General features: G+C 45.8%; 3 protein-coding genes across 4 annotated transcripts; 1 reads left to right on the top strand and 2 right to left on the bottom strand.

The window, feature by feature from the left end:
• Positions 1–9,361: 9,361 nt before the first annotated feature.
• Positions 9,362–13,429, bottom strand: FOXI3 (forkhead box I3). The gene is made up of 2 exons (XM_004590737.2): positions 12,660–13,429; positions 9,362–10,282 (listed from the first exon to the last, which is right to left on the bottom strand). Exons 1-2 carry the CDS (start codon positions 13,360–13,362, stop codon positions 9,633–9,635), a joined length of 1,353 nt encoding a protein of 450 aa, XP_004590794.2. The 5' UTR covers positions 13,363–13,429; the 3' UTR covers positions 9,362–9,632.
• A 31,647-nt stretch (positions 13,430–45,076) lies between these two features.
• On the top strand, positions 45,077–50,692 carry SPMIP9 (sperm microtubule inner protein 9). 2 transcript variants are annotated; one of them, XM_058667399.1, is made up of 4 exons: positions 45,077–45,189; positions 45,925–45,961; positions 46,602–46,694; positions 50,150–50,692. In XM_058667399.1, the coding sequence occupies exons 1-4, from the start codon at positions 45,170–45,172 to the stop codon at positions 50,567–50,569; spliced, it is 570 nt and encodes a 189-aa protein (XP_058523382.1). In that variant the 5' UTR covers positions 45,077–45,169; the 3' UTR covers positions 50,570–50,692. The 2 variants fall into 2 exon arrangements, with proteins under 2 accessions (XP_058523382.1, XP_058523381.1); XM_058667398.1 differs by having other exon boundaries at positions 50,147–50,692.
• An 11,232-nt stretch (positions 50,693–61,924) lies between these two features.
• On the bottom strand, positions 61,925–131,150 carry EIF2AK3 (eukaryotic translation initiation factor 2 alpha kinase 3). Its single transcript, XM_058667642.1, has 17 exons — positions 130,525–131,150; positions 116,431–116,560; positions 95,894–96,088; positions 93,889–94,019; positions 91,086–91,320; positions 90,733–90,895; positions 88,802–88,942; positions 88,259–88,381; positions 84,637–84,857; positions 82,402–82,514; positions 77,391–77,513; positions 76,350–76,499; positions 72,646–73,438; positions 70,302–70,469; positions 64,986–65,087; positions 63,531–63,593; positions 61,925–62,449 (listed from the first exon to the last, which is right to left on the bottom strand). Exons 1-17 carry the CDS (start codon positions 130,827–130,829, stop codon positions 62,249–62,251), a joined length of 3,357 nt encoding a protein of 1,118 aa, XP_058523625.1. The 5' UTR covers positions 130,830–131,150; the 3' UTR covers positions 61,925–62,248.
• Positions 131,151–143,472: the final 12,322 nt, after the last annotated feature.

The raw sequence follows: 143,472 nt of genomic DNA, 5'->3' as shown, positions 1-143,472 counted from the left end.
CTGTGCCCTCAGCTTCTCCCCCACTGCAGTGGAAGTCTGCCCTTGCCGTGGCATTGCTTGGGGTCATTTCTGCAGGTAGGTAAGAGTGGGTGTTTTGGAAAATTTACTGTGCTAAATTTAGAAACAACAGAAGCCCGCACAGTGGCTCAATTGGGTAATCTTCCACCCACAAGACCTGGCATCCAAAGTAAGTGCCAGTTTGTGTCCTGGCTGTTCCACTTCCCATCCAGCTCCCTACTTATGGCCTGGCAAAACAGCAGAGGATAACCCAAACCCTTGGGACCCTGCAAGAGAGTAGGAGACCTGGAAGAGGCTCCCGGCTCCTGGCTTCGGATTGGCTCAGCTATTGCAGGCATTTGGGAAATGAACCAGTGGATGGAAGAGCTGTCTCTTCTCTGTAAATTTGTTTTCCAATAAAAGTAAATAAAATTTAAAAAAAAATGAATTGGGATGTTGACCCTTTAGAGAGAAAACTTAGTGTGTAAGATGCTAAGGATAACTACTGTCGTACAAATGTTATCCATGCTGCTATTTTAGTAATGGCAAAGCTCTTGTAATGGTAGGACATCTGTTCTCATTATTTCCCAAATCAACACATATCAGGTGTGGCAGAGCTAAATCAGTAATCTCGTCTTACTTGTGGCTCCCCCCAGGGTATGCCTGAAACTATAGATAACACAGAACCCACACTAATGAGCCTTTCCCTTCCCCATTCATACATTCTGATGATAAAGTTTAATGTATAAATTATTAAGAAATTATGAGGGGCCAGCTCTGTGGCAGAGTACGCTAAGCCTCCACATTCAATACTGGCATTCCATATGGGTACCGGTTGGAGTCCCAGCTGCTCTACCTCCTATCCAGCTCTCTGCTTAGGGTCTGGGAAAGCAGCAGAGGATAGCTCAAGTCCATGGGCCCTACACCCATGTGGGAGACCTGGAAGATATTCCAGGCTCTTGGCTTCAGACTGGCCCACTTGTGACCGTTGTGGCCATTTGGGGAGTGAGCCAATGGCTGGAAGAATTCTCTTCTTGTCTCTCCTTTTGAATAAAATAAATAAATCTTTTTTCTGTTTTAAAGAATAAGTCTATGTTAAAAAAAATTAAAAACATCTAATAATACAATAGCATAGTACTTTGGAGGATTTTATGAAATGAGAATTGGAATGCAAGCTCTTCAGAAAAATAGCAGTTGGTCCGAATGGCGTGAGGGTAGTGTATACACTACAGATGAACGGGGAGACCAAAGCAGGACTTCCTTCATCTTGCTCCTCAGATTGTCATGCAATTCGAAGATTATAAATTCTGTATTTCTGGAATTTTCCATTTCTTCTTGCTGCTAGGCTTCTAACTGCAGGTCACTACAGCCACCATGAAGTGAAACTGCCAATGTGATGAGCATACTACTACCCTGCTGTGCTGTGTGGCTGGCCTCCTCGATGAACTGCATAGCCATTAATCCCTTGGAAGGAAAGGTTTATGGAGACTTTGCCGATGGACCAAGTCCCTGGCTCTCCGTAGCGGCATACAAGGAAGGGGGCACCATCACAGCTGCCGTGGGTGTTTCCTTACTTTCCTGAAAGCCTGGTGGAGGGGGGAGAACTTGAAAGTCTTCTAGCTAGCATGAGTGCTGGGGGCGCATGAAGGGCTGATGATCAAAGAGTCCAGGTGTTTGGCAGAGACTCTTGTCTCCAGGAGGACGCGGGAGAGGTATGAAGGTAGAAAGGGGGAAGCGGCGTGTGGGGAAGTGGGGATGGCTGAGTTCTAAATCCAGGCTAAACATAGCAAAAATTCTTGGGATTTTGCCCATTTAAAACCAAAGGAGAAAAATAACTTTTTCTATTTTCTGTTTCCAGGGATGCCATAGTCTGAAAGTGAGGCATATCAGAAATACAAATCTTGAGGCTCTGGATTCCCCGTTCCTCATAGGGAAGAGAAGGATGAACAAGACAGTTATTCCGTGTGGATACTGGCTGTCTTCTCAGGACAAAACAGATGTGAAGGGAGTCACCTTTGGATATAGCTGAGTGAACCACATAGGGTCCTCCCTGAATGCTTCCCCAGTATAATACATCTCCATTTTATTTATTTTTTTATAAAGATTTATTCATTTTATTACAGCCAGATATACACAGAGCAGGAGAGACAGAGAAGAAGATCTTCCGTCTGATGATTCACTCCCCAAGTGAGCCACAACGGGCCGATGCGCGCCGATCCAAAGCCGGGAACCAAGAACCTCTTCCGGGTCTCCCACGCGGTGCAGGGTCCCAAGGCTTTGGGCCATCCTCGACTGCTTTCCCAGGCCACAAGCAGGGAGCTGGATGGGAAGTGGAGCTGCCGGGATTAGAACCGGCGCCCAAATGGGATCCCGTGGCTTTCAAGGCGAGGACTTTAGCCGCTAGGCCACGCCGCCGGGCCCTCCATTTTATTTTAAATCAAACACTTACTTAAGGCTTCTTTCTAAGTGGAGTCAGAGAGGTGTTAGAATGCTCAGGGCAGCTGCTAGGAGTGGGAACCTGAGAGTAGGAGTGTGCAATGATGCAGGGAGACGGCAAAGGCCTGTAAGGCAAGAGTTTGGGGTGTTGGAGGGTCCACAGTGTGGTGTGTAGCTGGGATGTTCAAGGCATGATAGATCAGCTCAAGGTCTGGTTTGTGCAGAGGCCATCGAAGAGCTGGGTACATTGTTAGTAATAGAACTTTCTGGAAGATTCTCGACGGCAGTGTGATGTAACTGCATTGATATATTTCTTTCATTTTTTATTTTTAAAATTTTTATTTCCTTTATTTATTTTTGCATTTATATATTTCAATATCATGCTGACTTCCAAGAAGTGGGTGGCATTGGAGGAGCAGAGTTGAATAGAATGTGAATCTGGAAGGAGCAAAAAGACTGGGAGCTCAGGTGGGAGGCGGGGTAGGACAGGCAGTGAGGGTGGGCAAACAGGTGAGATTTTAAGGGCAAGAGACAACTATGCAAATGAGAGCCAATGGCCCCTGTGGCAGGCTAGGATGTGGGGTGGGAAGCAAACAGGAGTTAGGAGGTGTTTGGTTCATTTACTCAGTCAGTCTCCAGTAATGAATTGTTGATTCATTTAACAATTCATTTAAGATTGCCACAGACCCCTGGCTGCCACCAAGTTTCTCCTCTGTGATTACTTCCCTGTGTTCTGAGGTTAATACTGATGTCTCATTCAGAATTTTCTTCCTACGTATTTGAAAGTCTTAGAGAAATATTGAGATTTTCTATTCACTAGTTCACTCCTCAGTGCCCAGAATAGCCTGGATTGGGTCAGGTTAGAGCCAGGACCTAGAAATTTAACCAACCCTCTTCCCCACCCCGCCATGCAAGTGGGAGGGTTCAAGTATTTGAACCATCATCTGTTGCCACACAGGGCGCGCATTCCTACTGCACGAAGCTAAGCTAGGGGACACACAATCAGACGATCCAATGGGAGATGTAGATGTTCAGACAGGGATTTAACCCACACCAGCCCTCATATCACACTTTCTGAAAGACAAGCAGTGCTCTGAGAGTAGACACATGGGCCGATCTTGATGTGACTGGTGGGTGAAGACACAGATCAACTACAAAGCAGATACACCTGTTGTCTCTGGACAGCCCCATGACATAGATATTACCACCATCCATTTCACCGAGGAGACTGAGGCCTAGAGAGTCTGTGTAAATAAGCCACACCCACTGTCTTTGGATTGGCTCAGGTGTGAAGATTTGAAGGTGAGCAGGAGTGAACAGGGTCAATTGGCCTCACTCTTGAAAATATAAAGGAAAGGGTCATCAGGCTAGTGAATGCCCTCTCTCTCATCCCCATATAGGACAGAGGGATGTCTGCATCATGGTTTATTTAGCGCAGTGCAAGAGGGCCAGGGCGGGGAGAAAACCCCTATACCCTTGGAAGCTTGAACTTCGGGAACTCATCTCCTCCCAGGACTGGCGCTAGAAGCTGGCAGCTGCATCGTCTCAGCTCCGCTAGCAAGAGGCAGCACAGACAGCAGGCAGGTGAGCCCTGAGGCCTTGGGAGCCCCTGATTACTTGTATAGGTCCAGGATCATCGTGGATCTGTGCACCTCGTGCCTTCCCACAGGAGCAATGCAAAAGCTGCAGCCTCTCTCGCCCAGGCCTGGGCAGTTGTACCCTACTCTTCCAGGTGATGGAACCAGGCTCCCATCTCCTCGGAGTCTCACAGCTTGCTGGGAAAAGCACTGTCCAACCTGTGGATTCCCCCATCTGGCAGGCTAACGGTCTGACTGTGTCCCTTCTTGGGGCCTGAGCAAGTGGAAGTCTGGGAATGAGTGTGAGCCATCTCAATCTCCTCAAAGCCCAGCACAAGGAATGGTACCCCCCCAGGGAGATTTGCTGAGTACCGGCACACATTTCATAGGGGTCGCAGTTTCCCAGCCATTGTCCCCAAGACCCCAGGCCTCTGATCTGTCTGCCCACTGTTCCAGAGAAGGACATGCCAATTAAAAGCAGCTTCCCCTTATCCACCACTTCCTTTCCCATATTCACCAAAGGAAGCTCAGACACAAAATCCAGTTTCAGGGTGCACACAAAGGAAACACCTGGAATGGAAATTGCTAGACTGGGCTTAGAGGTGGCCAGAGCCTGGGTTCCAGGCCCCAGTCTGCAGCCAACAAGCTGAGTAGCCTTGGGCAAGCCACTTTCCCTCTCAGTGTAGTAGTGAAAGGTAGGTGGGCTGTGACATCAGATGGCCCAATGCTGAGTGCCAGCTTCACTTAGATGTGGGACTGTGGCCCAGTTTACCGAGCCCCTAGGCTTTCGAGTAGACCCGAAGAAAAGACTACAGCAGTCAGGGACTTGCTGGAATGGTTGAAGGGGTCCCATAGCTATTTGATATTTAAGTACCTGACAACTGAGCTATTCTTATTATAATGTTTATCTTTTTAAAATGATAAAGGACTGCACTCCCCTGACTCCCAGGGTTTGGGTGATCTGCTGACAATTGAATAAAAAAGTAGCGAGGAATTCAGAAGATCTCAGGCCTCTTTGGGCCTTTTTGTTTTGGTTTTGAATCTGACAGGAAATTCTTTTTTTTTTTCCAGAGACTCCAGCTACCTCGCCACACAGTCCAGCTGACAGCTTTCCATGACAAAGGCGGGGTGACAGTAGGGTCTCTAGTCTAGAAGCCACTAATTCTCCTGCCCCAGGAAAGCACCAGAGGGGGCTTCTCGTTCATTAACAACCTCAAGGTTTTAGAGAAAACAAAAACCTCTTAGGCCAGGATCTTTCCCATTTGTGGGAAGTCTCAGGGCTGAACAAGAGTGGCTTGGGAGTCGCCTCTGAAGTTCAGGAATGCTCCTTTGTGGCCAGAACCTGGTGGGTGTCTGCCCTTGGAGGGAAGGGAAGGCGACACAGATTCATGGTTTTCCACGTGGCTGGCTGGTCAGCCTCCTGACACACAAAACAAAAAAACCACCTCTGAAACCTGCTTATTACAAAGCCTCCTTGGGTCCTTTCTCTGATGGGGACACCAGGTTATAGAAGGTTCGAAATGCACCCAGCAGGTCCTGGCCTTGGCCGCCGCTTGACATTCACCCCCAGGGAAACCTGAGAGAGAAGGGCCTCCAACTACTTGTCACAGGGTCCTGTCTTTTCCTTCATCTGTCCTGAGCAACAGGAAGTGAAACCTCACTCAGCTCCAGCTATTCTGACCCTGCTGCCTGGCAGAAAATGTCACGATGCTGGAAGCCCGTGTCAAGTGCGTGCTGGTGCAGACATTGACCTGGAAACCTCACAGGTGCGGGCACCACTGTTGGCCCTTTTCCCAGATGCCAATGCCCAGCAGGACTCAAGGCGCTGATGGAGAGTAGCCTTGGTGCCTTGGCCAACCCAGCCAGCCGGCTGGCATTCGTTTGCTCCTTCAGGAGACAGGATGCAGTCTTTCTTCCTGGTCTTAATCTTTCTGCCATTTCACACTACCTACCAGATCTAAATACCACAAAATTTGTTTCCACATTTTGTGGACTCAGTTTAAACTTCCACATTTCAATCACGTTGTTCAATTCTTCCCCCACCCAAAACCTCATGCTTGTACCCTGCCCCCTCCCCAGAGATTGGTCAAACTCATTTCTAGCCCTGCTTCTGTTAATAGAAATGATTAGGGGCAAGCATGTGACACAGTGCAAGTGGCCATTAGGACATGCAGATCCCATGAATCCCAGCTGTTCTGCTTTTGATCCTGCTAAGGTGCAGCCCCAGAGGTGGCTGTACTTGGACTCCTGCCACCCACACGGGAGACCTGAAAGAAATTCTAGGCTCCTGGGCCAGGAGGCGTGGTCTAGCGGCTAAAGTCCTCGCCTTGAACGCCCCGGGATCCCATATGGGCACCGGTTCTAATCCCGGCAGCTCCACTTCCCATCCAGCTCCCTGCTTGTAGCCTGGGAAAGCAGTTGAGGATGAGCCAACACCTTGGGACCCTGCACCCATGTGAGAGACCCGGAAGAGGTTCTTGGTTCCCGGCTTCGGATCAGTGCAGCACCGGCCGTTGCGGCTCACTTAGGGAGTGAATCATCGGATGGAAGATCTTCCTCTCACTCTCTCCTCCTCTCTGTACATCTGACTTTGTAATAAAAATAAATCTTAAAAAAAAAAAAAAAAAAAAGAAATTCTAGGCTCCTGGCTTCCACCTGGTCCAGTCCCTGGATATTGGGAGGCATTTGGGGAAAAGTAGTAGAGGGAAGATCTTCCTCTGCCTTTCAAATAGAATGAAAATAGAAATTAAAAAGCCCCAAAACCGGATGGTAAAACAATTCATTGTAAATACCGATACCCTCTACCACCAAGGGACAGGCCAAATCAGGAGACCTCCGTTCTGAGCAACACCTCTATGTTGCTGCCCCAGGTAACAACTTTGTTGAGGACAAATGGGACTGCAAAAGACAGACACAGATGTCCAGGGCTTCTGCTATCCACGTTGGAGACCCAGATGGAGAGCTAGCTGGCCTATGGCGGTCATTAGGGAGTTAGTTCTTAGGGAGCTATTTTAAAGTTTCTATTTGTTCTGAGGAAACAATGGGCTGCCTTTGTACTGACCCTCCACTCCCCACCTCTGAACTCCACCTGACACATGAGGTATGTTTCTTTCTGAAACAGAAAATGTTGGGTGCACTGAAAAGTATAAGTAACATACCCATTAGTCCCTTAGAAAAAAGCAAAATGTATCATTAGATTCCCCTACAGACAGTAACTATCTCACCATAGCCCTTTAGGATGCAGGCTGGTAGAACAAATGCAATGAAAAATCAGAAAGACCTGAGCACCACATAATGACTCAAATCCCTATTTTTAGGACAAGGAAACTGAGGATGGCAACATATGAATGCCCCAAAGTAGCCAGGAGTGACACCATTTAAAGTTTATTTCACATAATTCTTCTCAGCATGCAATACAGTTTAAGAAAAAAAAAGACACCTTCTTTGCTGCCCCCATTCACATTATAAATTAATTTACAAATATAGATTGTGTTAGAAACAATATGTATAAAAGTCTGCATGATTTTTCACGTAACAAAATATTCATAGAAACCAACATTTTATATACATAGCCTGAAGGTGGGTCATTTCTTTGGTTGTTCTTCTGCATACTAGTTAAAAAAAAAATGTGGCAGGTGGCTTCACTTGTACCCCCAAAAAGCTCTTTAAAAAAGTAATTCTCTATGTAAATTTCAAAATCAAGTCTTTTTTAAAAAGCAATTCTGAGACGCGGCATTGTAGCCTAGCAGCTAAAGTCCTCGCTTTGCATGTGCCAGGATCCCATATGGGCGCCAGTTCTAATCCATGCCCTGCTTCCGATCCAGCTCCCTGCTTGTGACCTGGGAAGGGATGGCCCAAAGCCTTGGGACCCTGCAGCTGTGTGGGAAACATGGAAGAGGTCCCAGGCTCATGGCTTCGGATTGGCTCAGCTCTAGTCATTGCGATCACTTGGGGAGTGAATTACCGGAGGGAAGATCCTCCTCTCTGTATATCTGGCTTTGCAATAAAAAGAAAATAAATTTAAAAAAAAAAAAAAAAAAAAGCAATCCTGTGACTCTCAAAAAAAGCATACACTGGGAAGAGTCAAAATTATCTTTTACCAATGTGCTTATGTTCCCATTTCTAAATAGAACTCATGACCTAGCAACACATAGACTCAGACTCAAGGTATAGAAGCATTTCATATCAAGTCCTTGTCATGCAACACCACTCCCGTTCAAGTGGCTGAGCCTACTTTTTACAGAGCATTGGAAGGGAACTCCAAAAATGAGTGAAGACAGTTCTGAAGAGACAAGTGGTGCGAAAATAAATATCATATATATATTTTTAAAAATTTTTGAACAGGTAGTTTACTGTATCACAATACTATAAACATCTCATTTAAAAACTATTTGTTAAGGGGTCAATGCTGCAGTATGGTAGGCTAAGCATCCCATTAGGGTGCCAGTTTGTGTCTGCAATGCTTTACTTTCAATCCAGTTCCCTACTAATGCATCTGGGAAAGCAGCCAAAGATGATCCCAAGTCCTTGGGCTCTTGCACCCAATGTGGGAGACCCAGAAGAAGCCCCTGGCTTCAGATCAGCTCAGTTCTGGCCATTGTGGCCACTTGGGGAGTCAACCAGCGAATGGAGACCTTTCCCTGAATCTCAATCTCAACTGCCTTTCAAAGAAAAAAAAAATAATGCTTTTTTGGAAGATGAACTATCCAAACACAAGGTAAGAGACGATGTCAGGCTAGGCATTGTAATCACGGGCAGCCATCACCCCAGCCCCACACCCCCCACCCCCGACCCTGGCAGCAGGAGTTAAGATACGGTGTCTGTCTACCTCTCCTGTGCAGAGAAAAGTTCAGAATTAATTTTTGGTCTAAGAACTAGCTAGCTCAATTGTTACTCCTTCAACACTTAGGTCTGCCAAGGGAAGATGTCATGTTTTTCTGGAACTAGCACACACAGGATACAATGAGGAATGAGGCATGGGGGTTGGGGGAGGGCTTGTAACACCGGTCTCCCAAGGTTGCTGTGTTCAGTGAGCTAAAGGTCTGCAGCATACAGGACAGGACACTTTACAGCCTTATCATGGTTAGTACTGACCTTGTACCAGACACTCAAGAATGAGCCAATCCTAGCAGAGGACCAGGAAAACTGATGTGGTGGAAGGACACAGAGGGTGGAGCTTCCTTGAACATTTCAGGTCTCTTGACTTTCCTTGAAAAAATGCTGGCAGGTCAGTCCCCAGCACTCCTGACATACCGACCGCCTCAGCTGCCCATTGCTTTGAGTTTCCTTACACAACAGCTTCTTGGCTTAGGTCTGGAAGTCTCCTGTACACATGGTCCCCCGTCACAGTGATGATGAATGAGAAGACGGGGTCGGAGCCCTCCCTGTGAGCTGGCTTTCTGTTCTGAGGCTAGGACCCAGAGAAGCCTGATGAAGCAGCTTGCTGGCTTATGCAAAGGGCTCTCACCCTATGCCCCTGTGATCCAAGTATGGTTGGCTGAATGCACAAAGACCCAACAGTAGCCTAGAAGAAATCGTAGGACCCACTTGGGTTTAACACGCAAGACCTGCAGAATGGCCAAGTGTATCTAACCAAGATGTCTGCAAAGCCCAGCGCTAGCGCTACACCTCAGAGCCCTCGCGTGGATAGATGAGGCTATTGACCATGCTGAAGTTGTAGAACGGATTACTGAAGGGGCTGCTTTGGCCTCCGCTGGTGCTGGCTGGGAAGGGGCTGTAATAGGAAGGCCGCTGACCGCTGGCGCCATTGCTGCTACTGCTGCCGCCGGTGGTGGTGAGGGTGCTCAGCTGCAGGGCTTCTGGCGAGGCCTCCGAGATGGGGTTCGGAGGGAAGGGGGTGCTGGAGGGCAGCTGGGCGGCCGGGAGGCCCAGGGGGCGACCGGTTGGCAGGGCCCTCGACGCGTTCCCGCTGCTCCCGCCGCTGAGGCTCGGGGTGCTGAGGCTGCTGAAGAAGGTGCTGAGGCAAGGGGTGGAGGTGAGTGCGGCCCCTCCGGGGGACGAGGTGGTCCTCTTGGTGCCCTCAGGGGATTCCGGGGACTGCGAAGGCCTCAACATGGAGGTGCTGTCCCCCTCAGGCTTCACGGCCACGCCAGCCCTCGACGCTGAGGAGAGCCCGTCTTCCGGTTTGGTCGCCCCGGCAGTCACGGAGGAGCTACTGCTGGCCTCCGAGCGGCGCTTTCGCTTCCGGCGGAAGTTGCCATTGTCGAACATTTTCTCACAGTTTGGGTCCAGCGTCCAGTAGTTACCCTTCCCTGAAGAGAAGAGAAGGTTAGAGAAGGGCAGCCCGCACCCCCTTTATCCATGAGAGAAGGTGCCTTACAAGACTCCCACTGGACGCCTGAATGGGTAAGAGACGCTTTTCCTAAAAATGCATATGTATGACAAAGTTCAATTACACATTAGTCAAACTACGAAATTCACAACCAAGCATGACAAAAGTAGCAGTTTTCTGTAAGTTCTGTGAATGTAGTCTGTAGAATTTTCCTTCCATGGTTGACCGTGGTAACTAAACCTTAGATGAGGAGAGCTTTGATTCCAGCACAGCATTCTAAATGCTGCTGACACAGGTGGTCACTGCACTCAATTGTTGTGGTTCTCTTGAGAGAGACTTAATTCATCAAGAAGAAATGTAGAACAAAGATGTTCCACCTCCTCCCTGCAGTGCCTGCGATTTAAAAAGATCCAATTCTGTCCCCTCTGGCACCAATAGTTACAATATCCGATGCCTTCTCTTATTCTGTATCTTAACTCTATGATCTCTCTGATTCATGAATTCTGGTGTTACACACATTTAAGACTTCAGTTCTTTATTTATGACCTAGGGAAAATAGCACCCATCTTGTAGGTTGACTGACAGGATTAAATATCTGGCATGAAATAAACAGTGGGAAAAATAGTATTTATTATAATTATTATTTTTCTGGAAGTGCACAACTCCGTATTCTTGGGGAAAAGAAAAGAGCCCACTTGAAAAAAAAAGTAACCTGCAATGATAATTATTACTAAGCAATCAATTATTTCAAGAATGCATAAGATGTCATATATCGGAGTACATCCTCTCCTCATCCCAGGCAGAACATGCTGTCGCACATCTTCTGGTCTTTGCATCCACTAGGTGAATATCAGAAACCAGTGCAGCCTCTTAACGCATGTCACAGCAGTGTTCCCGCAAGGTCCGCCACCCCGGAGGCAGATCATCTTGCAGGAGTTTATCTGTCCATAGGCCTGGTAACTCTCTCCACCATGCCCCGAAGTCTTTTGCTGTCTAAAACTATTGTTAAGCAATTGTTCGGCAGCTCAGTGCTTTACATGGTGAACCTGTTGTTCCCATGGCGAGAGGCAATCAATCATATTCCTGCCCTCATTTTTTGGGTGGAAAACTAAAGTGCTGACTGTTGAACACCTGCCATATTCCCGGGAAGCCAGGTAGAGCCAGGGTTTCAACAGACTGGCTTGAGACTCAAGCATTGTTAACCAGTCACTGTATTAAGCAGCTTCCCCACACTGCCCTGAACCCATCAGCTCCCCTGATATACTTTCAGCAAAACAGCTGCAGAAACTTTATCTCTTATTACTTTAATAGTAACACCTGCATGTACTTACGTATTTAGATGGCACCAACAGTTCTGACAAGACACATGACTTGAACTTTTAAGTTCAGTCATTTATATGATTACCTGTAGTAATTCAGAGGCCAAATCATGAAAAGTGAATCTTCTATCTAGAAGGACAAGTCCCGTCCGATACAGTATTACTAGCTACACGTGGACTTTGGACACTTGAAATGTGGCTAGAGCAAGACTGAGAAGTGATATAAAATACAGGATTTAAGATTCAGTGGCAAGAAATAACAACAAAATTCCCACTAATAATTCTTAGGTGCTCTATGTCAAAACAATGTTTTCAGTTACTTCAATGTTACCAATAATGTTTCCCCATTTTTCTCCTTTACCTGAGGTTTGTCCTTAATTGGGTATTGTAAAGTTCTGCAGGGTGAGCAGGAATTAGCTTACTCAAAGCAATACACAATTTACACAAAACCCCGGCTCTGCCGCGTCCAGAGAAGAGTTCTCTTTTCTCTTTGCCCCATCTCCACCTCCTCCTCTGGCCTTGTGCGAGGGTCCTTCAGAAAACCAAACAGGCCTGTCTGCCTTCTCAGCATTTCTTGCCTTACCTTCCAGAGCCAGCGCACACCACAATGCAGACAGAATTCTTCCCTTCAGGGACTACAGTCAGAAAGGAAGCCAAACTGGGGGATACTCATCACCAAACATCACAGCTGGCAGGACCTGCTCAGGGTCTGTGCCTCCGTCCCATCTCCCGATGCCTGTGCCACCATCGTCAAATCAGCTGGCAAGGCAGGCACAGTGTGGACCCGGTGAAAGAAGCAGCGTGCCTCGGGACAGCCTGACCCTGTGGGCTGTTTTTGCGCTTCTCCTCGCCGCTTCTGAGTGCGCTGAGGAGTTCCCCAGCTCGCCCGAATCTCTATAACCAAGCCTTACCCGAGGGAGCAATGTTGTTACTATACTAACGTACTTCTTTCTAAGCTCCCTTACCTGGGAGGCTCTCAATCCTTTCTGCCCGTCCGCCCTCTCCCGCTCCGGGAAGCACCTGCCCGGCCGCGCTCACCTGGGTCGTCCTCGTCACGGGGCACCTTCTTAAAGCAGTCGTTGAGAGACAGGTTGTGGCGGATGGAGTTCTGCCAGCCGGCCTTGCTGCGCTGATAGAAGGGGAAGCTGTCGGCTACGAACTGGTAGATGTGGCTGAGGGTGAGCTTGCGCTCCGGCGCGTTCTGGATGGCCATGGCGATGAGCGCTGAGTAGGAGTAAGGTGGTCGCACCATCTTCATCAGGTCCTCGCGGCTTGCCATGGACAGCCAGCTCAGCTCGCCCTGTGCGGTGGGCGCCGCGGGCGAGGCGGGAGCGGCGGGCGCGGGTTGCGCAAAAGCCCGCTGAGCGCAGCCGAAGGAGCTGCTGGCGGCCGCCGACTGCAGGAAGGGCCCGGCCGCGGCGCCGGGGGGCGGCGGCGGTGGCGGCTGGGCGCCCAGGTACGCCGCGGCCGCGGCGGAGGCTGGGCTACCCACGCCGGGTCCATTGAGCCACAGGTAGGGGTTGGCGGCGGCGGCCGGCGGCGCAGTGTAGTCGGCCAGCCCGTAGGGCGCCCGGCCGGCCGGGGGCGCGCCGGGAACGGCTGTGGCTGCTGCAGACGGCAGGCTGGGCTGCGAGTATACGCCGAAGTTGTCCCCGCAGTAGAGGGCCATGTCGGCGGGCGGCTGCGGCGCGGCAGCGGCCAGGGGCGAGCGGGGCTGGAGTCGCCGCTCGGGCGAGAGCATCCCTTTGGGAGCCAACCCTGCGGCCCCGCCTCGACGCTCGCTAAGCAGTGCTTAGCAGACTGGGTTCAGAAAGATGCTCGCGAGTGCTTGCACGCTGGGCTTTTTATAACCGTGTGCGGGACGCTCCTCAGGGCGGGCTGTGACTGCACGGCGAACCGCGCTCCCGAGCTCTCCACGCCTCCGCCACGCCCTCCTGCCAGCGCTCCGGGACCAAGCGCGCCCAAATCCTTGCGCGTTCCCCGCCTGGCGCCCGCAGCCCCGGCGAGCCCCCGGCGCCAGTCCTGGGGTCCTGGGGCTGCTTGGGTGGAGGCCGGTTTCTTAAAGTTGAAAAGAAAAACTATACCACGCTGTTCCTAGCACACGTGCTCTCTTAGCACACTAATAAGACTTAAATTTAAGAAAGAGAAAGAGCGAGCTCACACCAGCAGCGCAGACGTCTTCATAAAAGCCCGAAAGTTAACTTGGGTGTCCTCTCAAGCCACCTGCTCAGCCTCTCTGAGCATTTTTCTACTTCAAGCCGCGGAAGCTTTGGGGATCCAGTTGGGAGGTTCGCGCTCGGTTTCCACCGGTGGGCTGGCAGTCGCATCTGATTCGTAGACGGTGTATAACCTCGTGGGTGTTCGTAGAGAGTAGGATCGGCCTCCTTGGGGTGTCTCGTCTGAACGGAGTAGCAGTAATGCGTGTTTCGTTTTCCTAAACCCAACTCTTTGGGTTCCCAATCAGGAAGATTCGTTCATTTCGCGTCTCGTGTGTTCAATCTTGATGTGATGTGTTGTCATTAAAAACAGAAGGACGAATGATTCCAAAAACATCTAAGGAGGAAACTTTGGACCTAACGTTTTAAATCAGAAAACTTTAAAATAGGTTAGACTGTGCAAGAAGCACACATTTATCTAAACAAATACATAAAACTCAGCACACAAAACCAAGCAGATTTTGTGTAGTTATGGAATATGACTTGTCCTAAGTTTTCAAATACGGCTTTCTACCTGGGCAAAACAACCAGCCAGTAAAATGCAACGGCAGCTCCACCTGCCACGCGATCACTGTTTATTAGCTGAATATACTACTAAGAAAATAATTTATTTTACAATGAAAGCATCCCTAAATGTGTTCTTTATAATTAGCACATATCTGAGCGTTTAAGGGCTGTGGCGGGCTGTGACTTTACCGAGTGCAAAGTGGCAGTTCAGAATATTTAATAATTCGGAAACTCCCCGTGCCCCACAACTCTGCATTTATTTTCATGTAGTTAGTTATGTATTTTGATGGACATTCTTTTCTTCGAGTTATTTCATCTCTTAGAACAAACAAAACAAAAGTAGTGAGATTTTACTAGCAAATTCGGCTACCTAAAATGTAAATCACACTTCAATGATAACTAGGTTTTTTTTTTTTCCTGGAACATTAATACAGTCAATTCTTTTTGTGTGTGTGTGTTTACTTTATTATTATTATTTTTTTGTTAATACAGTCAATTCTAAACCTTATTTCTTGCAGTGTCCCGGCAAACACCATAGAAAAGAACTGCGTTTGTCTTACTTGTATTTATATTTAGGGATCTAAATGGCTTCTTCACTTAGAGAAACACCGTGCTTGTTATTATTTTTATTATTTTCTTCTCAAAGACTCAAACTAAATTTTGGATTTTGTTTTGAGGTTTCTCATGGAATGGTAATAAGGATGAAGACCCGGGAAATTGGAAAACATTTTTTAATAATGCCCCTATTTAGTATTTGTTTTTAAATCTGAGGGTCTAAACTCAAAAGACAAAGTTCCAGTTGGTGACCTTCGTGGTCACAAATTATGAAAGCATTTGAAATCTAGTCATTGAGGTCTTTAAAAACGTAATACCATTCTTATCTTTTAGTAAATTCCTTACCCACGCATGCTTTGCAGTTTTGCAGTTTTCGCTTAAGAGTCTTAATTCTCAACCCATTTACTCCCAATTATTCTCAATGAGAAACCATGATTGTGGATTATTATTGCCAGGCTTTGATTAAAGTTGCTACCTGGTGGGGCAAGATCCTGGTACCCACGATCTTCGATCTTCGCGGGCTTCCTACATTTTCTTTTAAAATGCAGAGCCACCTAGCGACTCTTTGCCTCTGCTACAACATTCACTCCCAGAGAGATCTGAAGGGTGGACTCACCCTCTGGGGATTTCGAAGTCACAGACATTAACCTTATCTATTTCTATCTGATCTCAATCAGATAAATCGAAAAGGATTGTTACACTCTGAGCTACCCGCTAGCAAAGTAATATTTTATCCCCGTTTTATCTTAAAGCTAAAAAGCTTACAAATAGTAAGCATGCTAAAAATTGTACTTTTAAAACGCGTTCTTGTGTTGATGTCATCAGAGCGATGGATGGATTCATCTGTGCCAGTGTGAGGTAGTGATGGGCTGCTACCATGGTTTTATGTAAAAAAAAAGAACATTTTTGGGAAATTAGTCAAAACAAAGAAAAGGCTGCATTTATTTTCCACTGTCATTTGGTAACATTTTTGTTGTTTCTTTGAAATTGCTAAGCAACCTCAGTGAATTATAATGGACTACAGTCATTTTCAGCATATTGTAATGGTATATTAAACTTAGTATACTTTTTTTGCAAAAAAAATCATTTAAAAAGATTTATTTATTTATTGAGAGGCAGGGTGATAGAGAGGAAGAGACAGAGAGATCATCTATTAGCTGGTTCACACCCCAAATGGTACACAACGGCTGGGACTGGGCCCGGCTGATGCCAGGAGCCAGCAGCTCTGTCCGGGACTCCCACATGGGTGGCAGGAGATCCAAATATTTGAGCCATCATCCACTGCTTCTCAGGTGTGGTAGCAGGGAGCTTGATTGGGACAAGGAGTAAGTCCGCTACGGGATACTGGCATTACTCTCCCTTCTCTCTCTCTGTCTTAATGATTTCTATATTTTTGTTGGAAAGGCAGATCAGATTTATGGAGAGAAGGAGTTCTTCCATCCACTGGTCCACTCCCCAAATGGCCCCAATGGTTAGAGTTGAGCCAATCTGAAGCTAGGAACTTCTTCTGGATCTCCATATGGTTGTAGGCTTCTAAGGAAATATCAGGAAGATGTGAGAAAAGTTTGGCCTTATGAAGTAAAAATTCAGGATAAGATTAAAATAATGCAAGCAAACTCCAGGAAAGGTAGAAATGAAAAAGGAGGTGAGGAAAGAAGGGAAGAAAATTCAAATTATCATCAGAGAAAACAGGATATAGAGCAAGATATCAGAGTACCATCACCACGTAGGATGTAGTATGTGACTGTAATTAACAAGTGTAGTTATTGTTTTGGTGAGAAAAAGATGGCTTGTGTAAGAAAAGATGTTGAGAGGAACACTTGTTCATTCCTTAGTTCCTGTTTTGTCCCGCTCCAGCCAACTCCCATGTAATTTTAGAGACATTAAAAACGAACAAACCGCATAGTTGCTAGCCTTTTCCAGTCCAGGGATGCCTCAAAGCCAGTGTCTTGCAGGCTGAAATAGAACGCAGTAGGACCACTCATCTGCAACTGTAACAAATACTTTAAGCTTAGTGTAAATGTTTAGGGGAAACCGAGGCAATCTTTTCCTCCTTGCCACCACCCCCCCCCACACACACACACACTCTGTGACAGTTACAGCAAGCTTGTTGTATTTGTTCTCTTGTCCAAAAAACCCTTTCCCTCTTGGCCCTTTATTTTGACATTGGCCAGATTGCCCTCCAGGCAGCTCACTCAACCACTGTGGGAGTCAAGGGAGAGCAACTTGAATGCAAAAGTGAGGCAGAATTAAAAATTGTGGAGCAAGGAACCACACAGACAGCTGACTCCACAAACCCTGTTCCCTCTGGACACATTAGGCATCTGGTTAAAAAAAAAAAAAAGTGAATCTGTAGGATGCTAAAAGCCTAAAACATCTGTGAAATTCCACTGAAGTTAAGGAAGTTAATCTAGAAGAGAGAGAGAAAAAAAAAAAAAAAACACCCACTAGCCACACTGGAGATGCTCCTGCACTTCCTTTGAACAAGGTTGCCCAAGTGTGGCCACTGCGGGACCTAAAGCCCCTGCTGCGGGGTCCCTCTCCCCCTCCTGGGGCTCTGGAATGCCTCTAGGCCTCTGGCTGTACAGCTAATCAGCCCCATTCCAGAGCTTCCTCAGCTAACTTCTCACACTTCTCCTCTTACTCCTAGAGCAGCCTCCCTGGGAATTTATGTGCCTTGCAGGGTCTCCCTAGATCCCGTCTGTCCCTATCCTCCCACAGAGATCTCGACTGCAGGCTGACATCCACCCACTCCTCCCAGCTCAGGGATCCAAGTTGATTAGTATAGTCCTTTCTCACCATTGCCCTACTGTATCATGTCAAGTTAATACATGCATGCCCCACATCAGGGACCTGGGGTGGGTGAGAGACTGGGTCAGGCTTCTCTCTTAATATCCCCTTTTTCCCCAGATACATGAAGGAAACAATGTAGAAATAATACTCTTACCCACTTTCCTGTACCCTTGAACCTTTTTAACTATGTAACGATTATCAAAACTATAATAAAAAAATGGAAAAAAAATACATTCCAAGTCTCTCAGCCCTTTCTCCTTTTCTCCCTCCTTCTTTGTTTAACTTCACTCTTGGGTTCCTCATCTTCCGGTCTCCTTCAAGCTTTGTTAGATGGTGCCAACATCCAACTGACTCATGCAATGCTCTGACCGTCATTTCCATAACCAGCTCCTCCTCTAAGGCTCAGCGACCCACTGATCTCCATGGTCCATGAAAATGAGGATGGAATCCTTGTTGCTCACTTTTTAAAAAGAGATTTATTTATTTTTATTGCAAAATCAGATATAGAGAGGAGGAGAGACAGAGAGGAAGATCTTCCGTCCGATGATTCACTTCCCAAGCGACAGCAATGGCCAGTGCTGCGCCAATCTGAAACCAGGAGCCAGGAACTTCCTCCTCCAGGTCTCCCACACAAGTACAGGGTCCCAAATCTTTGGGCCATCCTTGACTGCTTTCCCAGGCCACAAGTAGGGAGCTGGAAGGGAAGCGGGGCTGCTGGGATTAGAACCGGTGCCCATATGGGATCCTGGTATGTTCAAGGTGAGAATTTAGCCACTAGGGTCCAGTTGCTCACTTTTTAAAAGAGCTAAGAGTTATGGAATCTAGACAGTCTGGGGGCCCAGAGGCGTGGCCTAGCGGCTAAAGTCCTCGCCTTGAATGCCCCGGGATCCCATATGGGCACCGGTTCTAATCCCGGTAGCTCCACTTCCCATCCAGCACCCTGCTTGTGGCCTGGGAAAGCAGTTGAGGACGGCTCAAAGCTTTGGGACCCTGCACCCACGTGGGAGACCCGGAAGAGGTTCCAGGTTCCCGGCTTCGGATCAGTGCAGCACCGGCCGTTGCGGCTCACTTAGGGAGTGAATCATCGGACGAAAGATCTTCCTCTCTATCTCTCCTCCTCTCTGTATATCTGACTTTGCAATAAAAAAAAAATAAATCTTAAAAAAAAAATCCAGACAGTCTGACTGTGGAGCCCACAGTGCTAGAACTTGGTTCAGTCTGAGTTCTTCATTGCTTCCTACTACCTCATCCAATGACTGACACCATTGCATGCTCCGTTGCTATTTGTTGTGTGAATATTTTTTTTTATAAAAGCATTAAATGGTATGAATGATAATGAAAAAAATCACTCCTACAACTTTTTAAAAAAGATTTATTTATTTTTATTGCAAAGTCAGATATATATAGAGGAGGAGAGACAAAGAGGAAGATCTTCTGTCCAATGATTCATTCCCCAAGTGGCTGCAATGGCAGGAGCTGAGCTGATCTCAAGCTAGGAGCCAGGAACCTCCTCCAAGTCTCCCAGCGGGTACAGGGTCCCAAGGCTTTGGGCTGTCCTCCACTGCTTTCCCAGGCCACAAGCTGGGAGCTGGATGGGAAGTGGGGCAGCTGGGATAAGAACCGGCGCCCATATGGGATCCCAGAGCGTTCAAGGCGAGGACTTTTAGCTGCTAGGCCACCATGCCGAGCTCCTCTCCTACAACTGCTTATCCTTCTGTACACCCATGCCTCCCCAAAGATGATCATTTTCCATCAGTGTTCTGCCCTGCCATCATTTTCTCATGTTCTTCTCCAGAATTTTTATTTTTATTTATTTATTTTTTCAAAGTCAGATATACACAGAGGAGAGACAGAGAGTAAGATCTTCCGTCCGATGATTCATTCCCCAAGTGAGCGCAACGGCCAGTGCTGCGCCGATCCGAAGCCAGGAACCAGGAACCTCTTCCTCCAGGTCTCCCACACGGTGCAGGGTCACAAAGCCTTGGGCCATCCTCGACTGCTTTCCCAGGCCACAAGCAGGGAGCTGGATGGGAAGTGGAGCTGCCGGGATTAGAACCGGTGCCCATATGGGATCCCGGGGCATTCAAGGCGAGGACTTTAGCTGCTAGGCCACGCCGCCGGGCCCTTCTGCAGAATTTTTATATAAGCATGTAACTGGACAGTTACGCACACATTAAAAAACACAAAAGACTCTGGCGTGATAGCTTAGTGGCTAAATCCTCACCTTGCATCTGCCGGGATCCCATACCAGTTCATATGCTGTTCCACTTCCCATTTAGCTTCCATGCTTTTGGCCTGGGAAAGCAGTAGAACATGACTCTAGACCTTGGGACCCTACAACCCCTGTGGGCTCCTGGCTTGGGATGGGCTCAGCTCCGGCCATTGCGGCCACTTGGGAAGTGAACCAGTGGATGGAAGATATTTCTCTATTTCTCCTTCTCTGTAAATCTGTCTTTCCAGTTAAATAAATACATAAAATCTTTTTTTTAAAAGATTTATTCATTTTTTTATTACAGCCAGATATACACAGAGGAGGAGAGACAGAGAGGAAGATCTTCCGTCCGATGATTCACTCCCCAAGTGAGCCGCAACGGGCTGATGCGCCGATCCGATGCCGGGAACCTGGAACCTCTTCCGGGTTTCCCACGCGGGTGCAGGGTCCCAATGCATTGGACCATCCTCAACTGTTTTCCCAGGCCACAAGCAGGGTGCTGGATGGGAAGTGGAGCTACCGGGATTAGAACCGGCGCCCATATGGGATCCTGGAGCTTTCAAGGTGAGGAGTTTAGCCGCTAGGCCACGCCTCTGGGCCCAATACATAAAATCTTTAAAAACAAACATACAAAAATGGGACCCATGTTTTCTGTAAGACTCTACATAGCACACTTTTCATCAATGAAGGGTTTTGAAAACATCTCAAAATTACCTCCCTCATTTGGTCTACTTGATGTTTTCCTTCAATAATTATTCAGTGGGGACCTGCCAGAATTACCATGTGCAGTTGACTTATAGTCAGTGTCCATCTAAATTTGTTGTTGTCGCTCCACATTGGGTTCTGTTTTGAGGCTAACCTACTTTGGATGGATTTCAGGGTACTTTTCTTTTTAAAATATACTGTTTAATTTACTTAAACCAATACATTTCTAGCTAGTACTTGTTGGGCCAGCCATTGATTCTGATCCATAACCCTGCCTTTATTTCCTTTATCCCGCTAGCAGTTTGCAGGTGACAGCAAGGGGAACTGAGTGTTGGGAATGGGTCCAGGGTTTGAATCTCTTCATCCAGGATCTTGTCTTGAGGGGTTCCCAGTCTCATTAAGTCAGTATGTCCTCTGACTGGCTTACTAACTCTGACACTGTTAGGGGCCACATTTCCCCAACCTACCAATTTTACCCCTGTCCCTAAGGTAACTTTATCCTGCCTAAGGAAACTGAAATTTCTATTTTAAGAGTTAATGAGGCTTTCAAAGGAGTGAAACTTATCTAAAGATATGCTGATTTGCAAATTCTCACCCAATCATGCATATGATCTCTATGAAGATAGACTTTTTCTGTAATTCTTCTGTTATCTTAAAGCTGGAATAGAGTTTCAGCATGAGGTAACCACTTACGGCCCAAGGCTTCACAGAGTTGAAGGGAGGGTTGATAATTCAGTGTTAATTCATGCTTAATGTATAGGACAATACTAGCAGCCTCTGGAATAAGACTTCCTCAGTATACCCAGAACTAGATTGTCTTGGCTCCCATGCAGTAGCCTGAATGAAGGGCACATATTCTATGAAACCAACTATAGCCTTAGAACCCTCTCTGCTTTCACCCAAACACTGCTCTCAAATCTTGCTTTGCTTTGTGATGAATGGGCCAATAAGTGCAATACCGGTTGACAAGATATAATGGTCTCGATTCAGGCTGTGACTGACACACACTGAGATGTCCTGGTTTTATACTACCAATGGCTTCATCAGTTTGCTAATGTGTAGTGTCTTTGTATAAGCATCAGGTACATTTCACAGACATGTAACATGTCTTCCTTACCAACCTCCAACTGAACCCAGATGCATTTTTCTAATGCTTTCCATCGCACAGTCCTTTGCTTTGTTTCTACTTTTTAAAAAAGATTTATTTAATTTTACTGTAAAGTTAAATATACAGAGAGGAGGAGAGATAGAGAGGAAGGTCTTCCGTCAAATGATTCACTCCCCAAGTGACCACAACGGCCAGTGCTGCAGTGATCTGAAGCCAGGAGCCAGAAACTTCCTCCAGGTCTCCCACACAGGTGCAGGGTCCCAAGGTGTTGGGTCATCCTCGACTGCTTTCCCAGGCCACAAGTAGGGAGCTGGATGGGAAGTGGAGCTGCCAGGATTAGAACCGGCACCCATATGGGATCCTGGCATGTTCAAGGCGAGGACTTTAGCTGTTAGGCCATTGCGCTGGGCCTGTTCCTACTTTTTGAGTTTGATGATTGCCTTTCATGTTCGTAATAATTATGGAGGCAGTGGTGATGATGATGTCAGCAACCATGATGGCAGCTGTCCCCACTTAGACATACCTGGGCCAACCCCATCCTGCCAGGGCTAAGGGTGGAGAAGCTGGACTGATTCATTTCCCAACCAGTGCTTCCCAGTATTATTGTGGAATTGCCGCAAGCAAACCTGTTACAATGTGGAGTCCCTGGCACCACCCCAGGCTTTAAGTCTCCTAGTGAAATGTAGAGTCTGAAGGTCTCAGGTGGGCTGCTTTCAGCTCGCCTCTTTGGGGATTCTTAATTAATTTATTTTTCTTTTCTTTGGGGATTCTAAGAACTGTTGCATTTGGATGCATCATTATCATCTGTTAAAAACTACTGGGGTCAGAGGGTGGTACAATGGCTCAGTTGACTCATCCTCCCTTTCCAAGTGCCACGATCTCAACATGGACACCAGTTGGTGTCCCGGATATTCCACTTCCATCCAGCTCCCTGTATATGGCCTAGGAAAGCAGCAGAGGGAGGCCCAAAGCCTTGGGACCCTGTACCCACGTGGGAGACCCGGAAGGACTCCTGGCTTCTGGTTTCGGATCACCTCAGCTCTAGCTGTTGCGGTCACCTGGGGAGTGAACTAGAGGATAGAAGATCTCCTTCTGTCGTCTCCTTCTCTGTGTAGATCTGCCATTCCAATAAAAATATGCAAATCTTTTGAAAAAAATAAACAACTCCGTAACTCTTACAGAATATAAAAGAATAAAGAACCAGCTCCAGGTATAGTGCTACAACTTCAGGAGGTAGACTAGTGTGTACCCATTCTTGCACTTACAAAACTCTGTTGGGAAAGCCTCAGCTCCCTGATAGACACAAAGTTCTTTATCTTCTAGCTTCAGCTTCTCAGCCATCTGGTAGACCTGGAAGGAAAGGTGGCTGAACCTTGTTGGCAAACCTCACTGTGTGTGGCTCCGCAACTATGATTAACTCAGAAACGTGTGCATTTGTTTCTTGGTATTTATAATATTTGTTATTTGGCCTCAGGGGCAAGCCAGAATATTTCTGGAAGCTGAAAAAAATCAAAGAACTTTAAAATTACACATTAATTAAACTTTTTAAAATGTCTGTTTACAGCCTGGCGTGATGGCTCAATGGCTAAATCCTCGCCTTACACACGCCAGGATTCCTTATTGGTGCTCGTTTATATCCTGGCTGCTCCATTTCCCATCCAGCTTCCTGCTTGTGGCCTGGCAAAGCAGCAGAGTTTGGACCAAAGCCCTGGGACCCTGCACCTGCATGGGAGACCTGGAGGAGGCTCCTGGTTTTGTATCGGCTCAGCTCTGGCCATTGTGGCTATTTAGGGAGTGAACCAGCAGAAGGAAGATCTTACTGTATCTCTCTCTATATAAATCTGCCTTTCCAATAAAGGTAATCAAATCTTTTTTCTTAACATCTATTTATTCATTTAAGTTTATTTAAAAAGCAAGTGACACACCCAGAGAGACACAGCAAAACAGTGACATGGAGAGAGAGCTGGTTTACCCTCCAAATCCTGAAATAGCTGAGACTGGGCAGGCTGAAGCCAGGAGCTCCATCTGGGTCTCCCAGTTGGAAGCCAGGGCCCCAAGTGCCTGAACCATGAGCTTCTGTTTCCCAGACATTTCTTTAAAAAACATTTATTTCTTTTATTTGAAAGGCAGAGTTATATATAGAGAGAGAGCCAGAGAGGAAGAGAGAGGTATTCCATTCACTGGTTTGCTCTTCAAATAGCTACAATAGTCAGGGCTAGTCCAAGTCAAAGCCATGAGACAGAATTCGAAGTGGGTCTTCCGAAAGGTACAGGGCCAAGCATTTGTGCCATCTTCTGCTGCTGCTGTCCCAGGCATATTAGCAGGGAACCGGGTTGGAAGTGAAACAGCCAGGACTAGAACTGGTGTCTACATAGTATGCTAGCATTGCAGACAGTAATCAAACTTGCTATGTCATGATGCTGACCCCAACTAAATGAAATGCTATTCTGTATGTTTTATACCATAAGGACATTTATATCAATCTTCAAGCTATCAATATGTGCACTGTAAGTAACAAGCTTGGAGAAGCACCATGTGCTGTGTAACACAGAGGGACAGTGTTCCCGCCAACTTAACGAGAGAGCCAAGGTGGCCAACCAAGGCTGCCTGAACAGGGCCACATCCCCATCCCTGGAACTTGTGCATGTTTACTCAGGATTTCGTAGATGTGATTAAGTTAAGGATCTTGCCATGGGAGATTATCCTGGATTAACTGGGTGAGCCCAAGGTAATCACAAGTGCCCTTGGGAAAGGAAGCCAGGATGTCAGAGTCAGAAAGAGGAAATTGGTAATGGAAGCAGAGGTGGAGTGATGCACTTGGCAGATGTGTTGAGGGTCCAAAGAAGGCAGGCGACCTGGAGAAGTTAGAAAAGGCAAGGGAACAGAAGATGCTGGGATGCCTGGGCTTTAGGGCTTTGGGTCTCTGAGGTGTAAGAGGCGAAGTGTGCATTGCTTTGACCCAGTGCTTGGCAGGACGTTGTCACAGCAGCAGGAGAACACCAAAGCAAGAGGACAGGGAAACCAGAGGGCTTACTGAGTGCTGGGCCGGGCCTGCTTCTGCCTGCTCCGCACACATCACTGCAAAGAACCCACAGCCACAGCAGGGGTGGCATCTGCTGGGGATTGCATTTTACAGCTGGCGTGAAGGACGAAGGCTTCTGCTTGTAAGGACAGTGTCTGTGGTTTCCCTGCTAACCTGCCTTACCTTCCTGCCTCTCGAGTGGTCAGCGACAGGGAGAGTGACAAGCCACATGTTGTTCCTAGAGGATGTTCTACTCGAGGGTCTCACTGTCAGCTTCCATAGCTGTTGGATAAGCCAAGACAAAAGTGACAGCTGCTTTTTCCATGTCTTTCTATCCTGTGCCAAAGGAACCAACTTGCCCAGGTTTAAAAGAGCAAGCTGCCAGGAACTGGATTGCACATAAAATGTGTTACAAGCTACTAAACAGAAGAAGGGCCTACAGTTTAACCTTCAATAAGACATCATTTAGGCATTGGCCCCATGGCATAGCACGCTGAGCTTCTACTTGTAGTGCTGGCATTCACTGTGAGTACAAGTTGAGTCCCAGCTGTTTCACTTTTGATCCAGCTCCCTGCTAAATGTGCCTGGGAAAGCAGTGGAAGATGGCCCTGAGTCCTTGCATGTGAAAGACCCAGAAGAAGGTCCAGGATCCTGGCTTTGAAGCAACCCAACTTTTCACTGATCCAGCTCTGGCCATTATGGCCACTGGAGAGTGAATCGGCAGATGAAAGATCTTGCTTTGTCTCTCCTTTTCTCTATAATTCTTTCAAACAAAATAAATAAATCTCAAAATGATACCCTTTAAGAGTGAAAATTAATTTGAAGTATTTTTTTAAAAAGATTTTTTTTAATTGGAAATACAGATCAGATTCACAGAAAGAGAGATGGAGAAAGATCTTCCATTTGCTCGTTCACTCCCCCAAGTGGCTGCAACAGCCAGAGCTGAGCCATTCTGAAGCCAGGAGCCAAAAGCTTCTTCTAGATCTCCCACATGGGTATAGGGTCCCAAAGCTTTAGGCTATTCTCTACTGCTTTCCTAGGCCATATACAAGGTACTAGAAGAGAAGTAGAGCACCGGGATATGAACTGGTGCCCAAATGGGATCCTGGCGCTTGCAAGGTAAAGTTTTAGCCACTGAGCCATCACACTGACCCCCTTGAAATATCCTTTAACATTTTATTGCAAAGTTTGTTTGGTGGTTATTGTGTACCCATTACTGTTAGGACAAAAAATTAATATAATATTAAGAATATTAATCTCCAAGGACGGATGTTTAGCACAGCAGTTAAAATGCTGCTTGGGCCCCCCACATCCCTATCAGGGTAACTGAGTGCTAGTCCCAGCACTGTTTCTGATTCCACCTTCCTGCTAACGCACATGTTAGGCAGTAGCAGATGATGACTCAAGTACCTGGGTTCCTGCCTCCCACATGGGAAGTGGGTTGAATTCAACCTGGGTTCAATTCCAGGCTCCTGGCTTCAGCACAGCACAGTTCTAGCTATTGCAGCATTTGGTGAGTGAACCAACAGATTGAAGATCTCTTCCTTTGTCTTTTTTTGTTTTTCCTTAAATAGATGGAAATAACTAGAGGAACATTTAAAATTTTAAAAACATTATTAAAAATCATTTTGTTTTCAAAAGCCATTAGACCAAATGGAAACATCCTTTAGAAATGGGTGTACTTTATTTTCATTTTTAGGTGACAGAGAGACAAGCAGAGACAGAGAAAGGAGAGAGTGATGGACAAAGAGAGAGGTGGACAAAGAGCCACTGGGTCAGGTGAAGCCAGGAAACCAGAATTAATTTTCTTTCTTTCTTTCTTTCTTCCTTCCTTCCTTCCTTCCTTTCTTTCTTTCTTTTTTTTTTTTTTTTAAGATTTATTTCTTTGGTAAAGTCAGATATAGATAGAGAGGAGGAGAGACAGGGAGGAAGATCTTCAGTCTGATGATTCACTCCCCAAGTGACCGCAATGATCGGTGCTGTGCCTGTCCGAAGTAGGAGCCAGGCGCTCTTCTAGGTCTCCCACACAGGTGCAGGATCCCAAGGCTTTGGGCCATCCTCGACTGCATTCCCAGGCCACAAGCAGGGAGCTGGATAGGAAGCAGGACTGCCAGGATTAGAACTGGCACCCATATGAGAATCCGGCGTGTTCAAGGCAAGGACTTTAGCCCCTAGGCCACGCCGCTGGACCTGAAACCAGAATTTCATCTGAGTCTCTGACATTGGTGGCTGAGACCCAAGCCATTGGAGACACTATTGCCTCCCAAGTACCGTAGCAGGAAGCTGGATTGGAAGCAGAGTAGCTGGGACTTAAACTGATCCTATAATATGGGATAATGGACATCCCTGGTGGCAGCTGAGCCAGATGTGCCGCAACACCCACCTGTGGAATGGGTGGACATGCTGTATACTAACATGTCAGTTACCATGTATCCCTCATGGGATGCTAAGTGGCTATTATGTGAACCTGCCAGTCAGGGGCCAAGTACAACCCTCCAGCTCTTACACGCCAGCAGAGGCCTGGGAAGAAAGTCTCTTTGGGTGGCAGAGGAGCCAAGGCAGAGGGAAACCACCAGGCTCTCCTACCAGGCAGGAGAGGGAGTGGAGAGGCCAGACTCTCATGTTATGCCTGCCAACATTCATGCGCATCCATGAAGAGCTGGGCTTTCCCCAAACTCCAGGCACTCAGTCTGTCATCAGCGGGGTGGGAGCTGGTCACCACACCTGAGCCATCCCTCTTCCTCATGACGCTTCACCAGCCAGGTTTCTGAGAACCATAAATAAAGCCCACTGTGGAGGGCTACTCCATCTGACCCTTTAACCTGAAATAAAAATAAAGCCGGCAGAATGTAATCCTGGCTCAGGGCTCCTTCGTGGGCTTCTCCCTCCCTTACCTGTTGACAGGTGCCTGCCAGACCTCACGGTTACCTTTGATTTAGCTGTAATGGCATCTCCTCACTTAGCAGAGGTCGGCCCCCTAATCCTCTCTGAGGCTTAAGTCCATTTATATGGTAACACGAGAGCCACTTCCTGCCTCCAGATGATGTCACTGTCTGTTAACACGTACTGGGATGGCCACCAAACCCTTGTTTCGGACCGCAGGGGAGAGATCTCATTCAAATTCCCAAAATGAAAGACATGTTTCAACCCCAGCATGCCCCTTCTTGCTAAGATTTCTTAGTACTTACTTTAGGAGACCTGGGAGTGTATTTTCTGAATCAGAATGCTGCACCTGAGAAGTCTGGTTGTCGAGATAATTGTGGCAAATTTGAAGTTGGAGCAGAAAATCTGGGACGTAGCATCTAAGCCTCCCCATGAATTTGACATCAAGTCTTTCCCTCAATTCAGTTTTTAGCCCCATGAAGTAGGCAGGAGTTCATCACAGTTACCTGCAGCAATTTGTTCACTTCAGCTCAATTCTAGACTGAAATGTTCCAGACTTCTAATTTGTTTCCAGTGTATTTAGGATTTTATTATGAATAGTGGAATGATTTCTTTGTGTTGAACAATATCACCTAATCCCAGGAAAATTAAGCTATCGTTTTTTAAGAAGATTTTATTTTATTTTTATTGCAAAGCCAGATATACAGAGAGGAGGAGACCCAGTTGAAGCTCCTGACTCCTGCGTTTAGCCTAGCCTAGCCATAGCTATATAAATCTTCCTTCAAATAAATAAATCTTTTTTAAAAAACATTTATTTATTTTATTGGAAAGTCAGGTATACAGAGAGGAGGAGAGACAGAGAGGAAGATCTTCCGTCATATGATTCACTCCCCAAGTGAGCCACAATGGCCGGTGCTGCGCCAATCCAAAGCCAGGAGCCAGAAACTTCTTTCCAGGTCTCCCACATGGGTGCAGGGTCCCAAAACTTTGGGCCATCCTCGACTGCTTTCCCAGGCCACAAGCAGGGAGCTAGATGGGAAGTGGAACTGCTGGGATTAGAACTGGCGCCCATATGGGATCCCGGCACATTCAAGGTGAGGACCTTAACCATTACACTATCGTGCTGGACCCCAAATAAGTAAATCTTAAAAAAAAATTAATGTTCTTACTTTGCCATATAAGGGGATCTTCAAATAGTACATAGAAAGTGCATATTATGGCAAAACTATGCATGGATTTTAAAGTATTTTTCCAACAATATAAACTTATTTCTCTCTCTTTTTAAAAAAGATTTATTTTTATTTGAGAGGCAGATTTTTACAGAGAGGAAAGACACAAACATACACACAGACACACAACCCCCACAGACACATGGGTCTTCCAATTGCTGGTTCATTTCCCAAATGGCTACAACAGCTGCAATGGCCAGAGCTGAGCCAATCTGAAGCCAGGAGCCAGGACCTTCTTCCAGGTATCCCATGTGGGTACAGGGTCCCAGAGACTTGAGCCATGCTCTACTGTTTTTCCAACCCATAAACAAGGAGTTGAATAGGAAGTGGAATAATTGGACACAAACTGTTACCCATAAGGGATTCTGACGCTTGCAAGGGAAGGATTAGCTAGCAGGTGGAGGACTAGCCTGTTGAGCTACAGTGCCAGCTTCTGGAAATTTTAGAGAGTTCATAATGTTTGATTTTATGGCCTATTCTGAGTTTTTTATGTGACTGTCATGAGGTAGAGATTGAAAGTTTTTCGGTTTTGTTTTTATTATTTATTTATTTATTTGAAAGGCAGAGTTACAAAGAGAGATAGACTGAGTTCTTCCATCCACTGGTTTACTCTCCAGATGGCTGCAGTGGCCTGAGGCGGGCTGCACCAAAACAGGAGCCAGGACCTTAAGATCTCCTTTGTGCTGGCAGGGGCCCAAGCACTTGGACCGATGTCCGCTGCTTTTTCCAGGCCTTTAGCAGGGAGCTGGATCAGAAGTGGAACAGCAAAGGTGTGAATTGCTACCACATGGGATGCTGGTGCTGTCGGCAGTAGCTCCTCAGGTCATTATGCTACCAGCCAGCCTCTCAAGGTTTTCTTTTTCTTTGTGCTAGCATATACAATTGTTTCAACGCTATTATTTAAAGTCTTTCTTCCTTTCTATTTTCCTCTCTTTCTTTTTAAAAAATTTATAAAATTTTTCATTTTCAGAGATTTTTTTTAAAGATTTATTTTATTTTTATTGCAAAGTCAAATATATAGAATTATTTATTTTTATTGGAAAGGCAGGTATAGAGAGAGGAGGAGAGACAGAGAGGAAGATCCTTCCGTCCAATGGTTCACTCATCAAGCGGCCACAACAGCTGAAACTGCGCCAATCCAAAGCCAGGAGCCAGGAGCTTCTTCAGGGTCTCCCACATGGGTGCAGGGTCCCAAGGCTTTGGGCCTCCCTGGCCTGCTTTCCTAGGCCACAGGCAGGGAGCTGGATGGGAAGAGGGGCTGCTAGGACTAGAATGTACACCGCTATGGGAATCTGGCGCAAACGAAGTGAGGACTTCAGCCAGTAGGCAGCTGCGCTGGACCCCATTATTTTTCTTTCTTTTTTTGTCTTTCTCTTCCTTTTTCTCCCTTCCTTCTCTCCTCCTTTTCTTATATTTGAAAAAGCTGGGGCCCGGTGGCGTGGCCTAGCAGCTAAAGTCCTAGCCTTGAACATGCCGGGATCCCATATGGGCGCCGGTTCTAATCCCGGCGGCTCCACTTCCCATCCAGCTCCCTGCTTGTGGCCTGGGAAAGCAGTTGAGGACGGCCCAAAGCTTTGGGACCCTACACCCGCGTGGGAGACCTGGAAGAGGTTCCTGGTTCCCGGCATCGGATCAGCGTGCACCGGCCCGTTGCAGCTCACACCGGCCCGTTGCGGCTCACTTGGGGAGTGAATCATCGGATGGAAGATCTTCCTCTTTATCTCTCCTCCTCTCTGTATATCCGGCTTTCCAATAATAATAAAATCTTAAAAAAAAAAAAAAAAGAAAAGAAAAGCTGAATCACACACACACACACAGGGTAGTGAGAGATATTCCACCCACTAATTTGTTCTCCAACTGCCTACCATAGGCAAGAGTGGCCAGGAGCCAGGAATTCCATCTGGGTGACACACACAGGTGGCAAGAAACCAAGTACTTGCACCATTGACCACTTGCGGGAGCAGAAATGGAGCAGCCAGATCTCAGAACCCCAACCATGAAGAGACTATGTCAGCCAGTGGACTCTGAATAGGTTTCATTGCGATTGGAACAGCGAGATTGGCAGCAGTCTAGAACTGTTGAACTATCAAAACTGCTTGAGCAGGACCCTCGGAGCGCACCTCACATTGGGGATCTGGGATGGGTGGAGGCTGGTTGGGGGCTTTTCTCTTTGTTTCTCCCCTGACAACAGATACACGGAAAACATGATAATATTAGTGTGGAAACAATGGTATTACCCACTTTCATCCTGTATCCCTTGACCCTTTGTACCCTAATCAACTAAGTAAGATTATTAAAAAACAATTAAAACAATTTAAAAAAAACAATTAAAACAATTAAAAAAAAAAAAAGTTCCTGGCTCCTGGCTCTGGATCGGCGTAGCACCGGCCATTGCGCTCATTTGGGGAGTGAATCATCGGACAGAAGATCTTCCTCTCTGTCTATCCTCCTCTCTGGATATCTGACTTTGTAATAAAAATAGATAAATCTTTAAAAAAAAAAAAAACAGTCTTAGGGATCCAAGGCAAGGGATCCAGCAATTAGATCAATATTTAATTTCTTCTCCTCCTTCTTCTTTTTTAAAGGCTGTTGAGCTTTCTAGGCCATTTTGGCGCAGGTGGGCAATGACCCATGCAAAGTGAGAAGATGGATCACCACGAGAAGGGCTCTGTTTACCCACAAGCACCCTGACAAGCTGTAGTGATGGAAGAGGAGACACAGGTAGCATGTCAGGTGCAGGAGGCCGCGGTCACTCCGGCAGCGCTTCTCTTACTCCTCTGCTGCCTTTGTGGCGTTTCTACAACCTCGTGACTGCTCTGTTGTCTGTGTGGGTGACACTCACGCCTAGATCTTCTCAAGGTGTCGCTGGGACAGGTGACTGTATGCTACCAAGACTCATCCAAGTGGCTTCAATCCAAGATCCAACACTAGAAGAGGAGTAGGGGTGTTGGAGTCTGTGAGCTGAAGCCTTAAAATGTTGTTAGCATCTCCCTGTCACTCAAAACTCCACCAAGTCCTTTCTTCTCAAAAAATGTATCTCACAAATAGTATATTCACTCAGGATTCTAGAAAAATAGACCTCTGATAGGAGGATGCTACTAAAAAAAAAAAGTGTAAGATGAGAATGAAGGGGCAGGTGAGTGGCACAGAGGCTGTGAAGCTGCTTTATATACCTGAGCCTCTTATTGGAATGTCTGGCCTTCGGTCCTGTTCCCCACCTTGATTTTAGCTTCCTGTTAATGTAGAGCCTAGATGTCCAATCCGGTGGCTCAGTTCCCAAATTCTTGCAAGAGATGGAGTTGGGCTAATATGAAACAAGGAACTGCAAACTCCAGTCCATATCTCCCATATGTGTGGCAGGGATCCAAGTACTTGAATTATTACCTGCTGCCTCCTGGGGTACACATTAGCAGGCTGTTGGGATTGGGATTGGAGCTGAGACTCAAACTCAGGTGCCCGATGTGGAATGTGGCTGTTCTGAGTGGTGTCGAACTGCTGCACCATGGTTGAGGGCTGATGTGGTGGTGTAGACAGTTACACTGCCACTTGCAGGGTTGGCATTCCACTTCTGGGCTGGTTCCTCCACTTCTGATCCCAGCTCCTTACTAACACACAAGGGAAAGTAATGGATGATGGCCCGAAGGCTTGGACCCTTGCTGCTCCCCTGGGAAACTTGGATGGAATTCCAGGCTCCCTGCTTCAGGCCTGGCCACTGCAGCCAGCTGGAGAATAAACCAGCAGAAGGAAAATCTCTCTCTCTCCATCCCTCTGCCTGTCAAATAAGTAAGTAAAGAAATAGAAACCTGCTCTGTCAAATCCCCACTCATGCAATCTTCTTAGTAGGAAGAAAATCAGCTTCCTTCACGAGTGTCAGGGGCAGTTGATATCTTTGAGAATTACTCTCCAAATATAAAAAAACCCTTTGGCTCCATGTCACCCAGCTTCAGGATATACCATTAGGAATGTGGCTGCACCAAATGCTATTCATTGAAAATAGGCTTTGTGAATCTGGCACGATAACCTAGCAGCTAGCGTCCTCACCTTGAATGCACCAGGATCTCATATGGGCACTGGTTCCAAGCCCAGTAGCCCCGCTTCCCATCCAGCTCCCTGCTTGTGGCCTCTCCTGGCTTCTGGCTTCAGATTGGCTCAGCTCCAGCCATTGCAGCAGCTTGGGGAGTGAATCATTGGACAGATGATCTTCCTCTGTGTCTCTCCTCCTCTCTATTGATATCTGCCTTTCCAATAAAAATAAATATTTAAGAGAGAGAGAGAGAGAAAATAGGCGCTTCGGCTTTTGCTTGCTCAGCCAGCATGTACTGGCCCTGCTCTGGGGTCCATGCCATGCTAAGCACAAGGTAACTCAGAAGTCACTTGAATGTGACTGTGAGAAGACACTACATCAGCATGGGAAGTCCAGGCAGGGTGTCCGTCAAGGCCACCAACTGACAGAGAATTTCAGCAAGAACAGGACCAGGAGCAAATCTACAGGATCCATGGAAACCCTTGAAAGAAAATGCTAAGTATATTTTTCTTTTTTTTTTTTTCTTTTAAAGATTTATTTATTTGGAAGGCAAAGCTAGAGAGAGAGAGTTGGTTCGCTCCATAATGACTGCAACAGCCAGGGCTGGGCCAGGCCAAAGCCAGGGAGCTTCCTCCAGGTCTCCTATGTGGGTACAGGGCCAAGAGCTTGGGCCATCCTCCACTGCTTTCCAGGCTCATTAGCAGGGAGCTAGATTGTAAGCAGAGCAGCTAGGACTTGAACCAGTGACTATTGGATGCTAGTGCTACAGGTGAGGTTTAACTTGCTATGCCGTGACACCAGTCCCATTTCTCTCAATTTCTAAAACAACAATGTGTGGTTAATATCCCAAGATGTAAGAGAACTACCTGTGGTGAGAGCCCTAGCCCCCACAGACGGGCTTCCTCAGCTTCCCAGCAAGGTGAGTGGCAGAGGAAAGCCTACTTGGACGACAAATGTCCTTCAGAGGAGCTGACTGCTCCTCCTATACAGGGAACCGATTCGTCCCCATACCTCTTGCCGCTGCTGTCCTGCATTGGATAACAGCACCCTTATCTCCTGATAGCACCTGAGGTCTGAAGAATCTGAGAACCTCTGTGAATGCAAGCAGAAGAGCAAATGTTGCAGCCAGGAGTCATACACATCCTCTCTGCTCTTAGAAAAAAAAATGACTGGGGTCCTGGCTGTGACATAGCAATTTAAGCCACCACCTGCAATGCTGGCATCCCACATGAGCACTAGCTGCTCCGCTTCTGACCCAGCTCCCTGCTAGCGTGCCCTGGGAAGGCAGTGAAAGATGACCTGAGTGCCAGTCCCTGACACCCATGTGGAGACCAGGATGAAGCTGCTGGCTCCTGACTTCAGCCTAGCCCAACCCTGGCTGTGGAGGTTATTCGGGAAGTGAACTAGTGAATATATAACCTCTCTATCTCTCTCTTTCTGTCCCCCTTTCTGTAACTCTTTCAAATAAATAAATAAAAATTTTTTTTCCTTTTTAAAGAAAGAAGGTCTTTAAGTTTAACCACTCTGCTCTTGTCAAGCATGGAGAAGTGTCAGGTTTCCCCCAATCTGCAAATCAAAGAGCTGTATAGCTGTATTCCCAGCTTGTAGCCAGCCAGATCCACAAGGAGTAGCTTGAATTAGTGTCACCTTCCAGGTGACAGCTTGGCTTCTTTCTTGGGATAGTCATCTGTACAGTTAGCATGAAAGTGCTTTTGACTTAAACCTCGGCAGGGTGGGGCAAGGATTCCTGGGATCGTGGCTTGGTGGCCCAGTGTTGTATCTGGCATTAACGGGACCCCAGACCAGGCAGGAGGGGGTGGCACAAAGGTGCACCATTATTAGACCATTTCAGGTTTTACCATTTGTCATGAAGTCCTGGGAAGGAAACAAAAGAAAAGATGAAGTGGCAGGACTCATCCCCAGCAGCCTTTGCCCTCAGCCTGCCGAGCTGCTGTTTTGCTCATGTGTGTCATCTGCAGGGTCTGCCTTGTGTGACGGAGAAAGCATGCAGAGGGAGGCCGTGGTTGGAGAGTGAAGTGAAATACTGTGACTTTAATGAACATGACCTTGTCCAGGATTTCTAGTGGAAAAATGTTGCGTTTCAATTCTGGCATCAAAGGTCTGACACTTGACTGATGCTAAAACACTAACCTTGGGCGTCTCTGCTAGCCTGTCTCAGCACCCAGATCCCTTGGTCTTTGTTATTGGAAGTTTCTCTGGGAGCAATTCCTGGACTCCTCAGAGTTTAGGCAAGGGCAGCTGATGACTGCCGGGGTAGTTTCATTAAGGGCTGTGGAGGGTAGATTTTCACTGCCCAGGAAGTGAGTTAAGATGTCTGGGGGGGAAAACAAACACTTCACACTTCAAGGTGGACTGAAATTTCTCTCTTGCCCTGCCGGCCTTCTCCCATGACCCAAAGAGCCATATGATGCGCCTCGCCCAAAGTACAGATCAAAGGGAGAAGGTGACTTTTGACAGAAACTGACCAGTCCAGTTGTCTAATTATCTCTGCATGTGAAAGGCCACATCTTACTTGGCTTGTCTGTCAGTACGGGCAGGTGGTTGTTCAGGACCGTGGCTTTTAGCTTCCGGGATAGGTTTAAGCTTCCCGATAGACTAAGTGGGCCAATGGCAGAAAACTCTGGAATTATCCATATTGGCATGATCCTTATGGACCAAAATTTTTAGGCTGGTGAAATGTAGTCCTAATTTTTCCAGATTTGATAGTTAGGCGAAAGAAGAAAAAATAAGTTCTACTTTGCAATGTTAAAGGAATTAACCTAGGAAGTTCTCTGGTAGTATTCCTGATTATTCTCTGGGCTGGTTCCAGGTTTCAAGAACATGAGGCATTTTGGTAAACACAGTCCTGTTCAAAGGCCAAGTTTACATCTCCATGAGCAGCAGGCCAAAGTCACGAAAGTGTGGGATTTTTCTTGTTTTGTTCTCCTTTTATTTTGTTTTTAAGATTTACTTATAGTGTCTGGCATTGTAGCAAAGAGAGTAAAACTGCCATGTTGATGCTGGTATTACATATGAGGTCTTGTCTGAGACTTAGCTGTTCCACTTACAATCCAGATCCCTGCTTATGGCCTGCAAAAAGCAATAGAAGTTGGCCCAAGTGTTTGGGTCTCTGTGCCCACATGGGCGCTCTGAATGAAGCACTGGGCTACTGCCTATAGTCTGATGCAGCCTTGGCCACTGTGGCCACTTATGGGAGTAAACCAGTGGACAGAAGATTTTTCCATCAGACCCAAGCATTGACCTTTTCAAAAACATTTCAATTGGGCTGACATTAAGTCAAATAACCTTCATATTCTACTTCATCTATTCACTGGGAAGACTAGCTACTCAGTCTTTGTGACTAGAGTGACTCACGGAGAGAGATCATTTATCTGTTAGTTCATTCCCCAAATGTCCGTGATAGCCACGACTGGTCAGACAGAAGCCAGGAGCCTGCACCTTCATCTGCATCTCCCAGGTGGGTGGCAGGGACCCAGGTACTTGGCCCATCAGTCGTTGCCTTCCCAGATGTGTTAGCAGGATGCTGACTCTGAAGTAGATTACCTAGAACTTGAACTGGCTCTTGGATATACAATGTATATCCTAAACAGTGGCTTAGCTTGCTGCACCACAGTTCCATCCTCGTACTTTTGCGAAGTTGAGGATGGTGAGAATTGTGCCGTTAGATAGCATTTCACCGTCCAAGCAGGATACGTTGCTGAAGTGAAAAGAGAAATTGCATGGTGTTTGAGATGATACATGCAGAACCCACACATTTTGCTCAGTCAACCACGCAGCATAGTGACCCAGAACATGACACTGGACCCCCAGAGAGCCCACGTCTGAATTCTGCCTCTGTTACTGTTGTGGTTAGTATGGTGAGGTGGGCTTTGCTGCAGGTGGATTCTTTCAACCCTTTCTGGCTCAGGATCGATGCTCTTAGATGTCTGCTGTGGTTTCTATAAAGCAGGAGTTGGGGAGGACTGACTGACTGCAGGATGTCTACAGAACAAACAGCTCAGCATCTGCCTCGTGATCTCTCCTGTGAGCTTCAGGGCTCACTGAGCCAGGGAGTATCAGTTATTTCAGGCAGAATAAATAAGCCTCCCTAAGTAGGGGCACTAGTATCAGTAGCCTTGGAAATGTGCCCCCCGGGTGGGCCTTCTCAGTTACAGCACACATTGGATTTTTTAAGATTTTTTTTTTAATTTATTTATTTTATTACAAAGTCAGATATACAGAGAGGAGGAGAGACAGAGAGGAAGATCTTCCGTCCGATGATTCACTCCCCAAGTGAGCCGCAACGGGCCGGTGCGCACTGATCCGAAGCCGGGAACCAGAAACCTCTTCCAGGTCTCCCACGTGGGTGCAGTGTCCCAAAGCTTTGGGCCGTCCTCAACTGCTTTCCCAGGCCACAAGCAGGGAGCTGGATGGGAAGTGGAGCTGCCGGGATTAGAACCGGCGCCCATATGGGATCCCGGTGCATTCAAGGCGAGGACTTTAGCCACTAGGCCACGCCGCCGGGCCCTTTTTTTAAGATTTATTTTATTTTTATTGCAAAGGCAGATATACAGAGAGGAGGAGGGACAGAGAAGATTTTCCATCTGATGATTCACTCCCCATGTGACTGCAACAGCCAGTGCTGTGCCAATCCGGAGCCAGGAGCCAGGAGCTTCTTCCAGGTCTCCCACGCGGGTGCAGGGTCCCAAGGCTTTAGGCCGTCCTCTACTGCTATCCCAGGCCACAAGCAGAGAGCTGGATGGGAAGTGCGGCTGCCAGATTAGAACTGGCACCAAGATGGGATCCTGGTGCGTTCAAGGTGAGGACTTTAGCTGCTAGGCCACTGCGCTGGGCCCTTTTTCTTTCCTTTTTTTAAAAAGACATTTATTTTATAGGAAAGGCAGATATACAGAGAGAAACAGCTTCCATCTGATGATTCATTCCCCAAGAGGCCGCAATGGCCAGAACTGTCCAATCCGAAGCCAGGAACCTGGAGCCTCCTCTGGGTCTCCCACGCAGGTGCAGGGTCCCAAGGCCTTGAGCTGTCCTTGACTTCCTTCCCAGGCCACAAGCAATGAGCTTGATGGGAAGTGGAGCTGCCAGGATTAGAACTGGCGCCCATATGAGGTCCCGGGTATGCAAGGTGAGGACTTTAGTGGCTTGTCAGAAGGCCTGTTAGGAGTGAGAGGAGTTGAGGGGGCAAAGGGAGGTGGGCAGAGCCCCAGAAAAACCCTAGGGATAGGCTGAAGAGGAGGAAAGTGCATGTGAGATCATAATGATTTCTTGGATGGTTCTCAAAGTCCAAGGTCTTGGGCAGATATGTGGTTTCCTTCATAATGAAGAGGTAGAACAAACTGTGGGAAGTGGAGCTCACTTAGTCACCTGGCAGTTTAATAAGAATTACAATGTACTGCATAATGCATTTTAAAAAAAATACATACAGTTGGCTTTTTTCATTTTTGGGAGAGAGGGAAGGAAGAATGGCTTTTTAACAGTGACTCAGTGCTTTTTCTGTATTGCCTCTAGTCTGTTCTTCGACTTTTTAAGGTAGCCTGGGAATCACCTTAACAAAGGTGGAGTACTGAGCATACACCCAAGTGTGTGTGGATGGGTCCAGGCTGCTTACCCAAGACACAGTCACCCCTGTGGAGAGAGAAGGGCAGGTCTTCTGCCAATTGATTTACTCCCTAAGTGGCCACAATAGCCAGAGCTGTGCTGATCCAAATCCAGAAGCCCGGAGCCTCTTCCGGGTCTCCCACACAGGTGCAAGGTCCCAAGGCTTTGGGCCATCCTCCACTGCTTTCCCAGGCCACAAGCAGGAAGCTGGATGGGAAGAGGGGCCACTGGGAGTAGAACCGGCATCCATATGGGATCCCAGCAGGTGCAAGGTGAGGACTTAGCCACTTGGTTACCATGCCAGGCCCTGGAGTATATGTTCACTTCCCAGTATGCTAGTCTCCACTATACAGTTCATCTATGAGAATATACGTAAGATTCATGGACCACACTTACAGATCCACCCCCTCATCCCAAAAGCCTTTGTGAACAAAACATCTGCTTTTTTCTCCACCACCCCTGCCAGGGGTGTCTTAGGAGGTCTGGAGGGGCTGACCCCAGAGTGACTGGCTGATCTGTCAACGCGATTCCTGGGGGAAGATGCTGCTCTCTGCACTTCATTCCAACGTGATGGCATGAAGGGAGATTCTGGCATAGATTACACCTGCAGTGCCAGGTCAGGCCGGCAGGGAGGAGGGGCTGTGACTTACTGATCACCTTGCCCTTTCAATATCTCAATGGCCTGACCCAGCCCTGACCCTGGTCCCAAAAAGCATCTGAAAGATTTTAGGAAAATTGACAGAGGAACAAGGGGGCAAATTAAGCTCCGTTAATGTTGCAGTAACTGTGAGGAGCTTTTAGGGGCAATAGCTTTCTTCAAATTCTTTTGGGTGTAGACTCTTTACAGTCATCACAACCACCCTCATCGTCATCAATGCTGTTAACAGCACTCAGTGGTCAATGAGCACTCCCAGGATTCATGATAGATTTTGTTTAATGGAAAAGAGACTTTAAGGGCTATTAGTTTCCATTCTGTTTCCAGACTTTTGAGGAATTTTTTTTTTTAATCCAGCCATCCCCAAGGTGTCAAAATTTTCTTTTCATTTCTTTACTCGTGACAGGGACATCCTCAGTTTGTCCAAAGATCCGCCTTATTTTCTTTAAAGATGAGCTGGTCTCTCCTGGCACATGTAATAACCCGAACTGCTGAGTCAGTTGCTGATGGTATAGGTTTAGCTGGCTGCGGATGCCCATGACTTCAGGCGAAGCCATAGCAAGCCAATCTGTGCCTATCTCTGCACAGGTGAATGAGCTCTGATGTAATATTGACCCCACCCCCCCGGAAGTGCAATTGCTCAGTCCAAGAGCACATCAGATATCCCCAGTTGCCTTCAAAAAGTGTATGGATCACTCACTCTGTGATATTATTATCCCTGTTTTCAAGAAAAAAAATAGAATATAGATATACATAATATACAGTGTCTACCAGATGAAGTGAATGTAACAACATGTTAAAAACTGCTCAGTTTTAAAATTGAAAACTAAACTTAAAGAACAACAAAAAATGAAGAAAATGCCTTTTAACCTTGTTAAAAGAACGGAGGCTTTTCTAGACAAAATGAAACAAGCTACAGGTCACAGTTTGAGTTCTTTCCTCCAGCTGCACTTCCACAGGAGAATCTTTTTTGGAATTTTTTTTTTTTTTTTTTTTTTTGGTGCTGGTTTGGTTCTTGCCTCCTTTTATGGAGAATTTGTTCCCTGTTTTTTGAAGAAATCTGACAAAATAAAAGAGGACAGTTATGGCACCAACCATGGTTTCTCAGGCACCAACCATGACAGCCTGACAAAGGGGTTAGCTGTGACTTTGACTAGACAATTTGGAAAGCAATTATGATACTTAAGCATTGGGATTTTCCATAAGATGTCAATGTTTTCCATCCAGTTTGGGTGATGGTTTGAGTCCTAGCTATTCCTTCTTCCTTCCTTCCTTCCTTCCTTCCTTCCTTCCTTCCTTCCTTCCTTCCTTCCTTCCTTCCTTCCTTTTTCACAAGATTTACTTATTTTTATTGGAAAGACAGATCAGATTTACAGAGAGGAGACAAAGAGAAGCTTCCATTTGCTGGTTTGCCTCCTAAATGGCCGTAACAGCCAGAGCTGAGTCAATCTGAGTCAGTCAGCCTTTGGGCTATCCGCTACTGTTTTCCCAGGCCATAAGCAGGGAGCTGCATGAACAGTGACCGGCACCCATATGGGATCCTGGCACTTGCAAGGTGCCCTTAGCTGGCCCTCAGCTGCTCTACTCCCATTCCAGCTCCCTGTTTATTGCCTGGGAGGGCAGTGGAGGATGGCTCAAGTTTTTGGGCCCCTGCACCCACATGGGAGACCAGGAGGAAGCTTCTGGCTCTTGGCTTCTGATTGGCTCAGCTCTGGCTATTTAGGTCATTGGGCAATGAACCAGCAGATGGAAGACCTCTCTCTAACTCTCTCTCTCTGTAACTCTGCCTTTCCATAAAAAATGAAATAAATATTAAAAATCAAAACAAACATGGTCTCTGAGCTGCAGCAGCTGAGGCTGCATGGTTCATTTTATGTGTGACTTCACCAGGCTAAGGGATGCTCAGGAAGGGGGTAAAACATTACTCCCATTTGTCTGTGAGTGTATTTCCGGAAGTGATTAACTCTTGGTTTGGTGGGCTAATAAACAAGATCTGTTTTCCCAATGTGGTGGGTGCATCCAATCTGAAAACCCAAATAGAACCAAACGGTGCAGGAGGTTGGCTTTGTTCTGCACTGAGCTGAGACAGGCTTCACTGGCTGCACTTGGACGTCAGTGTTCCTGGGTCTCATGGCTTTAGATTAAGGGTAAATTGTACCTCCAGCGTTCCTGGCGCTGCAGCTTGCAGATGGCAGATGATGGACTTTCTCTATAATCAAGTGAACCAATTGCTTTTTGGTTTCAGAAGAGGTGTAAACTTCAAAAACAAAGACTGTGAATTCCTACAGTCTTCATATACCCCACATTCCTATTCCCCTACTATGAATATATTAGTTAGATTATTTGTCATGACCAATAGACCACACTCAGCTTCTCCTGTGACTAACGCCTCATGTTACTATGATATCTTTGTCATAGTGAATAGACCACACTATCAGTGACAGAAGCCAGGTACAGGAAAGCGCAGCCACACGCAACAGCTTCATCTAGCCAAGGAGTTCTGATAAGACCCACAGCAAACGTGTAAGTGGGGGTGAAAGGAAAAGAGGCACAATGACAGATCATTCATTCCAATCTGGGCACAGACCTCTTTTCTTTTTATTATTTTTAAATGTTTGTTATTAAAAGGCAAATTTATAGAGAGAAGGAGGTATAGAGAGAAAGATCTATCCACTGGTTCATTTCCCAAATGGCCACAACAGCTGTAGCTGAGCCGACTCAAAGCCAGGAGCCGGGAGCTTCTTCAGGATCTCCCACATGGGTGCAGGGTCCCAAGGCTTTGAGTTTTCCTTGACTGCTTTCCCAGGCCACAAGAAGGGAGCTGGATGGGAAGTGGAGCAGCCGGGACACGAACTGGTGGTACCCTTAAGGGATCCTGGCGCTTAGGGCAGAGGATTGGCCAACTGAGCCATCCCACTAGCTTCCAAATGAATAAAATCTCAAAGAAACACACTTTCTGGACTAGCCAGAGAAGCTTACTGCAGGGTAGGTTCCAGACCTGCCTCTACATCCCAGGGTGGTAATAGATCCCCCGGTTTGGATGTGAATCCCAGGCAAAGGTGAAATGTAGGGACTCTGGGTTGTCCTGGAAGATGCAGCTGCTTCCTATGGAAATGGACCACCAAGTCTGTGTGAGGGGCAGGTGTATCATCCAGGTGGGAACGGATTTCTGGGAAACACAGAAGCATCCTCAGTTTCAGAGCTGTCCAAGTGAGCTGCGGATGCAGGTGCTGGCTGCTGGGGTCAGTTCCGTATTCATTCCCTCTCTCCTGCCCTGCCTGCTGCATCCTGAATTAACGGACAGATCTGATTCTGTTTGTTTGTTTGTTTGTTTGTCCTTCACCTAGATAGGCTTCTCTTGCTGACCCGGCTCTCCCCGGGTTGGAGATTCGGGCATTTGGGAAGGGGAGTTTTGCTGAGCCCACCGAGGCTCCCAGCAAGGCAGCACTGCCCCCAGCGCACAGCCCAGGAGGAGGCTCTGTAGTGTGTGCTGGCTGTTTGTGTTTCGGGCCTCTAGAAGGGAAAGCTTGCTCCTAATTAAAGGCGTAAATGCCTTAATCCCTGGCCTGAGGGCTTCCCATAGCACGCATTAGCTGTATTAGGAAGGAAATGGATTGTAATCCCTTTAATATAAGCCTGGAGGAACTTGGGGGCTTCTGGTTTGGGAGAAGAATTTCCTCCTGTGATTTAACAATATTAACACTGCATTTGCATAAAGAGAAGCCCAGGGACCCAGCTCTGGTGGTGCTCTCAAGGAGGGTCTTGGGGGACATTCCTGGACAGCATAAGGTGCTGGGTGATCCCTGCTGTACTTTTGCTCCTTTGGTCTTCACACCCAGCCCTGTGCCCGTCAATGGGGCTGTTTCATCTGAACGAAAATGCTGGCTGAAAGGCAAAGATGCTCACTAAGAAAGAGGAATGAAAGGCCTTGGGTTGTCTCTTGTTTGGCAGTCACTCTCTGTTCGTTGGATCCTGTCCATTTGTCTTTTCTTGGTTCCTCTTCCAGGGCGTTGATTGCATGGTAACCTTGCCTCCAAAGACAGACTCCTCTCAGTAATGCACTTGTGTTTATCTTACCCATCATTTAAACCCAAAACTTGTGTGTGATTGAAACCAAGGGCCAATACGGGATTTGCTTTCTGGTTTATTTTTCATCTCTTACAAATGCAGAAAAGATTCTCGCCTGCATACGGCTGAAGCAGACAGGAGTCATGGAAAAGCTACGGGAGTGTTATATTTCAGAAACATGGCACGCATCATCCTGCAGACGCTTAGCAGTTGGTCCACGGGTTCATTTTGCAAGATTTCATTGTGAAGCTTAGTTTGGGGTAGAGGAAGACTTTGTATCACCCAGTGTTTCACATTTTTTAAAAAGATTTATTTATTTTTTTATTGCAAAGTCAGATATATGGAGAGGAGAGACAGAGAGGAAAATCTTCCATCCGATGAATCACTCCCCAAGTGAGCGCAACAGCCGGTGCTGCGCTAATCTGAAGCCAAGAACCAGGAACTCCCTCCAGGTCTCCCATGCGGGTGCAGGGTCCCAAGACTTTGGGCCATCCTCGACTGCTTTCCCAGGCCACAGGCAGAGAGCTGGATGGGAAGTGGAGCTGCCGGGATTAGAACTGGCACCCATATGGGATTCTGGCGTGTGCAAGGTAAAGACTTTAACCACTATGCTATCGTGCTGGGCCCGCATTTCACATTTTTATATGTAATTTATTGTATTTATTTGAAAGGCAGAGTTAGAGATTTTTCTAACTAGTTCCCAAGTGGCCACAATGACTGGGGCCAGTGCATGCCAAGCCAGGAGTCCAGAACTCTATCAGGGTCTCCCACATGGATGGCAGAGGGGCTCAAGCATTTGGGCCGTCTTCCACTGCCTGGCTGCCTTGGACGAGCAGAGGAAGGTGTTGTAAGTGCTGGGACCCTGCACATGCAAGGGAGACCCAGGTGAAGTTCCTGGCTCCTGGCTTTGGCCTGACCTGGCCTTGGCCATTATGTAGCCATTTAGGGAGTGAACCAGTGCATGGAAGATCTCTTTGTCTTTTTCTCTCTGTAATTTATTTTTAAAGTTTTATTTTTATTGGAAAGTCAGATATACAGAGAGGAGAGACAGAGAGGAAGATCTTCACTCCTGAACACAAACTGGCACCCATATGGGATTCTGGCACTTGCAAGGTGAGGATTTAGCCATTGAGCCGTTGTTCAGGGCCCTATGATGTGTGTTGCTTTTTTTTTTTTTTTAAGATTTATTTATTTTTATTGGAGAGGCAGATATACAGAGAAGAGGAGAGACAGGGAGGAAGATCTTCAGTCCGATAATTCACTCCCCAAGTGAGCCACAACGGCCGGTGCTGTGCCGATCCAAAGCCAGGAACCAGGAACCTCCTCCAGGTCTCCCATGTGTGTGCAGGGTTCCAAAGCTTTGGACTGTCCTTGACTGCTTTACCAGGCCACAAGCAGGGAGCTGGATGGGAAGTGGAGCTGCTGGGATTAGAACTGGCGCCCGTATGGGATCCTGGTGCGTTCAAGGCGAGGACTTTAGCTGCTAGGCCACGCCGCCGGACCCAGCCTATGGGTTTTTATTTCTCCATGTCCTTAGCATCGCTTGTTATTTTCCAGCTTTTGATAGTAACTGCCCTAACACACATGAAAAAAGCTAGGATTTTGACACAATGGAGGAGCCGGGTTTGCAGGCTGCTGAAGCCTTGAGGGGCTGTGGTAGAAGGTGGATTTAGTCACAGCCCACTTCTGTTTTCCTCCTTCTCCTGGAAATAGATTCTATGCAGTATTGGAAAGCACCTGCGCCTGATGCTATTCAGTGTTGCCAAGGTTCCTGGGGGTGGGCTGGGGACATGGGAATTGACCAGTAGGTGGGTTGACCAGCTACTCACATCACAATGCACCAGAGCCTGTGACCCACACTGTGTCTCCTACCACATAGATCAGGGCGCATCTCAAAGACAGGTGTGGGTGGGAGACTGCTAGCTCCACGCAGCAGGGACACCTGGAGCATCATCATGCCTTGGCAGAAGATAGGGTAGGCTCTGTGTGTCGGGACTGTCCCCCAGCCCAGGAGAGAAGCAGTGTGTGGGTGGTGATGGGACACAGGAGCTGGCTGAGGTCTGACCACCACCTTGTTGAGCCATAGTTGGCTGAACAGAGCAGGCTTCAGGGAAGGGTCCCCAGGGGAATGAAAGGGAATCCTTGTCACGAACTTGAGGTTTCATGCAAAACAGAGTACGGCTTCTCCCAGAGCTTCTGGGTTGAAGGTAATGGGTGGTGTTGGATCTAGGTGATAGTATTGTCTAATTACTAGGACTACAGGGCCTCATAACTTTCTTCACTTCCACCACTCTCTTCCTGTGAGTCCTAGGTCTCAGCCTTGCTTTGAAGCAGAGCTGGGGCCAGGTCGTTGGAACCTGTGCGTTGGAGCCAGCTCATGCTGGCACTCAAGAGCCCTTTCCATGCAGATCTCTGAACACAACTCTGTGTCCGTGACTTATCAATAGCTTTTGGAAATGGGCCATTGTGGAAGTATTTACACATTGGTAACTGCTATAAGCCTGCCTGGATCTTTCACTAGGACAACCCCTGTCCACCAGCACATCTGTCCTGGAGCCACCACCAACCGCTGAACGATGGAGTGATGTGCATGACGGGAAGACTAAACTCTGGGGATCTGGGATAGCTGTTCTTGGTTGGTGCAGGTGTGGGGTTAGTGACTGCTTCTCCTGCCTGGAGCAGTGCAGGGCTAATCACGCTGTCTGTCTAGGTCCTGTGCCACACCACGTGTGTTGTACCCTGGACAGGTGAGTGATATTGGTTTCTGTCCTTTGTCACCAACTCAGTGGACACAAGGGAGGTCTAGGCTCTTTGGGGGATGCCTCTGACTTTTTCTTCGATAAGGACAACTAAATTTCTACAGTTTTCTTGGTACTTATTAATGCAGCATGCATTGATTAGGCACCCACTGTATACCCAGCATCGACCCGGGCTTTGGGACTTTGGAAGTTCTGATTTAGTGTGCCTGCTTCAAGTCCATCACAACACATCCTCTGCCACAGAGGGCTATCCATTGTGCTGTGAAAGTAGAAGGCAGAGGGTGTAATTTTTAGGATGTTTTGGGGAAATGACAATATGACATTTCATTTAGGTCTTGGAGGATGCAAAGGAGTTGGCTGTTCTGTGAGAAATGCAGCCAACGTTTGCACCAGGAGTAGGGACAAGTGTGGGGACTTGGGGTGAATATGAAGAAGTGAGGCTGAAATGCAGAGGGCCTGGATCGGAGGCAGGGGGGAGATGCTATAGGTGGGTAGAAGTCAGCACATGTCAGGCCCTGAAGTTAGCCCTGTCCTGCAGACAAGGAGACACCATTGGGTCAGTTGGTGTCTTTAAGCAGAAGAATGGCAAGACAAGGTCTCTTGTTTTGTGTTCTCTCTTGTCCTCCAGGTCCCCGTGGAGTTAGACATGTACCAAAGCTCTTACATGATCGACTATAAGCCCTACGGGAAGCACAGATACTCCATGGTCACACCGCAGGAGGTAGGAATGCATTCCATCCTCTGTTCAGTTACCCACTGAACTCCACTTCAGTTTCATTATGAGTATGGACACTGGGGCTCTTGCTTATGACAACATCCATTGCCAGGATGTTAAAGGACTTATTATTGTTATTATTATTATTATCATCATTATTATTAACTTAATTGAAAGCAAGAGTGACACACAGAGAGAGGTAGAGACAGAGAGGTCTTTGCTATTTGCTAATTCACTCCCTCAAATGGCTGCAACAATCAGGGTGGGCCATACCAAATCTAGGAGCTAGGAGCTCTGTTAAGTCTACCACCTAGGTGGCAAGGGCCCAAACACTGTCATCCACTGCCTTCTTAGGTAGATCAGCAGGAAGCTAGATTGGAAGCAGCATCATGGAGACATTTTCCTCTTGTTTACAGAGATTTGTTATTCTATGAAATATCTGTTCATGTCCTTGCCCGTTTTTTCTCTTGTGCTACTTTTTTTTTCTTATTAGTTTGTAAGACTTCTTCAAATCTTCTGGACATCTTTAGTTTGTCAGTTGTATGAGGGATCTTCAAATGTTCATGGAAAATATGCATAATCATGAAGCCTTTTTTATATTTAGCCACCGAATCACTATGCTGGTCCCCAAAATAAACTTTTAAGAAATGTTTTTATTATTTTACTTTTTCATTATTATTATTTTATTATGCAATTCCATAGTCTCTGGGATTTCCCCTTCCTCCTCTCCAAATCTCCCCCACTGGTTCCCCTATATTATTACAATAGTATAGCTCTTCATAAACAGTTATAAGCCCATTTTTCTGCTATTTAAGTGAATCCTGAGATTTAAGTGTGGACAATGACAGAGAGTCCAGCATCCTATTCTCAAGATATATTTAACAGTTTCATTGGGAGTCCATCTTTGATTTGGAAGCACAGATGCATACTGTGTTATATCTTCACATCTGGATATGACAGTCTCCATTACACAGTTACTATACATCTCCTTAAATGAAAAGCGATAAAACAAAATCAACAATTGCATGAAAATAGAAAATTTACAACATGAAGTTAAATAGCATGCTACTGAATGACGAATGTGTTGCTGAAGAAATGAAAAAGAAAATTAAAAACTATCTTGAAAATGATGCTACTGTATGACCTATGTGTCACTGAAGAAATTAATAAGGAAAAAAACTTTTCTGAAGATATGAAAATAGAAGCAAAAATGTCAAAACCCATGAAATATAGCAAAAACAGCATTGGGAGGGACATTTATGACATCATGTGCTTACAAAAATTAGAAATCTCAAACAGATGATCTAATTATGCATCTCAGGGACTTATTAAACAAGGAAAATGAACTGGAAGTAAGAAATGATAAAAATCACAGCAAAAATAAATGGAATTGAAACTAAAAAACTATAAATTACAACAAGAAAGAGCCATTTTTTAAGAAGATGAGCGAAACAAACTTTTAGGCAGACTAGCAAAGAAATTCAAGAGAGAAAAATCAAAATAAACTTTTAATTCAATTTTATCACACACTGAAGTCCATCATGGATGTGACAAAACTTTGCGGCTAGGCCTTATCTTCAGCATGCCCATGAATGCATTTTTTTTTACAGTTTCTTAAAAATTAATTTTGGGCCCAGTGCGATGGCTCAATGGCTAAATCCTCACTTTGCAATTGACAGCATCTCATGTGAGTACTGGTTTGTGTCCTGGCTGCTCCACTCCCATCCAGCTCCCTGTTTATGGACTAGGAAAACAACAGAGGACAACCCAAAACATTGGGACCCTGCACCCACGTGGGAGACCTAGAAAAAACTATTGGCTCCTGGCTTCAGATCGACTCAGCTCTGGCCATTGCCGCCACTTAGGGAGTGAACCAGCAGATTGAAGATCTTTCTGTTTCTCCTTCTCTCTATAAATCTGATCTGCCTTTCCAATAATAATCTTAAAAATAGATTTATTTTATTGTATTCTATTTGAAAGACAGAGTTACAGGGAGGAGAGAGAAAGATATCTTCCATCCACTGGTTCATTTCTCCAGATGGCTATTATGACAAGAGCTGAGCCAATTTGAACCCAGGAGCAAGGAATTTCTTCTGGATCTCCCATGTGGGTGCAGGGTCCCAAGGACTTGGGCCATCCTCTGCTGCTTTCCCAGGTACATTAGTAGGGAGCTGGATGGGAAATGAAGCAGCTAGGACTCAAATTGGTATTCAAGTGGGATACCAGTGCCGAGGCAGAAGCTTAATTTACTATGCTATGGCTCAGACCCCTGTTAATATTTTGAAGGCATATTTAGGGCCTGGCGGCGTGGCCTAGCAGCTAAAGTCCTCGCCTTGAAAGCCCCGGGATCCCATATGGGCGCCGGTTCTAATCCCGGCAGCTCCACTTCCCATCCAGCTCTCTGCCTGTGGCCTGGGAAAGCAGTCCATTACAAAGTCGGATATACAGAGAGGAGGAGAGACAGAGAGGAAGATCTTCCATCCAATGATTCACTCCCCAAGTGAGCCGCAACGGCCGGTGCACTCCGATCCGATGCCAAAAACCTGGAACCTCTTCCGGGTCTCCCACGCAGGTACAGGGTCCCAATGCATTGGGCCGTCCTCGACTGCTTTCCCAGGCCACAAGCAGGGAGCTGGATGGGAAGTGGAGCTGCTGGAATTAGAACCGGCGCCCATATGGGATCCCGGCTCGTTCAAGGCAAGGACTTTAGCCGCTAGGCCATGGCACCAGACCCAAAAAATAAATACATCTTTTAAAAAAAATAGAACACTTAAAATTTTCTGCAAAATGGAACACTTTGGGACTTTGAGGTGGCTCAACAGACTAATCCTCCGTCCTTCAGCGCTGGCATACCCTGTGGGTGCCAGTTCTAGTCCCAGCAGTTCCAGTTTCTATACAGCTCTCTGCTTATGGCCTGGGTAAACAGTAGAGGATGAATCATGTGCTCACATTGGAGAACTCAGAGGAATCCTCTGGCTCCTGGCTTCAAATCAGTTCAGCTCTGGCCTTTGTGGCCACTGAGAGAGTGAACCAGCTCATGGAAGACTTTCCTCTGTCTCTCCTCCCTCTGCAAATGTGCCTTTCAAATAAAAAAAAAAAAAAAAAAGATCTTAAAAGAACAAAAAGGTGACACTTTCCTGAGATAATATAATTTAACACATATTCTGAGGCAAGGAGATACACACTTAGAAATTTGTCTGAAAATGTTTCTGGAAAGATGCGAAGACACTGACAAAGCAGTTGCTTCTGAGGGAGGAGAGTGGGAAAGACATGGACTTTTCCCCTGTAGATTTTTTTTTTGTTTGCATTATTTTAGGATTTATCGTGTCAGTCACCACTCAGAAGCTGGTTGAGATCTTCCATGGGAGGGAAGGTGTATCCGCCTGGGCTACACCCCCAGGAAGCTGCATCATCGCCTCCTCTCTCGGCCCCTGTTCACTTGTGCTCTGTCTCCACAGCAGGTGAAGCTTGACGCCCAACTCCGGGACCAGGAATTTTCCAGGCCCACTCCCAGCCCCAACCCCAAGCTGTCCGATGGATACTCTGCCTTCAAAAGACCCCACATGACGGCCAGAGACCTTGGACTCCCCGGATTCTTCCCAGCCCAGGACCCTGGGACCATGGGGGAGGACAAGAACAGGTTCACCAGCGCCTGCCCTCACACCTACCCCGCCCCCCACACTCTGTACCTGGCCCCGGGTGACCCCAATAGGCTTCACCAGGGCACAGACTTCCCGTGCCTCCTGGAGCCTGAGCAGCAGCCTGCTGCAGAGGAGGGCACCGGCTACCTTCTCCTGCCGGGGTGCCCTTGCACCCGCCACCCCACAGTCAAGGTTCCTGTATTGTACCGGTGGGGACCTTTGATGCCATTTTACCAGTAGGGAAGGAGCGAAGACCTTCCAAGAGCAGTTCCAAAGGCACTGGGAACGGTCATACCTCCCTGTCCTGCCCCTGGGACAGAGAGAGGAAGGTTGATAATAAAATCGGGAAGATATTCAACTGCACTCGGTGGTCCTTGTGAGTGTGAGAGATGGATGAGGGCTGGAAGGAAAACAGAGGTGGAAAGAAGAGATGAATAAGTAAGGGGAGGCATTTCAACGTCCAGTTCGGGGGAACTATTAAAATAGTAACCAGTAACCGCTCATGTGACACTGAGGAGATGGACCACAGATCAGGAGTGGTTCCCAGGTCTCAAAAGCTGTATTCGCAAGCACCACCTGTGGGTGCAGCACATGAAGAAGATGAGGAAGATGAGGAAGAAGCAGAGCTCAGACTGGCTGCTTTCACCCGGGAGGGTCTGGCTGGGAGGCTCAGCAGCATATCCCTTGGGAGTGCCTCTCACCTGTGGGCATAGCTTGTGCCGTGATGACAGCAGTGATGAAATTTTTTTTTCAAATTTATTCATTTTTATTGGAAAAATTTACAGAGAGAAAGATCTTCCATTTGCTGATTCACTCCTCAAATGGCCACAATGGCTGCAGCTGAGTCAATTCAAAGCCAGGAGCATCTTCCAGGTCTCCCACACAGGCCAATAGATGCAGGGCTGTGATCTTTCTAGCCTCCAAACTGTGATCCAAATGGACTTCTATCATCTATAAATTATCCACAAGAGGAGATAGTGAGAAGACAGACATCTCCAAGGCAAGAATACTGCCTTCACCAGATGTCAAGCTGGACCTTGATCCAGAACTTTCCAGCCTCCAAATTGTGAGAAAGTGAGTTTTCTGTTATTGTAGCCACCCAGTCAGTAGTATTTGATATGGCAGGTCATGCTAATAGTGGTTGGTTCAGTTGTTGACATTTTCCAGTTAACAGGAAACAAGAAACATTCAAGGCAGTACATGTGCATTCCCTGTTAGAGACACAATGCAGAATGATAATCTCCACTTCCCGGCATATCCCCTTGTTCGGGGCTTAGCGTCATGTTCACATTACGACATTGGCAAGACTGGAAGATATCCTTTTTATTTTGATGGCCATGGAACCAGTTGGAAATGGGAGTTGTCAGTAGAGGACAGAGTTTGTGGGTGACCATCCACCTTGCCAGAGCTCAGAAACAACCTTTCATCTTGGTGTCTCACGGAACACTGGGGCTTTCACTAGGGGATTCTGTTGAAGGACAGATTCATGTTCAGCAAGCCAGGGGTGAGGGCTACTGGGTTGAGAAATGACAGAGGGGGCAACCCTGGCCATTGTGACCGCTTGGGAAGTGAATCAACGGATGTAAGATCTTCCTGTCTGTCTGTCCTCCTCTCTGTACATCTGCCTTTCCAATAAAAATAAATAAATCTTAAAAAAAAAAAACAAACAAACCAACCAGCAACAGCAGCAGGGGCCAGTGCAGTAGATCAATAAGCTAATCTTCCAAAATGCTGGCATCCCAAATGGGCACCAGTTTGTGTCCCAGCTGCTCCACTTCCCATCCGGCTTCCTGCCTGTGGCCTGGGAAAGCAGTGGAGGATGGCCTACAGCCATGGGTCCCTGTATCCACATGGCTGACCTAGAGGAAGCTCCTGGCTCCTGGCTTTGGACTGGCTTAGCTCTGGCTCTTGGTGCCATATGGGGAGTGAACCAGTGAATGGAAGATCTTTCTCTCTACCTCTCCTTCTCTCTATAAATCTGCCTTTCAAATAAAAATAAACCTTAAAAATACAACAGCAACATCAGCAAATGACCAGAGGAGCTTCCTGTTGAAAGATGCAAAGCCAACTTATGAGTGTGCTCACATACAGAGAGGAGGCTTGTATGATTGACTGTAGGCCTGAGAATGAGTAAGGCATTGTGGACAAGCATCTTCTCGTCTTGGGATGATGTTTCTCTCCTAGAGTGCTTTTTTCTGCAAGTGGTTGGGAATGCATGGTTTATTCCATTGGATTGTTCTGTTCTTGAAGAAATTCTTCCTTGCGCTGAACTCTGCTAGATTCGCTCCAATAACCACTCTCTCTACTACACAAACAGAATGCCTAAGCATTTTGGCTGGCCATGATCCCTTGGAAGAAGCCACATTTCTCAGCTTCCCTGGTGTGAAGAATGGGCTCCTGGCTGCACTCTGAACAATAAACGATAAGCAACAGTGATGTGTGCATCTTTGCTAGGCGGTGGCTGCATGTCCTGCACCTCCTCCTCAGCTGTGAGCCATGCGGATCCTGGTGGGTAAGGCTCATGCCCGCAGGATGATGGGAGGAGAGAGAGGAGGATGCTGGAGGCCTGAATGCTGTATCAGCTCTGTAATGACCCATGAATGAGACAGAAAGAAATGAAATGGTTGGTTAGGCTAAATTTTTCTTAGCCTTGCCTGAACCTTAGAATCATCTGGGGGATAAAGGGTATTTCAAAGAGTTCATGGAAAATGATCTATTGGGGCAGGCATTTGGCACAGGGATTAATGGTGCTGACTTAGCATGCCACATCCTGTGATGGAGTACTTGGTTCAAGTCCTAGATCTTCTGCCTCCAATTCATCTTCCTGTGATGTGCACCCTGGGAGGCAGCAGGAGATGGCTCAGGTACTTGGAAGACCTGGGCTGAGGGCTGAGTTCTTGGCTTCTGATTTACCTGGCCCAGTTCCTGGTCTCTGTTTCAGCATGGATCTTGTGGGCATTTCTTGGCAAACCAGCCGATGGAAAATATTCTCTCACTCTCTCTGCCTTCTCTTTCTTTCTTTTTTCTTTTTTTAAAGATTTATTCATGTTATTACAAAGTCAGATATACAGAGAGGAGGAGAGACAGAGAGGAAGATCTTCCATCCGATGATTCACTCCCCAAGTGAGTCGCAACGGCCAGTGCGCGCTGATCTGAAGCCGGGAACCAGGAACCTCTTCCGGGTCTCCCACGCGGGTGCAGGGTCCCAATGCATTGGGCCGTCCTCGACTGCTTTCCCAGGCCACAGGCAGGGAGCTGGATGAGAAATGGAGCTGCTGGGATTAGAACTGGCGCCCATATGGGATCCCGGGGCATTCAAGGCGAGGACTTTAGCCGCTAGGCCACGCCGCCCGGCCCTGTCTTCTCTTTCTATTTCTTCAATTTTAATAGATAAGAAGTAAACAAATTAAGAAATGTGTATCCTAGTGTGTTCAATCTGAGTTAGGTTTTGGCTTTAAAAAAAAAAAATATTTATTTTATTTTTATTTGAAAGGCAGATCAGGTTTACAGAAAGAAGAGACAAAGATCTTCCATTCTCTGGTTCATTCCCCAATAACTATAACAACGGGAGCTGAGTTGATCTGAAACCAGGAGCCAGGAGCTGTTTCCAGGTTTCCCACATATGTGCAGGGGCCTACAGACTTGGGTCATCACCTATTGATTTCCCAGACTGGAGCTTTGCTTTGGGAACTTTGGGAATCCTTTGGGAATGCTGCTCCAACCACCCATGCTGAGTCACAGCTCCGCTCCTGCTGATTCCAACTTCCTTGGTTGCAAATTGCTGGGGGGGCAGCAGGTGCAGGCCCAGCACTTGGGTCCTGCCACCTCCTACCTGGCTGTTCTGGACCTCTGTGGGAGTGAACTGCTGATGAGAGAGCCACTTTTCACATAAGTAAAAATAAATTTAAAAATACCTCATGAGTGTGGGCTTCATACACAAAGTTGTTATCTATAGGGCTGGAAGGTGGTCTGGACTCAGCCAGTTTTTGGATAGATCCTCTGTATTCTTTTTTGAAAAGAGCTAATTTTATTGGAAAGTGTGATACTGAGAGAGGAAGAGAAACACAGAGAAATCTTCCAGCTGCTGGTTCATTCCCCAAAATGTCTACAGTGGGTGGGGCTCGAAGAAGAAAAGAAAGAAAAAAGAACGGAGAGACAGAGAAAGGTCTTTCATTCACTGGTTCACTCCTCATTGCAAAGGTCAGGGATGGGCAGGACCAAATCAAGGAGCCGAGCCGATCCAAAGCCGGGAGCTTCTTCCAGATCTCCCATTTGGACGCAGGGTCCCAAAGGCCTTGGGCCTCCTCCTTTGCTTTCCTAGGTCATAAGCAGGGAGCTGGATGGGAAGTAGAATAGCTGCGACATGAATCAGGGCCCATATGGGATCCCAGGGCTTGCAGGTGAAAGATTAGTCAATTGAGTCATTGCACTGCCCCCTCTTCCCCACCCCCCTTAATACTTTCAATTCTTTAAATTTCGGAAGAGGCTTTGAAACAAGCAGCACTGTTAGAAGGCCTTGTGTGGATTCTGCCACAAGGGAACAGCTCTCAGCTGGGAAAGGGTCCCAAGTGGGAAGGTGCCTGTGGGCAGTAATGAAGTTGTCCCCGATGCCGTCATCCTTGAGAGCCCACTGGACCTCCAGGCTCTTGTGTCTCAGCAGCCTGGTAACATGGGCAAACCACACTTAAGACTCCAATTCCTGGGGGCTGGTGCTGTGGCGGAGCATGTTAAACCATGGCCTGTAGTGCCAGCATCCCATATAGTGCTGGTTCAAGTCTACGTTTCCCACCCAGCTCCTTGCTAATGTGCCTCAGAAAGCAGCAGAGGATGGCCCAAGTACTCGGGACCCTGCACCAGTGTGGGAGACCAGAAAGAAGCTGGTGGCTCCTGGCTTCAGAATGGCCCATCCCTGGCCTTGGCAGGCATTTGGGGAGTGAACCCGCACATGGAACATCTCTGTCTCTCTTCCTCTTTGTGACTCTTTCAAATAAAATAAAATAAATCTTTTTTAAAAAAGATTATTTTTATTACAAAGTCAGATATACAGAGAGGCGGAGAGACAGAGAGGAAGATCTTCCGTCCGATGATTCACTCCCCAAGTGACCGCAACAGCTGTTGCTGCGCTGATCCAGAGCCAGGAACCAGGAACCTCCTCCAGGTCTCCCATGTGGGTGCAGGTTCCCAAGGCTTTGGGCCGTCCTCAACCGCTTTCCCAGGCCACAAGCAGGGAGCTGGATAAGAAGTGGAGCTGCTGGGATTAGAACCAGCACTATATGGGATCCTGGCTCATTCAAGGCAAGGACTTTAGCCGCTAGGCTACTGCACCAGGCCCTAAAATAAATCTTTAAACAACAACAACAAACTACCCATTCCCTTCCTTTCGCAGTAGCCCACGTTGCATACACCTGTGTGATTCTTCCTAAGGAACAGATTGCTAACACTGAGTCTGTGCTGGAGGCCGGGGGAAACGGGCATGGCAGTGTAGACCGACATGGATGCAAGCAGTGAAGTGCGTTCCAGTTAGCATTTCCAACAGCATTCTTTCACTACAATTTCGTGGACACAGGTAGATCGTTAACTTTTCAAATGTATTATCATTATTATTATTTTGCCGTTGAAGAACGGGAAAAAATGAGTCCGTTGTTGCTCTCACAGTTTCTCTGAGGAGTTGCCAGTTACATTCTTCTAGGTAAATCGTTTTACTGTTCACCCAAGCTTTGCCCGATTATCCGCGCTGGGGTGGGTTTCAGAAATCTCAGCTTGCTCTTTGTAAAATGTGGGCCCTCGTGCCGCTGAAGTTGTTGAGGTTCCCTTTTTTTAAAAAATCATTTATTTATTTTTATTGGAAAGTCAGACATACAGAGAGGAGGAGAGACAGAGAGGAAGATCTTCGATCCACTGGTTCACTCCCCAAATGGTGACAATAGCCGGAGCTGAGCTGATCCGAAGTCAGGAGCCAGGAGCCTCTTCCGGGTCTCCCACGTGGGTGCAGGGTCCCAAGGCCTTGGGTTATACTCAGTTGCCTTTCCAGGCCACAAGCAGGGAGCTGGATGGGAAGTGGGACCACCAGGATTAGAACTGGTGCCCATATGGGATCCTGGCGCTGGCAAGGCGGGTACAGTAGGTTTCGCGGCAGCAGCATCTGCCCTGGGCGCCCACCCTCGGTCTTGGCTCTGGGCAGGGACTGACGGCTGGGATGGGCCCGCTCCTCGCCCCCCCCGCCCCCCCCCCCCCCGTCGCGCCTCCAGAGCCCTTCCAGGGCTGGGGCCCTCCAGCCTTGGGTTGGTGGTGCTGCCTTGGGCGCTCCGCCCCTCTTGCTCTCGGGTTTTGGCACAAACAGCTTCCTGGCGCCGCTCCCGGCTGCGCCGTCGCCACCAGATTCCCTTCTCCGCCGCGACAACGCATCCCGCAGGCTGAGATCTTTTCATAGCAACCCTTGGGCGTCCCGCCGGGTCCAGCGAGGGCCAGACTCCAGGCCGGCAGCCCCGGCCAGAGCCATGACAAAAAAGGTTGGGTGGGGGCGGGGGAGCATTCCCCATCTTCCCTGGTCCCAGCGTCCTGCATAACAAAGAACTGTAAGATTGCGCCACTTTCAAGTTTGCATTGCTTTGCACCGCAACCGCAACTCGGGAGAGAGCTTGGGGGTCTCCCGGGCGCACGGTTTCTCAGTGTCCACCATGGTGGGGAGTGCTGCTTGCTGTCCCGTGCAGTTCTCTTTCATCTCATCATCACTGGTGTTTTTTTCTTTCTCTACATTCTGTCTCTGAACCTGTTATTACAGATGTGCGAGTTTGCATGCATCTGTGGGCGCCCGCACCCACGGTCAGGTCCTTCAGCCCTCGCAACAACCCCATCACCGGGTTATGCTCACGCGAGCGGGGAGACAATCGCAACCGCGATTTTCATGCCAAGTCTTGGCTGCGATTTTGGCCATGCAGGGGATTCAACCCCTGAGCCCTGTGTGTCTTTTTGCTTCACTTTTTTTTTTTAGATTTATTTATTTTCATTGTCAGATATACAGAGAGGAGGAGAGACACAGAGGAAGATCTTCCATCCGATGAGTCACTCCCCAAGTGACCGCAAGGCCGGTGCTGCGCCGATCCGAAGTCAGGAGCCAGGAACTTCCTCCACGCGGGTGCAGGGTCCCAAGGGTCTGGGCCGTCCTCCACTGCTTTCCCAGGCCACAAGCAGGGAGCTGGATGGGAAGTGTTCAAGGCGAGGCCACCACGCTGGGCCCTGGCTTCACTTTCATGCAGCAGTTGAGGAAGTGCTGGAGGAAAATGGAACACATGAAAGCTGTTGTGCCTGGAGGCTGTGATTCAAAACTGGCTCTGTGGGGCTAGCTGTCACTCCTCCAAAATGCCCTCTGGATTGTTATGCAGATAAAGGCAGTAGAAAAGATAAGTGGATCTCTGTAACCTTCTCCTGAGGTTACTGTAGTTATTTCAAGGGTTCCTCACAGAGAGGAAGTCCCTAAATTCCTCTAAATCCTGAAACAGAATGTGCCTAGATGGATCCAAGTGCTGGTTTACTGGCTTTTTTTTTTCTTTCTTTCTGATTTTGTTAATTGAATAATACGAATTGCAGAAGCATTACCTCGTGGGAAAGATCAGAATTAATGATCTGCCATCTTCCCCACCTCTCCCTACCCCCAAGGAAGTTTGCTGTGGGTCCTTCCCAAACTCCTGCATGCCCGGGGAAAATTCCTCTTGGCCAGAGGAAGCTGCTCTGTGGCTGCATTTCGCTGCGCCTTGCTTCTGTCCCTGACCTGCGCCAGGAGCCCTGCCATCACTCCACCTGCCCTGCTGGCTGTCTCTGTGGATACTTACAGTGAGACTGAGGTGTTTTCATGGCTTTGGCCTGAAGACGCTTTCCGGGCATCAATGGAGAGAGGAGTTCTCAGTAGCAGGCTCCCCCAGCCCCTGCTCCCGGCAGGTTGTGATCTTTCCAGCCAGTGGAAATTCTCCCAAGCCTCTCCTTGGAGGCTCCAGAGCTCTGGGCCGAGGAGCCCTGCCCGGTCGCTTTTTTAATTCCTATCTCCATTATTGCTGCCAGTGTGGTGGTGGTGGTAGGGGGAACTGGGCCTGATTAAGTTCTCAGGGTATTCTTGAATGGCTACCATCAACAGGTGTGTTTGACCTAGAGGTTAAGACACCTGTTATGCCTCTCACGGCCCCTTCCCTCCCCTCCTACCTCCCCAAAGGAATACCTGGCTGTTGCCTCTCACCCAGGCAGGTGCTGGGCACAGCAGTGATGACTGGAGTAGTTGTGTCCCTGTCTCCGCTCTGGGTGGGGAGTGGCTTCCCTGCCTTAGCCTCATGGCCCTCTGTGGCCCCTGGTAACACAGGCATTTAAAAAGTGAACCAGCAGATGGGCACACTCCACCCTCAACTGTGCATCTTCACATACAGGCTGCCACGTGGCACAACAGGTTAAGTTGCTGCCAGGAATGCAGCTGTTCTGCTTCCAATCTAGCTCCCTGCTAATGCACCTGGGAAAGCAATGAGAATGACATCCTTTTGGGAGACCCAGATAGAATTCCAGGCTCTGGGCTTTGGCCTGGCACAACCTGGGTGGTTGAGACATCAACAACACCTCCAAGGGTGTGGCATTAGTAGGAAGCTGGGTTGGAAGGGGAGGACATGGGGATCCCAAGCCCAGTCTTAACTGCTGTACCTCAGCCCTCATGTGGGAAATTTGAAAGTAGTTCATGGCCAAGATATTACAAGACTTTGTATGGTTAAGTTTTGTAATTCTGTAATGCTGAGGTTCATTACATGTTGGCATGCATGTTCACACATGTGGGATGTTTAGATAAGTAGTTTAACACATGGAACAATATTTTAGTCCTCCAACCTCCACAGTACTTCTTGGAGAGGAAAAGGTGAAAGTGCGCCACCTGGTGGCAGTGACTGTAGTTGCAGGCAAGGAAACTGCAGGGGCAAGTCTCCAGGGGAAGTGCCTGCTTAGCGATTAACCTCTCCAAGAATAAGACAGTGACCCCGTGCATGGTGGTTGGCATGGGGAAATGGGCACAGAGGTGTAACAGCTTTCATTGTAAATGCACCCTGAAAAGGTTATCAGTGAGGAAAAACTATGGACATAAACCTATCCTAACATCCACATGCCCTCAGTGCGTGTCCTAAAGAGGCAAAGTGCCAATTCTAGATGTTCTCAGGGCTTCCTGAGGCTGATAAGCACTCAGCTCAGTGCTTCTGTCTTTCTGAAGAACAAACCAGAAGATGGACACATGTGGTCTCTCAGGGCACACTGTTCAACTCCTTCCCACAACAGAGAGGAGGTTAATGCCCAGTGCGGATGGTGCCCGACAGAGCTAATGCAGGTGGCAGCCAGGGCCCTGGCCCAGGACTCCTCTCATGCAGGCTGAAGCACCAAATTCCCTTCCCTGCAGAAAACTTATGTTTCTGGCATCAGGGTTTTTAAACCGCCTCCCCTTCTTCCCTTTTGCCCTGTACTCATGGCAGTCACTGGCACATTTCTTTTTCTCTTCATTTGGCTACACGTTTTCTAAGGACTGTCACTGATGCTGAGGGGTCACACTTATGTTCCTCAAATTCAAAGGAAGAAGAGTTGCCTCTTACCTTCGGGAACTTGAGAAATGACGAAGGAGGGCTGACCTGCTTAAGTGTTCCTGGTTCTTCTGCAGGCCCACAATGGCGTTATGATGTCCAAAGCACTGCAGTGGAGAAGGGGGAGGGAGGGAGGGCTTGCAATGATGCCAGGAAAACAAAGGCAAGTAGTGGGGTTCTGAGTCAGCAGAAGGGCTCTGGGGAAGAACACAGGAGCCCCACTTCTGGCTTGCTGTGGACTTCATTGTTGCCAGCCTGGCCCCCCCAAATCTCCCCATGCCCATGCCTGCCTCATACTGGCAGCCATACCCGAGATTAAAATGGAAGACTGAATCGTACAAGAGTTCACCAGCAGGTAAAAACGCTGAGTGGGACTTGTCACCAGCATGTTGGTCCTGGTTCTGTTCTTTCTGGCTTCGTGACCCAGGGCCAGTCACAACTCTCTGGCCTTGAGTTTGATCATATGGAGAATGGTCATTGACCATGCCTTAGCTGGTTCCCTGGGGCACTGTGGGAGACAGGGCTCTGCAGACAGCCTGAGTGAGGGTGCTGGGAAGACATCAGCAGGACCCCTGCTGGGGTAAAGAGGAAGGGGATGGGAGAGCAGGTCAGCCAAGAGATGAAGATGGGGTAAGGCTGGTCGGGACGCCCCAAATAACTGGGAAGTATTTCCCAAGTTTGTGCGTAACTTCATGTGGCAGACACAGTTTGTCTGGAAGATGGACACATTCATGCGTTTTGCCCTTTCCAGGTTTTATCTGCTCAGTTTGTGCCTAGTCTTTACGCACAGGGCACGCGTCAGACATGCTGTGACAGCAATGCAACCATAGCCCCTTTCTCTGCAAGTCAGTCCCTGGCCCAGGGCCCCGCACACGGCAGGCACTGAGTGTCTCTCAACTTTGAATCCTGTGAATTCTGAAAGGGATCTACCACATCTTTGGGAAATGATGAAAAAGATATTCATGTGGAATTACTGAGGAACACATGTTCGTGAGTATAGGGTCATGACCCTTCTCAGCCTATGACCCCATTTTTTTAAAAGATTTATTTATTTTTATTACAAAGTCAGATATACAGAGAAGAGGAGAGACAGAGAGGAAGATCTTCCATCCGATGATTCACTCCCCAAGTGACTGCATTGGCCGGTGCTGCACCAATCCAAAGTCAGGAGCTAGAAGCCTCTTCCAGGTCTCCCACGCGGGTGCAGGGTCCCAAGACTTTTGGCCGTCCTCAACTGCTTTCCCAGGCCACAAGCAGGGAGCTGGATTAGAACTGGCACCCATATGGGATCCCGGCGCTTGCAAGGTGAGGACTTGAGCCGCTAGGCCACGCTGCCAGGCCCTATGACCCCTTTTGTAATCTCATTCCATTTCAAGTCTCACTTACTAAGTAAGAGTTGATCCCAAATAATTTAAAAAAGTTTTATTAAATCATTTAGACTTGAAAGAAGTCACAATAGTTAACACACGAAAGTGTGTTCTGTACACCACCAACCCAAATGGATTGATTTCAAAATTTTTTATAAATAAAAAATAAACATATTTACAGAGGGGAAAATTTTAGCAAGTAAGATGATTAAACTGTTACTTATGAATCAGTCTGGGGGAGGCACCAACCTACAGGATTACATTAAAGACATTTACGACTTCATTAGGTTGAAGAGGCCATAACTGAAGATGCTAGTTGTAATCTAGGAGCCATTTCTTACTACAGTTTTTTTTTTCCCCCCAAACCAGAACTTCTAAACTTTTTACGTTAAAAAAAAAAGTTTCCTTTCCCCTTCATTGGAAGTAAAAAGTACAAAAAGCTCTTAAACTTTCCCTAGAACCATCTAAGGAACAAAGCTATTTAGCGCTACAAATATCACTATAAAACTACAGCCAGAAACCGGTCTGCAATTTGTGCTGCTTGCTTACCAAAATAGCAGTGACTCCCACTGTACCCAACCAGGGACGAACCACGCGGTCGGTCGGATTCTGGCGAACTCAGCTTTAAAATCAGCCTTGCTTCTAGAACCATTCGGTTATTCCATGGTGGGGAGGGGGAGACTTCCCTTCCTCTGCACTATAAAAATATCTCCATTTAAAAGCTCTGCAGGACACAGGGACAGTATCTCCCTCCCCAGGCAGAACGGGAGCGATCGGAAGCTTGGCCAATCGCAGGGACACGGACAGACCCCTGGTCATTTAGACAGCTTTCCTCTTCAGTCCAGCCAAAATCAAGAGCTGGCTCAGACTGCGTCATGCTCCCAAGTCCAGCTGAACTCTGACTTCCAGGAAATAGTCCAGTCTTATTCCAGGCTTGCCACGCCCCATCACCAAGTGCTGGGCTAGGTGCCTGGCAGAGGGCTTTGCGAGCTGCTGGGCTGTCTTGAGTGTTTTGTTCCCGAGGAGCTCGCGGAGCGTGACCTCTGTCGGAGCACGGTTTTCCCTGGCAACTCCAGCTCCTCAAACACGGCGTTTTCGATGATGTTTGCGGCTTCGGGCCGGTCAGTGGGGGACGGGGACAGCATGCCTTGGACCATCACGTACTGCAACATAAAGACAAGGTTTGGTGATCAAAGGGCCAGGCGGAGATCGGTGTCAGCAAACTCTTTCTGTAAAGATTTCAAGTTTGCAAGTGTGCAGTTGCTGAAGAATGCGATCACTCAACTCCACTGCTACCGCGCAAAAGCGGCTGCAGCCCAGATGTGTGCTAAAGGGCACAGCGCTGTTCCCACAGGTCCTGATTGCTAAAACAGGCAGCAGGGCTCCAGCTTGTCAACCTATGCTCTGCATAAACATGTGCCATTTTCTGGCAACTGGGGTCTTTTTAATATAAAAAATGGTTTCAGAGTACATCTTTGAAATGCAGACATTATCTGATTCTGAAAACAAACACACCTTATAAATGAATATGAATGTACAATTATCTCAATAAAAATTTCAATTAACAAAAAGTTACAAATCTGCATCCGACGCTTCCTCTTGACTTTTTTTTTAATCCCTTTTAAAGTAACACCTACTCCTCTGGGCCACATATAGACAACACTTTTTATGAAAACATTTCAATCCAGGTTAGCAATCCTTGGTTATAATTAATACACTGATGGAAAAATTTGCCTTTTCCCATTTGGCAGTTAACACACACTGCTTAATTTGCTTCAGCTTCATGATTTAAGAAAAGTCAGCATTTATCAAGGTATGGGTTGCAAATTGCTGTGTTGATTGACCGCACATAGTAAACACAAATGATAAAAGCAAAGATGGCCTCAGCTGTCCCGTCCACAATGTTCCCTTGTGGTGATGGCTTAATTTCCTTCCCACTCCTCTAGAATCATTTACCCTGTGATAAAACTCCAATACAGATAATCAGTGGAAATTAGAAAGTGGAATAAGCCTCTTTCCCTACCCCTCCCTTTTTTTTGCAGAGATTAACGGTATGGCTTGGTGCTCTGAGAGTCACACCTTTTCAAGGTGAAGGTTACAAGGACACACAGAGCAGGGCGCACAGGTCACCACGCCCAGGGAGCCAGGCCCTAGGCCAGTCTTTGGTTTAACAAACTGTGTGCTGGGCCGGCAGGTGTGGCGGGTCCCTTTCTTCTTGCATATGACCCCAAGAATGATACCTACCTCTTGAGGATACTTCTGAGTAAACAGTGATGGAAATTTGAGATTTCTCACATCAGTTAAGGTCTAAAAAGAAAGAAGAGTATTACTTATTTTAAGCTTGTTTTTGGCATATGGATCTATTTATGATTTTTAAAAAAGCTTTATTTATTTGAAAGGCAGAGTGACAGAGAGGGAATGACAGAGATTCCTCTATTGTTAGTTCACTCCTCAGATGTCAGCAACTGCCAAAGTACACAGGCCACCTTCCGCTGCCTCCCCGGGAGCATGAGCAGGAAGCGGGACTGGAAGCAGGGGCAGCTGGGACTTGAACCAGCGCTGTTGTGAACACTGGCTCACCCGGACGTACCACAACGCTGACCTCATACCTACAGACATTTTGTGCTGTCTGATTTCTGATCCTTTACTTCGGCTGGGCCTGTTTTGTTTTTGTATCTAGAAATCTTTAGGTCCTGCTGTTCTGAAGTTTAGATACTTTTCTTTTTTCCCTGTGTATCGTATAGACTACGTGGTAGTTTTCAGTTGTTAAGTCCCTTGATTCTGCAAGAACTCTCCATTTTTTTTCTTATCATGACTAGATGTCAGTAAACAACATTTAAAAAACTGATTAAGAAATAGTGACCAGAGTACAAACTCTGGCAACAGTAAGGCAAGCACCAGGACAACAACTACAAGAGCTGAGAGTGACCACTTAGGAAGGGTGAAGACTGACAGGACCCGGGCCACCACCACTCCCCTTCCCTTCCCTCCCCTCCGCACCCTGAGCTGCCTCCTGGCACTTCCTGCAGGTTTGTGAGTAAGATATTGTTGAATTGTGAAGAGTTCAGGCCAAAGCAATATACAAATATCCAACTGAACAATTTTTTAATGATTGAGATTTACTTATTCATTTGTAAAAGATCTACTTGCGTTGGGGGATGGGCGAGGTGAGTTCTGTTTATTGGTCCACTGCCCAAATGGCTCTAGTGGCTGGGGGCTAATTCAGACTGAAGCTAGAAGCCCAGCCCTGGGGCATTCATCCGCTGCTTCTTTCACTTCTAGTTTGTTCACTGGCATTAACACTGACAAGAGCTTCTTTCTAGAGACACTTTCTTTTGCACATTTGGTTTTATTGTCCAGTCTTTTTTTTTTTTTTAGATTTATTGTATTATTTTTATTGAAAAGTCAGATATACAGAGATAGGAAAATATTCCATCTGTTGATTCACTCCCCAAGCGACTGCAATGGCTGGAGCTGAGCTGATCCAAAGCCAGGAGCCAGGAATGAGCCTCTTCCGGTCTCCCAGGCGGGTGCAGGGTCCCAAGGCTTTGGGCCATCCTCGACTGCTCTCCCAGACCACAAGCAGGGTGGGAAGCTGGGCAGCTGGGATTAGAACCAGCACCCATATGGGATCCCAGTGCGTTCAAGGTGAGGACTTTAGCTGCTAGGCTACTGCTTTGAGCGGGGGAGGGTACTTACCCTGACTCTCTCCATCTGAGTGCCGAAAGGGTACAGCAGCTCAAACAGAATCAGGCCCAAGGAAAAGATGTCCACTTTATGAGAGTAGTTGTTGCCATGATTCTGAAATCCCCAAAGAAGAAAACACAGTCTTTAAAAATTTAACACAGTGATAATAGGACTTGATAGGATAATCACAGAAACCCAAAGTTTCCTGTGTCGTTTCTTTTTCAAGGGGTGGGTGAAAGTGTCAGCAAAGAGTTAACCTCCGGGGCCTCAACCTCTCAGGGTTGCCCCTACCTGCTCTGCTACCTGCTCCCCTGGAGTAATTAAACTACTCAGCATCACAGAAAGCCCGGTCCAGTTTCCAGATATGCATCAGTCAAATAGGCCCCAAAAGCCAGGAGCCTGGGAGCCAGAAGGGCCACTCCGCTGCCCCCCAGGTGAGGGCTTTCAAAGGGATCCCTATCTGAGCAAATCTCTCATTTCTAATCATCTTTGTCCTCACCCATTTTTATGAGAAAATCTCCATTATTCCAAACCATTAATCAACTGTGGTTAGCCTTCATTATGGCCCTTAATTACGGACTATTTTGCATTCTTGGTTGTATTTTCATGTGTATATTCTTATTCTTCACCGAGGACTAGATTATAAAGGCCCAGAGGGAAGGGAACTGCTTCTTTTGTATTCCCATCCCCCTCCCGGCACTGGGCTAAACTCAGAGAAGGCACTCAATAAATACTTATTTGTGAAAATGAACAAATGAATTACAACCAAACTACCCCATTAAACAAAGCCTTATTCAAATGACAAGCAGCCTCCTGGTTACTTAGAGGAGCCCTTTGATTTGGGAAAATTTCCTTAGGACTGTAACTTAGCATCTGGCAAAGGGCCACAGAAGGCGACTGTCACTTTGGAAGTGCTAAAAAAAAAAAAAAAAAAAAAAAAAAAAAGAAAAGAAAAGGAGCAGGGGAGCGGGAGGGAGAGAGGACTTGGGGTGGGGTGGGAAGTGAGCCCCCTCCCCTCCCCTCCTGGAAGCAGTACTTGGGATCACCACAGCGCGCCCCTACAGTCCCTGGGCACAGTGCTTCCCCAGAAGGATGGGTGGAAAGTGGCACCTGTGCGACCTTCCTCCCCGCAAAATGACTGTTGTGGCTTAACCCTCTCTCCTCCCCGCAAAGTGACTGTTGTGGCTTAACCCTCTCTCACCTCTCATCTTGGGGGTTTGGGAAGTATTCAAAGAAAATGAGTTCAAAAGCCGCGCCTACAGAGTTAGGAGTGAGGATACCCTCACACATTGTTTACAGAACACAAACAGACACAAATTCCTGAAAGTGACTTGGCCATCATGAACATTCCCTCCCATTCCAGGATTCCATCTAGCCCCGGATGTTAGTGTGGACAGATTGGGGAATGACGGTTGTTACATATCCGATGCTCCTTAAAGCAAATTTTTCCCTAAGAATATAAAATGCCCCCCTAAAAATGCTCAACAAATACTTGAACTGTGCAAATTATCATAGTCTAAATATTTCCTAAGAATATTTAAGCTATGGGAAATGTTTATATTCTAATATCACATCCCAAATTTTATGCAGTAGAATCCCAATTTTCTTTTCCAAAAAAAGGTATAGATGTATTAGATTATATGTACATACAGATATAAAAGAAAATAGCTAATCACTATTAATGTTTTAGAGATTTTTAATAAGTGATTTTTGCTTTTTCTGGGTTCCTATAATTTCCACATTTCCTGCATAGAGGACAACTAACTATATAATAAAAAGAAAGCATTATTAAACACATATTTTAATATTATTAGTGCATTTTTTAAAAAGACATGTCACCACATGAACACATAAGTTCAATAAAGCATCTGAAAATAAGAAGTAAAGTAACAATCCAGGGAGGCAGAATATCCCTTAGAGTTCAAAGTGACCATTCAGGAACATGCCAAACCACAACTTGAACTGTATTCCTTAGCAATTACAACCAAGAACAAAGTAACTGGGCCCTGCTGTTTTATTCTGAACATAAAAATGAAAGAGCTTTGATAATAAATACTTTAAAATGATATCTTGTACAGCTTCTTAAGCCTGGCTAAGACAATCCATACAGCTGAAAGAGTTTGAGAGACCTTTTAAAGGGACATTCAGCAAAGTGACACTTCCTTTAATTAGAGGTTATTAATTCACATCTCATTTTTAGCTACCATATTTTAACTTCCGTGTATCACTGTGCTAACATATCCACAGGTGTCCTGACTTTTCAGCACCTTCAGCAACATCAAAGAAACACTCAGTTGTCATCTCTTACTGCCTCCAGCAAAGACACACAGGCTCCCAGTAGCCGCAGCCAGCCAGCACAGCGGTGGGATCCCATTACCAAACCCCAGGAACCAAACCTCTAGGAACACCTGCCACATTTTAGAGGTAAGAGTCAAAAAAAAAAAAAAAAGAGAAAAACAGATCACCCGTTTTCCATAGTTGATATTTCAGAGGAATAAAGAAAAATGTGAGCATTAGACTTGCTCGAAAAGGAACCCAGCTGTACTAGGACAGAGGTCATCTATTTGAAAACAGCCGTAGGGGACACTTGACTGAATCCCTTATTTTCAAAACACTTAAAATACAGAAGCAGTATTGCTAGCCTCTTAAAATTATAATGAGTCTCCCAAAATACTAAAACGTTTTTCATATCACTTCTGATAAACGTTCAGTGTGGGGAAAAAAACAGAAAATATAACAAAGTCCAGAATAGTTTCCTCTCCTGCAATCCTGTGTGCTCTTCCCTTCTCCCTTGGGCCCTACAGGATGGCCCCACAAAGAAGGGTGGCTACAAGCGCCCGAGCTGCCACCCACCAAGAGGCCACCTGAGACTTAACCAACATCAGCATCCACGAGTGGCTGCAAAAAACCGGCTTCAAGAAGTTTGCCAGGAAAGAGGTGGAGGCTCCAGGTGTGTGCACTGAAACCAGACTCAACAAAGCTGTGGGGACCAAAGGAACAAGAAGTGTCCCATACAAATCAGACAGTTTGGAAAATGTATCCCTATGTGCCTGCCACTTTCAAAAATCTATAGCCAGTGTGTTTATAGAAACAACTTGTTAAAGTTGGGAAACTGCAAAATACAAGGGAAAAAAAGGCCAAAAGGTTACATTGAAACTCATTCCCAGTTCCACTGTTCAGAAGCAATGATGTGGATACTGTATGGCTCTGTGGTCTTTCTCCATCCTCCCCCGGAGAAAGGCACATTTGTAAGTATTTTTGAGATTTCATATAGTTTTAGTTTTGCCTTTCACACCAGGTCCTGACCACATCACTGGATTGGTGAGATTCAGTTACCGGGGCCGGGAGAGCTCTGTTTCTGTGGAAGTCTGGATACTTCTGGTTGCAAGCAGCCGACATGTAAATCACACCTCTCTGTGTTCTATCTGATTTCTGAGCTTGTTTGTGGTTTTCTCCCTCGCACACAAATCTGCTGGCAGGCACCAGCCTCATGGCTGCCGTTCAGATGGACCCTGCCCCCTTGTCTTAGGGAGCTGGCTTCTCTTTTGTGATTCCCCTCCCTGCCTCCTGAGCACAAACTACTCACCTGTGCAGTTCCAGAAAGAAGGCCTCAAGGGCCCAGCATGGTGGCCTAGTGGCTAAAAGCCTTGAATACGCCTGGATCCCATATGGGCGCCGGTTCTAATCCTGACAGCCCCACTTCCCATCCAGCTCCCTGCTTGTGCCCTGGGAAAGCAGTGGAGGATGGCCCAAAGCCTTGGGACCCTGCACCCGTGTGGGAGACCCAGAGGAGGCTCCTGGCTCCTGGCTTTGGATTGGCTCAGCTCTGGCCATTGTGGCCACTTGGGTAGTGAATCAATGGGCAGAATATCTTGCTCACTGTCTCTCCTCCTCTCTGTATATCTAACTCTCAAATAAATAAATAAATAAATAAATAAATAAATCTTTTAAAAAAAGTTTCCAGTTGACCCATACACAGTGGTACCAAATCATGCGCAGGTAAAAAGATCCATTCAGAGTGTAAAATGACCCAAAAGATGGTAACGTAACAGAGTACACAATATTAACCAACATGGTCTTAGATTCCACGTGTTGAGGGACTATTCAGGAAGAATTTCAACAATTCTCTGAACGGAGACACTTCTCTCTTTTTCAACTAGGTATCTGTGCTAGGGCCAGATTTTGTGTAGGCATGTAATATGCCAAGACGGACTGACGCAGAAGCAGATGCGAGGGAGGACTGGGGACTTACAGTGCCCTCCTTCCAGCACCAGTTCAACTCTCCCCCTTCTCTCTCTCCCCTCTCCCCAACACTCTGCTTTTCAAACAAATAAATAAATCTTTAAAAAAAGAGACACGAGAGGCTGGCTTTTTGGTAAGTCCTATATTAGTAAGATTTGTAAGAATGTAATCAATATTGCTCACTAGTTTTGCTTTGGAAAATATTTTTTTTCATAAAAATATCTCCCTATATGACAGGCTTAATATCATTTTAATTAATAATATTCAATTAAAAATTTTAAAGCTCACGTTTGAATTTCTAATATGGAAAGTGACAGATAAAAATCCTCTGAATCAAACTTTTGGTTCCACAATCATTTTTATCAGTATAAACAGATACTGTGACCAAAAGGTTTGAAATCTACCTATCCAGGCATCACTGTGCTTGTGACATCACTGGCCTGGTGACATGCAGGACGGCTCCCCTGAAGCTCCTGGCACCCACCACTCCTCCTGTCCCTGCTTTGGGTAGCACTGTCTTTCAAGAACAGGCATCCCACAATACAACGTATTCCGGCGTATGCACTTCTATTTCTTGTTTATGAATGATCACAGAGGCACACTCAGGGCAGTAACTCTGGCCGCAGCTGGCTGTGACACAGCAATACCTACTGCAGGACATACAAGGCAAAGTGGACATACATTTGGGAGGGTGGCACTCCAGGGCTCCTTTTTTTTTATAGTAAGAGTCATCTTTTTATTTTTATTTTTTTAAGATTTATTTTATTTTTATTACAAAGTCAGATATACTGAGAGGAGGAGAGACAGAGAGGAAGTAGAGCTGCCGAGACTAGAACCAGCAGCCATATGGGATCAAGGCGAGGGCCTTAGCCACTAGACCACGCTGCCTATCCAGGGCTCCTTTTAAGTTTCTGGTAGCTATCTGGTTCAGAAGTGAGTTTCATGTGTTGTGAACAAATTTCTTAATTGATCCCCAATTCAGTTACAGTGATGTTGCCTGTGTTAACACCACTGCCAGGTTCCATAGTTTTCAGACTTTTTTTCTCTAGCATGTTGTCAAGCTATCTCAAAGTACAGAAAGCTCACCTGCTCTGGGCTCATATAGAGTTTGGTCCCTACTTGTCCTGTGTGTGTGGCATACGCTGGCATCGGAGTCAAAACCGCCTGCTCTTCCTCGTCCTGGTCCATTGCAGTCACTAATCCAAAGTCTCCAACCTTAACCACGTCGTCCATTGCAAAGAATATGTTGGAGGGCTGGAAGAAATAAGGCAGAAGTACAGTGAGTGTGCATGGAGGAGACAAAGAGAACACAGTGATTTAATGACTACAGGAAAGAATGATAAAAAATTAGATATTCTTAAGCCTATTTCTCTTCAATGTGGGTTAACATAAAAATAAAAACAATTTTTGTAGGCCAAATGCAGTAACAGGCAAGGGTAGCAAAGAGAGCGAGCACTTTACTGAACATTTATTTAAACCTACAGAGACACACTTTTCCTGGGATCCAGGGGACTCAATTCTCAATCTTCTTTTTTTATTTATTCTCCCTGACCAAGCTTCCCTATATTTAAGTCTTAAGTCATAACAGCTATGAATGCCCAAATCCTTGGAACCCTGCACCTGTGTGTGAGACCTGGAAGAAGCTCCTGGCTTCAGAACAGCTCAGCTCTGGCTATTGCAGTCATTTGGGGAGTGAAACAGCGTATGGAAAATCTTTCGATCTCTCCTTGTCTCTGCAAATATGCCTAATAAAAGTAAATAACTCTTTAAAAAAGACAAGGAAGGGCCCGGCGGCATGGCCTAGCAGCTAAAGTTCTCGCCTTGAAAGCCCCGGGATCCCATATGGGCGCCGGTTCTAATCCTGGCAGCTCCACTCCCCAACCAGCTCCCTGCTTGTGGCCTGGGAAAGCAGTTGAGGACGGCTCAATGCACTGGGACCCTGCACCCGCGTGGGAGACCTGGAAGAGGTTCCAGGTTCCCGGCTTCGGATCGGCGCGTACCGACCCATTGCGGCTCACTTGGGGAGTGAAACATCGGATGGAAGATCTTCCTCTCTGTCTCTCCTCCTCTCTGTATATCTGACTTTGTAATAAAATAAATAAATCTTTTAAAAAAAAAAAGACAAGGAAAACAGGAAAACAACTTTCTTCTTGGAGTTTTCCTGGTGCACAAACATGCAAAAAAAAAAAACAAAAAAAAAACCACACCTCTGTAGACAATAACTGTAATCAGTGAATAATCACCAATATCTTACAGGATAAAATCGGCAGGAGCCTATTCACGATTAGGGGAAATGTAACTACACTATTTTAAGTTAACATTTCAGGGGGCAGTGAGAGTCAAGTTCAAGACTGTGTATGTACATCAGCTATTTGTTTGCCAGCAAATGATAAGCATTTACCATATTCCAGCCAGAAAAGCGTCTTCCCTCAAGGTAGGTGTACGTGGTTAATTCTAGGCTGTCTTCCGGGCCAGCTACAATAGCAGTTCTCACCAGTCAGTTTGGGCTTTGTCACGGTGGTTATGTTCGACTAGATAACAACTGTTTATAATTCTCCTTCCTCTTGTCTGGCAGTAGGAGCAAAACTGCAAAAACCTACCGCTGATATTAGAAGCAAATAACTTTGGTCCAAACAGCTACTTTGGTGTCCCAAACAAAACTCTGTGATTATGTAAAATGACACTGAAGATATTTAAAGTGGATCTGAATCGATCAAGAATTCAAGCTACTTTCATCAGAAAAATATTCACTATATATCTGCTGGTGCCTGTGTCAGTATAGAAAATGTGCAGAAATTAGTTAGATAAAAGCTCCATAAGCTTATTTTCAGAAATGCATCCTAAGGAAACACTGTATGTATTAGTAAGCATTGTACAATTTTGCATGTTGTACTGCTGAAATATGCATATTGTACGTGTCAAAATCAGAACCCCTGGTTGAGAATTACACACAGCTGGTGATGCACTTGCTACTTTTCCCTACCCAGCTTCTCCTCCCTCCCCCAAAGTCAAATCCTTCAGAAACAGGGGCAACGAGACTGGAGATTCGTCCCAGTTCAGAGCTGACTAAGGGAAGAGCTCTTCTTTCCCTCCACTTGGGTCTCCTTTCCCCTGGGTCCCTTCAGGCCCTCGGGCCTCCTTGTGTCTGGGTGACTCGAAGTCATGGCAGAGTCAGGGTGGACTTTACGGAAAGACTCCTTTTCCTACATCAGGACTACTGGGGATCTCTTGCACTGTAAAACACATGTAAGCACCTGCCGGAGGCAAACTTAAGACTTCCCCGACTTTCTCAAGTGTAATGACTTCTCATATCCACGGGGGTCCCTGGAGGCTACCTTCTCAGACCCCTGCGTTCCCAAGCTGTCAGTTAAGTTAGACGGCCGCGCAGGCGCAAAACTGAACCCTGCACGAGACCTGCCGCAGTACAGACCTTGAGGTCCCTGTGCATGAGTCCTTTACTGTGCAGGAAGTCCACGGCCTCAGTGATCTGCAGGAAGATGTGCAGACACGTGCTCCGCTCCCTCTCCTCCAGGGTGCAGCGCCTGCTCATCCAGTCTTTGAGGTTTTCCTTCCGGCACAGCTGCATCTGGATGTACAGGTACACCTTGGGGGAACTGGGCTGGAGTTTCTCAGTAGTGTTCTTTGTGAGATCTAGACTTAACGTGGTGGGCCTGGAAGGGGAAACGGACAGGGTAGGTTCCGAAGCAGAGCTGCTGCTGCTGCTGCTGCTGTAGTACCGGAGGAAGCTCAGTTTGTTAGCACAGTGGCTGCCGAGCCGCAGCCGCCGGGCTCCGGGCTCCTCTTTGCTGGATGCGTTGTCGCAGCCAGAATCCTCAAACACTATAGACGAGGAGGTCCTCTCCCTGAACCTGCTGTAGGGAGAGGCTTTCGAGGGACAGAGTTCAAAGGGGTGGCCCTCATCGTTGCCATCCATAGTCCCATCTTCCACATCGCAGTCTGTAAGGCAACTGTCCAGGAGGTTGGAGGCCACGCCCCCAGACTCGCTGATGTCTCCCTGCTCCGTTCCGGAGAATTCCAGCGGGGAAAACTGGCTCTCCGACGAACTCGTCTGGCCGCAGGAGATCCCGACGGAGAAGGACCTGCTTCTTTGCAGGGAAGGAGCTATGATTTCAATGTGTTCTTTTGTAGAGAAAGGACCCACTCTGCGGATTTTAACTGAGGGGGCATCCATCGGGCTGGGGGAGCTGAGTGGCCAGTCTGTGCTAAAATTGGAAGAAAACAAAGGACTAAGAGTAAATATGTATGCTTCCCCCACATTTGTTTTTAAAGATTTACTTATTTACTTGAAAATAAGAGAGAGGGAGAAATAGATCTTCCTTCTACTGGTTCACCCCCCCCCCCCCCAATGGCTACAGTGGCTGGACCTGTGCTAGGCTGAAGCCAGGAGCTAGGAAATACTCCTGGATCTCCCACACAGGTGTAGGGGCCCAAGCACTTGGGTCCTCTTCTGCTGCTTTCCCAGGCCATTAGCAAAGAGCTGGATGGGAAGCGGGTAGCTGAGATTCAAACTGGCATCTGTATGGGATTTTGGCACTGCAGACTGTGGCTTAAGGTACTATACCACAGGGCTGGCCCCTGCTTACATAGTCTGAATTGTACCTCCCCCCCCTTTTTTTTTGACTTTTTTTTTTATTAATTATTATGCATTATGTGACAGTTTCATAGGCTCTGGGAATCCCCCCACCCCTCCCCACGCCCCTCCCTCCTGGTGGATTCCTCCACCTTGGTGCAGTATTACAGTTCAAATTCAATCAAGATTCTTTCCTTGCAAACATATACCAAACATAGAGTCCAGCTACTTATTGTCCAGATGGGTTGAACAGTTTCTTGGGGAGACCATTTCTGGTCCAAAGTTAGAGCTGGTAGAATATCATCCCAGTCAATTAAGAGTCCCAATATAACATTAACAGCAATTTGTAACATTATGGAATTGACATGGTTTTGAGTAACCAGTATGTTAAAAAAAAACAAAAAACAAGTTCTTAACCACAACCTATGATTTGCTCATTGACATTTCAATTTTAGTTTGTATACAGGACTGGCTGCTATATACCTTAAAATGGCTATAAGGTACCATTCAGCTGTCTCGTGTCTATTTCATTTTAGTATTTAGCCATTTGTTGTGTTGAAGTATAATTTTACTGATCTTGGCAGATTTTAGGATAATCTAGACTGGCTTGTAACTCTAACAAGACATTTGTCAACAATTAAGGTGCAGAACATGTTTTTTGGGGGGGGGTGTGCAGGAAAGTCCCCAACACCATGGTGAAGAGTGACTAATCTTCGTGTCCCACCCAGCGAGGCATGAGCAGATCCATGCCAGCTCTTTCCTGTCAGATTCCAAGCTCTACTTTTTGTTGTTTGTCTATTTATTTTAGGTTTTTTTAGTTTGTATGATTGTTTGTTTGCTATGAGGGGTTTTCGGAGCGATCCTGATGGTCATTGCAAGGGAGGGTGGGGGTCCAGAGGTGGAGCCAGGCTCGGACCAGAGAAAGCTCTCCTCCCTGGTCCCGAAGGACGTTTATTGTTCTTCTGTTTCTGCGCCCCCCCCCCTTTTTTAAACACAATTTCAACTAAAGTAAGGCAAGTTGCCAAATGACACACAAGAAACAAACTGAATAAAAATAAATCAAAGAACATCACATTCTATTCTTTCCTTCTAAAAAAATCTCACAGCTAGGGAAACCAGTAGAGGATGGCTTAGGTCCTCGGGACTCTGTATCCACATGGGAAACCCAGAGGAGGCTCTTGGCTCCCAGCTTCAGATCAACTCAGCTCTAGCTAGTAAGGCTACTAAGGCTACTTGGAGAGTGAACTAGCGGATGTAAGACCTTCTCTATCTACCTCTCCTTCTCTCTGTAAATCTGCCTTTTCAATAAAAATAAATAAATCTTATAAAAATACATGTGATGGCATGCTAGTCCTAGTCCCGGCTTCTCTGCTCTGATCCAGCTCCTTGCTAATGGGGAAGCAGCACAGGCTGGCCCAGGTATTGGTCCTGCTGCCCAGACTGAGGATAGAGTTCCTGCCCGATAGAGTTCCTGGCTCCTAGCTTCAATTTGGTCCAGACCTGGCTGTTGCAGTCATTTAGGCAGTAAATTAGTAGGTGGAAGGTTTCTCTCTCTCTCTCTCTCTCTCTCTCTCTCTCTCTCTCTCTCTATATATATATATATATATATATATATATATATATTGTTGTTGTTGTTTTGCCTTTCAATTTTTTTTAAACATGAAAGCTTAATTTCCTATGTTAAACAGTTATATGGGACTTTCATGCCAGACAAGCCAAGGTCTTTTGGGCAAAAAATGCAGGGTACTGAGAGAAAACAGGACAGGGTTCCTTGATGGACTCTGCTCAAATGAGGGCAGAGGTCCACAGCAAGGGGCCACATTCCTTGGTCCCGCCATGGCTTACTGTGACAGGCACCTCACGTGGGTCTCACGCTGTGCTAGGCACCTGCAGGCAGGGTTTGCCCCAGTTGCTCAGCAGTCTGTATGCTCCTTTGGGGAACTGTCAAGGGCCTTCCTTCCTACAGCACACAGTAGTCAGTATGGAAAGTATCTGTAGGCTACCAAAGTTTGACAGAATCACGGAGACAGGAGGAGAGACAGAGTTCACTGTCCAAATGGCTGCAATGGTTGGGGCTGGACCAGGCTGAAGCTAAGAGCCAGGAGCTTCATCTAGGTCTCCCACACGGCTGCAGGGGCTCCACCACTCAGGCTGCCTTCTCCTGCTTTCCTAGGCTATTAGCCAGGAGCTGGTTGGAAAACACAGTAGCAGAGACACGGATCTCCAATGTGCATTCAGAAGCCCAACCATTTGGGCTGTCCTCTGCTGCCTTCCCAGGTGCATTAGCAGGGAGCTGGATGGGAAGTGGAGCAGCTGGGACTTGAACGGTGCCCATATGGGCTGCCCAAATCACAGGCGGCAACTTTACCCATATACTACAACACCAGCCCATGGTTTTTCTTCCTCTTCTCCTTTTTTTTTTTTAAAATATCTATTTTGCTACTTGTAAAGTTAGAGAAATGACATTGTGTCACACGGCAAACATGCTAACCTAAAATGAAAAGCCACTACTTTTTAAATCTATGTCTAACAAGTAAAGTCACCTTTCATCTTTGAGCCAGATTTCATCCATCTTTTCTTGCCACTTCTCCGGTGGGGCTTCAAGCCAGGCATTGAAATACCTGACTATGCCCGGGTGTTCGAGCTTGGCTAAGGCCTTCACTTCTCGCATTACCTTTTCCCGAGCCAGTTCCCTGGAATGGAGAAAATGAGATGGTGAAGTTGTTCATATCTGAAGAAACATTCAGATCCCACAGTGAAAATAAAAGAACAACAGAGAATTAATTCCCTTAAATCTAAAGTAGCAAGGCATGAGCTATCTTAGGGTGCAACTCCAAAAAGCCACACAGGACTCTTGTAGTAGACAGTCTTTTAATCATTTTTTTTTCCTTCTGGAAACGGGTGCCACAAGCCTGTATCTATCACCTTATGCAAACAAACCTCTCCTATGTTACTGAAAGTGAATCAAGAGCTGATGATAAAATAAGACTATTGCCTAATATTTATTAGCTGATTTGTGATTTACAAAAAGAGAGCTAAGCAACCCAGAGCAGGAAGACAGACGAAGTCTGCCCCCACAGGGGACAAGCTCAAGAAGCCTCACCACTCGGTGTCATTTCACTGGAAAAGCAGCTGGACTTCAACTTGGGCTCTGATAGCTTCTCTGATAGATCCAACCCCCCATTTCTAAAGGTGCCACCATCACCACCAACAGCGGAAATAAGTACAAATGGTCTTGTCTTCTCTTCCCAGGAGGATACTTCTCCCTCTGTGCCTTGTCATCAATGTCCCCCACTGCAAGTGTGTTGTGACCAGGAGGGTTAAGCCACCAGCCTGTAACACTGGCATCCTATATGGGGAAGTCCTGAATTATTAAGGATCAAACATAAGAACTTTTTTTTTTTTTTAGTGGATGCAATGCAGTCTTTGAGATACAGATCCCGAGTTTGGACAGCTGAGAACCTCAGGTTCAGAAGGTCAAACATTGTTCTCTACGGGTGAAGGGCAGGTGTACTGAGGGCATTTGACAGAGAGGTAGGATGGTGCAGGGTGAATGCCAAGTCCACTCACAAGCGTCCCGTTACCTGTTGGGGAGCCGGATCCTTTTGATGGCATAATTGCAATCATCTACTTTGTTTCTGGCTTCAAAGACAACCCCGAAGCCCCCACGGCCCAGGCACTGGATTGGTTCAAAGTCTGTTAGGTATCTTAAAGGGGAAAAAAAATTTAAAAAGCAAAATTTTAAAAAGTTTGCAACTGTTTCATATTTGGGAACCAGGTAAAAACTGATTCAATTTTCTGAAACATACAAGCGCGTAAACTCAGTAAACGGAGAACTTCGGTTAATAAAGAGTATAGCTTGAGTTTTACTACAGTGATAGCATTCTTTTGCTTGGATAAAAGAAGCAAACACACTCCTGTAAACTTCCTAGGGCAAAAAAATTAAAAGCAAAACAATTCTGTTTAACTGGACATGGCTTGTTTTTACAGCAACGGTACTACTGATTTGTCCTATCCAAAATGTCCATAACTTACTAAAATATTGAAGTCTCTAACCTTGTACTTCCTTTGGCATTTTGTACTCAACAGAAAATGCATTTCAGTATCATGTCATTGCTGTGTAAGTTTTATGGAAACAAACAAAAATCAATCCTATTATGTTTAAGATGTGTTAATTAGGCTGAGAGGCAGGGCTAATTCATGTGCCCATCTGCTCAGTGCCCATGGGGATTAGACAGACGCCAACACGTCCCCTGTCACTCACACTTGGACCTCCACATCCCAGCCAGCTTCTCCCTTAACGTGCGGCCTCATCTGCCCTGCATCTCCCAGGGTACCTGCGCCATGCCCTCTCGCAACTCCAGTATTTTGGTTTCTGCTATTGACTCTGTGGAGAGGGCCTTCTTCTTTGGGCTAAAGGAAATCTTATTCTCTCCTTTCTGCTCTGCTAACCACCTTTGTCAAGCTTTCCTAGACTTATGTCTTAATGTTCTCCCAGCACTCCTATCAAAACACTTGGGACTATTTTGTTTTTAAGATTTATTTATTTTTATTTTAATTTTTATTGGAAAGTCAGATATACAGAGAGGAGAAAAGACAGAGAGGAAGATCTTCCATCCCAAAATTCACTCCCCAAGTAGCTGCAACAGCCAGAGATGCATCGATCTGAAGCAAGGAGTCAGGAGCTTCCTCTGAGTTTTCCACGTGGGTGCAGACTTTGGGCCATCCTTGACTGCTTTACCAGGGTACAAGCAGGGAGTTGGATGGGAAATGGGGCTGCCAGGATTAGAACCAGCAACCATATGGGAACCTGATGCATGCAAGGCAAGGACTTTAGCTGCTAGCTAACCGCACCGGGCCTCCACTGGGACTGTTTAAACTTACTCTATTTAGCAGTTATTTGTATGCAGCTTGCTTGCACCCATCCCCACCACTACATGCGTTACCTCCATGGAGAAGGAAAGCATTTTTTTTGCCTCTCTTTGTGTTTCCAGACCCTTTGTATTAATAGGTACTTCCTGACAAGATGAAGGCCTAACAATTGTATGCTGAAAAAAACTCATAAATTGCATAAATGAATGAAAGCCTGCATGCTGGGAGATCACTCCCATCACATGGGGAGACCTGAATGAGACAGACTATGGTGTCTCTTACAAGGCTGGCTTGCACTCTTACAGACATTTAGCAGTTGTCTCAGCTGGCCGAAGCACGGAGCTAGGAGAAGCGAGATTGGCAATCCTCCACAGGCCAATTACCTTCGCAGAGAGGGAAAGTAATAACCCGCATTCCTAAATATAGCCAGTTAACATACCACGTGTACAAATGCAGCTCCCAAAGGCATTAGCCCGTAGAGTTAACCTTCCATTCCTGGAGAGTGAACTGAATTATCTTCCTTTATTAAGAAAAACACCTCTGTGAAAATGGGTATATTTTATACAAAAAAAAAAAAAATAACATCTTCCATGATTTTAGACCCTAGAAATGTGATCATGTTTCGGAGGCCTCAGCTGGTAAATGACAAGAGAGACTATGGATTTGAACTCAGGACTAAACCCAGAGTTAATAGCACTTAGGACATAATAGGTATTCAAGTGCTTTAGGTAGTAGTATTGTATTATAGGAATCTCACATTAAAACAACAGCTATACTCCTAGTAAATAAAGTTCCAGAAAATTTGATTTAGCCTGAATTCAATTTTAGAGCACAGAATTCCAATTCTCTTGACAAGATGCACTGTTACTTAAGAAAGCCCTCTCCTCTGACTCCATCCTGACTTAACTCTTGCAACCATGATCACGCTCAGATGGGACCTCACTCATGACGACCACCGAATCAGCAGGGCCAGATTCGGTGTGTCAGGTCACGGCTTCTTTTCCACATGCTTGTGTTTCTCCAAGTACGTTCTTTCCCCACGGACCTGAAGCTTACTCCAAGGCAGGCCCAGCTTTCCTTCTCCCAAAGCCTGAAACACTGCCCTGCTCACCCCTTTCTGGGGCCAGGGGTGAATGGGTTTCCGCAGGGGTTTCCTGTGAGGGCACCGTTGGGTGCCCTGTTGCCTCTGCACTGCCTGCTGGTGTGGAAGGCCCAGTGAGCTATCAGCCAGCATCCTCATTAGCAAGGGTCCTAAAGTAGCCCTCTTTATCTGTTAGTTACCTAGTAACTGCTGCTTTGTGTGGAATGCATCTGTTTTACCCATTTTCTCACTATCCTGAGGCAACTGGATTGACAGAGAGAGGGACTGGCCTTTGGAGGACTCAGGAAAGCCCTAGCTAGGGAGGCAATGCCTGCAGGGCTCGGACAGGATTCCCCAGGAAGCTGTGTATGCTCCAATCAGCAACCAGTATATGGTGTTGCTTCTCCCATGGTCAGAATTTACAGGTGCAGGAAAACAGGGATGGAAAAGGGAGTGGCACTCACCATTACCCTGGTGACCCACGAGCAAAAGGCCTGTTTTTTTGTCCCACCACATTAGGCACTGTTGGCCCAGTATTTTCACCGGGAGCTGGGATGATTTCCATTGAGCTGAAAGTTAGCACTGACAGATGGTGATGCTGAGCTCCTCCCCACACCTTTACTCCACTAGCCAAGAGTGCAGGCTGGGATGCCAGAGCCTGACTACCGACGGGAAACTGGGCTGCGCCTCCATGATGCAGCTCAGGATGAATGCGTCTGGGATACAGGAATGCCCCAATGGGCCTCTTGGTATTACCATGCCTGGGATTAAGGTCAACGGAAAACCCCACTATTTAATCCAGGCAGGACTAACAGCCTAGACACTGAAGGTTTTAAAGACTGGGGTCACCCTACCAGGTGCTAGTTAAAGACAAAAGGAGTGTGGGATGGGTGGCGGAAGAAGGTAGTTATGAGTATCAGACATGACTGGTTCTGGGAAGGAAGTCTGCAATTGTTACAAAGATTTCTTTCTTAACTTGTTATGAATATGTTTATGGGTGCATGTTAAAGAACAGAGATCAACCTTTAAACAACAGCAAAAGAATGAATCAGTATAGTAAGTCAAATGACATAAGTAATTTTTAACAATTAAAAATGGACCCAAGAGGTAGGTGTTGTGGTGTAGTGGGACAGCTGTGTCACAGTAAGCCAGCACTCAGGACACACCCATCGAATAGCTGAGAATCAGTCTGAGTCTTAGATCCGCTGCTTCGGACCCAGCTTTCTGCAATGTGCCTGGGAGGTAGCAGGTGCTGGCAAGACTTGGTGTTCTGCCACCCACATGAGAGACTCAGACTGAATCTGAGTGCAAAAACAAACAGACAAACAAACAAACAAACAAAACACACTTTTGAAACCCATGTATAGCTTTGTTTCCTAAGCTTTTTGCAGACTACTCTGTACATTATCCTTAATTCCATCTCTACAATCTTCCTGTGTGCATGTCTCCTGTCAGGCCTGCTTCTCAGGAGAGTCCTAGCACAAAACGTACCCATTATTTTCCACTCTTTCTGTCATAAATCAAGTAGTCCACGTGTTAATCAGCAATGTCCCTTCTCTGTCCCCTATCATTAAAGGGACAGAGCTATATTGCTATGGTAAACCAGCAGGGAAAAAAGTAGGATAATCCCTGTGATATGAAAAATGAATCCTGACACCATTTCTTGTACCACAAATCGACAATTTGTCATTTTACAAATGACAAATTGCTTCACTGCCTTCATTTTACCTTCAAATTACTTGAACTGCTTACTTTTAGCTAACCCATTTCCCTCTTCTATCTCCTTTATGTGTTTTTTTCAGCTTTGGGAGGGGCTGTGCTGTGTGTGGCAGGAGAAGTCCGCTGGGCCAGCACAGCCAGCATCGCATATGCACCAGCATGAGTCCTGGCTGCTCCACTTCTGATCCAGCTCCCTGCTAATGTGCCTGGGATAGCAGCGAAAGATGTTGCTTTCTCCCATGTGGGAGACACCCAGAAGAAGCTCCTGGCTCCTTGCTTCTGACTGGCTCAGCTCTGGCCATTATGGCTACTTGGGGGACGTGAACCAGCAAATGGGAGATCTCTCTCTGTAACTCTGCCTTTCAAATAAAAATTAAAAAAATTTTTTTTTCTCTTCCCCAGGTACATTAACAGGGAGCTAGATTGAAAGTGGGGCAACAGAGACTTGAATCAGTGTCCATTTGGGATGCCCATGTTACATTAGGCAGCTTAATCCACTATGCCACATTGCCAGACCCCAAATCGTTTGACTTTATTGATATTCCCCCCCAACTTCTCTAGTTCCTATTCTAGACAGAATAAAAGTTGAAACAAGTAATTAAGGATTATAAAAAACACGGAGACTTATATAATACTAAATATATAATAAATATAATAGTATTTGGTATTATTAATGACAAATTTTCAATAATGAAGTCACTCAAATAAAAACAATTTGGTGGTTGAAAATGTTAACTCTCATAACAATCTATTCTTGTCCCTCTTAGAGTACATACCACTTTTAATAAATGTGAGTTACTTGAGGGTTAAGTTATATTTTAGATATTCACACATAAAAAAGATCCTTCAGCAAGATCATAGAAGTCACTTGTTTGAATCAAATGGCTGAAGTGACAGCACACCTGACCATATGAGACTCTTACCGCGACACGTATCCAGAGATTTTCAGATCATTCCAGCTACTGTCACTGGCTTCACCACTTACAGCGTCGTATTTATTTTCGGTCTGACATTGAGTTTCAGACTCCTTCCTTTGCTGTTAGGGCAGAAAATGAAATCATCACCAGTATAAAGCTGAACTATAATGATATTGGAAAATAAATAATACTGAGTAAAGCAAAAGCAGCGAACGGGAGCACGAGAGAAAGCATTTCTCTTTCTAAAGGAAAAAAAGTTCATCTTCCCACTGTTAATCCCTCTGGTGTTTCGAAAGTCTTGTTCCTTTACACTCAGAGTATAAGTGTAAAACACTCCAAGACATAAAAAAGACAGACAGTTACACACATGCAGCATGTGTGCAAGCTTCCTGGCACGACCAGAGGCAGCTCTTTCCCAGTCAACTTTCCAACAACAGGGAATTGAATTTGGCAATGCCTCATTGCCAGCAACTAAAATCTTTTCCAGAGAATGTTAACGATTATCACAGCCACCAGGGGTATTGTAGAGCATCTGCTTAGTCCTCGATTGTCTCAACAAATCTTTTCTGAGCTCTGATTATGTTCCAGGCACTGTAGAAGGGGAGGTGGTGGTAAATGATGCAGTCTGGGTTCTTGTCTTTAAAAATGCACGGTGCAGTCGCAGGGAGAGAAATTTGGGATTGCCTGTTAAATACGCCAACATAAGGGTTATAGGCTGTTCTAAGACACAGGCAGGGGATTTAACTCAGAATCAGGAGTAAACGAAGACTTCCCCGAGGACATGATGACTAATTCCAAATGGAAGAAGTATCCAGGAGTTAAGCATGTGAGAAGGGACGGAGAGGAGGCAGGGAGCTAAATACCTCAGAGGCCAGGTCCAAGGGGGAAGCACCATTAGGCTGGGGAAGAGCATGCCATGTGGGAGGGGCTGAAAGCAGCTCAGCATGGTAACTGAGCCTGGTGGAGCAAGGAGGAAGGGATGGGGGGATAGTGATGGGACGGCAGGTGCACAGCATTCAGAACCTGGTTGTTCTAGGAAGACCCGACTTTATGATAGTGACAATAATGAGTCAGCTGCCAGGAAATGCAGCTAGAGAGTTAGGGTGTGGAGACAGAAATGGACACAGGGAGAGACAGAATGGACACATAGAGTATTGGGACCAGTTGGAGGGCATTCTAGTAATTCCAGAGAGAGGTAACAGCATCAGTGCGAAGGAAACGGAAATTGGGAGGTGGGGAAGGTGTGAAAATGAAAGGCATTTAGAGGGAAGACGTTGACAGTACCTGGTGACTGCATATGGTGGTGCAATTCATCCAGGGAGTGAAACACCAGAACAGGCTGGGCACAGGAGAGGGATGGAACTGACTACTGCCCGGGATTGGCTCAGTCAAGGTACCCGCATAGCACCAACCAGAGAGCGGCTCCAGAGAAGCAGATGAGGAAACCGCTGGAGCTGGGCATGTGGGGGAGACGAGGCAGGGAGAGAGTTTGTGGAATGAGCAGAAGAAAGAGAGCCCTGACGAATTTCTGTTACTAGGAGAGGGTGAGGAAGGTGAGGTCGGAGGCATTCACACCACATCCAGACAGCATGGTGTCAAGGCAGCCAGGGACCACAGGTGAAAGGGGGGTGTTCAGTGGGGTCAAGCATGAGGAGCTCAGCTAGACAAGGACTGGAAGGTGTGCATAACAAAAAGAAAACTGAACACTTTGGCAAGATCAGCTTCGGTGGGAGACGGGAGGCGTGGAAGCCAGATGGCAGAGGGCTGAGGAGTGAACGCGGAGCAAAGCAGCAGCAATGAGAACAGGGTCATGCATCCAAAATGCAGTTGGCCAGAGACCACATACACTACCGGGGTGCACACCATTTTACTGGAGTTGAAAAATTCCCGTCACCCAATATTTTGACTGTGGACACACATAGATGTTTACCACCGCGTCACGGCTGTTCAGTATTGTGACATGCTTATCAGCTTGTAGCCCTGGAGTAGCTGGCCATAGCACATAGCCTAGGTGTGCCATGGCATATAGGTTTGAGTAACTGTCCTCTGGAACGTTTACATAATGACTAAAGTTACCGAGCGATGTGTTTCTCAGAGGGTAGCCCTATCAGGAAGTGACACCTGACGGCAAAGGCAGCAGCGATTTTACAGCAGCACTACAGGGCACCTGCCATCACAGTGCACGTGGTGTTCTGTACTTCCGACACTCTGAAATCTCTGAGGGCCTCAGAGCTGCCTTACTCTGTGGGGATGAGGATGGAAGAGCCGGCGCACAATGAAGGTTGTTGCTATGATACAGAACAGGATGGTCCCCAGGATCTCCTTCCACCAGTGCAGCAGGAGCACGGGGTCCTTCCGGCGGATGTTCTTGCTGTAACTGGGGTTGTCCAGGAATCTCACGGTGATCTGGGTGCTCCGCTTGTTCCTGTCCCTCTTGTAGTATGGCAGATAGTATCCGTTATCTTCAAAAACAAGTATTAAAAGGGATTGTCTTCGAAAGAGAGGTTGAAACAGGGCATCTTTAACTGTTAAAATTATTTTTCTTTGATTTAAAACACTAACTCCTTCTTTCACCAAAGTTTTCATTTCTAGCTCATTTCAGAATCTTCCCTTGCCTTCTTTTTTCTTTTAATCTCTCTCTTTTTTTCATTTTAAAAACCTTACTCGTTTATTTGAAAGGCAGAGTGACAGAGATCTCTCATTCACTCCCTGAATGGCGGCAGCCCAACTCCGTCTGGATCTCCCAATGCAGGCGGCAGGAACCCAAGCACATGGGTCATTCGCATTAGTCCAGAGCTGCCTTGGAAGCGAAGCAGCTGGAATTGGAACCCAGTGTACCTAGGGGGTGCTGGTATCGCAGGTGACAGCTTCTTTTGCAATGCCAAGATGCTGCACCCTTGCTTTTCTTTTTCATTAAGTAGAGATCTTGGGGGCTGGCAGCATGGTGTAAGTTATACCTCTGCCTGTGGTGCCAGCATTAAACAGTTTGAGGCCCGGCTGCTCTAATTCTGATCCAGCTCCCTGCTAACATGCCTAGAGGAATAGTGCTGTTCTTGGGCCCCTGCAATCATATGGAAAACCCAGATGAAGCTCCTGGCTCCTGGCTTTGGACTGGCCCACCTCCTTTTCTCTGTCTTTCTGTCTGTAACTCTGTATTTCAAATAAAACATAAATGAATCTTTACACACACACACATGTACATTTTCCCTTTATTTCTCAAGCATCTTAAGTTTCCTTTATAGTAAATAATAAGGGCCTTATGTAATGGCTCAATGGGTAAATCCTCACCTTGCACATGCCAGGATCCCATATGGGCACCAGTTCATGTCCTGGCTGCTCCACTCCCCATCCAGCTCCTGCCTATGGCTTGGGAAGCAGCAGAGGATGAACCAAACCCTTGGGTCCCTGCACCTGCGTGGAAGACCTGGCTCCTAGCTTTGGATTGGCTCAGCTGTGGCTATTGCGGCCACTTGTGGAGTAAACCAGCAGACAAAGGAGCTTTCCCTGTCTCTCCATAAATCTAATCTGCCTTTCCAATAAAAATAAATAAATTAAGAAAAAATAAGTATAGTAGGGCTCGGTGGCGTGGCCTAGCAGCTAAAGTCCTCACCTTGCAAGTGCCGGGATCCCATATGGGCACCGGTTCTAATCCCGGCAGCTCCACTTCCCCTTGCTTGTCGCCTCGGAAAGCAGTCGAGGATGGCCCAGAGCTTTGGGACCCTGCACCTGCATGGGAGACCTGGAGGAAGCTCCTGGCTCCTGGCTTCGGATCGGCACAGCACCGGCCATTGCGCTCACTTGGGGAGTGAATCATCGGATGGAAGATCTTCCTCTCTGTCTCTCCTCCTCTCTGTATATCTGACTTTGTAATAAAAATAAATAATAAATCTTAAGAAAAAATAAAAAAAATAAGTATAGTAAATAAGACTAGAAAAGAAACCTTAAAGGTCTCCCCATTCATTAGCTCATTATTAACAAAACACTTCAAATACTCAATCTTCTTTCAAAATATATTGTTTTCCTTTTGCTTGAGATCAGCAAAATATCCGTTTTGTTTTGTTTTTACCACCAATCAATCATTCTTCACAGACTGCAAGTAGAGCATCTCCATCTTGCTCTCTGGTTCATTTCTGGCTGTCAGAATCAGTTTTAGCTTTTGTGCTACCTGGGCAGACCCGTCTGAAATGACATGGGAGGAAGCATCTCAACTGCTAAGCAGAACATCTCTCTCTTGTCTTTTGATCAATATCAAAGAAAGACTGTTGTCTTAAGCTTTCTCCAGGCACTTTTTCTTTAAAAAAAAATTAAGTTACACAACACATTTTTAGTTCTAGTTTCATAGGTAACTAACAAGAAATCTATGTTTTTGTTTGATATAGATTTGAGGGCTTTTAAAATACTAGTCAGAAGACTTTTACACACAAATATATCCTAATTCTTAAAAACTGCTATGTAAGATGAAGATGTCCCAAGTGCTGGTATCCCTGCCACCCATATGGGTAACCAGATTAGCCTCCTGGCTCCTGGCTTGGTGCTGGCCAGGCTCCTGTCCTGTGGCCACTTGAGGAGTGAACCAGAGGTTGGAAGATCTCTCTGTCTCTCCTTAACTCTACATTTCAAATAAATAAAGAAGTCTTTCTAAAAAAGACTGCTTACTATAACAGAAATATATACAGATTTTTTTTTAATTTTAAAAATTTGAGGGGTTAGTATTGTAGTATAGCATGCTGAACCTCCATCTGTGAAGCTGACATTCCAAATGGGTGTAGGTTCAAGTCTTAGCTGCTGCACTTTCAGTCTAGCTCTTTGCTAATGCACCTGGGACAGCAGCAGAGTGGCCTAAGTACTGAGGCCCCTGCGCCTACATGGGAGACCCAGAAGACGCTCGGGAGTCCTGGCTTCTGCCTGTCCCAGCCCTGGCTGTTGTGGCTACTTGTGGAATAAACCAGTAGATGGAAGATTCTCTGTGTCTCTTCTTCTCTCTCTGTAACTTTGCCTTTCAAATAAATAAATAAAAAAAAATAACAAATCTTAAAAAAAAAAAAGAGAGGCAGATAAAGATAGTGAGGCGTGCACATGGACTCCCATTCCTTGGCTCACTCTCTGAGTGCCTGCGCCGGTCAGCAGCGGGGCAGGCTGAAGTTGGGAGGTGGGAACCCAAGTTCCAGGTCTCCCTCAGAACTGCCAGGAACTCAACGATCTGAGCCATTGCTACTGCTCCCAGGGTCTGCATTAACAGGAAGCTGGAGCCAGCAGCTTGAAGTGGGTATTGAACCTGGGCATTCTGGGATGCAGGTATCCCGACTGGCATTTTAATAAATAGGCCAAACACTACTCCCCATGAGAACGTGACTCATGCCAATTTCATCTATCTGCGACACATGCACTAAACTCTCTGGTCTGAGGACAAACTTAAAACAACTACGTTTATATGACTTTCATGTAGCGCTATGGGAAACATTTGTTTTCTTCATTATGTGGGCCATTTTTATGGTCTTTATCATGTAGGCTGACAAATGACAGCTAATACAACGAAGCAATGTCTTCTGACACTATGTGCCAGGCATGGTGCTGAAGCTTTGTATGAATTCTGACTGAGAACTCCTAAGAACCCAATGACTGGATATGTGGATTACCATCTCTGTCTTACAGGTAAAGGCACCGGGCTACAGGGCAGTCAGGTGTGCTCAACCACCCACTTTGTGGCAACAAGGGGACCTGAACCCCACCAAGCTGTCTTTGCACCTTGTACGCTCAGCCTCCATTCACACAATATTGCCTCACAGGTGCTTGCTACCCCTATTGCAGGAATTCTAAATTGCCAAGTTAAACGATCATTTCCATCAGGAGAAGGCACACTTACCATATGGATACTGTAGAATCGAAAGTGCCCCATTGCTGTATTCCTCGTGAGAAAACTTATCGTTACTGAGGCATTTGTCAAATTCATCAGATCCCACCAAGACGGGAGTCCGGGAAGGGGAATCTACAAGGAAAGCGACAGTGAAGACGGCTGTGCTCAGACGCCGAGTAAACTCAACCGCCACTCAGTGTAAGCCCGTGCTGTAAATGGATCCTTTCTTCCCCTTGAAAAGCACATGGTCTCAGAGTGTCTCAAAAATTATGAACTGACAGTCAGAAAATGTTACCTAAATATTCTAAATACAAGTATTAAGGGATAAATGTTACTCTGACATGGTTAAGACATTTTCTAAATTATAGAGAGAAATCATGGACTAACATTTCTTTGTATAGAAGCAACTGCTGCTTCTAAGAAAAACTGCTCTAAATTGTCATGATTAACACCTGAAGCATCGCCACGGCTTACCAATAAGATGTAAAATATAAGTTAGTTCTAATCTCTGTAATATCCGAAGCTATTTATGAAGGTTTATCGTTCACTTACGAATTAAGGGCTTCCATTTGATTGTTGGCAGAGGAATAATTGCATTGTCGTTATTGACGGATTCCAAGGCTTTGGGACTTGTGGGAAACTTTTCTGAAATTCTGACGGATGACTGCATATACAGCTGGCCTCTATACATCCCTGAATGAGAGGACACTGTGATTAGGCAATGATTTTTTTTTAAAATTTCATTTTGATTTAATAAAAGCAGATTAATTCTAATGATTCTTTTCAAAGAATTGCCACATGGTACTCAATGATTATTCAACAAAAAGTGTACCTTACCACTTATGATTCCAGCATTATACTACTAACAACTTAAATATGATCATAGTACATATGAGCTATGTTATCCCTTCAAATTCTTGCACGTCATTGAGACTGATAGAATCTTATGATGCTGTGATTCCAATCAGACTCCAGCGTGGTCAAGATGTATTGTAGTAAACGCTCTCAATGGCCAGGAGGCACATCAGAATTTTGCTTTCATTCTTCAGGTTGGTAGGGTGGATATGTAGGAATGCCTCCACTCCCCACCAAAACTTTAAATCTTCTTTTTTTCCTTGTAATATTTATTTATTTACTTGAAAAGCAGAGCGACAGACAAAAATGTTTTTCTGACTGCTGGTTCGCTCCCCACATGGCCACAACGGCCAGGTCTGGGCCAGGATGAAGACACGAGTCAGGAGCTCCGCCCTGGTTTCCGACATGAATAGCAGGACCTGAAGGACTTAGACTAACCTCTGTTGCCTCCCTAGGGACAGTAGCAGGAAACTGGTTGGGAAAAAGAGTGGCTGGGACTCAAACAAGCCCTCTTCTATGGGGCACTGGCAAGCACCAGACTGACTAACTGCACCACAGCACTGACCCCAAAGCCTCAGCTAGATGTCAATACAAACACACATAGAGTTAAAGACCTTAAGTTTATATAGGAGAGTACTTCAAACAGTACATGGAAAAATACACACAGTTTCTACATACTGTACATTTTTTTTTCTTGAATTCCCTGGAGATATTCTGTATTCACAGATTTCAAAATTTTGTGCACCAAGACAAACTTACCTTTCACTTTCATTTCCATCAAATTTTTGAAGTAGTCTTGTAATTTTACAATACCATATAGAATGAAAACAACTTTTAATCCTTACTAATGTAGGCCTCTAATCAAAAGAATATACTACAGTAATTAAAATTTTCAGAATTCACAAACGGAAAAATAGTAAGAATGGAAACCAAGAAAAGAACCTGCAGGGAAATCTAAACTACGGAATGTATTTGGCATTAAAGCTACAGATTGGGAACTGGGTAATAATACAGAGGCTGGCATCATGACCCATACAGACACCAGTTCAAGACCTCACTGCTCCACTTTTTTTCAGAGTGCAGGAGTCAGAACTAAAGCTCTTCTGTCTATTGACTCATTCCCTAAATGACCATATCAGCCAGAACTGGGCCAGTCTGAAGCCAGGAGCCATGAACTTCTTTCAGGTTGCCCACACGGATGTGGGACCCAAGGACCTGGGCCATCTTCCACAGCTTCCCCAGGTGTATTAGCAGGGAGTTGCATCACAGGGAGCAGCTGGGATTTTAACCAGTGCCCACATGGGATACCATGCCATTACGTGCTACACCACAGCGCTGCCTCAGCTCCACTTCTGATACGACTCCCCGCTTGTGTGCCTGGGAAAGCAGCGGAAGAGGGCCTGAGTGCCCGGGGGCCTGTCACCCACATGGGAAACCTGGATGGAGGTCCACGCTTCAGACTTTAGCCTGTTCCAACCCTGGTTCGTGCCATCAGCAGAGAGAGTAAGCCAGCAGGTGGAAGATATTTGTCTCTGTCTTACTGCCGTTTAAACGAATGAGCAAATAAACATTTAAAAAGTGAAAGGATATGATCTGGATAACGTCTTTAGATAAGAGATTTCTCTCACCCAAATAAACACTGCTCTCTGTGGCTCCTCGGGCTGCTTCGACTATGTCTTCCTCCTCTTCCAAGACTTCCTGGTTAGGTGTGTAACTTGTATCGTCAAAAAGGCTGATGGGAATGACTTTCCCATCCTTCACCAGCCAGGCGGATGCAATTGGAGTACAAAACTAAACAAAAACGAGAGGAAGATTTTAAATAATCTAAGCAATATTTATACACTGCCAATTCATAAAGTACCACTAAAATCTAAAGTACCATCTCTTAAAACAACAGCAGTTATTTCTCCCCACCCGGTCAGCGTGGTCAAACCGGAAAAGGCAGACATGGAGGTATACAGGCCGCAGTGGCCTTCACTACCTGGTACTCCCACTCCAGATGTCCTCCCTTCTTGCTGAATGCCATGACCTTCCAGTCAGCAACCGAGACCTTTATCACCGTGTCCATAGTGCCAGCTTCCTGTTCTTCCACATCTGAAATAATGTTAGACTCTTCTTTGTTCTCACTGGGCTTAAAGGTGCTTTCAATAAATCCGGCTCTAGTTTCCATGTCTGGAATATACCGAAGTTCAAAGTGGCCAACACTGAAATTCCACCTTAAATTCACAAAAGTGTGTTTTAGAAATTTACGTCTGAACAAAAGGACCAAGTGCTACAGATGCTTCTACACAGAAGCAGTAAATTAAAACCTCAGGAGCAGAACAAGAACAATTCAACAGAATAACCTCTGGGAAAGGCTGCTCTGCTGATTTACGCCACAAGAGGGCGCCCCTGCCCCACAGCAGGTCCTGACCCTAGCAACAGTTCTCAGACTAAGGGACTAACAACAGGTTTGGGATGGATTTTCTCTCAAACATTAACTGCCATTTCCAAAGCGAGTGACTCTCAAAACGTATCAAAGTCATCTTAAAATATGGCAGCATGTAGTCTGTCTTGCCTCTTAAATGGCCAAGATGTTACAAGTCATTCATCCTTTCCTAAGTTTCAATGTCCTTAGCCATAAAATGGCAGTAGTGAAGTTTTCTCCAATAATTAATAAGCAGCATGATCGGGAGTCAGCGCAGTGGTGTAGGCTAATCCTCTGCCTGCCAGTGCTGGCATCCTCATAAAGGCACCAATTGAAGTTCCAGTGCTCCACTTCCTGATCCAGTTCCTTGCTTATGACCTGGGAGAGCAGCAGAGGATGGCCCAAAGTCTTGGGATCCTACACCCACATGGGAGACCCAGAAGAAGCTCCTGGCTCCTGGCTTCGGAACGGCTCAGCTCTGATTGTTGCAGCTATTTGGGAAATGAACCAGCAAATGGAAGACTTCTCTCTCTGTCTCTCCTAAGTCCTCGCCTTGTACGTGTTAGGATCCAATGTGGGTACCGGCTTGGCTGTTGTGGCCACTTGAGGGGCCAGCCAGCGGACAGAAGAGCTTTTACTCTGCCTGTCCTTCTCTCTTTAAATGTCTTTTGATAGAAATAAATAAATTAAAAAAAAAAAGAATTTCAACATTTGTTTTAAAAATATACTCAAGGGCCCAGCACAGTAGCCTAGCGGTTAAAGTCCTTGCCTTACACACGCTGGGATCCCATATAGGCACTGGTTCATGTTCCAGCGGCCCCACTTCCCATCCAGCTCCCTGCTTGTGGCCTGGGAAAGCAGTAGAGGACGGCCTAAAGCCTCGGGACCCAGCACTGTGTGGGAGACCTGGAAGAGGCTCCTGGCTCCCAGATTCAGATCAGCTAGGCTTTGGACATCGCGGCCATTGGGGAGTGAACCAACGGATGGAAGACCTTTGCCTCTTCTCCCCTCTGTCTATCTGCCTTTCCAATAAAAAGTAAAAATACATATCTTCAGACCTTATACCTTTTCTACTCCAGTTACTAAGAACTCTCTGGGCTGTTTTACACCTGAGGTGGCTGAGTGCCATTGGGCATTGAAAGTCTCCAGATAACAAAATCCCTTCACGATAAAGAAGGCCAGGTTGTGAGCACGGGGCAAAGGTCTCCTCACAGCTCGCGGAAAGCTGGAAGGATAAATACCTTCCTAAGGGAGCTGCAGACAGCAGCTTTCAGGAAAAGACAGTGCATCGTGTTGCATCAGGCTGGACAATGGCCGCAAGTCTGGGTCATGTTCGTAAGCTAGGAAGGGAGCTCGTCACTCCTACTGCACAGACAATTTAAAATGTAAATACTGGGTTGCAAAAAAAATATCAAGCGTGTGATTCAGGATCAGCTTATTTTTAAATTGATTATCTCAGTATAAACATGACATAATGGTTCTCTAAAAAAAAGGATTATTAGATCAAATAAATGATATACTAATAGTTTGAGAAAGTAGAACGGAATTATTATTCTGAAATGGGAGTAAAGAACTCACGAGGGAGATGGCCTTGCGGAGTTAAGCTGCCATCTGTGACGACAGCATCCCATAGGGGTGCTGGTTTGAGTCCCAGCTGCTCTACTTTCAGTCTAGCTCCCTGCAAGTGCAGCTGTGGAAGCAGCACAAGATGGGACAGCAGGGAGAAGCTCCTGACTCCTGCCTTCAGTCTGGCCCTGCCTGGACCACTGCAGCCATTGGGGAGTGAACCAACGGATGCAAGATCTGTCTCCTGTTTCTATAACTTTGTCTTTCAAACAGATAAAATAAATCTTTAAATCATGATGAAACTACCTACAAAAGCCTTGTGCGGTGGCCTAGTGGCTAAATTCTTGTCTTGCATGCGCTAGGTTCCCCTACAGGCATCAGTTTGTGTCCCGGCTGTTCTATTTCCCATCCAGCTCCCTGCCTGTGGCCTGAGAAAGCAGTCAGGACGGCCCAAAGCTTTGGGACCCTGCCTCTGCATGGGAAACCCGGAGGAATCTCCTGGCTCCTGGCTTCAGATTGGCTCAGCTCCAGCCATTGCGACTACTTGGGAAGCATAACCAGCAGATGGAAGATCTTTCTCTCTGTGTCTCTCCTTCTCTCTGTAAATCCTTTCTCTCTGTAAACACACATACACACAAACCCCACTACATCAGTACTGTCTTTTGTTAATAACCGTGAGGCCATTTTTAAGTTAGGGCCTGTATTTCTCCTAGCAGGACAGCGTGCTTTGGGAACAGCTTAATGGCTCATAAATCTCTCCAGAAAGAACAAGGTGAGAACAGCACCAAGCGCGCCCGCTCTGAATACACACTTCTCGTTGCCACTGCGAGGGCCGACGGCGCGCACGGTCTTCTGGGTGCGCTGCAGCAGCAGGATGTCCTCCTCCTCCATGTCCTCGCCGTCCCATCGGCGACAACCCAGAGCGGAACAGATGTACCTCACCTGAAAACACAGAGGTCTGATCAGCAAAGGACGCGAGTTACAGGAGGTCAGACGCATTCGAAGAATCCCTGTGCTTGTTTTTTTTTAAAGGAAAAAGAAATTAGAGGAATGTGTAAGAAGTACCCAAGTGGTGAGAAGTATCAGGAACACTTCCTAAAAATGAACTATTTAGGACCATGCAAGTACTAAGCAATATTCACTGCGGGAAATGAGTTTGAGGATTTAAATAATGTTAGTCTTATTTTGGGGCTTTCCACAGAACACACAAGAAGAAACTAGGGCTGGCGCCGTGGCACAGCAGAGTAAGGCACTGCCTGCAACAGACATTACCTATCAGAGTTCTGGTTTGAATCCCAGCTGCTCTGCTTCTGATCCAGTTCCCCGTTAAGCCCTAAGCAGGGATTGAAGTGCATACTCAAAAATGGTCAGACAGGAAGGCATGGCCTTCTGAGACAATGCAGATGCAAGCGGGAGGGGAAGGCAGAAAGCCATCTGTAGGAGTAAGAAGATACTATGGGCCCAACACGAGAACGGAGAACCCAGTCTGAGCAATGCAAGAGTCCTAGTCTTCCTATTTTTAGCCTAAACCCACAAATAAGATGTTCAGAGTTTGGGTGCTGCACTGAGGAACAGGAGGTTAAACAGCCACCTGCCATGCTGGTGTGTCATATCAGAATGCTTGTTCATGTCTTAGCTGTCAGCTGTTCTACTTTTGATCTAGTCCCCTGTGAGTGAGCCTGAAAAGCAGCAGAAATGGCCCAAGTGCTCGGGCCCCTGCCATGCATTTAGGAGACTCAGATGGAGTCCAGGGTTCCTCGTATCAGCCTGGTAGCCCCAGCCATTGTGTCCCTTTAGAAGAGTAAACCAGCATAACAAGTGGAAAATCTGCCCCCTTCGCTGCCTCCAAAAAAAAAAAAGGATTAAGAAAATGCTAATGGGTTAAAAAACAATTTAATAAGGATGCTGTTTGTTACTCATAATAATCTATTTATGTCACAAGACCCAATATTAAGAGCATATTATGGGCCCGGCGTGGTGGCCTAGTAGCTAAGGTCCTCGCCTTGCCCGCCCCGGGATCCCATATGGGCGCCGGTTCTAATCCCGGCAGCTCCACTTCCCATCCAGCTCCCTGCTTGTGGCCTGGGAAAGCAGTCAAGGACGGCCCAAGACTTTGGGACCCTGCACCCATGGGGGAGACCCAGAAGAGGCTCCCGGCTTCGGATCGGTGCAGCACCGGCCATTGCGGTCACTTGGGGAGTGAATCATTAGATGGAAGATCTTCCTCTCTGTCTCTCCTCCTCTCTGTATATCTGACTTTGTAATAAAAATAAATAAATAAATCTTAACAAAAAGGAGCACATTATATTATGTTTAGATCCTCAGAGTTAATACTGAAGAAAGTCAAGATTATTAGCTTTATAATTTTCTCGCCAGACAGATGTAGCTCAATTCTGACTTTGGAAATGTCTGAATCTTTTACAGCCTCAGCTTCCTCATCCACAAAATGAATAGAAATTCTCTTCTTGATTCATCTTATTATAGGATCCAACTAGAAGAATGACTAGTAGCAATGACTTTGATCATCAAGATTATTATTATCCTTTAGAGGGTTCCTCGTGAGCCAAAATGTCAAGTCACATAGGTAACTGAGGGATAGTGTAAAGATTTCAAAATAAGGTACGCCAAGGTATCCAACACGAAGTACACTGTGTTTAAGAATTCTCTTCTTCCTGGCTTCGCTGTTTATTCCATTATCTAAGACAAACTCAGTTCCCCCTCTTATTTCACATTTTCTTATTTTAAGCAATATCCTCAGGAGAAAATAATGACAGACTGCAACTAGTAACATCACAGCTTAAGATGTTTTTACTTACCTTTCCACTATAGGCACCGAGTCCATATGTAGTGAGAGACTTTCCTCCAACCAAAACCACATCATCTCCAAATTTGTAAGAAGATTCGAGAAGGGATTCAACTGTGAAAGGAACGGTTTCCATGCTCTCCCGGTCTCGGTCCCACTGGAAGAGGTCTCCGTCCAGGGAAGGAATGATTACCTTATTCCCAAACACCTACAACAGAAGTTAACGTTACAAACAGGTCATGGCTTTGACCTGACCCGAAGCAGCACAGTCTCCTAACCTCCACTAACTCGAAAGAACTGCCCCTTGCTCTCAGAGAGTACACATGGTGTTTCCTCGAATTCTGTTTGCCCTGGGTTACAAGTGTCGATAGTGAGTGAGCCAGACAGACCTCTGGGTGTCAAGTGAGCTACGGAGAGCTTACTACAAGAGTTCTTACAGCTATTAACATGTGAAAACATAACAGGATTGTTGAGAATACTCGTATATGTAGTATTTTCCCAGGTCCAGTTTATCCAGGCCAATTCCTGTCACTGACTTGGATACAGGGCACACAGGCTCAGCGATGTCAGTTAACGTGGTTTCCCAGATCATTTTCAATTTGCCTTTTCAAATATGCTTTGAGCAAGAAGCCTGGTGACTTGCTTTATGTTCTTAGCTATCCTTCCTTCTTTCAACCATGCATGTTTACAGACTGCCTATGTGTTAGGCACCATCTTGGTGAGGGCAGACACTTAAGGAAAACAGACAACAAAAATTACCACTCTAGTGCAGTTTAAAACCTAGTGTTGAGGAACAAATCATATTATACATACATTATCTAGTATGGTAGGTGACAACTGCCACAGGGAAAACAAGATAGAGAGTGACTGGAGAGTGGGTGTGGCTGGGGAGAGGATTGTCAACGAAGAGCTCAGAGTACACCCCAGTGAGAAAGTAACACTTTGGCCAAGATTTCATCAAGGAGAGGGAACTGTGCTGCAGCTCTCTGGGAAACAGGCTTTGCAAAGGCCTCGGGGTAGAAGTGTACCCTTCACCTTTGAGGCTGAGAAGCAGGGAGAGCAAGATACAGGCAGAGAAGGTGCTGAAGGTAGACAGCTCTGGGATACAAACGGAAAGCAAAGCCAACGGCGTGTCCTGATGGAGTCCTGGCACAGCAGGAACCACAACAAGGAGTCCAGGGACAGGCACTTGGCACAGTGGCTAAGACACTGCTTGGGATGCCAGCATCCTTTTGTGAAATGCCTGAATCCAAATCCCACCTCCTCTTCTGACATCAGCTTCTTCATGTTAATGCACACCCTCTGTGAGAGCAGGGGATGGCTCAAGAACTTGGGTTTCTGGTGCCCATGTAGGGAACCCAGATTCCCAGCTTCAGCTTGGCCCCCTAGCTTTTGTGGCATTTGAGGAGTGAATCAATGGAGGGGATGTTTCTCTCTCTGCCAAATATATATATATATTTGAAAGCTCCCTGCTAACGACCTGGGAAAGCAGCAGAGGAAGGATAAGGGCTTGGCTTTTGCCACCCACGTGAGAGATCTGAATGAAGTTCCTGGGTCTTGGCTTCAACCTGGCCCAGCCCCGAGCATTGGCAGAGTAACTCATCAGATCAAAGATCCTCTTTCTATCTCTCCTCCCTTTCTATAACTCTGCCTCTCAAATAAGTAAATGAAAAAAAAAAGTTAAAGAAAAATAAAACTCCAAACATTGGCCTTAACTTTTTAGAAACAAAATGTCCTTCTCTATGTATTTTTGCTCGCTAAGAGGCATCACGCTTTTTTTCAAGGAATTCTAATTTGAGGGTTGTGAGTTTAGTCTAATGGTTAGGATGCTTCCAACTCGCATCACAGCACCTGGGGCTGACAGCCAGCTCCAGCTTCTAACTCCAGCTACCTGCAAATGCAGATTCTGAGAGGCAGTGCTGATGGCTCACATAAGTAGGCTCCTGTTACCCTGTCACCAATGTGGAAGACCTGGACTGAATTCTTGGCTTCTGGCTCCCAACTTTGGTCCTGCTCATTGCATGTATTTGGAGAATGAACCAGCAGAAAGAAATGTGTTCATTCTTTCTGTCTGTAATTCTGCCTTTCAAATAAATATAAACTTTAAAAGCGCTGGCAAATACTTACTTGAACACTTCCCAACTCACTGAGAATTCTAACTCGGTGCTCAATTCACAAGTCATCACTGATTCCTACTTTTATCCTAAACTCTCTGGTTCTGGGAACACAGGTTGAAAACCACTACTCTAATTCACTTCTTTCTTCCATATTTTAGTTCAAATCCTTGTTATCTCTTGTCTGAACCATTATAATAGCCTTTCACAGTACTTAACTGGAACTTTTCCCAATCCAAGCTCTGCATATCTTAGGAATTAATCTCTCAAACTCAAGATTAATCTTGTTATGACACTACTTAAAAATCTTCACAACTCCCTTTTGTCTTCTTATGAAATGCCCCAAATCCCAAGGAGCCACACTAGAGGACATTCAAAGTCTTTAAATATGACCTCAAGAGGCCTTCTGTCTCTCACTTTTCTCTACATGGATGGAAATCAAACATGGTTATTTAAACACATTTCATGCTATAGTTGAGTTATTATCCCTGGCATACCCTCCAATACCAACGCTGCCCACTGGAATCCTATCTGGCCTTCAACCTGGCATGATTTATGTTTTTGCTGAGATCTAAGAAAACATTGGTGATACAAGTTTGTTAATAAAAGTCTTTCCATTCTGTAACACTACACTTTCCTTTCTGTTGTAACTGCAAACCTAAACAACATCACCTTCCCCCAAATGGTTTACTGTACCTCCAAGGAATAGTACCAGGTATACTAATGTTTCTAAGTTTGTGCTTACACAGTGGCTACTGGAGCAATAAACTCAAGTCTATCATCAGATTAACTATCTGATTCTATTCTCCTTCAAAAGGGACGAAGAGTCCAAAGAAAACGGTTGGATTCAGGGGATGGACAGGATATGTATAAGCTAAGCTTTTATAATCTTATTATTCCAAAGAGTAAAATGTGCTCAAAAAGGATAAGGGCATGTCCTTGGCTACAGTGGGGACAAATCAACACTGGCAATTATTAAGTACTGAATTTAAAAGTAGATGAATTTATAAATTCATATCAATAACAAAGGAAGAGGAAGTTAGAAAATTTTGCATTTGGAAACCATCAATGCTGAAGACTGGATTAAACAAGAATTGGCAATCATTCTACATCCAGATGCAAGCTTTGATGAAGAGCAAGACACCTGTATAGTCTTATATTGACTTCAGACAGGTTATTATGGACGAGAAATTAAAAAAACAAAACAGTAATTATACAGTGGAGATTTGGGGGGTGATACCCTGACTGGATGGCCAGAATTTACATCATCAGGGAATGACAGGTGCAACAGCCTGAGGGAGATCACAACATCCAAGAACCTACAACCTGGTCTAATCACAGAGACATCAGACAAGAACACGGAAATTTCTAGTGTGTGTGTTTAAATAAAAGGTCAAAAGAGACTATATTCCTCACCAATGTCAATTGGCATCATGGAACAGTGGGTTAAGCAACACACTGCAAGGGCTAACAAGCCACATGGGTGTTGGCTTATGTCCTGGCAGCTTCACTTCTGATCCAGCTCCCTGCAAATATGCCTGGGAAAGCAGCAGAAGATAGCTCAAGATTTTGGGTCCCTGCACCCATGTGGGAGACCTGGAAGGAGCTCCTGGATCTCCTGGTTTCAGCCTGGCCTAACTGCAGGTGGTGTAGCTATCTAGGAAGTGAACTAGCAGGTGCAGAATCAACTTTTTCCTTCTTCCTTGTCTTTTCTTTTTTGAGATTCATTTATTTTGGGCCTGGTGCGATAGCCTCCAGTGGCTAAAGTCCTCATCTTGAACACGCCGGGATCCCATATGGGTGTTGGTTCTAATCCCAACAGCCCTGCTTCCCATCCAGCTCCCTGCTTGTGTCCTGGGAAAGCTGTTGAGGACAGTCCAAAGCCTTGGGACCCTGCACCCGCGTGGTAGACCTGGAAGAGGCTCTGGGCGCCTGGCTTCGGATCTGCTCAGCTCTGGCCATTGTAGCCACTGGGGGAGTGAACCAGTGGCTGAAAGATTTTCCTCTCTGTCTCTCCTCCTCTCTGTATATCTGACTTTTCAATAAAAATAAATAAATGCTTTTAAAAATTCAGATATGGACACAGATTAAAATAGGATGTATATTTAACTTATCTTCAAATGTTAAAAAATAAAGAAACTTTAAAAACCAAGTGTGCTTGTTTGTAGGGAGAGAATAAGCAAAAGGTGACATTATTTAAATGATGAGGGAAACATCAGGTTGCAGGGGGTAAATCTGCAGAGGTAAGAGTTTTGTGTTTTTTGGAGCCACTTTTACTTGTTCAACGTCACCATTCCAAATCAGAGTTTAAAAGAAAAGGAAGATATTCAAGAGGCTTGCAGGAGCTCCATAATTAAATATAGAAGACTGTGCCATTAAATGAAAGATTCAGGAGCCGGTGCCATGGCATAGTGGTCTCAGCCTCCTGCTGCACAGCCATTATCCCTATATGGGTGCCGGTTCATGTCCTGGCTGCTCCAGTTCTGATCCAGCTCTCTGCTTACTGTCTGGGAGAACAGTAGAGGGTAGCTCAAGTCCTTAGGCCTCTGCACCCACGTGGGAGACCTAGAGGAAGCTCCTGGCTCCTGGTTCTCCATCAGCTCAGCTACGGCCATTGTGGCTGTATGAGGAGTGAACTATCAGGTGGAAGATCTGTCTCTCCTTTCTGTAACTCTACCTTTCAAATAAAAATAAAATAATCTCTTTTGAAAAAAATAAAAAGTTCATCATATTGTGGATACTTAATAATTTCCATTTACTAGTCATGATTGAAAAAAAAAGTGATTTTTCATAAATTCTTAAATGACATTGATATTTCCCAACTAAACCATCTTTGGCTTTTTGTACTAATATACTTTTTTTTTTTTTTTGCTTTCTTATACTTCCTGATTCTAGTTAACAGATTGTCCTTTTCTTAAAGATATAATTTATCTTTGTAGAATGTTCAGCTTGCAGTTATCTTTGGAATCAATTTAGGTCAGAGTACGCTTACTCCATAGTAACAGTGTTTAGTATCTAGTTAGTCTAACCTCCTCTGAGTAACCTATAAGTGAGAAAATTAGGTATTTAGCATTCTCTACTTTCCATATTAGGGTAGGTATTCTATTTACGGGGACGATAGATTAAGTTACAATGAAGTTCAAAAAGACATATTTTAATTGACACGGCAACAGCAGTATTAAAATCAAAGCATAAACAGGAAAGCAGGTGTGCATCGCCAAGAGAAAGAGGAAGTGGGGTACGCAGGTCTATGGTAAACAGACAGCATTTATCTTGACTCGTTCCCTCTTGCATAAACAACAACTCTTCCCCTGAAGGGTAGCAGGTCCTAAGGGGACATGGTGACCATGTGACAAGATAGGCTTTTTAAGTACATGATCTGTGTCCCTTTAAAAGAAAATTTGCCGTCTTACATTCAAATTATGGTCAAAACAACAGAGATCTGATACGACTGACTGTCCTGAGCAAAACGGTTTTGTTCTCAAAGTTCAATCTTTAGCAGCATTTACTCAGTGAGTGCCTCCTCTCAATAACAAGCAAGCATGATGGGCCCATGCTGAATCACCCTGTCAGGTTTCAGCAGCATGGTTTATAGAGTTCACTCTTCAATAGCTGCTCGTCACTAATTGGCTGCCTATGAGTCATCCGCAGGCCTGCTGACCTCTGCGCAAACCTCCGTAAACCCTTTCAGGCCGCAAATGTGAAAGCAGATGGTACTTTTCCTTGAGAGCCACCAGGAAGAGATAGAAGCATGCAGTTCAGGTAGAGATGACATCAGTCCCCTCCACAGCATTACCTCATCCCCTAAGCAAAGGAATGAGTCACCCGGATACCCAGCTGCAAATCTCTTGGTAGAAAAAAAAAATGTAGGTTACGGTGATGTATTTTCACATGCCACTGATTTTATTCATCCATGGAAGCGGCGATTTGTTCTAATCTGCTGCTCTGCATGTCAAACGAATGGTGTGATCTGCCTCTCCCCTGAGTCACTTTCAGAAAGGCTGAGCTCTGGGTACTTTGTATTTATTTCTTGTGTTTGTTTTCAATGGTTCATGCTTTTAAAATGAAAGGCTTGGAGCCTAAGCTAGCCCACTCAGTACCAAAGATGCAGCATCTCTCTGAGCAATCACAAGGCACGTTAGTAATGCGATCCCATTTCTGTCTCGGAACAGAATCCAAGTGGCATAAACGACTACCATCAGCACATATCATGAGGGATTGTCACCTGAAACCAGAATGTGGGAAACCATTAAGCCATTGTTCTGGGCCTGGCTGCCTTACCTTTTTAGTGCTACTATCAATCAGTAAGTTTGGAACAGTCACTTAATAGAGTCTCAACTTGTCACTGTTTTGTAAATTGATGATTTACTATGTTATTAAAGACAAGAAGAAAGTCATTTCCAAAGCTACCACACTTTCTGAACTTGTCAGCTAGGATTTTTCTTTAAGAATTGCCCCTGACTGGCTTTGGAAGGAAGGCAAGGCTGCAAAAACTAACATTTTTTTCAGTGACTCAGACATGAAACAACTTCAAATCCTGAAAGTTGTATCCAGAAGTAACGGGAGGACTGAAAACTGGAAATGGCTCAGCAGACTTAGTAGATCAAAGTGTTTCCTAGCAGGCCGGAGAGATGGGCCCTGACAGGCACAAAAGCCAAGTTCCATGGACAAATGAAGAAGCAGGAGAGTCAGAAAGGAGAAGACAGTGTGGCAAGATGCAGAGCCATTGAGTGTAATGATAAGAAGAATTCAAATAGTAGGTGAAAAAAAGGATGGGGAGCAACTCTCCCAGAACACCTCCATGTTCTGCCTCAAGAACCAGGTGGGGAAGCTGGGGCAGGGTGGGGTGTGGAACTGTGGTCAAGACGCCACATGGGACTCAAAATTCCAGGCTTGAGTCCTGGTTCAGCTTCCAGCCAGCTTCCTGCTAATGTGTGTCCTCCAGGGAGGCAACAGGTGTTGACTTGAGTAACTGGGTCCCTGCCACCAATGTGGGAAATCTGGATCAAGGTTCTGTCTCCTGGCTCTGTCTGCTTATGCCCCAGCTGAAGAGCTAGAGGAAGCTCCTGGTTGCTGGCTTGGGATGGCACAGCTCCAGCCATTGCAATCATTGGAGGAGTAAAACAGCACATGGACTCTCCTTCTCTCTCTTTCCTCCTCTCTGTAACTCTGTCTTTCAAATCAATAAGCAAATCTTAAAAATAAAGAAATAAGAGTATTCCGTTGAAAAGTCTACATTTGTTATCAGCAATTTCTTCTGCCCCAGAACAAATGCTTTCCTAGCCACACTAGTTATTTTGAAACCTGAAGTGGTGGGCCAATTACTGGGGTCCACAACATGGAAGTGAGACTTACAGGGAGCTAACTGCTCCTCACTCCCCCACCCCCATTTCCTCCGCCTCTGACTCTCCCACTCCCTCACCGTATGACCTTGGATCAAAACTAACACTTCGCTATTTCACTATGCTTATAACATTCACTGATGTCACCTGTTCCTTATCGTTAAGTCTCCAGAGCCATCTAAGAGTGTGTTGTTTGGGCCACCAAACGATGATTCATAGGCTTCCTGCCTTTCCCCATGCCTCCCTAAGCTGCCACGCGGTCCCCACCATCAAAATGCAAAGGGGTTTCTGACATTCTTTCCGCCTATGACACTTTCTGTGAGACTCCAGTGAATCAAGTGGTTGACTCTAAAGCAATTATCTCCAATTGTGGGGTGTTTATAAATATCTCTCAAGTACTCCCATCAAGTAACAACTACAAAAAGTTGAAGGAAAGCAGAAAAATCCCTAAAAATCCTACTAACTTTTTTGTCCACTTTCTCTGATTCATCACTGTCTCAGTTTAAAAAAAATGTTAGATTCTAAGTTTAGCCATGCGTCTTCTCCCTTCTCTATCCCTCTTTCAAGGAGATAGATCCTTTCAGTTCCCATGAGTCCACGCTCTGCCTTGGGCCCTTTCCTCTGGAAACACAGCCTACGTAGTCAAACGCCTCCTTTACATCACTGCTCAGAGTTCTCATGTTGGCTTGGAACAGTTCATGTCCAAACAAACTCATGTTCTTCCTCTCTACATCTGATCTTAACTTACTACAAATCCTTGTTTGGTCTTCTAATTTCATAAGGACTATTCTCCCTAAACTTCCCTGAATCCATTGCTTTCCATCACACCTTTTCCACGATCGCCAGCCCAGTCCAGTTGGTTATCGGCATGTGGACTACTACCGTGCACTCTTAACTGGCCTAAGATATTGGAAGTTGTCTCTCCATTTTTGCTGGTCCTATCCATTCTGTAAGAGGGAGAGTGACCATGCCCACTTAAATCCCCCAGACTTCCCATGGTTTACATGGCTAATTAGACTCTGCATAACCCATTCAGGGTCTCCCCAATGGGCTGCTCTCCCCAAAGCCTCACTCTTGTTCCCATCCTTATCTTCTTTCACCTCCCTGAACAATACCATGACAATTTTTACTGCAAGGCCTTGACACAGGCTGTGTGCAGTCCTTCCCCACCTCTCAACCCACTTCTTGCCTTGGGTGGCTCCTTCTCATCACAAATCCCACCCCGCCCCCTCCGCTACCAGCCCAGAGAAAGGGAGAGACACAGATCTTCCCTCTGCTGCTTCACTCCCCAAATGGTTGCAATGGCCAGAGTTGAGCCAGGCTGAACCTAGGGGCCAGGATTTTCATCTAGGCCTCCCTTGTGGGTGCAGGGGCCCAAGGACTTGAGCAATCCTCTGCTAATTTCCTAGGAACATTAGCAGGATGCTAAATCAGAGTGGAGAAGCTGGGATTCCAACTGGCACCCATATGGGATGCCAGCACTGCTGATAGTAGCTTACCCCCATATGCTACAACAGCAGTTCCTCAGCTTGGGAAAACAGCAGATGAAGGTAAGCAGTTATCCTTGCTAATTGAGGCAGTTCCCACACTTGATTACATTATTAGAACTATTTCCTGCATGTCTTGTATCTGGCTCTAAGTACCATGAGGGCAAGGGATTACATCTGTCCTGGGTACTGCTATACTTAGCGCAACCCTGTGAACCTCCACCTGCAATGAGTAATTACATTTACTAACTTGGGGTGCCTATAACTATCTCACTGGATTTGAATAAAAGGTAGCAAAGTACTCACAGTGTACTCAACAGCATACCAAACTGCCGTACATGTGATGTCTTGGAGGAATACATTTTAGTAAAGCACATGAAAAAGTATAACTAAAGAAAACGCAAACATACTGGTAAGCACTGGTCAAACATGAGATGTTGGAAAGAGAAGGAGTAACTTGAAGATCCTGGGCTGAGTCTCAGCTCTACTGTGTCAGACAAGTCTTTGGTCCTTTTTGAACTTCAATTTTTTTACTTGAAAGACAGGGAGTTGATAAGGCTTCTTAACAAAGCTTTGTTAACTATTAAGTAAGAAGAGATTTAAGATCATTTTGTAAAGCATCAGGTGCTAACGAAACCACAGTTTATGTAGATATGATGACCTAGCACTGCTTATCTTATTTACTGTTTAAAGGTGTATTTATTCATTTGAAAGGCATAGTTACAGGGAGGGAGAGACAGAAGAGAGTGAGAGATCCTTCATCTACTGATTCTCTCCCCAAATGGCTGCAGTGGCTGGATCTGGGTTACACTGAAGCCAGGGGTTTGGAACTCCATCCAGGCCTCCTTGTGGGTAGCTCAAGCCAAGCTCCTTGGCCCTTTTTCACTGCTTTCCCAGGCACATTAACAGGAAGATGGATTGGAAGCCAAGCAGCTGGGACTAGAACTAGGGCTCTGATCACACTGCAGTCAGCAACTTAACCCACTGAGTAAAAAGGTTGACCCAGTGGGGTTGCTTATTTTGAGCTTCTAATGCAATCCATGCACAAGTGTGTGTATGTGTACGCATGCATATATGTATATTTATTAAAGAAAAATTTTAAATATATACTCTTAACACAGAAACATCTGACCACCTCTAGTAACACCATGGTCCTTATTTTAATATTCTATATGGACACTTCAAGAAAAAAACAATTGTGGTTCATTAACACAAAATCTCAAAATATAATAAAAGTAAAATGAAATAAAACTAAAATAAATAAAATTCTCTACAATGCAATAGAAATAAATTCATTATTCTTTAAGGATACTTCTCACAGCCATGATAAAAAAGCACTGATTTTAATAGCCATCTCTGCCTTTGCTTAGATTAATATACATTCATGAAGTAGATGAAAAATGTGCACCATGAGTCAATTTCCTAGAAGATGGGGTCAAATCAATTTCTCATTTGGCAACACGCACGCTGGAATAATTTGGTTTAGTTCACAGCATTGCTCTCAGCCGTGCTAAGAGACTAATAAAACAAAATCCAATCAAATAACTGTTAAATTCCTATCACTAAAAAAAGCAATTAAGCTAAGCAATTATTTAAACAGTGGCTTTTTACATGACTGACAGTCACTCTTCAAAGTAAATCATCATCATAGAGAAAGTCAAACTCAAAATGTATTAGTGCATGTATAAATGAAAACTGCAGAGTGGCTTACACAGTTTTCACTGTACATTAGAGAACTTTTAAAAGCAATTAAGGGCCCAGCGGCATGGCCTAGCGGCTAAAGTTCGCCCTGACCGCGCCCCGGGATCCCATATGGGCGCCGGTTCTAATCCCAGTAGCTCCACTTCCCATCCAGCTCCCTGCTTGTGGCCTGGGAAAGCAGTCGAGGACGGCCCAAAGCTTTGGGACCCTGCACCCATGGGGGAGACCCGGAGGAGGTTTCAGGCTCCTGGCTTCGGATCGGCTCAGCACCGGCTATTCCGCTCACTTGGGGAGTGAATCATAGGACGGAAGATCTTCCTCTCTGTCTCTCCTCCTCTCTGTATATCTGACTTTGTAATAAAAATAAATAAATCTTTTAAAAAAAAGATTACAAAAAAGATTTATGCTCTTTTATTTGAAAGGCAGAGTTGCAGAGACAGAGAGGAAGAACCAGAGAGAAAAATGTTCCAGTGAACCTGTCATCACTCACAGGTACAGGGACCGATAACAGTCCAGGCAAATCCAGACTACAGCACCTGCATGTGCATCCTTAAACAGGGTGTGGGGCGGGCTGGGCCGCAACGTTCACCAGCTCATTCAAGGCCAAGATGGAGGGGCAGGTTATGCCGGGCAAGGGCCTAACACCTGCTGGCATGTGTGAAATCTGGGTCTAGGAGTGGGCCAAGAGCAGGAACGTGGGAAACTTCCCTAGTGGGTCATAACTCCCACTGGTGAGCACATGTTCCAGGCCTGTGGGTTGGGCAAGCTGGGCAAAGTAGCTCCAACTGTTAGCTAATGTGTTAGTTGGCTTTGCAAGGGGGTGGACCGGGCAGGGTTGAGAAAACCTTAGCTCACCAGCAAGAACAGAAACCAGGCTGGAGTACAGGTCATACAGAGCTAGGCTGTTACACCTACTAGTTTACATGAGCCAGGGATGGAAGCAGACTGAGCAGGGCAGGATGCAGCACCCACCAGCAAGAGTCAGGACTGGGAGCAGGCCAGGCTACAGCACCCAAAGGCAAAGGCCAAGGCAAGTGAGGGACTATGCCACACTGGGTAAGAGCAATCACTGGCACGCACAGGATCTTGGCTGGGAACAGGCCTGGTTGGGGAACTAGGGGACACTCTGGCTAGGTTGGGGTTCCCACTGGTGAGTGCAGGGGCTGGAGTGGGAGCTGCAGTGTCCCTTGGCACAAGTGTGGCTGGGGCTGGGCACATACGGAATGGGCTGGACAACAGCAGAACTGGTGTTCGTGAAGACTAGGGTAGGTGTAGGACAGGCTAGGCCAGGTCTCTGTCCCTACTGAGCCATGTGTGAGGCGTGTCTGAGTGTGGAACAGGCTTGACTGAGCTGAAACATCCAACAGTAAGAACTGGAATTGGCTGAAGGCCAGTCAGGAAAGGCCACTGATCCTGCTAGGCCAGGAGGTGGATTAAGTAGGGCTGGACTATAGACCCACCGATGTGAGTGAGATCTGGCATTGGGAGAGGTTCTGATGGAGGAGATTGGGAAACTCCTCTGTCAGGATACAGTCCCTGCAGGTGAGCATAAAAACCATCATGGGGATCAGCCAGGATGAGGCCAGGGAACGGTACCCACTGGCATACATTTGGTGCAGGTCACGGGTGGACCAGGCTGGGCCAGTTCACCTCACCCACTGGTGAATCAGAGCACCAGAATGGAATGTGGGTCGGACCGGGTTCGGTCCCAACACATATCAATATACATAAGGGCTGGGACTGGGTGCTGGCTAGGCTATAACCCCCCCCAGCCTGAGCTGGAATTGGGGGTGGGCCGGGCTGGGCCAGGCTACAACACCCACTGGCAAATGCCGAGGTGAGGCAAGCCATGCCAGACTTGGCCACAGCACCCAATCAGCACATGTGAGAACCGGGGGTGGGGGAGGACAAAGCTGGTAGGGGGAATGTGGAGGGCTCCCCTGCTGGATCACCATTCCCACTGGAGAGTGTGGGGTGGGATGGGAGCAGACCAGAGCAGGCAGGGCTACACACCTGTGGGTTTCATGTGAGCTAGACCAGGGAAGAGCCAGGCTGGGCTGACTGTTCCTACTGCTGCAAGCATAAATCAGAGTGGATGAGGGTTGGCTGGGCTTTGCTGCCGCATCAGCTGGCAGATACTAGCACTCGGGGCTAATTCTGTCAAGTTAAGTTGCAGAGCCACCTGGAAACTGCATGATCCAGGAGTGGGAGTGGGCCCAATAGGGAAATAGTGGGCACCTCCCTCTTGGGTTAACACTCCACGGGAAAGCATGAGAACCAGGGCTGGGGCAGGCATGGCTAGACAGAATGACACCCACCAGCAGCTGTTGGGTTGGTTGAGTTAACTAGGCTTCAATGCCCATTGACGTATGAAAGCTGAATGGGATGCACGATAGACTGGACCAGTGTGCTGTACATACTGGAAAGCACGGGAACCAAGGCAGAGGGCAGGACTGGTAGGGGGTTATTGTGGGTCACTCCAACTAGGTATCAGCTCCCACTGGTTTACATGAGAGCAGAGTGTGTGGTGGGCAGGATCAGACTGGACTACAACACCCATTGGCTTGTGTAGAAGACGGCTGGAAACAGAACTGACCCAGCAACTGCAACCATCAGCATATGTATAAGCTGATTGGGACAATGGACTGTACCAGACCCTGTACTGACAAGCACACACAAGAATCAGGTCTGGGATCACCTCAGTCAAAATTTCTTTGGGGATCCCCCAACTGAACTGCTGATCTCAGAATCCTAACCATGGAGAAAATTGCAAGCTCCATGGTCCAACCATGGAGTGCTTGTGTCAGAACTGGGCCTCCTCAGTGGCTTAGATGAAACAGTGGATAGCATAGCAGGTGCACATGGAGGATATGGCAGTCCATTGGAGCCTGCAGAGGACACCTGGTACCACAACAGAGGATGGAGGACAGAACAAATCGATCCTCTACCCCAGCCATCTGCAGGCAGTGAAAATCTGGGCAAACGGAGACTTTAAGGTGGACTCTGCCAGCCAGTGGATTCAGGAGAGATTTCATGTGCTTGGAATGGCAAGACTGGCAGTAATTCAAAACTGTTGAATTATCAAAACCACTTGAGCAAGACCCTCAGAGAATACCCCACATCAGGGACCTGGGATGGGTGGGAGGTTAGGTGGAGCTTTTCTCTTTATCTGCCCCCTTCCCCCAGATGCAGAAAAAAAAAAAAAAAAAAGAGAGAGAATGTGGAAATAATGGTCTTACCCACTTTCCTGTAGCCCTTGACACTTCACGCCCTAATCAACTATGTAAAGATTATCAAAATAAATGGGGAACAGAAATGATGCTCCAATTTGGGATGTCAGCAAAGCAGGCAGCCACTTAACTAGCTGCACCACCACCCCGGTCCCAGCCAATCCTCTTTTAACAAAGCACTGCTCAGGGGTAGGCATTTGATGCAATAGTTAAGAAGTCATCAGAGACACCCACATTCCACATCATAATGCCCAAGTTTCAGTTTCAGCTCCACTCCTAATTTCAGTTTCCTGTTAAGGGCACCCTAAGAGGTAATTGGTGATGGCCCAAATAGTTGGGCCCCTGACACCCACACGGGAGAAACAGATTGAGTTCCTAGCTCCTGCAGGGCCCAGCTGTTGCAGGCATATGTGGAGGGAATCGGCAGATGGGAGATATTTGTCTCTCTTTCTCAAATAAAATAAACAGAGTCAGATTTAGAGGGATTTGCTGATGAACTCTCAGTGGGCAAATCACTAAGAGTGAAGGATGCACCCTTCTCAAAAGGCTGCCATCCTGAAGTGGGTGGGGTGGAGGCTGGAGAGCACCATCATCGCACTCCTCTGTGTGCACCTGCCTGAAACAGAAAGGCAGCTTCCTGTGGGGAGAGACATGCCTAAAATAAAATAACCCCCTAGATTCTAAGTATAGACAGATCACAGAGCTGTTTCTTCTTTTCAGAGAAAAAGAAAACGGTATTTTAACAGAAAAACAAAAACACAAAAAACATACATGGTAACTCTATAAAAAGAGAGATTTTCTAAGAGCAGATTATATATTTCATAGATAAATAAAAATTATAATATAAAATCTAAAAAAAGCTACACCAGGCTTTGTATTTATGAATGTGCTCTAAATACAGAGAAGTAGTTTCCAAAGGCCCTGTCTGCTTAGATTAGTGAAGTGTGATCCAAATGCCATTTGGAGACCCCAAAGGAAAAACTAAGTTAATACGGTGAAAAATAAAACTTTGATATGTCAGCGAGGAACTGAAGCCAACTATCCTTAATGGCATATCAAGGTTGAATTTGCATCCAAATTACCAGAGGAAAACAAATCAATTTCACCTCAGGGGGTCTGTGAAAATGACCAAACTTCTTAGCTATTATTAGCTGTCAACAATATTGAGCCTGGAACCAGGGGTACGCGTGTTAGGGCTAGCGCAGTGAGCCTCAGCTCATCATTTGTTCTCTCACACACATGCAACACAAGCACACACGTACTCACACGTGCATGCACGGGGTTGTACCAGCCTTCCTTTGAGGCAGTCTGTAACTACCTTGTCAGTACGAGGGAGTGGCAAATGAGAGCTGTGTGGCAAGGCACCCAAACTTCCTGCAGCACACAATGCATTCTGAGTATTATCATGTGAAACTCGTGTTCTTAATGAGACTGTCCCCATCCCCTCCCCATCCGTCACGAACTTTTGTTTTCATCACCATAATCAATCACCACTACAGTGGTGTAGTACAGCACTGTATATGCCTTTTGGACAATACGTTAAAAGCATCTGAGCAAGTTAGGAGGCAACGAGATATACACCTGAACTTGCGCTTTATCCATTTTTATTCAAGGCAGATTTACAGAGATGAAAAGACAGAGAGAAAGGTTTCCATCCACTGGTTCATTCCCCAAATGTCTGCCAATGGCCAGAGGCAAGCTGATTCAAAGTCAGAAGCTTCTTTTTTGTAGTTCTCTTTTTTAAAAAGATTTATTTATTTTTATTGGAAAGGCAAACATACAGAGAGGAGGAGAGACAGAGAGAAAGATCTTCTGTCTGGCGATTTACTCCCCAAGTGGCCACAATGGCCAGAACTGAGCTGATCCAAAGCCAGAAGCCTGGAGGTTCTTCCAAGATCTCCCAGAGGGATGCAGGAACCCAAGGCTTTAGGCCGTCCCTTGACTGCTTTCCCAGGTTACAAGCAGGGAACTGGATGGGAAGCGGCATCACCTAACTCTTAAGAAGGGAAGGAACCTTTATGGAATATTGGGCCAGATGCTTTTAGGAACGCAATTACCACTCTAGGAATCCAACTCAGGGTACTTCAAATAGCAGTTTTTGAACTTTTTGTGGGATCTTGTCCAACTTTTGAACATAATGTTTAGAGGCTATGCAGCACACACCCTGCTGAATAACAAATGATTCAAGCTCACAATACTTTCCTCTCTCCTTGCTAAGACGTTTATAGTCTCACAAATGTGCCCATAAAATTTTTATTGTATATGAGGCCTGCAATTCTCAAAGGGTGGTCTGTATACTCCCCTGGCAGTGTAGAAAAGTCAAACAGCTTACTTTTCTCTGCTGCTATTTGCACTGATGGTGTGAAAGCAAGACTAGCTAAAACCGCTGGTGCCTTAGCAGTAATGAGGCACCCAAAGAACAGTCATGGTATTATTTACTATCACAAACAGCAACAGAAATGTCCTTGATGATGAGTAATAAAAAGGTTTAATTTGATTAAATTTTGACCTTGAGTCTCCATCTTCTGTCATTCTGCCTGACTAATGAGGAAGTGTGTGTCCAGCTCTTCACATCCTGGAGAATGTCATAAGGAAAAACACTTTGTGTGGCTGAACTCAGAATTCCGCGAACTCCCAAACTAAGGCTGGGAGACTAGCGTATCAGCAGACAAACAGAATGGACTTCTAAACTGACAGCATTTGTGGTAAGATTCAAGTTTCCAGTTGAAAATTAGAATATTGGAAAACTGTTATCTACCAGTGCAAGCTTGACAGCATCCCGGTACTTAAGATTTTTCTGATGAGTTCAGTGGTGATAACCACAAATTTGACTTCAATAAAGAACTATACCAATATGGGGCCAACATGGTGGTTTAGCAGTGTCAGCTTCTTATATGGACGTTGAATCATGTCTGGCTGCTCAACTTCCGATCCACTTCCCTGCTGGAAGAAGACCTAAATCCTTGGGTCCCTGAATTCAAGTGGGAGACCCAGAAGAAGCTCCTTGCTTCTCATTCCAGATCAGCTCAGCACCAGCCATTGCAGCCACTGGGGAGTGAACCAGCAGATGTAAGGGTTCTGTCTCTCCTATTGTAGATCTGCCTTCCTATTAAAAATAAAACATATCTTTAAAAGAAAAATACATCAGCATTTGGAATCTCTATGGAACCAAGAAAATCAGTATTTTCTAAATAATGTCAGAAATCACACATGCATAAAAGGCAAAACAGAACAATGGATGTTAATGCAACTAAGTACAAAACATAAACTGTATAATTTAAGATTTCATGGTGTGATCAACCTTTAAGAAACTCCCACTTATTTCTGTATAGTATCCAAAAATAATGACCACAATTATTTGAAAAGGCTACTAAAATGTTCCTGCCCCTCCCTTCTCCAACTACAAATATATGTAGCTAGATTTCCTTCTTCATACTATTAAATCAAACTAACAATGCAACAAATTGAACCAAAACTCAGATTTAAAAATTCAATTAAAGAGATTTACGAAAATGTAAAATATTACCATTTGTTTCATTACATTTCCTTGTATTGGAAAATGTAGTTATATTCCATAAAAATGCATCATTCATGTTACTTTGCAATGGGTTTCTTATCTCTATAATCAATTAATAAAGAAATCTTTTGAAAACTTGTTTTAATTTTTAATTTAAGATAAGTATTACCCAGTGGGAAAAAGCTCTTTGGAGTCCTGAATTTTTCCAGAGTGTACAAGAACCCTGAGATCAAAGAGCTTGAAGCCCGCTGTGCTACATAAACAACTCAGCCTGATTGTAAACAGAAGTACACACAAGAGAAGGAAAGGAACTTCAGAGCAGGCAGAAGGTGGCTCACGAGCAAGCCGGGGTTCTATCCCAGCTTTATCGTACATTGCACCTGTAACTTCAAGCAAAGAATTTCCAAGATTAAACTGCCTCTTCTACAAAATAGGACCAAGATACCTGCTTCAGGACAACTATGAGAAGTACTGTATTGTACTGTGCATAGCTTAATAAGTATACATTATTAAGTATACATTCACATTACAACACCATAGGGACAATGCTATGCTTGCTTACCTACAAACTAACACACACCTTCAACAAATGGTCCCAAGAACTTGGGACAGAGATTAAACCTAGGAAGTCTATAGTCTTATCATTTCTTTTGTTCTGTAGAGTAGAAAATTAAAATCTAGATAATGCAAAGATATCTCAGGTTTCTTCTCCTGCATGGAAGATGGCCCGTGAGCGTTTATTTTGTTACTATAAGGATGCACAAGGAGCCTTTGGAGTACGCTTGCAATTCAACATTTCAAAAGCAATCTAGCCCAAGGATCTAGGTTTGGGAGTGAGTGGAAATAGGAGATCCCTAGTAAAGCACAGAAAAGAGTAAAACTATGGATACTAACAGAGCTTAACTGTGGACTAAAAATGACATAGCTAAGATAACTGTTGTTTTTTAAGAAAACCTTTGAGTATTTTTAAACACATGCATCAGCACTTGCTGTCTGCATTCTACTTTATGACACCATGAAAGTATCTTTCAGTTTGTGTTTATGTTCAGTTTGCAAACACACACATGCTTTGAGCCTCTATGACACACTGTAACATTACCTCAGATCTAAGCAGCTTACAATCTTCTCATTTTGCTGATCATCTTTTACGTCTGGTTTAAAAATAAAGCAAAAACATGCAGATCCAAGCATAATCCCAGAACACAAACAAGTTGAGCTGGAGTAGTAATTCTCCATACCCAAGTCAAAACCTTAATATCATCTACAACCAAGTTGCTATTTGAGTTAATATACCACGGCAGAACAGAACACTGCTGTCCTCAAAAGTTGTTTTCAGCATGCTCTCTGACAGATAATAGGTATTTTGAGTAGCTAACTTTGAAAGTCTAATCAGGGCTTAGTATACGGGGAATGTGAGAATTTGGCAATACCGTTTTCTTAAGTACCTGCCCTGGTACACCAGGAGACTCTGGTTGGGCTTACTGGAGAACAGTCCTATCAGAAATCCCATCATCGGGCCCAGCACGATAGCATAGTGGTTAAAGTCCTCGTCTTGAACACTCAGGATCCCATATGGTCACTGATTCTAATCCCAGCGGCCCTGCTTCCCATCCAGCTCCCTGTTGGTGGCCTGGGAAGCAGTCGAGGACGGCCCAAAGCCTTGGCAACCTGCACCCGTGTGGGAGACCCGGAAGAGCTCCTGGCTCCTGGCTTCGGATTGGCTCAGCTCCAGCCGTTGTGGTCACTTAGGGAGTGAACCATCTATCTGATGGAAGATCTTCCTCTCTCTCCTCCTCTCTGTATATCTGCCTTTCAATAAAAATAAATAAGTCTTAAAAAAAAAAAGAAACCCCATCATCACTTTTCAGGTCCTTCTCAAGTCCCTTATGCTAGATTTTTTTTTTTCAAGTTTAATACTAGCCAGGAAGCTTCTGAAAGGGAAAGATTAACGGAAGGAAAATGCCTACCCCAGCTAACATCCTACGGGACCAACTTGGTAGGGCAGATGGCTGAAAGCGTTCTGGAAAAGAGGTGATTGCTTGCATGCTAGCTGCCACAACTCAAAAGATGGACTGACTTTGAAATGATTTTAACAGTAAAGAGACTTAATCCATCAAAGTCAATATTAACGAAGTGGGCAAGGTGGTTAAGTGCTACCAGAGAAGTCCATTTAGGAGGCCCTGTTGGAGTCGCAGCTACTCTACTTCTAATCCACCATCCAGCTAATGCAGTCCCCAGGAGGTAGAAGACGATGGCTCAAATACTTGGGACCTAGCCACCCACATGGAACATCCAGAGCTCTGGGCTCCTGGCTTCAGTCTGCTCTGGCTGTCATGGACATTTGGGAAATGAATCAGCAAATGGAAGATCTCTGCCTTTCAAATAAAATTTAAAAAACAAAACAAAACATGCAGCTAAAAGTGAGAATTTAATGCTTCCATCCCTAACCCCACCTCATCAAGGTAGGCAGAGTCCTCACCTTTTTGAACCTGATACTGACACTCTGAGTTCAGTCACTTGCTCACTTGAAATCATGTGCCATGTAGTTTGGAAACAAGGTCTCTTGGAAGTTATGCTCTTTACCCTCTACTGTTCCAGAACAAAGAATTATAAAGTACACTTTTTTAAAACAAATAATCAGATTTATCTAGAATTACTTTCCAGGAAAGTTCAGATGAATTATGCTTATAACTAGAAAGCATACTTGAGGGGGAAATACAGGGAATATTAATTAATGTGATTTTATGTCAAAGATGGTAAAATTCAATTAATTTTTTCATTTCTATTCATCTTATTACTCCTAGGGGCCTCGTGATAATAAGAATAAGAAATGATTATGTTACGGCTTAGGTATTCTGCAATATTGATATAAAAGATATTATCCTTCAGTTACTCATTTACATAATTTACTCACTAAATGCCCAAAACAATTCTAAGACAGGTGCCATAATCCACCTTATTTCACAGCAAGGGAATTGTAGAATAGAAAAGTTATTATTTTGCCCCAAGGGGACACAGCTTATAACAGGCAGGCAGAACTGAAACCTAGAAAACTGGGTCCTGAGCCCTTAGGTTTTAAAGAAAAAACCATATTATTAACATCAGCAATTTCACATTATAAGTATACTTCCCCATCAACATTTAAGAAGAATTTCTTACCTCTGGTTTGCTAAGGCTGGATGAAACCAAGGCACCAGATCCAACATCCAAATCCCACTGCTTTTTGCCATGATTCTCAGGATCCAAGGCAGCAATCCTGCCATCTAAAGTGCTGATAATCACTAATGATCTGTAAATTGAAAAACAAATAGCACAAGATTACGGGTGGGCATAAGCAGATAACTGGTGACACCTGCAACCCATCTTGGTTGAGTTCCGGTTCCTCCACTTCTGATCCAGCTTCCTGCTAATATGCTCCCTGGAGGCAACAGTGATGATGGTCCAAGTGCTGCCCTTTCGGGTGACCTGGATTGAGTTCCCGGTTCCTGGTTTTGTCCCAGGGTAGCCTAAAGATAGGAAACCTTAAAAATGAATAGAATAAAATTGTGAAAGCATTTAAGCTATTGGGCACTTATCCCACATACTCCAGAGAACACTAGTCACTGCCCAGGCCTCTACTGATGGAAAAGACTAGCAGTGGTGCAGGGGCACCTACCCCAACACGTACAGTCTGGCCACTGCTGTTTTTAGACCAGGACAGTTTCATATGCCCCTTTTCTGTTGATGTCACCTATGAAGAGTACCAGACTCTCAGGTCATCCCCACAAGGACCTCAGCATCCCCTGATGGTTCTCCTCTAGCTTCCTCATCTCCTGGAAGCCTTCTGGGAAACATGGTCTGCCCTAACATTCCCTGATCATCTTACCCTCACAGACACTTTCCAGGAAGACCAGGGCTTTCTCACAGGTGAGGAACTGTTTTCTCCCCAGCCTTTGATGACAGAACCCAGTAATGCAGGTGCACTTTGTACCTTGTGGCCATTTCTACATGATTTTCTCTCTCTTTGGAAATTTTGTAGGATCAGATGGTGCTGTCCATTACCCCTCCTAGTGGTTAACTACTGATCTTTAAGTCATTAACCCCTTTCCTGGAAGCTCTAAACTACCAGATTACTGTCACTACCTAACATACTTTGTCTCATTACTTTGGTTTTCCTTCTATGTCTGCCTTGCTTCAGCCATTCCTGTTGTCAGATCCTAGACCCTTCCAACGCCAACCATTACAGCCCCTCACCCAAAAGAAATTTCAAGCACCCAACCCCAGCTGCTTCCTCAACTTCGCTGACTTCAACAAAGGACCGAACCCACCAGAACCAAGAAGCCATTGAGCCTATGACTCTCATTACCATCATGTCCTTCCTTCTTTCTTATCAGGTGTTAAATTCCAGTCTTTCATCTTAAACATTACTGTTCTACTCTGAGCTTCCTATCCCCTCTCTCACATGTCAACACTCATGGCCCAACTCCAACCCTGGTTAAATCCATCTTTCTCCTTTGTCTCATTCCAGCACCCATACAGTTGAATGAAGCTGGGGAAAAACATAATAATGTTTACTGATATCACTGTAATTCATGATTACCAACCAAACAGGCTTTTTCTTTTTATGTTCAACTATCATAGCACTCCCCTAGTCCACCTACTATTCCAGTGAGATAGTTTAACTCTTTCATTTCTTCTCTCTTAGATCTTCAGATGCCAGCTCTTCCTAGCTCACACACTTCAATGTCTGTGCTTCCTATTTCATGTTGGTGAAAACAGAGGTCATCAAAAGTGCTTACTCCCACCATCGCATGTATCCATCTGCTCATCAGCATCTGGACCCACGAAGTCCACCATCTGTCCCTTGGGATAGAACTGTCCATGGTACCACCAACTACCACTGTCATGTCACAACACTGGCTCCACAAACTTAACTCCTTCAAAGAGTTACCACATCCTCTGTGCCTCCAAATCCCCTCCTTCCCTCTGTCTCAAGCCATTTTTAGTCAAGTTTTTGCCACTACTAAATTATATGCCACACTGAAACAGTTGCTGCAAGAGTCACCACTAAAACTTAAGGTGAGAAGCACCCATCCAGCAGCAACTTCTCCTGCTTCTACAAAGCACACTTAATGTAATCTGCAGGATACCATATTTTTTCTTTTTCTTTTCTCTTTTTTAAAGACTCAGTTCTATGTTATTCTTTCTCAGTTTCACCTCTTAACCTCCTGGTTCCTTCTTATCTTTCCTCACTCTAAAAATAGTCTCTACTTACAAGTAATTTTTTGGGTGATCTCATCTAGTCTCACAGCTTTAAAAGCACCTGCATGCTGGCAGCAACTACCAAATTTATATCTTTGGTCCCAAGTTTCCTTGTGAATTCTATGTGTAACATATATAACTATGTCCAGATTTTGATCTCCAACAGTCTTCTCACAATTTACAAAAAATCAATACCCCTAGATGACTGTCTTAGTTCTGCACACACATCAGGACTTTCGCCAGGTACTACTGTTCTCTCTGAAACATGGTCCCTCCTTCCCCCTCCTCCCTATACATGGCAGGGTCTCCACAAATACTTGTTGAATGGAAGAGAGTTATACAATTTTTCTAGGAATTTTAAAGTCCTATTTGTCTATTTAATGCACAGGTTTGTGTTTAGTTATGCTCCTGACTAGGGTTCTAAGATACAACTTTCTCTCATCTACTTCCTTTGATGTACAATACACACACATTCAAAGTAAAACCAGTAGCTGCCCCAAGACAAATCAGTTTAAACCAACCCATTTGAAACCTTTCAAAGAGCAGTTAACCTAATGTGTAAATTATTAACTTAGTTTTCAAACTATATATAAGTTCTCATTTTGAACTTCTCAAACAGTAACTCTTACTCTAGTTTGTGAAAACAAAGACTCTCATACAGATTGCAAACCCTAGTAATTTTAGATAGGAAATCCAAAGAAACAGAACCATCCAACCCCCATGCCTATCTAGTAGTCCTCTGATTTTCACATCAATCTACTAAGAGCTGGAATAAGAAAACTGTTTTAGGAGTGGGCATATGGCCTAGCCATTACATGCCTACATCTCATATGCCTGGGTTCTACAGTTACCTCTGGCTCCTGACTCCAGCTGCCTGCTAACTCTGACTCTGGGTTCCTGAGTCATTGGGTTCCTATCCCACATGTGGGAGACTTGACTGAGTTCCTGGCTACAGGATCTTGCCTTTGTCCCTGGCCTAGTCCCAACCATTGCTTGCACTGGAGGAATGGAACAGATGGGAGTGTTCTCTTGCCTTTCTGGCTCTCAAATACACAAATTAAAAAAAAATTGTACATAAAATTACTTTATAATGAAGGGCACAAAAATTCAACCCATTTTAGAAATAAAAACAAGACAATCTAATTAAAAGATCAGGCTCCCAGCTTCAGGTTGATTCAGTTCTAGCTGTTGTGGACATTTGGGGAGTGAACCAACAGATGGAATCTCTCTCTCTCTGTCTCTCTTTCTCTATCTAAATCTGCCTTCCAAGCAAAGCAAAGCAAAGCAAAGCAAAGCAAAGCAAACCCTTCATCCTGTCTTGTGTTTTAAGCTAACTGGGGGGCCCGGCAGCGTGGCCTAGTGGCTAAAGTCCTCGCCTTGAAAGCCCCGGGATCCCATATGGGCGCCGGTTCTAATTCCGGTAGCTCCACTTCCCATCCAGCTCCCTGCTTGTGGCCTGGGAAAGCAGTCGAGGACGGCCCAATGCATTGGGACCCTGCACCCATGGGGGAGACCTGGAAGAGGTTCCAGGTTCCCGGCTTCGGATCGGCGCGTACCGGCCCGTTGAGGCTCACTTGGGGAGTGAATCATCGGACGGAAGATCTTCCTCTCTGTCTCTCCACCTCTGTGTATATCTGGCTGTAATAAAATGAATAAATCTTTAAAAAAAAAAAAAGCTAACTGGGGCTTTCACTGTGGGTTCTTGCCCCAAGTAGGTATCTTTTCTGCCGTATCTAACTCATCAGCACTCTCGGGACAATAAAAAATAAGCAATTCTTCAGATTACCATTCTTAATCATGGCCTGAGAGATGTTCATTGCCATGAGAAAGTTGAGGAAAATATATGTAATATACATTGGGAAACCCATGAAGTCAACAGTCATGGCTGAAAACCAAGTCCTAGGGCTGAATGCAGGGGTAATCAGCTGACAGCAAGAAGGGTTGACTTGTAGAACAAACATTAACAAGGGTGAAAAGCAGGGAGATTATAAGGCTGTTATCACCCCATAAACCACATGCTCTGTTCTGAGGCTTCCATGGACAAGATAAAAAACGATGGAACAAGAAAGATGAAAAGGATCAAAGGAGCTGCAAAGGCAGCAGTTCTGGCAGAGGGATTCAGAGCCTTGAAGTCAGACCTGGGCGCACACCAGCCTGGCTCTCCCCATGGCTCCACTGCATTTGTGTTTTCACACGAAACATGCCTAACTTGCCTATCTGAGTGTAACCCAAATTTGCCTGAGCATAAAAACAATTTGGGTGACTTTTTCAAACTCAGTTGAAGGCTCACAAGGAGTCCCCACCACAAGGGGGTGCAGGTAGCAGAATGATTCTTTAACAAGCACCCCGGGTGGATCTCATGATGACATAGATACTGAATTACTTCATAGGACCGTTTCCTTAGGAAAAACAAACAACAAATAACCTATGATCCAGACAAAGAAGTCATATTTAAACACCTCTGTCAGTGGATGCTTTTACAACATCTCTGTCTCATATCTTGCTATAGTTTATAAAAAAGTTTCACTTTGGATGATTCCACAGCAGGCCCTGTTCCCTTACCTATGATCTAATTCTTCATAAGGACCGCTGTCAGAACCAATCCCCTCATCAGGTTTGTCCCACAGACGCTGCCCAAGCAGTATCAGGTGCTCGTTTTGGATGCTGTCCTTCCCTCTAAGCCACCAACTTCTACACCTTAAAGTCTTAACCTCTACCAAGCAGACATTACTGTGGGCTGATACTGCACAGGCTGTGTCCCCAGCTTCACCTTCGGATACCAGAGTCCCCACATCTACACAGTATTTATGGTCTACCAGCTCCCTCCTTGTCTAGCTGTGCATCTTCAGCAGGACCTGCTTCTTGCTGTCCTTGCTTCTGACTCACAACCTGTCCTTACCTCTCCCACCCTTAACTGCGTTCTCACCCACCCATCACCTAATACTTCAATCTGACATCAGTTCACCTGCTCCTGCAACCTCTACATCTGCACAATAGCCCGTTGCCCTGCAGTTGCTGCAGCTTCTCTTGAGTTTCCGTCTTCATCACCACCGAGTTAGTTGGCTGCAGAACAGATGTGCCTTCTCACTACCTTACAAGGCTTTCTGACGTATATTCCTGTGTCGGATCTCCTTCTCAGCTGTTCTTCCGACAGTTTTGTTCAAGAGATCTGATGGGGGAAGGCATTGTGGTGCAGGTTAAACCACTAGTTGGAATGCCAGAATTCCGATCTGAGTGCCTGGTTCAAGTCCTGGCTCTTCTACTTAGTGATCCAGCATCCTGCTAATGAGACTAAGAGGCAGCAGAAGATGGCCAAAGTGCTTGGGTCCCTGTTACCCACATGGACGATGGAATGGCACTCCTGGCTCTTCCGGCCCGGCCCAGCCCAGCTGTTGTGGGCCTCTGGGGAATGAACCGGAAGATGGAAGATCTCATTCTCTGTGTTTTGCTGTCTCTTTCCTCTCTGTGCCTTTCAAATAAATAAGGAAATCTTTAAGAGGGTGAAATGTGAAATAAAGCTCTGCATTGCTGTGTCCACTGAGGGTCACTCTGCTTGCTGTGAAACATCAGTCGTTCACAATCTAGTTTCAGTGAACTTTCCTAATCTCATTTCCTGCCTCTCTGCCAACCCAGGCCTCTCTCCCCCCACAGCATCAGCACATGCACATACACCCCACTTGTTCATTTCACCCCATCTTCTAAATTATGTGATTTGCCAAATGAAGATGGTTTATCATTAATTTCCCAACTTTAATGGAAAGACTCAACCCCTCAGAAACTCTCCGAGTTTTGGGGAAGAAATAATTATAGTTATTAAATAAGGTCTGATAGAATTCCAGCTCAAAGAAATGCAATTTGTTTTAATTAACTTCCCCCTTATTAATTTCCATCAGGCTACTGGGTTGCGGCTTCATCCCTGCACATCCACAGGAGCGCTGGCCTGGGATCTGTTGTTCTCTGCGCACACACAGCCCCTGTGCTTTCGCTCACTCAGTAATGCCACCCACACTGGCCCTGACACTTCTCACATTCAGGCCTCAAGCGCTGGACACTTCGTACTCTTCATCCACGTCACATGTTTAATTCTTGAACACAACTAGCTTCCTGCCCAACTTGAAGGAAAATACATATCTCTATTCTCAGGCAGAGCTTAAACCCTTAAAATACATAATATATATGTTTGTTGAATGAATAAATCCTGGTGAGGGCAGAAGTATAATTCACGTTCAACAAAAAAGGAAGCCGTGTCTGAAATCCTGCACCAAATGGGTTTAGAACAGGAGGGGAAAGAATTTCGCTTTCCTAATTCTATAATTTTGTCACATAAGTGACAACTACTGTATTGCTATAATATACAGCTTTTAATTTTTCCCAGAAATCTCAAGATGTTATTTATCCTGTGATCGCTCTAATTATGTCCTCAATTTAGCAGAAATGACCTTATGCCACAATGAATACATAATTTCTGCTTGTTCTGCCTTACGTTGCCCAGAACACCTGCCTAGTAACTAGTTATTTGTCATATTCCGATAAGTACATGCTAAATCCCCTCATAAAGTAATTCTAAATGAGTCTTCTCTTCTGTAGAAGCTCCCCACATGCAAGGAAAGAAGCAGGCAACGACAGCACTGCATGGGTGGAATAGATTTTACTCTAAAAACCGCTTATTTTTAAGTTTCTCATTTCCTTTCTTAGGAAGCAAAAACCTCACTAAGCTTAAAATCTGACTTGGCTGACTCAAGTTGGTAAAAGCAAGAATTTTCTCCCCTAACATATGCCCTCACTAACGGAAGCATTCATTCTCATTTTAAGACAAACAAGTACTAATAGGACTTGGCTTCCTAGTCCTCACCTACTAAGTAAACCTTCAAGTAAGTCTCCTTTATTGAACCATATCACAAGACTAGCCATGCCCCAAACCAAAACAAACATAATGTCAAAAATCATTAGCCATATTCCAGTACTCTGACATATCAGCTAGACCTGACTGAAATACTATCTCAGGTTTCAACATTGCAGTTAGATTTTAAAACATTTTTGAAAGCACTTCCTCTATTCTATCCAACATTTTACATTAAAAAAAAAAAACTACTTACAAATAGAACATGGCTTGAAGAAAACCACATAACTTCATCCCCTCATATATTTAAATCTGTGCCTTAAAGTTCCCCCTCAAAATGCTTGAAAATAATCTGCAATAAGGATATATAAGCAGTTCCTCTCTCCCAACAAAACAGAAAAGGAAATGGCGTTTACAGCCAATATTTAGGATGCCTCATTGAAGTTACAGTTCCCAGCAACTGAGAGACAGCTGAGTGCCAACAGCCCCATCATCATACCCAGAGCCCAGGAATCAATGAAGATAAAGATAGTTGCAACAAGGACAATAATCCATCACTCACCCAAAGTACATGGGTACTTCAAAAAGATCATGGGGAAATGTGGAGTTAAAAGAGAGCTTATTTGGTTGCAAACTAGTTTAAAGCATGTCTATCAAGAATCTTCAAAAAGTTCATGGAAAACACGTCAGCCATTCCCAGACCATAGCACCCGACAGTTCACATGAGTCAGGTCTGGGGGTGGGCCAGGCTAGACGAGGATGTGGCATGTGCCAGTGAGAGCTAGAATGGGTATAGCCCAGTTGGGCTAGGCTGCAGGGCCCAATGGCACAGTAAGATCCAGGGTTGGGAGTAGGCCTGGAAAGGGAACTTGGGGAACTTTCCTGCTACATCATAGCTCCCGCTAGTGAGTTCAAGAGCCAGAACTGAGGCCAGGGCAGGGCAGGCCAGACCAGGCTAGAGTACCCACTGGCATATATGTGGGCTGGGTCTTTGGGCAGGCTGGGCTGGGCCAGTCTGCAGCACATGTTAGCATGAGCAAACGCCAGGACAGGGTGGAGGCCAGGATGGTTTGGGCTGTAAAACCCACCAGTTCACATGAGGGCTGGGAATTAGAGTGGGCTAGGTTGGGCTAAGCTGCTGTAACCACCAGTGAGAAGGAGGGTCATGCCAGACTGGGCCACAGAACATGCCAACATGTGCAAGACCCAGATCTGGGAGTGGGTCTGGTAGGGGAACATCAGGAACTGCCCTACTAAGCTGCTGCTTCTACTGGTGAGCTTGAGAGCTGGGGCTGAGAGCAGGCCAGGCTGGGCTAAACTGCAGCACCCACTGGCATGTGTGAGAGCCAGAATGAGTGTGGGTTGACCAGGCTATGCCATAGCATCAGTAGACAAGTGCCAGGACCAAGTGCAAGTCATATCAGGCTGGACTGCAATATCCCTTGGCAGGTGCAAGATCGAGGGCTGGATGTGGCCAGATAAGGAAACCTTGGGCATTCCCCTGCTGGGCTGAAGACAGGCCAGGCTGGTCAAGGTGGCAGCACCTGTCAGCATATATGTGGGTCAGGTCTGGAGGCGGGTCTGGCTGAACAAGACAATAGCACACATGGGTGTACATGAGAGCAGGATGGGATGTGGGATGGCCCAGGCTAGACCACAGCACATGCCAGCATGTACAGGGGCTGAGGCTGGAAGTAGGTCTGGTGGTGGTGGTTGGGGGTCACCCCAACTAGACTACAGTGCCTGCTGGTGTGCATGAACACCAGTCTGTGGGGGGCTGGACTGGGACAAATGGTAGCATTTGTCATTTCATATGGGATGGAGTTGGGACAGGAACTGACCAGGTAGCTCCATCCACTGTTATGTGCATTGGCTGGTGCAGGTGATGGACCAAACCTAATCCTGCACTGAGCTGATGCACAGGAGAGTCAAGTCTGAGGTTTCTTTCTTTCTTTCTTTAATTCTTCATGTACATATATTTTTTATTGGAAAGTCAGATAAACAGAGAGGAGGAGAGACAGAGAGGAAGATCTTCCGTCCACTGGTTCACTCCTCAAGTGGCCACAACAGCTGTAGCTGAGTTGATTCAAAGCCAGGAGCCTGGGGCCTCTTCCAGGTCTCCCATGCGGGTGCAGGGTCCCAAAGCTATGAGCCATCCTTGATTGCTTTCCCAGGCCACAAGCAGGGAGCTCGATGGGGCCACCAGGATTAGAACTGGCACCCATATGGGATCCCAATGCATGCAAGGCAAGGATTTTAGCCTCTAGGCTACCGTACTGGGCTCCAGGTGAGGTTTCTCAAGGGACTCCCCAACTAGATCAACGGACTCAATCCCCAGCCACAGAAAAATTCACAAAGTATGTGGCCTGACCTTGGAGTTCATGTGTAGGTACTGAGCATCTTCAGTTGCAATGCACAGCATCCCTAAATGCTCATGGGGGACATGACAGGCAGCTCATCCAAGCCAGCAGGGGATGCTAACTGCCTTGGTGTCGGACAACGCTCCTGGCCAAGCTTTGCAGCAAGTGTCTGGGTCTGTGGATGCACTAAAGTAGACTTGGTTAACCAGCAGACCTTGGAAAAATTTTCTCAATCCTAGACAGTGAAGCCAACAACGCCTTAGAACCATCAGGACATTGCGATATTTCTTGCCACCTTGGGGTCTTTAAGGCATCATCAAATGACTGTTCCCCATCCCAGGATGCTGATGTAGCTTAACAGCAAGGAGCAACTCCCTCCATATTGTGTGCCCTCTTCCCTGCGCCCCCAAGCAGATCATGAGAACAAAAAGAACTGAAAAGTTTGTCCCACCAACGTTCCTCCATATCTTGACCTTCCCCACCCTAATCTGAGGCGCAAATGGGCATGGATCCCTCTCAACTATGTAAACAATATTAAAAAGAAAATGTATTTTTTTAAGTGGCCATTCAGCCTAGCAGTTAGGAAGTTCATATCCCACACTGGAGTATCTGGATGAGGTCAATTCCTTGCTCTAACTCCTGACTCCAGTTTCCTGACAATCCAGACGCTGGAAGGTTCCAGTAATTGGGTCCCTGCCATCTACATGGCAGGCTAGGACTGCATTTCTAGGTCCAGTACAGTTCCAATCCTGGCCCCAGCCTAAGCTTCAGCTACTGCGGGCATTTGAGTGAGTAAACCAAATAAAAGTTGTTTCTCAGTTAAAAAAATTTAATTTAAACAATGTTATTTAAAAACGCAGTAGTTTCAATACGTTTGGCAGCAAAATAAATGAATGTTTCAATTCAATTTTCCCACAATCTTTTTAAAGTATTCTTGGATGTTTATTTTAAGACTCGCTTTGAAAGTTATGTTTTAAAATTTGATTTTTTTTTAGTTAAGTCTGGAGTAGGAAAGGTGGCAGGACTAGGTAACCAGGCCATTTTCAACACATCAGACTAGTGTGGGAAAGGACAGAGAAGGGAAAGGGGAAAATAATCAAAACATCTCACATTGCAAAGTATTTTCATGTTGCCTCAATCAAAAAAATTCAGTTCCAGATGCACAAACTGAAGAAGTACTCAGTAATACTTCCGGCAGAGAGGGAGTGCAGAAGAAAAAGAAACATATACTTTGCAAATCAGAGTGACAGCCAAAATTAGTTGTTGACAAGATCTGAAGCTGTCAGCACGTTCTCAATGGGAAGATGCCCACTCTCCCATAAGAACCCCAATTTGTGATCTGCTGTTTGTTCTGAAATCAGAAAATTGTTAGTTTATACAATATGTCTACATCCAGGATACACAAGGGTAAAATGAGGCTTTCTTCCTAACTTTTTGTAGTGACATCCCATTTAAATTTCAATGAAGTGTAATGTTTAACAGAAAAAAACACAAGCAGGACTGTTAACCTGCGAGTTGATTTAAGCTACTTTTTTTCTGGTTGGTGGAGGAGGGGGAATTAGTCTAGTTACTCCATCCCCTGCTTTGAGATGTATGTGGAAAGAAAACCAAAGGAGAGCTGAACATTCCAACGCACAGGGGAAACAACAACAAAAAAGAAACAAAAAAAACCCAAAACAGTGGGTTTATCTTGCTTATTTAACACCAAAGAAAACATGCAAAAACAGTTTAATTTTGACCTCCCTCTTTCTTAGTTTTGTAAGGGGCCTTGTTCCTCACAGCTGTTTGTACTAAACGCTTGGTTAATTCAGATCTCTTCCCCTAGTGCCCCCTCTTAACACCGACAGCATACTGGTCTATTATAGAACTGACTTTCTGGGTTTTTGTTACTTTTTTTTTAAAGAGCACTTAAAAGACACTTTGATAAAATTTGCATATTTCTTTCCTGTCAACTATCAATCTATTCACCCAAGGCGTTTTACAAAGGTTCCCTAGTATCTTAAGTTCACACACTACCAAGCAGACCTCAACCCTATACCAGGTTCTATATCAAAGACGACTTAACTCTTCAGGGCAAGGTGCCTCTATTTGTTCTATTTGCCTCTATTTCCTGATTCCAAGAAAGTGGTCCTCCTGCCTGCTAAGTAATCTCCAACTGCCTGCACCTCATCGATGCCTTTCATCTTCAACATGTCTGTACAGGCTGCTGCTTCTGGTCTGTTATGATCACAAGTCCCTCTAAACACTGCCTTCCCGCAGTGAGGAGAGGAGGCAGAGGGGCAGGAGGGGATGACTCATTCTCCTCTGGTGATATATTTCCCCTGCTACTTTACTTCCTTAAGTGTATTGTTCATAAACAAACCTCTCCTTCCTCTCAGGGCTCCTCCTCTAGCTCCAACCTGCTCTAATGTATTTCTCCCTCCTTTGCCATCTTTCCCTAAAATGTAAGGCATTTCCTGGGCTTTTCTCATAAGCCCATTTTCTCATAACTTCAGCTTTTCTCCCTGGTCCTAATTCAGTGCCAGTCACTCTGGTCCACCTGCCTACACATTGTCTCCCTCTGGGTAACTTCAGGGCCACTCTATGTGACCCACATTCTTTATCTTTTCGCCTCAGCTCTTCTAAACCTCTTGATGTTTCTATGTGTTCTGTATTTCATGGCCATGAAGTTGCAATTTTTGGAAGTGCCAAATGGAGAAGGATTTGATTCACTTGCCAGGCATCAGGATTTCGCCTCAAGCATCTCTTCACTCTGTCTCTCTGGTTCTACAGCCTCAACCGCGAAGCCCTCCACTGAACTGCTGCAATAACTCTCCTGTTTTCCTTACCTCAAGTTTTCAGTTCACACCTGTGCTAGGGAAATAGCCCTTGGGCATCATTTTCATCAGGCCCGGCATTCAAGATACTCCACATTTCTCCAACTTTAACATGCGTGTGAATCACATGATGATCTTGTTCCAAAGCAAAGTCACAGACACAGAGAAATGAACACAGAGGGGTGAAAAAAGTTCTCTAGACATAACTTCCAGCCTCTGAGCCTCTTGCTGCTTCCTCAAGTTCAAGTCCACCAGAATGCCACCCACTGCTTCTGCCACAGGCTTCCCTGACATTCTCGTCTACCCCACACCACAAAAACTTGTACTCCGTGCAGCTTCTGCTATGTGATGTGACTACAGGTGTCCTCACTGTTAGCACACTTGTCCCAAACCAGGGACTCCCTGTCAAACTTCTAAGCCTGGGCCACTGCCAGCACTGGAAAGTACCTGCTGATACGGATTTGTATCCTAACAAAAGCAAACTATCTTCCGACATGCAACTTACTTTAAGTAGGTGCTTTGAAGATTTTGCTTAGATCAACAAAAGCACTCCTCCAGGAGAACCCATGTATCAGCCGACTTCAGAAAACTTTATTAAAAGTTTACACTTAAAAAAATCGTAACATATTGGGGTGGTGTCATAGCATATCACAGTAATCCTCTGCCTACAAGTGCCAGCATTCCATATAGGCATTGGTTTGTGTCCCAGCTGCTCTATTTCCCATTCAGTTCCCTGCTTACGGCCTGGGAAAGCTTTGTCCTCGGGAGGCCAAGAGGCCAGAAAGAAGCTCCTGGCTCCCAGCTTCAAATCAGCTCAGCTCTGGCTGTTGGGGCCATCTGGGAAGTGAACTAGTGGATGGAAGATCTTTCTGTCTTGCCCTCTCTCTCTTTGCAACTCTTTCTTTAATATCCTTTCATGTACACATTTTAAAAATTGTAACACACATTCAAATGATACCTGGTGAACTTCAGTATGTATCCTGGTAGTTTCAACATATGCTAGATCAAGATTCTGATAGTTCATTGAAAAGCTAGTCTAACCTACTATGATCTAGTAATTAGTGCCTCACAGACTCACAATACTTTCTAAACCAGATTCTAACCCTTCCTGATCTAATTTGCCTATCGTAGCTTTTATGTGTCCATTGGCTCAATGAAGGCATTACTCTCTCTTAGAATGTTCTATGACTGGCTGTGTACAAATACTTCACCATTAATCTGCCCTACATTCGAGTCTACATTTTGAGCAGTGCTTGACAAAATGATGCACCTAGTGGGAAAGTTATGACACGATGATACTTTTTATCCTAAATGTTTACACAGTAAACTTTTTAAATATCAGATCACTGCCAACATCCTAGAACCTCACCATAGTTCTTGAACTTCAGTGTGTTCCAGAATCTGCCCCAGAAGGCTCATTAATCGTGCAGATCTCCAGGCTTTTACTTAAAGAAAGTCAAATTCAGAAACATGCAGGGTGTGGCCTGGTCATTTAACTGTATATTTAACCCACATCCCCAGGTGATTCTGAAGCAGGTGTTCCGCAGATCTCAATTAGAAACACTGTGTCAACTCTCATCCAGGGGCATCACCGACTGGTCGGAAAGAAAACGTAAGCATCTCTTTCCCAAGCCCTTTATGTAAACAGCGTAATTTCCTTACGCCAATCACAGGGGGTGACTAGTGTAAGGAAATTACAGAGGCCAAGGGTCCTCGGAGAACGAATAAACATAAATAACCGCGCAGCAGTGACTTGCAACCTCTGCGCTCCATTCTCCGAGCATCCCCCCTACACTGCCAGGATGCTGCGTACTCTTCTGCGAGCCAGGACCCGAGTGTCCGGCCCCTGGCTGGGCAAGCCCCGTGCTAGCCCCTGGCCGCCAGCTGACATCCGCTGCAGGGTGGAAGTCCACTCTGGATCCTTGGTCACAGGCTACCCCTAACCCCGAATAGCGGGTCTCCAATTGGTAAACAAGCCCCTCGCGGGCCGACTCACCTGCCTGGCGATCGCAGCTCAGCCTCGTCGTCGGGGCCAGGCCCCCGCGGCTCCGGCTCGCCCGTAGTCGCAGGGAGCGCCTCGGCGTCCTCCACCGTCACCTCGGCCCCGGCCACGGCCCCGGCCGCCGGCATTCGCGCGGCCGACGTGGGAGCGGCCGCGGCCCCCAGGCCGAACGCAGCGTTCGTTCTGGGCGCGGGCAGGTCCCGGACACGCCCCGCGGCCCCGGTGCCCACGGTCAGCGCCAGCAGCAGGGGCAGCAGCAGCGCCCTCACCAGCGACCCCGGGCGCACGGCGCGCTCCATCAGCGGCCCGCCCCGCGCGCGGACATGGGGACGCAGCCGCCGCCGGCCGCCCCTCGGAGCCTCCGACCTGGGCAGGAATGCGCTAGGGACCTCGCTGCCGCCCGGATGGCCTGGACAGCCACTCGAGTTCCCTCAGCCACGTCTCAGCCCAGCCTCCGCCGCCGCCACCTGAGTGACAGCCTCCCTCCGACATCACCCATTGAGCAAACTTTCCGCGCTTCTGTCCTCCGATTGGCTGCAGCCCTTGCCAATCCCGGGCCCCCGCTGGGCCTATCGGCTTTCCCTGGTTGTCCACATCACGCTCACCAATCAAATCATACTTTTATCCCTCCAGGCCTGACCCTCTTCCGGACGCAGTTACCAATGAGTAAATCCCCTCCCCACTTCTTTTTTATCTGATTGGCGAGCCTCACAGGTTCCAGAATAACCTTTCCTGGAGCGGATTGGCATTCTTGGCGGCTAGTCCCACCCCTCCAAACGAGGCGCTGACGAAGACTTGGAAATCATTGGTGAAAGTGGATGCCCCTCAGTGGGCTGAGCTAGCTGCTTTCTGATTGGTTGGAAGCGGCCCTTAATACGTGGCGGATTCTGACTGTGAAGAGTCGTGTCCCTGGAGAAAGGAGGAGTGGGAGGTCTGTCCCTGGTGGCGGGGAGGCGGCCGACCTTAAAGGAGCTGCTGCGCTGGCTCTTCCAAGGCCAAGCCAAGCGGCCGAGCAAGTCGTGTGGTCCCAGAAGTGGATGAAAGGGGGCAGGGCGCTGTAGGAAATCGGGGTCCTTGGGGGGCGCGATGGTGGGACAGGTGATGTGGCTTGTTAGCTCGAGATGGCAGTGGACGCCCCCTACCTCCTTCTGAATGGGAAGGAGCCCAGACCCGGGGGATGTTACGTCATCTGTGGCCACAAGGCTAGTTGGTAACAGAACCCTGACCTCACTCCATCTGCCTGCACTTCTCTATGGGGCTGCAGAAGGTCCACGTGGAACAGAGCTGCCTGTTCAGTCAAGGCTCTTTGGACTTCCTTTACATGTTCAGGACACCGGAGGATTTCCGAGATGAGTGAAGCCCTAAGAAGTTGCCTCCTTCAGGAATGGGGACATGATACAGAATAGTAACAAAAACAGAAGGACTAGAAATCTGCCAGCCCATCCGCACTCTGTACTGAGAGTGGAGAAGATGGCTGTGCCTGGGCTCCGTACCTGGGCCCAGCTTCCTGAAATGTGGGCCCTGAGGGGTGGCAGCTGTAACTCAGATAATTGGGTGCCTGGCCATTTAAAGAGTGATCCAGTGGATAGGAACTTACTTGTTCTTTATTTCTCTCTCAGGTAATATAAAATTAAATCTATACTTTAAAGATGTTGTCAATTTCTGTGTATACTCAGAGTATCCCCCCTTGTACATACACACATTCTTAATTTATCCCATCCAAAAACAAATCACATTCACCCCCCACTTCTCACATCCTGCCCTGAGCTCCTATGATATTACTTTGGTCTTGTGTTCAATAAAACTCAACAGAGCTGGAAATTGTCTTCAATTCCTCTTGCACACCGTTGCTAAATTGCTGAATTCAATGGATGATTCAGTCTTCATCTTAACTATACGTAACTCTAGGAACCCAGTATTTTCTGAATGATATACTTTACGCTAGTTTTCATGTTTACATATCATAGCCCTCAAATAGGCTCCCCATTCACTTGAGGGGTTCAGTTACTATTTTTCTTGCCTGAGAAGCTCTGCTGGATGGCCATAACAAATACCACACACTGGGTGGCTTAACAGAAATTTGTTGTCTTATGGTTCAAGGGCCCGGAAAGCCAAGATCAAGGTGCCAACAAGACTGGGTTCTCCTGGGGCATCTCTGTCTCTGAGCTTTTCACACAGATATTCTGTGCACCTGCTGCCTATGGTGTCACTTCCTCTTATTAGGATCCAATCATATTGGATTAGGGCTCCACCATGGTGACCTCATCTTGATGTCATTATCTTTCTAGAGATTTGATTTACACTCTGGGGTAGTGGGAGTTGGGACTTACACCAGGTGTTCCCTTCCCTCACTGCATGCAAGACTTGGTCATCTTCCTGCTGAAGTTCCTCCTGGCCACCTTATGTAATTAGAATCTGAACCAGAATCTGAACCACTTTGTTTCCTTTGCTTCTCCCCTATTTTATTTCTATACTTAGCCCTTTAGTACTATGTGCATTTTATTTTATTTACTATGTATCTCCCTTCACTCAGATATAAGTTATGTGAAGACAGGCTCAGTGATAGATTCCAACAGTTTAACATGGTGTAAGATGTTTCATGTTCACTTGTTGAATGAGTGGATGGATGAAGGACTGGGTCCCTGAGGACACAGCCAAATGGGAAGGAAGAGATAGAAGTTGAGAGATGGCTGATTACGGAAGCAAGATTCAAGAGCTGCAATAGGGAAGGAACAATTATGTCTTCTACGATGAGAGAAATTAGGAGGTACTGGAACGAGGAGAAAAAGGTGACACAGCTCAAGCCAGTTGACCACTATCTACTAAACAAAACAAGGAATAAATTTATCTTGACTAAGTAAGGAATTATAATATTATAACATAATATTATAATAGGAGAGTGTCAGCAAATTAATACAAGATAAAAAATAGTTATTGACTTCTTGTATTGACCCATCTGATGTCATTTAGTGTGTATATCCTACTTGATCTGTTCTTCGTGGGTTTGTGACTTTTTCAGAAAAATGACATGAACAGATTTCTGGTGCCACCTGTTACTGATGTGAAACTTTTACTAATTCATGTTAATTTCCAGGGGTTATCACATGGTCATTTGCATATAATTGTGAATTAAAACGTGAGCAAAGGGATTGATGTAATGACTCAATTGATTAATCCTCTCCTTACAAGTGCCAGGATCCCATATGGGCACCAGTTTGTGTACCAGCTGCTCCACTTCCCATCCAGCTCCCTGCTTGTGGCCTGGGAAAGCAGTCAAGGACAGCCCAATGCTTTGGGACCCTGCACCCGTGTGGGAGACCCAGAAGAGGTTCCAGGTTCCTGGCTTCGGATTGGCGCGCACTGGCCGTTGCGGCTCACTTGGGGAGTGAATCATCAGATGGAAGGTCTTCCTCTCTGTCTCTCCTCCTCTCTGTATATCTGACTTTGCAATAAAAATAAATAAATCTTAAAAAAATATATAAAGGCAAATTTACAGAGAGAGAAGAAGAAACGCAGAGAGAGAGAAATCTTCAATCCACTGGTTCACCCCTCAAATGGCCACAACAGCTGAAGCTGGGCTGATCTGAAGCCAGGAACCAGGAACTTCTTCTGGGTTTCCCACATGGGTGCAGGGTCCCAAGGCTTTGGCTCATTTTCCACTGCTCTCCCAGGCTACAAGCAGGGGGCTGGATTGGAACCAAAGTAGCCAGAACTCAAACCTGTGCCCATACTGGATACTAGCACTGCAGAAGGAGGCTTAATGAAGATAGTCCCAAATTAGGTGAAAATGTTTCCTTCCGGGGGGGGGGGGAGGCGTCTGTATATTTTTTGTCTTAAAAAAATATTAATTTCTATTGGAAATGTAGAGAGACAGAGAGTTAGAGACAGATGTCTCCCATGTGCTGATTCAGATGCCTACAAAGCTCTTCAAATGCCTACAACGGGCCGAAGCCAGGGGCCATGAGTCTCTCATATGAATGGCAGGGTTCCAGGATCTTCTACTTTTCCCAAGCCATTAGCAGGGAGCTGGATCAGAAGTGGAGCCCTTTAGGACACAAGCTGGTACCCATATGGCATTCCGCATCACAGGCAGAAGCTTTATCTGGTGTACCAGTCCTGGTCATTATATTTTTAACAGTTATCAAGCACAAAATAAAATTATTGAGATGACAATGTTTTATTTTGATGATTTTTTAAAAAAAGATTTATTTAATTATTATTGAAAGTCAGAATTATAGAGAGAGAAAGCAAGCTCCTGTCGATCATATTTTCAATACAGATTACCATTAGATGACTTGCAGATGTAGCCAAACTCCCTAGGCAAATAAGATGTTACAGTGCAGCAATTCACAAAAGGGAATGAAAGTACAGAGAAGGAAGGAAGAAGGCAGCAACCTAGGTGACGTCCAGGAAGACTGTACACCCATAGTACTCAGCCTGCAGAGCTAGTGTACAAACTGCTTGCTGTGAATGCTTTGGGTGTGTTTCTCATTGAACACCTGATCCGGCAAGATCATCATAAAGTTTGTTCTTGCCTGTAACTCCTGAGACTGGGTCCACCTCTTTAGTGAACAGCTGAGGATATTTCCCACAGAAAGAGACAAAAATAGATATCTTGCATTTGCTGGTTCACTCTTCACATGGCCACAATGCCAGGGCTAGGCCAGCCTGAAACCAGAGGCTTCCCCTGGGTCTCCCACGTGGATGACAGAGCCCCAAGCAGTTGGGCCATCATCTGCTGCGTTTTCCAGGCCTCTAGAAGAAAGCTGGATTGAAAGTAAAGCAGCTGGGACCTGAACTGGTCTTACAGACCTTAGCTTTACCCATTACAGCCCACTTCAATAATTTTGTAAACTCCCTATAATTATAGCATCATCCGGCTCATTTTTTTTGGCATATCAAACACCAAGAATGGGTTTGTTTCTAGCACTGTAAAAAAAATTTCCATTCCTTCTAAATAAACACCTAAGGACTGAGATCCTTTAAGAGCCAGTCTCTTGCAATGGCTCATGTAAGAAAACATGGTGAGAGAATCAAACTCTTGTACCGCAGGTAGCTTTGTAAGTAGGGCATGTTGACAAGAAATTGTATCTTAGCTGTCAAGTGTTGTTTCTGATCTCAGAGTAGTGCCCCACTTTTATTCAATTGTCGTATGTTGGGCAGCTGTCTCCAGCTCTGGCTTAGTGCCTTGTTTTAGGACCAATATCCCACTGAGGTTTACTATAAACATAGATTAAAAATAATTTTTTGAAACCATCAGAATTCAACCAAGTTATCCAGGACTTGAGGGACTAAGAACGAAAAAGAAAAAAAAGAAGAAGAAGAAAAAGCAATTACACCAGGAAAACACCTCCCACTGTTTTCCCCCAAAAGCATTTGTTGAATGATGAAATAGACCTAAAGGGTCTCCAAGTACACAAAAAGGCATACTTGGAGAGCTTTTAGGTTGCTTCATTAGGTTCCAGGAACAAAACTTGGAGTTCAGGGCAAGCAGGAGAGCCAGGATCTGAAGAGCTTATATCCGAGAAAAGACAATTGATGATGAAAAGCGAGGCTGACATTCTACCCTACTTTTTCTGCCAAAGTATTTGCTGATTTGTAAACCATACAAGTAAGATCAGAAACTTGAATAGAAAGGGGCAGACAAGAGTGAAATAAGAAGTGAAACAGTTATATTGTACTAAGCTTGGAGATCACGGGGCAGGTGTTTTGTACAGTATGTTAAGTTGCCAGTTGGGATGAGCGTATCTTCTATGAGCACCTGAGACAAGTGCTGCCTTCTTGTCTAACTTCCTGTTAATGCACCTGGGGGGCAGCAGATGACGGCTCAAGCACTTGGATTGTGCTACCCATGGGGGAGATGTCCAGGTAGAGTTCCAGGCTTCTGGCTTCTGACTGGTCCAGCCTTAGCCAAGCATTTGAAGAGTGAACCAGCAGACAAACTGTCTGCCATATATATATATGGCATATAAATATACATATTTAATGTTTAATGATACAGTTCCTTAGGAACCAGGATTCCCTCTTCCACTCTTTCCATTTCCCCCCTTCCACTGCTCTCTCCCCATGTTATTATGATAATATAGTCTCTCTGCCTTTTAAATAAATACACAAATAGATAAATAAAGGGACAGTCCTGAAATGAACTCAGAACTCTACAAAAATATCTGCAGGCTGGACAAACAGTGGAGGATGGTCCAAAGCTTTGAAACCCTACCATGTGGGAGACCTGGAAGAAGCTCCTGACTCCTGTTGTTTCAGATCAGCTTCAGCTCCAACTGTTGTGCTCACCTGGGGAGTGAACCTACAGATGAAAAATCTTTCTTTGTCTCTTCTTCTCTCTGTAAATCGAATCTGCCCTTCCAAGAAAAGAAAAGAAATGCCAATACAGGGCCTAGTGCGGAGGACTAGCGGCTAAAGTCTTCACCTTGAATGTGCCAAGATCCCACATGGGTACCAGTTCTATTCCTGACAGCCCCGCTTCCCATCCAGCTCCCTGCTTGTGGTCTGGGAAAGCAGTCGAGGGAGGTCCAAAGCCTTAGGATCCTGCACTTGCGTGGGAGACCTGGAAGAAGTTCCTGGCTCCTGGCTTCGGATTTGCACAGCTCTGGCCATTTCAGTCACTTGAGGAGTGAATCATCTGACGGCAGCTTCTTTTTGGGATAATGAAAATGTTCTTAAATTAGGTGGTAATCATACAACTATAAGGATACACTAAAAATTCCTGAACTGTACTTTGTAAAAGAGTAAATTTTATATTTTGCAAAATATAGCTCAATAAGGGTATTGCTTAATTAGAATAAGAAATAAATTAGTTGAAGTTAAAGATTTAATATATGGGTTTAACAACATAAGAGAGAATTGGGGAACTGCAATAATTCTCAGGGAAAAGTTTCCAAATTGAATCACTAAAAGGAAATACAAGAGAACTAGAGAAAGAAGAAGAAAAGGAGGAGGAGGAGGAGGAGGCGGAACGAGAAGAAGAAGAGGAAGAAGGAAATAGTGCAAAAGTTCAACACCTGACAATTGTAAGGGCTTCCAGCAGCACATGTAATACCTGAACAAATATGAGAATTGACAGACATTTGTACCAGAAAGAAACTTCATGACACAGACGGAAAGATTTTTTGACTCTTCCCAGGCAACTTGCATACAAGAAAGCAAGATAGGGCCCCGCAGCGTGGCCTAGCAGCTAAAGTCCTCGCCTTGAACACCCTGGGATCCCATATGGGTGTCGGTTCTAATCCCGGCAGCTCCACTTTCTTTTCTTTCTTTTTTTTTTTTTTATTGTATTGTTGTTGACAATCTTTACATAGTTAATTGCGGTTTAAAAAAAATGGTTTGGGGGTATAGGGAAGTGGGTAATACTATTATGTCCATATTGTTTCCATCATGTATCTGAGGTAAAGGGGGATATTGAGGGAGAAGCCCCACTCGGTTTCCCGCCCACCCCAAGTCCCGGATGTGGGGCATGCTCTGAGATATGTGCTCAAGTGGTTTTAATAGTTCTCCAGTTATGAATCGCTTTGGCAGCTCCACTTTCAATCCAGCTCCCTGCTTGTGGCTTGGGAAAGCAGTTGAAGATGGCCCAATGCTTTGGGATCCTGCACCCGCGTGGGAGACCCGGAAGAGGTTCCTGGCTCCTGGCTCCAGATCGGCACAGCACCGACTGTTGTGTTCACTTGGAGAGTGAATTATCGTACGGAAGATCTTCCTCTCTATCTCTCCTCTCTGTATATCTGACTTTGTAATAAAAAAATTTTAAAAAAAGAAAGCAAGATAAAAGCAACCCCTATGTTGACCTATCATAGAGAAATTAATAATAAATAACTAAATAATAATAAAAATAGAGCAAAATCCTGTGCCAAATCCCTGTTGCTTAGTTTTTTCATAATATATTTTTATGATTCTTTTTGTAAAGATTTATTTTTATTTAATTGACAGATGGTGTTACAGAGAGAGAGGGAGACAGAAAATCTTCTATCTGCTGATTTACTCCCCAAATGGCTACAATAGCCAGGGTTGGGCCAGACCAAAGCCAGTTGACAGGAGCTTCTTCTGGGTCTCCCACATGGGAGCAAGGGCCTGAAAGCCAGTTGACAGGAGCTTCTTCACATGGGAGCGGTGGTCCAAGGGCTTGGACCACCTCCTCCTCCTCCTTCTTCTTTTTATTGGAAAGTCAGATTTAGAAAGAGAAGGAGAGACAAAAATCTTTCATACGCTGGTTCATTCCCCAAGTGGACGCCATGGCCGGAGCTGAGCTGATCCAAAGCCAGGAGCTTTTTCAGGGTCTCCCGTGTGGGTGCAGGGTCTCAAGGTCTTGACCATCTTTGACTGCTTTCCCAGGCCACATGTGGGGAGCTGGATTGGAAGTAGAGCAGCTGGGATATGGGAAGTGGAACCAGCATCCATATGGGATCCCGGTGCATGCAAGATGAGGATTTTAGCCACTAGGCTACTGTGCTGGGCCCACTTGGACCATCTTCTGCTGCTTTTCCAATCACTGTAGCTGCGTGCTCAATCGGAAGAGGAATAGCCCAGACCTGAACTTTCAGCCCGTGGGATGCCAGTGCCACCGGCAGCGGCTTTCCTCACTACAGCCAAGCACGAGCCCCCATGATGTCTCTTTGTTATTTTAACCTATAGCTCCCTCACAACATATGATGTTGAATACTATATAATCAGTCTGCCATCTGTATGTGTTCTTTTGATGAGATATCTCCTTAATCTTTTGCTCACTTTTAAATTAGGTTATTCATTTTTCTCATTATTGAGTTTTAAGTGTTTGGGGCATTAAAAAAAGAAGTCTATTTAGTTGAAAGGCAAAAAGAGAAAGAGAGAGAGAGAGAGAGAGATCTTCCACCCATTGGTTCACTTCCCAAATAATCACAATGGTTGGGAGTGAACCAGGCTGAAGCCAGAAGCTTCTTCTGGGTCTTTCACATGAGCCAGAAATCTAACTGGCTCCCAAATGAGATGCCAGCACCGATGGTGACATCTTTTCTGTTATGGCACAGCCACAGTCCCTATGGGTTTATTTATTTATTTTTTCATATTTTAGATATCAATCCTTCAGCTACTATATATTGTACAACCATTTTATCCCAGTCTGTAAGAAAATCAAGCTTAAGGCAAGAAAGATAATTAGAAACAAAGAAAGACATTTCATAAACATAAATGGCTCAATCCCTCAGGATGACTGAATAAATCTGGGACTGAGGGATTATTTTCTGTTTGAAAACAGGGAGAGTCCTGAGCAAACTGACGCACTGGTCATTTTTTATGATGGGCAATAGGCCATTTAGAAAAGGATCCTCACTTCCTTGTAATCTCTGATTTGGTGCATGTCCCACCCCAACTCTAACACACTCCCTTCTACTCTGCCCAGCTTGCCTGGGCCTCTGTTCTGTACCCACTTGGGAACTATTAGATCTGTTGTCTGGCTGGTCAGTCTCAATCTCTCTCTAGGTCGTGGGCTTTAACTCATTTAGGTCTCTGTCCTAAACATTTGTATTAAAAAGAAGGTGAGGGGAGGAGGGAGGGACGGCGCGCTCTCTCTCTCTCCTTCAACTCCAGAAGAAAACAAGTAACACGGCTACCTTTAAGAAAAGAAGTCAGGGACCAAGACATAGAGCAGAGGGCAGGAGGGATGCAACTTCTTTAGAAGTTTTGTTGGAAAGTAATTCGTGTTTCATACCACGGGCCAACTACAAGTGTGCAGCTTTTAATATACTGAAAGTTGTGCAACCAAGAGGGAGATTTATAAAAATTATCTATTTATTTTCATTTTATTTGAAAGGCAGAGGAGTTGTTACATCTGCAGATTCATGCTGCAACTGCGTTCACGAGCTAGGGCTGGGCCAGGTGGAAGCAGAAGATCTGGAACTTCATGTGGGTGGCAGAGACCCAAATACTAGAATCATAATCTGCTGCCTACCAGAGTTCACTTTAGCAGGAAATTGGATCAGAAGCAGAGTAGCCAGAACTCAAACCAGACACTCATACGGGAAGTGGGACTCCAAATGGGGACTCAACTGCTGTGCCAAACATTGGTGCAAGGAGGAAGCTTTTAAAATACATATCCCTTTGCCTGTTTGAGTTAGAAACAAGGTGGTATATTAACTACTCCATAAGGAAGGAAGGAAAACAATAAAAGTTTCTATCAGCCTTGTGGTCTACCATACAATTGGGTAGTAGCTTATAAATGAACTCTGTCTTCCTTTTTTTTTTCATACATTTGTGCAATTCTTCAACAGATATATTAAGACACATTTATTTTTTAGCTGAAAGAGTTATAGAGAGAAAGACAGAAAGAGACAGAGATATCTTCCATCCAATGGATCACTCCTCAAATGGTTGCAATGGCCAGAGTTGAATCAGTCAGAAGCTGGGAGGCAAGAGCTTCTAACAGGTGTCCCAGGTAGGTGTAGGGAGCTAAGATCTTGGACAATCCTCTGTTGCTTTCCCAGGCCACAAGCCAGAAGCTGGATCACAGCTGGGATGGGGCAGCTGGGACTTGAACTGGCACCCATATGGGATGCTGGCACTTGGATGGAAGATTAACCATAGAAGCCACAGTGTTGTCCCACAACAGATATTTTAGATGTTTGGGCTGTGGGTAAATGTGCTAGCACTGGGTTCTCTTAGAAAGTGTCTTGTTTGAGAACACAGAGTATTCCTTCTACATGTTTCGGGTGAGATTCATGGCTTTTTGTATTTCCTTTTGCATTCTGCACCCCTCAAGTAGTGAGACACACTTCTGATGTCTATGGAATAGGCAGGATGAAAAACCAAATCAGGCCCAAGGCATACTCCCAAACAGAAGAGTCCTTCAAGGTTGTCACTGGCTGGCTAGTTTTGTTGTCAATAACTGGGGAGAGGGACAACTCCTCTAACAAATAGGGCCTGAGGTTCTGGTCTTTCCCCCTTTGGCCTCCCTGTGGGCTCCTTGCAGAGCTCAGATTTCAGCATAGGCTCTGTCAGCATTTCCAGGCACTTGTCACTGCAGCATCCCCAGAGAGCACTGTGTGCAAGGCTTTGATTACAAGCTTGGTTTCACCACTTCTTGGCACAAGTCAGAACATTTTGAAAAGATGCTTATGTTTTTCTTTAGCGTCCTTTCCTTGCTTAGTGAATTTTACCCACTAAGCCAATTTTCTTATGTATTTTTAAAGTAATATTGATTGTATTTATTTGAAAGGCAGGGAGATAGAGAGAGAGAGGGGAAAGACAAAGAGATCTTCATGCACTGGCTCACTCTCCAAATGACTGCAATAGCTAGGGCTAGGCTAGGTGAAAGTCAGCACCTAGGAAGTATATCCAGGTCTCCCACACAGGTGTCAGGAGCCCAAGTACTAGAGCATCATCTGCTGCTTTTCCAGGCACGTTAGGAGGGAGCTGGATCGGAAGCTGGGCAGCTGAGACTGAAACTGGCACTCTGTGTCACAAGCAGCGGCTTGATCTGCTGCATTCACTATGCCACAACACCAGTCCTTCTCCCGTGTGTCGTCGAGCCACAGATGAAGCACAGTCCTCATGGTGCCTCCTACAGGAAGCCTTCCTTGACTCCTGCCCTCACTCCCCTTGATGATTTTACTCTCATTTGCAGTAGAGCACTTACCATAAAGGTGCTACAGTCACCTATTTAATTACCTGTCTCCTCCTGGGACTGGAATTTTTCTTGGGGCAGGTGCTGTGACCTAATCGAGACCCCAGGGCCTCACATGGTAGCTATGACAGGAGCTTTGATATTTCCTACTCTGCTGGTTTCTGTTTTTTAACACCCAGTCACATCAATAGCTAACTTCACAAAATTTATTCTCAGAGAACACAAAGAAAATTCTTCCTTTCAACCATGTGACAAGCCTTGCTATGTCTGAGTCACTTACACCATGCCATGCCTAGGAGAAAATGAGAGCTCCCGGGGAACCTGATGGGCACACCCACCTCAGGAATCCTCTTGGACCAGGTCAATGCATGTCTTCTGGGGTATTCTTAACTGAGAGCTATTTTTCTTTGGAATGAAAGGTGAACGGGTGGAGATTAGGATTGCAATCAGACCTCGAGGTAGAAAGGCAGTGAAAGAAAAAGTCTCTGCTTTGGAAAACAAATGGCAGAGGAGGGACAGAGAACACGAGCACTGAACATATACAAACCCAACTAGATGCACTCAGCAGAAAGAAAGTACGGAAGAAGAAAAGAAGAAAAAGCGAAAGGCAGAGAAGAAGAGAGACCAGAAAGATGCCATTTAGATGACAAAGGCTTCTGTTTTTTTATTTATGTGCAGGTGATCCTACTCAACACTCTATATGGTGTGATCCCATGGTAGGCTTCAGAAGAGAGAGCTATCCCCCTTGTGGCCTGGGAAAGCAGTAGAGGACGTCCCAAAGACTTGGGACGCTCTGCCCATGTGTGAGGCCTGGAAAAAGCTCCTGACTTCTGGCTTTGGATCAGCTCAGCTCTGGCCGTTGAGGACACTTGGGGAGTGAACCAGCAGATGGAAGATCTTTATCTCTTTTGCTCTCTGTAAATCTGATATGTCTTTCCAATAAAAAAATCTCAAGAAGAAGAGGAGGAGAAAGAAGAAGGAGAGGTGGAATTTCTTTCACCTTTAGGTAGAAAAGAATCAGTCTTCACCTCATTTGGGTTTCTGGGAAAAGGAGCACGTTTTACAAAGATAAATGCCTGAAAAAAAGGAAATAAATGCCTGGACTCCACCCCTGCAGAGTTGGACATAAGCAATTGATCAGAGATGTAGCCTGGGTGTCAGGAGTGCTAGAAAGCTCCCTAGGGAATCCTGACGTGCAGCCACAATGAACAGTCTCTGCAGTTGGTCACTGCCCCATTGCAACATGATACTGTGCTGAGTGTGAGTCTTGGGGTTTAAAGACTGGTATTTGGGGTGTGTGTTGAAACACAGCCAGTCAAGCTACCACTTGGGAC

This window comes from Ochotona princeps, chromosome 8 (assembly GCF_030435755.1).
Source record: "Ochotona princeps isolate mOchPri1 chromosome 8, mOchPri1.hap1, whole genome shotgun sequence".
NCBI classification, from domain to species: domain Eukaryota; kingdom Metazoa; phylum Chordata; class Mammalia; order Lagomorpha; family Ochotonidae; genus Ochotona; species Ochotona princeps.
The sequence above is the reverse complement of the archived record's forward strand: the minus strand, read 5'-3'. Positions and strand labels throughout refer to the sequence as shown.

What these genes read in the sequence shown, in the direction of transcription:
- FOXI3 (XM_004590737.2), bottom strand. Translation starts at nt 13,362, where the DNA reads ATGCTCTCGCCCGAGCGGCGACTCCAGCCCCGCTCGCCCCTGGCCGCT. An exon ending in CCGTGACGAGGACGACCCAG is followed by an intron (nt 10,283 to 12,659) that starts GTGAGCGCGGCC and finishes TCTTCTCTTCAG; the next exon opens with GGAAGGGTAACTACTGGACG.
- SPMIP9 (XM_058667398.1), top strand. Translation starts at nt 45,170, where the DNA reads ATGCCTTGGCAGAAGATAGG. An exon ending in ATGCCTTGGCAGAAGATAGG is followed by an intron (nt 45,190 to 45,924) that starts GTAGGCTCTGTG and finishes CTGTCTGTCTAG; the next exon opens with GTCCTGTGCCACACCACGTG. An exon ending in CCATGGTCACACCGCAGGAG is followed by an intron (nt 46,695 to 50,146) that starts GTAGGAATGCAT and finishes CTGTCTCCACAG; the next exon opens with CAGGTGAAGCTTGACGCCCA.
- EIF2AK3 (XM_058667642.1), bottom strand. Translation starts at nt 130,829, where the DNA reads ATGGAGCGCGCCGTGCGCCCGGGGTCGCTGGTGAGGGCGCTGCTGCTG. An exon ending in CCTCGCAGTGGCAACGAGAA is followed by an intron (nt 91,321 to 93,888) that starts GTGTGTATTCAG and finishes TGTGAATTTAAG; the next exon opens with GTGGAATTTCAGTGTTGGCC. An exon ending in TCTATATGAGCCCAGAGCAG is followed by an intron (nt 65,088 to 70,301) that starts GTGAGCTTTCTG and finishes TGGGGATTTCAG; the next exon opens with AATCATGGCAACAACTACTC.